Consider the following 102130-nt stretch of genomic DNA (forward strand, 5'->3'; position numbering starts at 1 on the left):
ATGTCCATCGTAATTAAATATTTCCAAAGATGGAGACCGCGAAACAATTCTGTAATTTACCATGTGCTTTTCTCACTTATTATGAGAGGGTGTAGCTAGCTATAAAACCAAGTTCAATCTACCATTCATACATAAGAAAACGCTGTACCAAGTCAGGAATATGACATATGTTATCAATTCGTTTGATGTGTTTTGGATTTTATTTGAGCTTCTGATTTTGCCATTGATTAGGGAATTTTCTTTTTCCTTTTTGAATTTTCCTCGGAGTTCAGTATTTTTGTGATTTTACTTTTTATATTACCAGAAATCATTATCTTGATAAAGTCAAATATCTTATCCTATTGTATAAATTTTGCACACACCCAACGAGTTGTTTTGACGTCAATGTAAATTGCGCAAAAAAAAAACAATCTGCTAAATACGAATGTTTTTTAACATTGCTGTGCATATAAGTTGAATGTTTTAAAATTATATGTCCTTGGTGTCATATCGATGACGTAGCAACCATTTTTCAGATAGCGGCTATTTTCAATATTGATATTTATTAGGTTTCACATTAGTTTTCAGTATTGTTTTATACCAAAATAAGTCAAATGTGACAGTAAGGTTACAGTCATTGTTGTAACATTACAATCTTCTACTCCAATAAAAAAATATTGTTACAACAAAGACCTTATTTCAAAGAATAATCTTATAAGTTTCCTTTTCTACTCGTCAAGTCATCAAATAGTAGTTTGCGCGTAAAGTCATTCATTACAAACTATTTACATGTTTTGTTGTTACCCCAATCACATAAGATGTAATACACAAGGCAGGCAGCGCCACTTAGTATCAGTGTAGAACCAGTAATGTCAATGATGTAACTATATTTATCAATAGTTTTCTTACAAATATCAATTATATACCTAATATTTGAGGTGATCAGAATAAATGAGAGAGATAGTTCGTCGTTTAATTTTTCAATTATATTGCGGGGCATTTGTATTTTCCCCCTGAAATTGCAAAATATCATAGAGAATAGAGTATGGGCTTTGCTCATTGTTGAAGGCCGTACGGAGCCCTATAGTTGGTAATGTCTGTGTCATTTTGGTCTTTTGTGGATAGTTGTCTCATTGGCAATCAAACCACATCTTTTTTATATTAGTTAACAATGGGAAGTCATGAAGTAGAAAGACGACAAAATTATTCTCAGCTTATACTCGGATAACACAATAGTTCCTATGTATATATAATCGTCAAAATATTATTGCGGGGCATTTGTATTTTCCCCCTGAAAATACAAAATATCATAGAGAATAGAGTATGGGCTTTGCTCTTTGTTAACTAATATAAAAAAGATGTGGTTTGATTGCTCATTGTTAACTAATATAAAAAAAGATGTGGTTTGATTGCCAATGAGACAACTATCCACAAAAGACCAAAATGACACAGACATTAACAACTATAGGGCTCCGTACGGCTGAAAGAGTAAGGATGAAAGAGTTTACCTTCACGAAAAAAGAAATGAATTTCCGAGCAAACTTAATTGTGTGAATTCATTATTCCACTTTAAAGAGCCTATTTCTAAATACAAAATAACAATACGTTAGAATACATATGCATTTGATGCTGTGTTTTATGTTGTTATTGTATAATTTGTGTTGATGTGACGGCGCTCTCACTTTCTAACATTGAATCTTTCAATTTCAGATTGTTTTAAAAAAAAATATGTTTCTTAAGAATAACACAACAAAGAATGAAAATTTTGTTAAATGACAATTCGCTTTAATACATTAAATTGAACCCTTTCTTGTACCTTTTAAAAAATATTTTATTGCATGGACAAAATTAGCTAGATAGAAATATTCTTTTTATCTCTTAAGTTTTGTGGGAAAATAAGCGGTACACTGCAAGCGTCAGTAATCAAAAGCATATCGTTGTCCCGAAGATGTCATATTTCTTTCAGAAACATTTGTTTTGTTTGTATGGTCGGTTTTACACAAATGTAGTATACTTTTTGCACTTTTTCACCTTGTGACGTATATATTTTTCTTTTTTTCGTATCATATCTTTAAATAACCAGGGACAAACCCAAAACTATGTGTTTCATAAACCTTTTAAATATATTCAATTTATCATAATGGTCACGTAACTTTCGTTCTGTCCCGATATAATCAGATGCAAGAAGTTGTGTGAAAGGAGGTTCCACGAAAACATTTAACTTACACGGAAGGCGACTTATTAACAGATTTAGTTTAAAAATTAAACAATCATACCATGTTAACTGCATAGTAGTTGGTTTGTTTTATTAATTTTTAAACTACACTTTCAAATATCAAGAGAGCCGTGGTGTAGTGGTGAGTGCATCGGACTACTAACACAATGGTTCCTAGTTCGATTCCGGTTTGGGATGAAAATTTCAGGAACTCAATTTTCGGCTCTCCCTTGACACCATCTGCGAGTATGGTCATGAGGAAACGATGATAGTCCGTCGGAAGGGGACGATAAATGGCTGACCCGTGTTAAGAGAGAGCCATATCTCTTGCACGTTAAAGACACCCTTGTAGATTTCGAAAAGAGTAGGCTAATGCCGCTACAAGGCAGCACTCGCACCTGCAAAGTGAAAAGGGATTAATATAAGTTGTAAATCTTGTTTCCCAATCCACTATAAATAAATATGTTTAAACTAAATTTCAATTAATTACCATACTCGACATTTTTAGAAACCTCTCATTGTAATATCAATTCGCAAACTATTACCAATACCCGTCCCTAAGCGCTCATTCAACAACTTATGAACATCATCGTAATTATACACTTCTACATGTCAGTAATTTTGCCGACGAAAACAAATGCTTGGAGAATTCCCAGTACTGCAAATGTGTACACATTTTGAAGTAATCCATGAAATCAGAAAATATCTAAAATCAAGAAGCTTTCTTAAAAAATTGATATATGCATTCGCAAACCTAAGTACCTGCATGGTTTGAAAGATCAGATAATTGTTTTATCAATTTTAACCAAACGATTTTACGATTTTTTTTTTATATAAGATGTAAAACTGTCATGGGTTCTTAATGTATAATATACATTAAGAACCCATGTCAGTTTTACATCTTATATAAATTATGCTATTCGTTCAATGTAAATATTATTCTTGCTATTACAGAAACAATTTCCATAATGTATAACATTACAACATGAATTCTTAGATGCTGTTTTTGAAAATAAGTGGCATCTTCCTGGCAGAAGTCGAGATGTAAAATGTGAAAAATAATTTTGTTTTAATGAATTATGATCAAATGAATCGTGATAATAAGTACATGAAGTATGTGTAGCCAATTTGACACTCGTTTATATGGTTTCTAACTTTCTTTTACCTGCTCTGATTTGAGAGTTCAAGATTTAAATCTAAATTTAACACCTTTGACACTTAGAACGTCAAATTAAAGGAAGATGATTTAGCATCCCTATTAAAAGACAGTCTGTATTGAGAACATGATTTAAATGAATGATTCAAATTTCAACTCTGTTGCAAACTTGCAATATTCTTTTTTAGCTCATCTGTCCCAAAGGGACAAGTGAGCTTTTCTCATCACTTGGCGTCCGTCGTCCGCCGCCCGTCGTCGTCGTTAACTTTTACAAAAATCTTCTACTCTGAAACTACTGGGCCAAATTTGACCAAACTTGGCCACAATCATCATTGGGTATCAAGTTTAAAAAATGTGTCCGGTGACCCGGCCAACAAACCGAGATGGCCGCCATGGCTAAAAATAGAACATAGGGATAAAATGTAGATTTTGGCTTATAACTCTGAAACCAAAGCATTTAGAGTAAATCTGATAGGAGGTAAAATTGTTTATCAGGTTAAGATCTATCTGACCTTAAATTTTCCGATGAATTGGACAACCGGTTATTGGGTTGCTGTCCCTGAATTGGTAATTTTAAGGAAATTTTGCCGTTTTGGGTTATTATCTTGAATATTATTAAAGATAGAGACAAAATGTAAACAGCAATAATGTTCAGCAAAGTAAGATTTACAAATAATATTACCACAATGGTCAGTTGACCCCTTAAGCAGTTATTGCCCTTTATAGTCATTTTTTACCAATTGTAATCTTTTACAAAAATCTTCTCCTTAGAAACTACAGGGCCAAATTTAACCAAACTTGGCCACAATCATCATTGGGGTATTCAGTTTAAAAAATGTGTCCAGTGACCCGGCCAACCAATCAAGATGGCTGCCATGGCTAAAAATAGAACATAAGGGTAAAATGTAGATTTTGATTTTGGCTTATAACTCTGAAACCAAACCATTTAAAGCAAATCTGACGAAGGTTAAATTATTTACCAAGTCAACATCTATCTGCCCTGAAATTTTCAGATGAATCGGACAACTAGTTTTGGCCCAAGAAAATAAAATGTTAGATAACCATTTTAAATTGGCACATAATGTTTAGAAATGCATCGGGTCAAGAAATATAAATGAAAAACATAAAGATTTTTATCTGATGACGTCACATTTACGTCATAATATGTACTGCTTTCACAAAAACGATGAAAAATACAGAATTTATGCAGTTTTCTATCTTTATTTCCGTTGTGGAAACATCCTGCGCAGCCAAGAAACAACAAAATAATTTAACAGAAGCTTTATTATAACTATTGGCATAATCTTTCCAAATATAAAGTTGTTTCTTTGGTGTGCACATACTTTTTCAATTAAAAATATACTTAAAATTTTATGAAAAAAAAAGGAAAATCACGAATTTTAACATAATATGCAAATTAAGTCATGATTTGTTGCCATGGTAACTTGTTCGATGTCAAATTTGCTTTTGTTTTTCTTAGTACCTTATACCTTAGTCAAGTTTTTAGTTATTTAGGGATATGTATGATAACTTTTAAATTTGCAGTAATTTTTGGGCCAAATAAGGGCCTTATTGCCCCTACTCCTTTAACCAAACTTGGCCATAATCATTATTAGGGTATTTAGTTTAAAAAATGTGTGCGGTGACCCAGTCAACCAATCAAGTTGGCCACCATGGCTAAAAATAGAACACTGGGGTAAAATGTAGATTTTGATTTTGGCTTATAACTCGGACACCAAAGCATTTGGAGCAAATCTGTCAAGGGACTGAATTGTTTATCAAGTCAACATCTATCTGCCCTGAAATTTTCAGATGCATTGAACAACTAGTTGTTGGGTTGCTGTCCCCCTCCCCTATTTTGCGGTTTTTGGTTATTATCTCGAATACTATTATAGATAAAGATAAACTGCAAACAGCAATAATGTTCAGCAAAGTAAGATCTAATAATAAGTCAACATGACCACAATGGTCAGTTGACCCCTTACGGAGTTATTGCCCTTTATAGTCAATTTTTAACAATTTTCATTGATTTGTTAAATTTTTGTAAGTTTTTAACAAAATATTTTCCTCTGTAATTAAAGGGCCAAGTCTTTATAGATAGAGAACATTGTAAGTAGCAAGAATGTTCAAAGTTAGATCTACAAACACATCATCATCACCAAAACACAATTTTGTCATGAATCCATCTGTGTCCTTTGTTTAATATGCACATATACCAAGATGAGCGACACAGGCTCTTTAGAGCCTCTAGTTCTTAAATTCATTTGCAGTTATTGGTATATTATGAACATAATAACTTTTATTTGAATAACTTGATATTTGTTTTAAAAAACCTTCGATCAAGATGACATCAAATAATGCAGTACACAATGCATTTCTTTATCGTGAGACATTTCTTATAAATATAGGAAGAAGAAGTGGGATTTGGACGCTGAAAATAAAAAGTTAAGTTAAAATGCGATAGTCTGCGTCAGAATTTTGACGGACCACCCTCTGAAGTACAATGATGAATAAGCCCTTAGTAAAAGTTTCACAATAAATGAGAGATCATCATCCTTTTTTTTAATTTTGATTATTTTGACATTCTTTTCTACGTTAAAAGTTGATATTACCTTGTTCTTCTCAAGTGTTCAACGTTTACCATTATATTATAATAGACAAAATAAATTTGCGGACTGTATTTATTTAGAGGATACCACAAATCAAAAGAAATCTAACCTTCTGTAGATTTTGAAGATAAACGTATCAGATACAGAAGGATACATTTACATGGCGCTTCCCGGTAGTATTAAAAGTTTGTGATCATCCATTTAAGTGTTCTCATGTTGAATATCTATCAATATATTGATCTTTTTGTTTCATAAATGAGAGAGTGATGTTTCCAATGACGGCATGTTTGAGATGGTATTCTGTGATGATACCATATTGAGCGGGTACACAAATATAGAGAATGTGTCCCTCCCAAACATTCCATATGTTTTGCAGTTGCAGTAAAAGGCCATCGACGGTTACAAGTTTATAAGACCCTTATTATATCGCATTTTAAACAACTACATGTACCATGTTTTCCAGTCAATGATATGACTTTTCGTTTTGATGTAAAATAACCTTTGCATGTAGTTCTTGAATAACTGTATGAATGTTGGCTTATATATTAAACCATTAAACAAAATCGTTTCAGTTATGACTTAAGATAGGCTTCTGGTATGTTTATCTATTACGTAAAACTTTATATGGATTGGACCTAAATTTCAATGAAGCTGAAATTAGTTGGATTTTCGGTGAAATGTTAAACATAATCAATTTATAGAATATTTCAACATGCGTTCTGTCATCCTGTATGTATATATGTTTCTTTCGTTGACAGTTCATAATGGCACAACAAGAAAGAGAAAATTTCTACCGGTTTGCAACATTGATGATGGATCACACAAAAAAATCTTTTAAAGATCTTTTAGAACTTCACCTTATGAAGAATCATTTATCTTTCGAAGAGTTTTTAAACCAGAACCAACATGAACTATTCCATCTTTGCTACTTTAAATGCCGGTGTAATTGTCAGTGTATAAATAGTTATATTCTACCACGGAATCGTGTCCTCAATAAAAGTCAGTTAGATATATTGTTTGATAAACACGGACCAAAATTGCCATGTCATATTCAAAAACAAAATGCCGAATTTTGCTGCAGTAAAGCCAAATCAGGAATAAGTACAGACGTTTTGGATGTGACTATGGCAAATTGTCTCCTAACTCATTTCTGTGCTGATGTTTTCTGGCACTGTTGTTTAACCCTTCCCCGTCTATCACTAGAAGATTTTTTGAATGATAACAAACACGACATTTATCACTTAGTTGTTGGCATTAACAATATCTGCGGTCATTGTCCTAATGGATATACACTTCCAAAGAAGCAACTAATTAATCAACATTATTTTGCGTGTTTATTCAATAAAACAACACAACTGTGCTCTAGCTGCGCGAGTTCATCAAGTATATCAACTGTCTGTGAGGTCAAAGCGATTAGTGGAGTTAGTGTAGGTAGTATTGACTGCATTATCGCCAATATTCTGCTCCAGAGCTTATGTCCATTAAGGAAAGCAGTTGACACGCTGGTCAACTTAAGAAACAAAATGTACGGACATGTTCCTGAAGCAAAAATGTCAAATCAAGATTACAAAAACTGTATGTCTGAAGTAGAAAAAAAATTAATAGACATAGCCGTTGTGTGTCAGAAAGAAACAGAAACGAAACAGGCACTAGAAGATCTCAGGCAAAGGCCTTTAGATGAGACATTATTGATTAAGTACCAAACAGTTCTTTTGACAGACATCAAAGCTGAAAATAATATTCAACGAGAAATTAAAGAGGTTCGTATGATATCAGAATAGATAATTATAATGTAAAGACTTTTGTATTATCTAGAATTGTACCAGAAAACCCATATTTAATTTCAATATTAAATAGGGAATGCAAAACATATCTTGTTTTCTTTGATTAAAAACATTAGAAACTTAAAGAAAACAACTTAGATATTCGCTTGTAAACATTATATCTTTCTTTCTCAGAAATGTATATGAAGTAATGAATGTTTGAGCGTACAAAACATACTACTCTATTGCGTCTCAAGTATTTAACATATTAAAGAAAAATATTTAAATGTTTTTGACTGAAAAGAGATAGGGAAATTACGACATATGGTGACATGATGTTGAATGATGGAAAAGTAGAAACACTACTATCATGTGATGGAAAAATGTTAAACCTCTTCTTTTTATTGGACATAAATTGAAAATAGAAATGTATAGAATTCAATCATATTAAAGGCGTCATCATTTCATTCATAATAAAAATCTATAAATAATTAAAATATGAATTGTTTGGAATAACCTATTATGATTACTATAGTTACATGTATGGCATAACACATTGATACGGTGAGTAACTTATATTTTATGACTATTAGTCTTTTTTAAATTATACTGTGCAAGCAAGTTGATAGGCAAAATCAGCAAATATTCTACAATTGTATATTTCGATATTTCAACTTTACCACACACGTTTTGTTTACTTTTCTGTTATTAACGGGAAAGGTTTTTTTTTAGTTATAACAAACATCACGACGCGCTTGTTTCAATGTGATATTTGCAGAACTGCAGTTGTTCTGAACTATTGAATGAATATAAATGTGTGAATTTGGTTTAAATAATCATCAATTATGGACTTATGAGGAGGTTAATCATTATATATGTACCTGTTCAGATTATATTAATCGAGGATGTAGTCTGAGTCTCACTAAAATTATATAACATGTCCATATATAACGTATTAACTGAATGAAAGTCCTTAATTTATATATTATTTATGTAAACACTGTAATTGAAAAATTGCGTTCGATGTATTTTCTGTTTTCCTCTTAATTGTACTTTGCAAAAATCCTTACATGTTATTGAAAATATCCATATTCTTTGAACAACTTCATACTTTGTTGCATTAGCCATCTTTTATTTCTAGCGTTAGCATTCAACATGAAATTCTTGAAATCTCCTGATAAACTTTCAACTTTTCCTTTCGTCTTCTGCGGCGCTTCCTCCATTGTTGTTATATGTGAAGTCATGACGTCATAAAGCTAAATTTAGCAAGATTGTTTTTCATATTTACCACCAATATGCATATAAATAGAAACTGAGCGTCAATTTACTAAAAAAAAATAACAATGCTTCGGATGCGTAAAATAACTTTTGAAACACATGATCGTAATATCCAATGAAAACAGTTAAATGCTACACCATATGTAATATTGTTATATATGTACTTCCATTTGGGTTAATGTTTTATAGTAACCTCTGTTGATACTATCAACTCTACCAATTCAATCGCCACAGATGTCCTTACCGATGATAAATGTATTTTAAAGGAAAATCATGATCAAAAACTTTTGAATATTCAAATCTAAAACGAATATTGAAGAACTGATTAAACCAAAAATGACCACAAATTAAATCCAAACCGAGTTGCATTCAGTGCCAATGTCAAGACAATTCCTATTTGTTGGGTCTGTTTTGCCAAAAAAAAAGCTGAAGATACGAAGGGGTCAATAACACCTCAAAAGTCGAGAGAATTTGACAACACAATGTCAAAAAAAAGAAAGGCAACAAAACAATTGAGTTTATTATACACTAAATAGGAAACTCGTTGTGTCGTTCTTGGAAATTGCAAATTTAATTATGTGTCTCGTGTAGTGATATCACAATCAGAGAACGTTTGTTCGATTCCTTTTTGGCTCAATATACCGTATTTCTTTTTTTTTTTTTTTTTATCAATTCACCATATATATACAGCAGAATTCCGTTGATTTAGTTGGAGTTACATTGATATTTTTCATTATGTTGATAAAGCCATCCGCATCTTTCAAATTCAAATTTCATTTCACATCTTCAGTGGATTTTCAGTTGCTGTTTACACCGGAAATACCGATAATTTTAAATATTTTCTCCTTTCTTTTTTGTTGCAAGATTTTCTAACGTTTATTATTCATTATTACGGCTTATTATTGCATTGGGGTTTTTTTTAAACAAAATACTAAAAGGTGACGTCAGAACGTAGAACTTCCACTGGTTCATATGAATGTGTATCCAGTTTATAAATCAATAAATTATTTTAAAATGCGTTTTATCTTTTGGAAGTAAAATCCTTATTCGTAACCTCTATCACAAGTAAATTGTATATTTGTGTCAATGAATTGGCCTGGAGCATTGATTTAGTTTTTGGTTAACGCAAAACAATTTACTCATGAAATTTGCTATTTGATGCTTTTCATATGGGGTCCTTATTAAGATTGAAACGTTCCGAAATAAAGCTTCATTTTTACAACAACAAAAAATGAATAAATTCAAATTTTAGATTTTCGGCGCCGTTATCAAGTCCATATTGAGGTTCAAAGGGTCCATTTTTTTCAGTTTCTTGTTAAGTTCTTTAAGCTCGTTTATTTTGTGTCAGTTAACTATGTTGTGCCTAAAATTTAATCACAATCAAAATTCAGACCTTGAATGTTGCGTCTAATACTTGCCTTTACTGTTCATATGAAGCTGTGCCTTCCGGAGCATTTTATTTTTTGCTACGTCTATATTTACTATGAGGCATTTTTTGTGTTCAATTATTAATGAAAGTGAAATAGTGAAATAATAATTCGCTATAAGTTGTTTTCGTTGTCATCTCGATAGTTAATTAGATGGCGTCTAGATTACAAATCACACGAAACGAATCTACATATTATCGAACGAATGCTCTGTAAATTAACTCGGTTTATTTTAGACTTTTTATAATTTGGATAAATGTTTTACATTGTTATAAATCTAATTTGGGAATTTGAGTCAAATCGGTGAACATGAATTTGACAGCTAGTGCCCCTTTAAGCTATAAGGAGTCGGTAATGCTCTGATAATTTATTCACCTGTATTTATTTATTTACATGTAAAAATCAACATTTTCAAGAAAATTTATCTAAGATTTATGCATGTTGAAATACTTGATATTGTTATATTATCTATACTATTAAACGAGAAGACCTCATTTTTGGTGTCGCTTCTCTTCTTTCCACAATAAATTAATCAACACGACTCTGTGTCCTATATGTACAGTGCATAGTCGCATTTGTCATCCATTCATATGATTATTCAGATTGAGCTATTTTGGGAGAAAAACGAGAAAAAAGGCATCCGGATATTGTCCCGTCATTGGACGAAATTTTAAGTCAGATTATACTTCCGGTTTGCGTTTTTCTGTATACTTTGAACAAACAAATAGTACGATCTATACTATTAAACGAGAAGACCTCATTTTTGGTGTCGCTTCTCTTCTTTCCACAATAAATTAATCAACACGACTCTGTGTCCTATATGTACAGTGCATAGTCGCATTTGTCATCCATTCATATGATTATTCAGATTGAGCTATTTTGGGAGAAAAACGAGAAAAAAGGCATCCGGATATTGTCCCGTCATTGGACGAAATTTTAAGTCAGATTATACTTCCGGTTTGCGTTTTTCTGTATACTTTGAACAAACAAATAGTACGATCTATACTATTAAACGAGAAGACCTCATTTTTGGTGTCGCTTCTCTTCTTTCCACAATAAATTAATCAACACGACTCTGTGTCCTATATGTACAGTGCATAGTCGCATTTGTCATCCATTCATATGATTATTCAGATTGAGCTATTTTGGGAGAAAAACGAGAAAAAAGGCATCCGGATATTGTCCCGTCATTGGACGAAATTTTAAGTCAGATTATACTTCCGGTTTGCGTTTTTCTGTATACTTTGAACAAACAAATAGTACGATCTATACTATTAAACGAGAAGACCTCATTTTTGGTGTCGCTTCTCTTCTTTCCACAATAAATTAATCAACACGACTCTGTGTCCTATATGTACAGTGCATAGTCGCATTTGTCATCCATTCATATGATTATTCAGATTGAGCTATTTTGGGAGAAAAACGAGAAAAAAGGCATCCGGATATTGTCCCGTCATTGGACGAAATTTTAAGTCAGATTATACTTCCGGTTTGCGTTTTTCTGTATACTTTGAACAAACAAATAGTACGAATAAAGTGTATTTTAATTCTGTTCAGAGTTTATTAAATGGAGAGAGTCTGTATACTATGTCAATTGACCACCATGGATCGATTACTAAACTAAGAATTGAAAGTAAATACACTTTATTTATATAGTAATATACAGATAAGCGCTAAAATTATTCATGTGAACTTTTGATACCTTTTCTGAAATTCTCCATTCATTAAATATTTTACAAAATTCATTGATAACAAAAAAAAAAGATGTGGTATGATTGCCATGTTGAGACAACTCTCCACAAGAGACCAAAATGACACAGAAATTTACGACCATAGGTCACCGTACGGCCTTCAACAACGAGTAAAGCCCATACCGCATACTCAGCTTTAAAGTCCCCGAAATGACGATGTAAAAAAATTCAAACTAGAAAACTAGCGGCCTTATTCATGTACAAAAAAAGGAACGAAAAACAAATATGTAACACACAAACAAACGACAACCACTGAACTACAGGCTCCTTACTTAAATGTTCATAACATACTAAATGTATGTTCATATTGAAATTGATAGAAAACCAAAAATTGGGAATTTTGGAGGTATAAAACTTCTAACAACACTTTACATACTTTTAAATCCGCTCTGAATGCCCGCGATTTCGCGGGTGTGTTCTAGTATACACTGAAACTATGAGATATTATTACCTCTTATTTAAAACAAAATTAGTTATTGTGAATGAACTTAATACTAGTTAATGAATCACGCTAATTATGAATATCGTTTACTTTTTAAAACTAAATTTTAAAGGGTTCCGAAATTACAAATGTCAAACAATACAATCGAGAAAACTAACGGCCTAATTTATTTTTTTAATTATTATGGTAATAATATAATCTAAAATAAATAAGTACACGGCCACGTCAACTGGTATTTGTAGTATTTTTATTTTTATCCATCTGATGAGTTAATCCTTTTTTAACTGATTCGCTTACATGTTTAACCCTGCCACATTCTGTATGTATGTGCCTGTCTCAAGTCAGGAGTCTGTAATTCACTGGTTGTCGTTATGTGTTTCATATTTGTTTTTCGTTCTTTTTTTTTTTACATAAATCAGGCCGTTAGTTTTTTTCCTTTCGGGGCCTTAGATAGCTTAATATTCGGTATGTGCTCATTGTTAAAGGCCGTATGGTTGTTAATTTCTGTGTCATTTGGTCTCTAGCGGAGAGTTGTCTCATTGGCAATCATAACACGCATAGATAAAATATATTATTTGTGGCATGATACATTATTGCGATATTTTTTTTTTCTAACAATATCTCATTGTAGTTGTTCGTTTGTTTGACGTTTATTTTACCATTATTATTTCAGTGTTTAGACACCAATCTCAGTATACAACAAAGACTAACATCACTGAAACATTTACAAGCAGCAAAAATGCAAGATGTTTTATCCGCAATTGATAAGTTCGGCAAGCAGAACACTAAAGGTCTGTAAATAATTCTTTTATTATGTGTTTGCAAAACATAAAACACACCTGAATTATTCTCACGTTTCAATTTCAGATGTATTGATGATATTCTTTAACCCATTGACATACATTCAAATGAATACTTGAGTCCTAGTTAAATTAACAGTGATGATACTCCTGACATTATCTTTAATATCTTAATCTTTGTCTTGATGTCGTCACGGTCTGACGATTCATTAATTCAAAACATTTACATAGTCGATGATTTCCACTTTCAAGAAGTTAGCCTCACATTTCCTGGCGGTAACAAACCATCTGCTACTTATATCTCGATTTATACTGGTGCGTTTTGACATATTATGGACGTCATTTAACATTGAAGTGCTTTTTAAACAAAAGTTGCTCCAACAGAGAAGGAACGACTGAAATCGACAAAAAAATAAGTTTCAATGACTTGACCGATACGATGTGTCGGTCTCACCATACTAGTTACATGTTTCGACAGTCTCTGATATATCGATACCAGATTTGTCGAATGCCACATTTTTATGAGCACAAAAGACTTAGAGAATTTGCATAATGTATAACGCATGTATAGCAGAGACGCGGATACTGTCGTTTTCTCCAGTCTGGCTCATTCCAGCGATCATGTAATATCCTTATTTTTTGTTTTTTATATTGATTTGTATCTCCTTAGACGAATTTTGAAAATATAACATTGGTGAAATAATATTGCCTTTATTTATTCGAATTTGAATGTTTTCAGTGAATGTTTTTGCAGCTATATCATATTAAATCAACTATAACATCTGATGGAAAATTGTCTCATTGGTAGTCATCGCACATCTTCTTATCTTATATTATACAGCTATCATTGCATATAGATCTGGAATGTATTGTTCATGGGCATTGCCAGGTACCACACCAATAATGAAACAAAATGAAGAGAAATATGTTCGATGTGTTATGTTGAGAAGAATGGGATGCAACACAGCACGAACATACATACACACTTCACTGCTGTTTCATAATATGTATAATATGTAGAACTCACATCAAGCAGAATAAATTGAACATTATAAGTGTGATTTTGCTATATATTGTATACTGGGCGACGCGTAGCGGAGGAAATGGAAATATTGTACGTTGTCAGTTCGCCGGTCCATACATGTCTGTGCATGAGTGCATCCTTCCGCCCGGTCATGTAATCTGTTATAGTTTGTGTGTTTCCCTCGGTTTAAGTTTGTAACCCGGATTTGTTTTCTTTTAATCGATTTGTGACTTTTAGACAGCGATATACTACCAACTTTCTAGTACCAATTATCACTCTCGGTAATTTTTTTTACATGTATACTGAATATTGTATTTTTAGCACTACCACACCATTTTTGGGGTAAGCAAGTATTTGGTGAAGTGCCATATAACTTTTCTTATGGAATTTTGAACGCTTGGAAAAGGAAAACTTTGGAAAATAACACTGTTAGTGATCTCATATAAGATATTATAAAAAGTTGAAAAGAACAAAATCATAAAACAATTTTATTTTATTGACCTTCGACAGATAAAATACTGCAACACGGTTGAATTTAGAACTGTGTCGTATTATTTAATTACATGGAAACGGATGAGTGTAAAGATGTGTCACAAAATGTATGTATTTGTTTCAGACATAGACCGGAGGACAAAAAGGTGCAAAGGTAGGTTAACTATCAATATTAAATATGGCGTGATCGCAACAATCCAGATTTTTCGAGTTATGAAACAGTGCTTTAACCGTTGACAGTGTCTTGCGAAGGAATTCGGGAGATAAGACTACATATAGAATATAACTTATCAAAAGACATAGAACAGGTATGAAAGATAGCATAACTTGATTTGAAACCGATAACATTCATAGGCAAAGTTCTAAAGACGAAGATCAAACTACATTGTGTGTTAAAATGAAGATATAAAGATAAAAAGAGATGTGGTTTGATTGCCAATAAGACAAATATCCAGCAAAGTCCAACTGAAGTGGATGTAAGTAATTATATATACAACCGTACGCCTTCCAACAATGAGAAACACCCATACCGTATATTCTGCTATAAAAAGAACCGATAATAAAAAAATTAAACAATTCAATTGAGATAACTTACGGCAAAATTTATTTCAAAACAATTTATGAAAAACAAATATGACCGACATGACAACCACTGAAAAACAGGGTCCTGACTTGGAACAAGCACATACAGAATGTGGCGGGGTTAAACATGTGTGAAAGTGCCTACATTCCTATAATCTGGGAAGTGGTGTAACAGTATAACATAAGAACAAACTATAAAAATCACAAACAGGACGTGGCATGGATTTTATACAGCCTCATAACCAAGGTCAAATATGAGAGAACTCACAGACGCTGACTGCTAGTTTAAAGCCAATAACAACTTATAAACATTAACAGTCAAATGCAATCAAATTATCAACAACAATACAAACACCTGACTGAGGCTTAACTGCACTTATGAAAAATCCGTTTGCGCCAAAATTGCGTCCTTTTGCACAACAACTTTTATTCTCCTATGCTACGCTTTGAAATTACTTAGTATTATTTGCACCATAAATATAATATAAAAGAAAGTAAAATAACAACAAAACTGAACTCCGAGGAAAATTCAAAACGAAAAGTCCCTACTCAAATGGCAAATCAAAGGATAAAACACATTAAACGAATGGACAACAACTGTCATATTCCTGACTTGGTGCAGGCATTTTTCAAATGTAGAAAATGGTGGATTAAACCTGGTTTCATAGCGCAATTGCACCATTTAAAAGAAAAATGATTTTCCTTTTTTATTCGGGCTCGGGACAGGCTGTTTACACTGGTGGATATGAAGTAATTTTAAGTCATTTGGAATACTTGAAAACATAAAACTATGTACAGTCGGACAACATATATATTATTTTAAAAGGCGGGAATTTGACACTCATTACACAGTCAAAGTCTCTACGGTTGAGTTGTCATTCTGCATAATTCTCATACTGTTTATATAATGTCTGCATCTTACTGCTGCTGCATTAGAACTTTACAATTTATGGCCATCTAAAATATGATGTCATATATAGTAAATATGCATAGTTATAAAAATGTAAATTAACAAAAGTATCGAACTCAAAGGAATATTTGAAACGGAGAGTCCCTTTAAAATTGAAAAATCAATTCCAAATACATAGAAAAAACGGAAAAATTGGTATAAACATTTTCTTATGTTGAAAAAAAATGGTTTAAATCTGGTTGTATAGCTAGCTTAACCTTACTGATATAATATAACAAATATTGAACATGTTGAATTTGTAATTGGAATGCTTTTTTGGAGTTGTAGCATTAGTTGTCCGTAAATGAAAGACAAAGACATCTATAAAGTTGCTTTAGTCCATTTCTAAAAAACAAACATCAAAATTTTAAAAGTGAAAATTCTTATCCTGTTCAAGTTTCATTACCTAGTTAGTCGTTTGTCTGTTTTGTCAGTGGTTACGAATTGATATTGTGTATACTTTCTTTTGAGTATAGTATCTTTATTATATCTAGGTTTTTATTTGTATCGAAAAAATATATATTATATACATATTTTCAGAGCTCTCACTTCTAACATCTGCAGCAGTCAAGTTCCATTCAGAAGAAGCAACATTTGTACAAACCAGTGCAATACCAGCTATTTTGAAAAGCTTAAACGAAATGGGATGTGTTTTAATAACGGGACCTCCCGGGTCAGGAAAATCAAGATTTGCTATGGAAACACTTTTTCGATATTGTGATCAAAATAACCACTATACAATGGTAAACTTACCGAACATTTCAGATTGGCACGACGTAATCAATATAAATGACAACTGCATTGTACTTTGTGATGATATTTTTGGTAAGACTAATTCCTTTTATAACGAGGATATTCATTCGAAATATGTTGAAGCCGTATACACATGTGTAAAGACTGGGCATGTTAAAGTGATATTGACAATGCGAGACAATATCAAACGTAGGTGCAGTACTGTAATTTCGAAACATCGGCTTTTATGTAATGATACTTTTGTAGATTTGAGTTCTGCAAAATTTCAAATGTCTCATGTCGAAAAACGAAAATGTTTGTTGAACTACTTAAAAAAATATGGAGTTCATGAAACATCAGATCGACAAGAAGAAAACTATGATACTGCTTCATATAATCTCAAAGAAACATCGTATATTCATTCAAGCACGATAAATTGTATAATTGAAAACAAATCGAATTCAATAATTGACTTCCCCCAAATTTGTTACATGTTCACATCTAATAGAGCATTTTTAAAACAGGGTTTAGCATTTTTCAAACATGCCAACAAAATTTTATGTGAAAACATTACCGACATGAAAAAGAAGCAGAGTACAGATGAATGTCATTTCAATCGGATGGATTTCACAATTTTAACTTCGGTGCTACTCAATTGGGACAGAATAGACGTAGAAAACTTGAATTTAGAACAAATTAAAAACGTTTCATTAAGTATTTTTGGGCAACAGGAGAATCTTTTAACAAGACATGGCGTTATTGAAAGCGTTAATCGTCTTTTAAATGGGAACTATTTAAAGAAAGACAGAAATTTTTATTGCTTTCAACATCGAACCATTTTGGAGGCTGTCTTTTTATCGTGTCATGGTATCGATACAGCAAGTATGGTTCAAATGATGGACTTTCCTTTCATCGTTGAAATGACCCGACCTGAAGATTATAGTGAGTTGGAAGGGGAAATTATATACAAAGTACCAGAGCAATATTATACCTTGTTAGCACAACAACTGCTCTGTCACCTATGTAATGACTATACAGATAATCCGTATGATTTTGCGAAAACGGCTAGCGAGTCCCCAATTATTCAATTGACTGATACTAAAATTATAGATTCTTTATGTAATATGTTCAGACAAAAAGAACATTTTAAATGTTTTAGTAGAAGTATGTATATATATTCACTTCCTCTTCCAACTTTTAGTGAAAATTCTTTGTTACAGTTGGCATTAACCGATTCTTTTCATCTATCAACTGCTTTACTAATATATTGCAAAACTGACGACACAATTTTAGATTACCTTCAGAGTGATATCTGTAAAACATTGTCGTTTGACAATGAATCGGCCGTGTTATGTACAGAGTGCATTAAAATAAGTTTTCTGTGCTTCTGTAGAATCCTGAATGAGACAAAAGCACGTGTTGCATGGAATATAATTAAATTACACAATATCCGGCTTGAAGACATTCCTGGATTTGTTGATAACGGCCTAGTCGAAATCTTTCGAAACACAAGTTCAATTGAGCTTCTTTGTCGTGTTATCGACGATCCTATGTCCACATTATTAAATGTTGATGGATTTCTTGGATTTTTGTTTGATAAGGATTTCAAAATGGAAAATTTAAAACTGTTATTAAATGCATTTGACCGGAATATATTTACTAAATTATTGTGGATGGAAGCGGCGTGCAAAATTAATGATATGGAATTGATCAAATGCTTCTGCGAACACTTTACATTTAGCACTATTGATATGGTGCTTACAATAAAAGAGGCATGTATAAAAGGTGACAAAGAACTTTTAAAATATCTAACAGTCACATACGCAGCAGAAAATAAAGAACTATTAGATTATATATGGGAATTAACTTCTGTTTTAGGAAGTCCATTCTTTATCATGTTTATCAAAGTGTATTTTCAAATATATGGTGCTGGGCTTTTCAATATGACAGATGTTATGAGTTGGGCATATTCGAATCCCGATAAAGATTTCATTTCGTGTGTATTAGATAATGTTGACTATAGTCTTCTAGACATGAACTCAATCATGAAAGTTGCATGTGATAACGAATATTTTGACATTGTGTCATTCTTCATGTACTTATTGTCATCAATCGATCCCAATCTATTCGAATTGAATCCTGTTATAGATTTTGCCTGCAAAAGAAACAATAAAGATATACTAAAAACCATCCTTAGAAAATGTGACCCAAAATTAATAAATATTAACAAAATAGTTGTTTGGACATGCAGTCAAAATGATGTTGAGTTTCTAGAATTTTTGTTGGAGACTGTTGGCGATGATACATTTTACACTCATTCGTCTGCTATAAACAATGCATTAGAGTTGGTCTGTAGAAACGGTTGTCTTGAATCAACTAAGTTACTGTTTAAAAAAGTAAGTCAAAACTCTCTTGATGTGTCGAAGGCCTTTAGAATGGCTTTAGAGAGCAACAATAAAGATTTAGTTATGTTTCTACTTGAAACTTGTGAACAAAAATACATTGATTTAAACTCGATTATAATGGAATCGATAAGTAGTATTGAAGATGTAGACTGCTTCAAAGTTTTATTTCAAGGAATATATGATTTTTCGTTATCGACAGAAAATTTAATCAGAATAATTGAGAATGCGTTCGAAAATAACAATGACGAAATTATAATGATAATTGTCGAAAATGCTGAACATGATGACATTAACTCCTTATTTCAGTGGTCGTGTGAGAGAGGTGACTTATCATTCACTAAATTGTTACTTGAAAAATTAGATCTTGCATTAGTCGACTTCACGTCAGCCATGAGAGTAGCATGCTGCAGCCAGACATGTAATGTCGACATAGTGAAACTTCTGGTAAAATCTTGCGAAAATCCCCCGTTAGATTTTAAAAAAACGATGAAAAAGGCATGTTCAATGGGAAATTTTGATTTGGTAAGGTTTTTATTAGATACATTTGATTGCAATGTATTTGATATGAAATCAGTTTTTAACTGGACATGTGCTAAAGGAAATTATCAGCATGTAAATCATTTATTGTTGAATTTTGATCAGGAACTATTTGATTTTAAGTGTGCATTGAATAATGCTTGTACTACAGGCAATGAAGATGTAGTTATATTACTTGTAGGGATCAAAGAACCGAGTTTTTTCGATTACAACTCCGCAATTGAAGATGCATGTGCAAATGGGTATTTACAAATAGTCAAGATTATATTAGAAAGATATGATCACACATGCTTTGATATGAGTTCTTTGTTTATGAGTGCTTGTCATGCCAATAATCTCAAAGTTGTTGAGATACTCATAGAGAAGGGTTACACACGATTATGGAAAGATATCAAAATAATGAAAAAGAAACGTCAAAATGCTGAATTGATAAGCATACTTTGTAATTTCTCATTTAGAAAAAAATGAAATAGTCAAAAGAAGTTTTAAAAAAATGAACGTATTAGTGAATTATATTCAAAAACAAATTTACTGTTTACTTTTTTAATTTTTTGGATGCGAGGAAAGTGGAACATTAATAAAAGAAAATATAACTGCAAGAAATATTCAGTTATTAAAGCGTGTAATTTTATTCATATTGTCTTTGATTTCAAAAATCAGATTAAGAACAAAATAGTTTGCAAACACTCAAATGTGTTGATAATTCAGAACTTTACAGTTTTACCAATTGAATTTTTAAACTAAAAATAGAGGACCCAAAAAGGCTTCCATTGTCGCCTATTATAATGATTACTTCATTTTAATCTTTACCAGCGGCCAAACGCAAACGCAAACGTAACTATGAAAAGCATAGTAACCATTTTTAAGTAGGAAAGTAAATTTGAATAGGGCTAAGATGTCACAGAACTATTTATCAAATATCCAAGTTAAGCAACATGCACTAATAGTAACACAGACAACTTAACAATATCAATAGTTTAATAGTCTTTCATTGATTCTCCATTTTGAAATGTAGTTTGATGAGTTATTTTCAATAATCAGTATTAATGAATTTCTTAAAGTTCATTTTTCACATAATTTTGATTTAAAATTTAAAAAAAAAAACAATTTTACTGTTTTACCTAAATAATGTTCCAATTTTGTTGATGCAAATAGTAACACATATCGTGCAAACAAGATTTAATCAAATGCAAATAAGTTTTTCTTGATTCAAGATATTAATGTGGTAGGTTGATCTTGGAATGTTATTGCTATATCTATCTTCTTAGTATTACAGTTTAAACAATACAGAATACATTCCAAGAGTTTAAATTATTTTCTCCAATTCTTTGTCAATTTATCAATTTCTGCACTCATTGTATAAAAAATAATCAACGTGTGGTTCGTTTGATCTCAGTTTTTCTTTGGTTAAAATCCGATTATGACGTCGAATATTCTTGTTTTCCTCTAAATTTCATATTGTGACGGCATGAAAAAGGCGACCATGTCTGATGACGTCACATAGAAAAACACATCTTTTTGCAGATCAGTCGCAAAGTAGCAATAAGTTTGCCTGCGTATTGCTTAAAAAAACATTAGAGAAACAGATTCCACCACCAAATCTCGTGTAATACGATATTTATCCACTCTCGACAGTTAAATTTTAAATTTGAAAATTTAACTGTGTCGAGTGGATATATATCGTATCACACTCGATGCAGTGGTAGAATCTATATTTTTAAAATTGAACATACCTGCTAGTCGGTCCGAGACCACATTGTTGTCCCTTGATTTTCACAAATATAGTCCCTAGTGTTGACAGTGGGTTACTTTCCATTAATTTTTATACCCCTTCCAAATTTATTTCTCCATGTTTAATGCCTAAAATTGCAAGTAGGGGGTGAAATTACACTGTAAAAAAAAATTGGGTCCAGAATTTTAAAGGAAAGTAGTGATTTGGTCCAGGTGAAAAAGGTTGAAAATAGCACTTCGGAAGCTGTCAAAAGATTTCAAGACGCCCTAAAGATAAAATTTTCCATATTTTGTGTTAGAGACGATGAAGTTTTCTTTAATTTTGACATAATTTGTCCCAAAAGTAGTACAGCACACTGTAAAAGTTTCTTTGAGAAAGCTCAGGTGGGATTTTTTTTATTTTCATTTATGTTTTAAAAGAAATGCACTACGAAATAATTGTGGTCTCGGACCAGTATTTGAGTTGGTTTATGATCAACAATACGTATAAAACAGATGTATTCTTTTATCTGTATGTGCATTACATAGTTTCCAATGGTCGTGTAACACTTATCAATTCAAAGTTTTAAAAAGTTATGAAATTTTAGATTTTTGGAATTTTGATCAAAGTTTTAAAATATCAAAATTTCAAATTGTGTAAAAGTTTTGAAATTTTGAAATTTTAACCAAATTATTAAAATATTAAAATTTTAAATATCATTTATATATTTGATAGTTTAGGAATTTGATCAAAATTCTAAAATATTAAACCTTACGTGCAATTTTGATTATTTCACTTTTTTAAAGTTTGATTTTTTAAATTTTTGATTAAAATATCAAAATAGAAAAGGGGCGAAAAGAGGGATACTTTTAAACACTGATGTAAACACGGATCCGATAACAATCATTCTTAGTTATAAAAAATAGCACGAAATTATATCAAATCAATTTTAATTACAAAACAAATAATGAAAAGAAGAAGTCGGGTTTTTTTTTTAAAAACATATTAGACATCACATGGGATAACAGTATCCTGAAATTTTAAGGTTGTGCATCTATCAAAAAAAAAATAGTTTAACCTATTTAAACCGGAATCAAAGAAGTTGATTTAAATCTCTTATATAAGGTTAGCGTTTGAGATAAATAATTCAAAGCTATTTGGTGTTCCTAGTGCCCAACATTTAGAAGTTACAGAGAAAACTGACCAACTCACAGTAAACTAAAAAATTCCAAAAATCTAAAATTTCAAAACTTTTTAAAACTTTGAATTGATAAGTGTTACACGGACCGTCGTTCAGTAATAAAAAGAATTAGCCATTGTTGAACAATTGATAAATATCCTATTTTTAACACAATTACTTCGAAATGAAATGAACTTGTTTAACACAAACTTTTCCTGTTATGTCCGCTTAGAGGGTCGGCAGAAATGTAATTATTAAGTTTGTGCCTCAGCCCTTGCATTTTCAAGGTATACATTCTAAAAATCAAACCATATGATTTGGGTTTTTCTCACGTTAAATTTGTTTATAGAAAGTGTCCGTGAAGGTTTGTTGGTCCATTTTTCAGTAGATGTTGCCGTTTATATTCTCGTCAAATGTTTCATGTTTAAAAAATTATTCTAGCGTAATCAATTGATTTACATTGCATGTATTTTTAATGTATCTTTTTTAAACATTGTCTGCATTGTGAAATTTTGTATCATTTTGCTAAATAAAAGCTTTAGTAGTATACTTTGCTAACAACCAAAAAACATTGTTTATAACAAGTGAGTTTGATTTTTTCATTTAGATTTTTAACATACTAGTAGCTGTACATGGCCGTTTTATTGTTTAGAACGATTAAAAAATATTTCATTGGAACATTGGTGTTATTAATACATATAATATGTTAGAAGAGTTTACTTATTTCCTGTTTGTAAAAATATTTCAACCAATGGCAACTACTATGGCGGGTAAGACTTTTTCGATAGACATCTTTAAAAGATCAAATAAAAAAAAGAACATGTGTTGTCAAAGATTTTCACTGGGTAAAACTTTGAAAATGTTTTTTCTGCCTTCAAAATAACATTTACATATGTGCAACGTATGGCCCCTTACACTAAGAAGTTATATGTTGATATGATTGATCAAAAGGACATTATTTCCTACAAAAATATGCCGACAAAATACAGGTAAAAAATTTAGACATTCAAGGAAAAGTGCCTCTTTCCAATTAAAATTCAAGGTACGAAATTAAGTTTTGTTTGTTTTCAGTATTCTATTTTTCTTATATGTTTAAAATGCAGATTTTTTCTAAGGTATTTTTCCAGGTATGACACAAAACTTTTCTTTGATAGATCACCAAAACAAAATATAACTAAAATAAGGAATATATATTCATTTATGTTCTATTGAGCATTCAAACAAGCATATAGATCGACACCAAGATAAGAAAAAAAAAACACAAATATAAAAGCACTTTGAAGCATATTACCTTTTTTTTTTTAAATTACAACATGAATGAAACATCACAAGTATTCACTATGCTGTCAAATTTGTCAAAATGTTCAAGTGACACAACTAAAATTCAAAATGTATCTGTATTTTGGGGTAAAAATCACTCAGACTGTGTGTGATGTTTAGACGACTTGTATATACATAATATACACAGCCATGTATCACCATCACTGCTGGTGATCCGATGGATAAATCTGTTGTAGAGTTGTCACTGGCTCAGAAAAACAAAAATGCCCTAACCGATCCAAGTTGGTATAATATTTCAAATTTGACAACGGAAATTTGGCAACAGAAGCTACATATTTAAATATGTAGCTTCTGTTGCCAAATTTCCGTTGTCAAATTTGAAATATTATACCAACTTGGATCGGTTAGGGCATTTTTGTTTTTCTTAATTGAGGACTGATATCCATGCAGTAGTTGTAACTTGCCACCACCTAAGGAAATTTAGAGTTGTGTCAGTTCACATCACAAATAACAGTTTTTATTTTGGCATATCTTTGTAGTCTTTGCTCTGTGTTTGGAACTTTTAAAATTGTACCAGCGTCTGTGATGTTCGATTGAATTGTATTAATTTTCAAGATTTTGATAGTGTCTCAGTTTGAATACTGACATGATTCCTTCGACATCGTGCTATTACCCAAGAAGGATATCTGTTATCCGAAAAATCAAATATTTGTTCATTTTTGTCGAGCCTTCGACTTTAGTCGAAAAAGCGAGACTGAGCGATCCTACATTCTGCCGTCGTCGGCGTCGTCGTCGGCGGCGGCGGCGTCCACAAATATTCACTCTGTGGTTAAAGTTTTTGAAATTTTAATAACTTTTTTAAACTATACTGAATTTCTACCAAACTTGGACAGAAGCTTGTTTATGATCATAAGAAAGTATCCAGAAGTTAATTTTGTAAAAATAAAATTCCATTTTTTCCGTATTTTACTTATAAATGGACTTAGTTTTTCTGCGAGGAAACATTACATTCACTCTGTGGTTAAAGTTTTTAAAATTTTAATAACTTTCATAAACTATCCTTGATTTGTACCAAACTTGGACAGAAGCTTGTTTATGATCATAAGATAGTATCAAGAAGAAAATTTTGTAAAAATGTTTCCTCGCAGAATTTTGTAAAAATAAATTTCCACTTTTCCGTATTTTACTTATAAATGGACTTAGTTTTTCTGCGAGGAAACATTACATTCACTCTGTGGTTAAAGTTTTTAAAGTTTTAATAACTTTCATAAACTATCCTTGATTTGTACCAAACTTGGACAGAAGCTTGTTTATGATCATAAGATAGTATCAAGAAGAAAATTTTGTAAAAATAAATTTCCATTTTTCCGTATTTTACTTATAAATGGACTTAATTTTTTGGCCAGAAACAAAACATTCACTATGTGGTTTAAGTTTTTAAAATTTTTATAATGTTCTTAAACTATCATGGATTTCTACCAAACTTAGACAAAAGCTTGTTTCTGATCATAAGATATTATTCAGAAGTAAATTTTGTAAAAAAAAATCACTTTTTCTGTATTTTACTTATAAATGGACTTAGTTTTTCTTCCAGTTAACATTGCATACACTCTGCAGTTAAAGTTTATAAAACATTTATTAGATTCATAACCTATCCTGGATTTTTTTTACCAAATTTGGAAGCTTCTTTCAATCAAAAGACAGTATCGAGAGGGAAATTTTTAGTGATGTTTTTCCTCATTTTTGTTGAGTCTGCGATTAACAGCAAAAGTAGGCGAGACACTGGGTTCCGTGGAACCCTTATGAATTTTATAGTTATTATATGGCGATGTTGTACCCTTTTTGACTTGTTACATATTATATGTTGTAGTGTACAGTATCATTACATGATCCATCGCCCTGCAAGATTAATCACTGACTATTTATTCAGTCATTATATATATTGAAAAAGGATATCTGTTATCCGAAATATCTTTATAGTTATTATATGGCGATGTTGTACACTTTTTGACTTGTTATATATATATTTATGGTAACCTTTTAGAATAAGTTAATTTAAAGGATCGATAAGTTTACCAGGATTGTTCCTAAATTTCCAAGGACGGTAAACAACATTTCTGTAAAATGAGGATGTGCTATCCTGTTTGAAGAAAGTTTTCTACAGGTACAACCAAACTTCAAAACCAAACCTTTATATCTATGGAAGAATTAAGTAAAGGGTTTAAGTAATTGATGGTAACAAAATCCCTGGCTCATAAATTTTTCAGTAATACATAAAGGTCACAACAGACACGGGCATACCGAACTAGTTGAGAAATATAAACACCTTGGTGCAAAATGAACACCACCATCCAAGAAGGGAAAATTGACAATAGGGAACAATAAATCGTCCCTTTTGTCGTAAATTTTAATGTGCAGTTTCTCGTGTAAAACGAAAATATTTAAATCTAGGAAACAGTAATTACCGTTTAAATTTGAATTAAAGAAAGCTTATACCAGTACAAAAACATGTCTGCTATTATAGGGTGCAATGCTATTATAGGGTGCAATAAGTGTCCATTGGAATACCTATAACCTGTCGATAAACTTTGTTGCTGAAACATATATAAATATTATCAAGAAGAAAATTAACAGCTTGAATCATCTCATCACACCTCCAGTAAGTATATCTAGCATATTTATCTTTCACATTAAAAAAGAAGGCTAATACTGAATTGCAGCAAATATATTTGCATTCAGATTTTTACCGAATGACCATTTAATTAAATAGGACAACTTTTGTTTGATAAGATTGTGTGGAAGTGAAGTGTAAAGAGAAGAAAAGTCAAAACTGTCAACTGAGGTTGAGCATTTACCAACATGTTAAACTCAGCCACCCTTTATATAGATACAAGAATATGTGGAATGAGTACCAATGAGACAAACCCTCCAAGTCACAATATGTAAAAAGTTAATAATTATAGGTCAAAGAATTGGCTTGAACTCCTGTTGTTGTAGTTGTCTGCTAAATTTGTGTTTTTGTTTCTTTTGTTGTTTCTTGCAATTGCCTCACATATTTTATGAAGGTGCATTTTTTTGTGGACTATATTATAAGGATTTTGCTAACGACTGAATTCTATACAGTATCCTACTGTTGTTTACATCCTCATCCATTTTGATTAGTTTTTAGTTGTCACATAAGCAATCAAACCACATCATTTTTTTTTATATTGGGTGTCTTTTATAATAGTATGTAAACCTTTACATAGTTTGGGAAGTAATATGTTTAATTTCCGGTCAGGTTAAACAAGATGTTTAAAACTAGTAATTGCTACTTCTATGACATGCACACAGCATTTGGGGGAGATATCAAATTCTGCTCAGTTCAGATTGTAATACTATGTCTAAACATGGAGATATGTCTAGCTGCAAAGTGTTACCATGTGAGCTGGCACATTCAAAAGTAGACTAAACAATTCCCTCTATTACAAATCAGAGTGTAGTCATATAACATGTACATTGGCCACTGGACATTGGTTATACAAAAATCAATTTATATAAATCAAGCTGTGCCACAAACTGCACTTGGATTAATATTCCTTTTCTTGGTTATTTTTTTCAAGCTAAATTAGTTCAGAGTTTATTTTAATTTATCTACCTATATAAGAGAGCAAAACAAACTCAAACAACAAAACACAATGCCTTTATAGATTTAAAAATCATTTATTGTCAAAATATGTTACAGAAGTAACATTGGTTGAAAAAAAACTTAGGGTTTCTAATGCCAGCTTAAGAACCAAATAGATTCTGTACCTACACCAAATTACTATCACAAATTATTGAAATAAATTGTTATTCTTTTGTGGCATGTATAAACAGGCCTTTTGCTATTAAATTAAATTTTCAATGGCTAATTTTACATGTTTCATTTTTTATTCCTGCATGTTTTCTGTAAGGGTCAATGCTGATCATAAGGTTGTGAATAATTTTGAGGACGTGAAAGAAGATATACTAGTAATTTTTACAAACCCTTTCTACAAATCTGAATTTTACTGGTCCTATGTAACCAACTAGGATGTAATTGTCAAAAATAGTAAAAACAGCCCCCACAAAATTTTGTTTGCAAAATTTATATTTTATTTTAGACCATAAGGGGGATACAAACACAACCCTTCTGCTCCCTGATTCAACAACTGTCTTAGAGTAGGAACAGATCTGAAACACTAAAAAACTCTTCAGAAAAGAGTTACAAATAATAGAACAATTTCATATATCACAAAAAAATACAACATTTGATTAACATTTGAAAGACAAAGGAATAGGAATATCTTATTTAAATTTACCTTAACCATTTATTTTCGGTTTAATCCAGAAAAAAACAGAACCAAGGGAATAATAATGCATTCACAATACATGTATAAAGATAACAATTAAAGAAAATTATGATTAATAACTTTATGCCTATAGCTTAATGATTGATTTCTGAAATTTCACTTTCTTTATATTAATTCAGAGAGAATTTAATATCTAACCTTCACCTTCATTCTAAATCTAGGCTAAAAAGTAACTAATAAGCATAGTAAATACTAATAGCATAAAGGGACCAATGTTAACCAATTTCTCGGGAATAGTCTTATCTAGTTTAATTCTATAAAGAGCAGTTCATCAAAACAATGTAAGGTGTTGAAACAAAAATTATTGCTATGAAACAAGAATCAAATTTGTTTTACCTAAGCAAAGTAAAAACAGTTTAATATTTGTAACTTCTACAATATTTATGATTAAATTCATTTTTTGCAAGTAATTGGTTGACATGTAGGGCTTATGTTATTAGAGCCCAAAAATGTTTTCTCCATAAACTATACATATTAGCATTTTAAGGCCTTTTCATAATTTTCTATTTCATTTGAAATGCAGAACCTTAATTCTGATTTTTCAAGTAAGCAGGTTGAAATCTACAGAAAATACATAAGGGAGATAACTGTATTCTTTCCATAAAATTTTGCATGGTGGGGCTATAATTTCAATATTGAGACAGATATAATGAGTATGAGTAACTTCTACTGGGACTAAATCAAAGATCAGTCAATATGACCACAAACTATTGATTTTAATGTCACAAAATATTCTGGTTGTCATGGCAACATCAATCTCCAGTACATCCTAATAATCTGTCTAGTCTTAATTCTTTGTAGACTAATCTAACAAGGCACTGTAAAAGAAATAAAAAATATATTCAAAGAGTATAGAAGCAAAACTGTCAAGTTGGTTACAATAAAAACTGATCAAACCCTCACCTAAACACATTTCTATATTTAAATAGCCCATGCTTACTGTGGATTCATTATTCGAGGGATACCAATTTTCTTTCATTTTGTGGGTGTAGGTATGAATGGAAAATAATATATTTTAGTGTATAAAATTTGCAGACTCTAAACTGCATTTGAAATCCTGAATAGCTAATTTTTTTTAAATTCAATAAACTGTTGAAACAGAGATATGTCTCCCTTGAGACAGAGATATGTCTCCCTTTCAAGTTATTCTGATAGTTTTATGGAAATTTTGAAATTAAAATATCAAAACATTGATAGTCAATGAACAATGCTTCATGGTGCAGAGTTAAAAAATCTCCTTTCAAATGAAAATTGTTCAATGTTAATACAACCATATACCAAAGACTTCAGAAATTATTGCGTGCATTTATTATTGCAATTTGTCATTTAAGACTTAAATGTGATTCTAATTTTTATGATTTTGAGAAAAATCCTGTTTAATTCATATAAAATATTTCAAACTGGGAGTTTAAAGTATTGGGTTTAAAACTCTGTCGCATGTTTTGCAATAATTTCTGAATTTACAGTACCATAAATTTAGAGATTTTAAAATGCTATCTTATGTGAATTTTCATGGTGTAATTAAAGCCATAACTATCACTGTAGATTATTTCAACATGACAAGTTCATAATTTTCTAACTCCTTTTTGGTATCTTATATTACTTACCAATAGAGCTAGAATGTCGGAGATTATCAACATTATAAATACATCATTCCATACTGGTATCAATCCTGCTAATAATGGACCAATAGCAGCACCTGTTAATATAACATGTAAAAAGAGGGTTTATAATGATATATCATTCCATCAATGGATATAAAATCTGTCAAAAATGGACAGTTATATATATATGAGACTTATAGTTTAAGATTTTTTGAGATTATACAAATAGCCTTGCAAAGAAACTTTAAAGGTGATTTCAATAGCTTAAATAAGGCACAAAAATTGCCAAAACTTGTCATTTCACATATTAAACTATCTAATTATTTTTAAAAACATAACTGCTTTTCTTATATGTTGTCACAGATAGCATCAAAGTCCGTTTTTTTCAACAAATTAAATGAAAACAGTAAATTATGTGTGACATTGGATTGCTGGTTCTCGGTTGAAGCTTGGTAATTCTCATTTCTTTTTCTTTCTTCACTAATAAAAACCTTTACCAATGATACATTTATAGCCAAAGTTACTAAAAGTGATGTTACACACCAACAATCCAACAAACGTAATCAAATGGCAAACAGCACTGATGGGCTTTATACAACAACACTTCAGGTGACTTACTGATACTGCCTGTTCTAATAATAACAACTGTAACTGTTGCTAAAGCTTTTGTATTGCCTTCTAAAACTTTATGTGTTCCTAAATCAGTACTGACAGTGACTTACCTATACTACCTGTACCATCTATAACAGCTGTTACTGTTGCTAAAGCTTTTCTATTGCCTTCTAAAACTTTATGTGTTCCTAAATCAGTACTGACAGTGACTTACCTATACTACCTGTACCATCTATAACAGCTGTTACTGTTGCTAAAGCTTTTCTATTGCCTTCTAAAACTTTATGTGTTCCTAAATCAGTACTGACAGTGACTTACCTATACTACCTGTACCATCTATAACAGCTGTTACTGTTGCTAAAGCTTTTCTATTGCCTTCTAAAACTTTATGTGTTCCTAAATCAGTACTGACAGTGACTTACCTATACTACCTGTACCATCTATAACAGCTGTTACTGTTGCTAAAGCTTTTCTATTGCCTTCTAAAACTTTATGTGTTCCTAAATCAGTACTGACAGTGACTTACCTATACTACCTGTACCATCTATAACAGCTGTTACTGTTGCTAAAGCTTTTCTATTACCTTCTAAAACTTTATGTGTTCCTAAATCAGTACTGACAGTGACTTACCTATACTACCTGTACCATCTATAACAGCTGTAACTGTTGCTAAAGCTTTTGTATTGCCTTCTAAAACTTAATGTGTTCCTAAATCAGTACTGACAGTGACTTACCTATACTACCTGTACCATCTATAACAGCTGTAACTGTTGCTAAAGCTTTTGTATTGCCTTCTAAAACTTTATGTGTTCCTAAATCAGTACTGGCAGTGACTTACCTATACTACCTGTACCATCTATAACAGCTGTTACTGTTGCTAAAGCTTTTGTATTGCCCTCTAAAACTTTATGTGTTCCTAGATCAGCACTAACTGCAGTTGTAATTAAAGCATATGGACCATTTACTAAAGTTCCACATGCAAATGACAGTCCTAAAAGAAATAAATCAGTTCATATAAAGATACAATACAATTGATTATAACAATACTTCAGGAAAAGATAGCTTCCAGACACTGCTTTGAGAATATCAAAAGAAAAGATAAGGTCACCGTATGTTTTTTCCGGCTAAAATACAAAATAGGAAAATTCCATACAGAATCTTTAAGAAAATGCACCTTTTTAGAGTTACCTCCTCTTAAAATGGCAATTTAAAAAAAAAAAAAAAAAAAACACCAACCAAAAATAATTAACATTTGCAAAAATATCAATATTTAGAAGTTATATTCTTATAAATTGGTACTTTTAAATGAAAATGTACATTAAACATCTGCATTCCTGCATCAAATTCTGCTAACTTGATGGAAAATCTGGACCTTTGATTCTCTGTTTTTTACAATCCAAGATGGAGGAAGACACCCATACCACCTTAATAAATCAAATATACAGGTGAAAAGTGGGAGACAAGGAAGAGCATAGTGGAAGCAAGGAAGAAAGAAATAGGACTGAGGGGAAAGAAAAGTGTTAGTATGGAGTCAGATAGATAATCATTAACCTTGAATTTCAACATCATACAGACTTCAGCTATCAAGCTAAAATTCAAAGGCAGCTGAACACACAAGTAGTTTTAGTATATGGAATAGTACTTCTTGGAAATGAAACGGTGATTACAGATAATGCATGTATATCAGATGATTATACGTTGACACACTCGTTTTTTTTATCTTATGTGCTGGCTTCAATTCTCAGATCCGGACATCCTGGCATTTAAATTTTTTAAGGGGTGATGCAGATAGGATTCCTCTAGATTTTTCATCTATTTGAAGGTGATAACTGATTATTTATATTGCTGATTATTTTTTAACCAGAGGATATAGTATGATAAAAATCAAAATGGAGATATTTTATAGTGTCTTTAACAATATTAAGGTGGTATGGGAGTCTAAAATAAAAATGATAGAATTTGTTCATACTTTGCCAAAACGTTGTATCTATTGATACATGTTGAAAAATATAATAAAAATGATAGGTCAATTTTCTCAAACTACAGGACGGGACAAAATGACACATTTTGTATGGATTATACAGGAAAAAACACCATTTTGTGATTAGAAACTAAACAAAATGATAGAATTGTTAAATACTTCAGGAAAATATAGCTTTCAGACACTGCTTTGAGAATATCAAAAGAAAAGATAGGGTCACCGTACGTTTTTTCCGGCTAAAATACAAAATAAGAAAATTCCATACAGAATCCTTCAGAAAATGCACTTTTTTTAGAGTTACCTCCCCTTAAAATGCCAATTTAAAAAAAAAGATAAAAACAACCAAAAATAATTAACATTTGCAAAAATATCAATATTTAGAAGTTATATTCTTATAAATTGGTACTTTTAAATGAAAATGTAAATTAAACATCTGCATTCCTGCATCAAATTTTGCTAACTTGATGGAAAATCTGGACCTTTGATTCACTGTTTTTTACAATCCAAGATGGAGGAAGACACCCATACCACCTTATGTGGGTAAAATTACTGGATTCAACTGGTGTCAATATATATCAATTAAATTAATTTGCATTGAAGTCTATGGAAAATCTAGAGGATTCTTATCCGCATCACCTCTCAACATTGTTTACATAACACAAATTCTAATCATTGATTGGTCAGTTACATGTTGAGATGTCACTGCAGATCTGAGAATACACCACAAGTGTTACAGAAAATAAGTATTACAACTAAATGTTTAATTTTAATTATCTTGTTTATAAATTTCTCATCAGATCACTATGAATCAAATAATTACCTATAGAATGGGCTAGACTTAAACTTCCATATAAATTGTAAATATACATCTGAAATCAGAAAAAGAAAACATGAAGAAAAGAACAGCTTTCAATAACATGTCTACTGAAACGGCATATATACTTTTTGTCCTGGCAAGGATTTCTGAAAAAAATCTGACACTTAGTGTAGATGTTCATAGATTTTTCAATGCAATTTTCAATATACATGTTATTTGCAATTACAAAGGGACATAACTCAATTGAAAAAAGTGATCAGCACTGACTTATTTCTATGTCTGCCAAATCCTAAATTTCAGAGGGAGAAAATGATATGAATGTCTTATATTTAGGGGTTCAACATATTCAGGCAAAGCTGACATTTTTTAATCACTTTTTTTTTTATTTAGCTGTTCTATTAAAATTTTCTGTTTTTTTAAGCTCTTGGACGTTTTTTGTGTCAAACTTATGGTCTCATGGCCAGTGTATCTGAACTAGGGTAGCTCCAGAGATACATGTTGTAAGCCTGATCATCATTTTATTTAAGTCAGTAGTATGGAATATAAGAGAAAAAGTTAGAATTTAGACATTATAACAATACGACAGGTCAGGTGGATTTATATATTTAGAAAGTCAATATCTTGACACAGCTTATGCAGTTTTGTCAAGAAAATTTAAATTTAAAGTCATAAGAAACCTCAAATTAAAAAAAAATATGCATATGTTTTTTATAACTAAATGGATAGTTTTCATTATACAACTTATGTACATATACTTTTTTCTGAGGAAAACTCTTTAATTTGTCCACATTTAGAAGAAGTTTACTTATTTTTAATTGCTTGCTTCCAGGAAGCAATTCGCCGACATATTTTCCGTATGCATAGTGACCCGAGCGTAACCCTCCTCGTAAAAATCTGGTAATCGCAATATGCATGGATCTGTATTTAAATAAACAAATATCTGAGTATACATGTTAAACACGTGCTCAATAGCCATGCTTTTTGTGATTTGTTTACTATAAGGTGACAATCGTTAAAACTCGGCTTCAAAACACTGCATTTAATGAGCAGCCATATTTTTTAAATCATAACAAACAGAGAGAAAAAAAATTGACGATTATAGGATATATTTGCGAAAATAATGATAAAATCGTGCACAGAGGACTAAGTTTATGATATATACATGCATTGGTTCAAGAATTGGATAAACATTATTTTTCACCACTCACTCGTTTCATATGACTTTAATTGAAGTTTTTACTTCACTTGAAAGGTTTGTAAAATTAAAACAATACTTTTATGCTTACATCGTTCAACTGGATGTTTCAATAATTTAATTTGATATACAATGTAGTATTTTCAATGTGATCTGCACACATCTGATTAAAAATATCATTGTTGACAAGGGGCTGAGAGGCCATTAATATTCAAACATCACATACCACAGGGGCAGCAAGTATTAACATAACAGCACATGTGGTTGCTCTGCCACCAAAATTATCTGATATCAATCCTGCAGCAATGCCACCCACAATGCCACCAACATCAAACAGTGTGGATACATCAGCAGACTTCTCTGCATCATAGTGAGCTGCAATAAAAAAAAACAATCAAATGATTTATATGGTGGTATACATTAAACATAAATTCTTTTTAATCTGTGTTAATAGAATAGTACTGTTTTATAAATCAGCTGTTATGATTGGTTTTTATGTATATAAATTTTCACTCCTGTTCTTGTACAAAGATCAACAAATTTATTTATTTTGTAAAAAGTAGTTCTGTATTGCAATCTTGTTATTTAAGATTAAAATACGACTTTAATTTTTGAATATTGAGAAAAATCCTGTTTAATTATTATAAAAAAATTCAAATTGCGAGTTTAAATTTTTGTGATTATGACACTGTTGCATTTTTTGTAATAATTAAAACATCGCAATAATTTCTGAATTTATGTTGAGTTCTGTGGGAGATAAATATGTAAATCTGTGTGTCTGCACTAAAGATAGATATATGAGGAATTTTATCAGCTGTTGTTTATAACCCTAAAGCAGAACGTCATATTAGAATGTAATTTAGCTCCCACTCTTAGAGAGGGTAGGGTCATATTAACAATACATGTAAGTGTATGGTAAAATATAGTATGACTTGTATATTATCAACTTACCAGTATGTTCTATATAATTTGGAAGCCAAAACAAGAATGTGTAACTGACTAGTTTGGCACAAAACAGACACAGTGAAAACTCAGCTACACCCTGTAATTTTAATAAAAAATGTTAGTGCATCCATTTTTAAATTTTTTTTTACTGTAAATTCATAAATTACTGTAAGGTTTTTAACAATGTCATTAGTGCTACTGGGTGAGTATCACAATAATAAGAGCTCAAATTCTGATATCTGATATATATTGCTGTATGGAGATTTTCCTGAATTGCATGCAATAATCAATCTCACATTTTTGTCCATTTTTTAAAAATCGTAATAAATGAACTTAACAATTTTGAATATGTAAAATATCATAAGGACTTCGGTTTGGTTTTTTGTGTTGTGTGATTTTAAGATTATTTCATGAAAATACTAAGTTTTATTTGTGTAAAACAATTTTTGTTTTAATTTGTAAGTTTGTGTACTTCAATTTGAGAAACTATACATTACAGGAAATTATGAATGACCTTGACAGAGGCCTAAATCAATGACATACCAAAGGCTGTAACTGCATTATAACTACTGAACCAAACATCAATTCATTTTCTATTGACATTGAGTTTCATTCAAATTTTTATGAGAACTGTAGAAACAAGAAAATATTTGTAAATAGAAAAAAAATAAACTAGCTTGCCATTGGAGGGTTAGCCATGCATACATGGCTACAAGTTTAGTAAATTTTATATTTACTTCTAAGTTGACCAAATGAAGACCATTAGCTAACCCTACTAAGTTTAGTTAGTTTTAGTTCAGAGACTTAACTGATTTTCTATTTTAAAAATTAAAACATATTAACAGTTTTTATCAAAATCCCTGTTCAGAAGATTTGGTATTCAAATGTGTAGACAGATGTGACACATAAAGTAGGACAACAAAAATACTTACTGGTATAAAGAATGCTCCCCATATTGTAATGGGTTTCTCCTGTTTATGTTTGATTAAGGCCTGTGTTGAGGCATCAATACTGCTATATGATTGCTACAAGATCACAAAAAGAATAGAAATTAATACAATTTAATTTAACATTTCACAATCTGATCATAATCAGACCTTTAACTTACATTTGATTCTGAAATTCTTAATTTTCTAATATTTGGGATCCTTAAAGAAATCTTTTTATGCTAAATAAACATATGATCCCCACTTCAGGTCCTATAACTGCCAGCTGGGAAATGTTGAAGTCCACTAAGCAGGGCAAATATGAATTAGGGTGGAAATATTTTTAAAAAGTAGGTATGTCACATTCTAAATCAGAATCAAGTCAAAGGTTTGATTCAATCAAATTAAATATCAATTACAAAAGTTGCGTTTTTAAAGTAATTATAATTTGAAATGCAACATTCTCTTTACCATACTTAGTATTGAAAAGAAAATCTTTAAATAATTCTAAACTATACAATAAAATTATACTATCATATAAGTATCAATTACTAAATTGATCATCATTTAACCTTATACCTAAATGAAATTTCTATTTTTGAGAACTTTAAAAACTATTGTATATATATATAGAAAAATATGACTGAAATTGCATTCCTAAACGCTTTTACATATATGAGTTCTTATTGTAGATAACAAAACACAGAACTAAAAACTAAAGGAAATCTAAAAGATTGGTAAGAGGAAACACTGAAATTGGTACTGATCTTTAATCATATAACCTTTTTACTTAGAAAAAAGTAGTACTAATGAGTATAAATCTACAAGTTGCATTCTACCATTAATAAATTTAAAACAAAGATTCAGTTTTTTTTTTTTTTTTGGGGGGGGGGGGGAAATGAAGACAGAAAACAACCATGCAATAAAAGGGGTTGCAAAAAAAATAAGTAAAAAAAATTAATAAGACCTTGAAATTTTGTGTTGCCACATGCAAACGTTAGAAAAATGCTTTTTAGGAGAGATTTCACAATACATGTACAATGTATTAACAAGACCAATAATGGGTCTGCTGTATGTCGTTGCATGCAATTGATTGTAAGTCAATCATTCCCTTTCAATGACGCCAAAATTACTTTGACCGAAAAGTTTATGCAAAATGAGTGCTGAAATTTATTTGAACTATCAGTAAACAACTTAATAACAATGTCATCAAGCTTCAGACCAAATATTAAGTCTTCCTTTTTATAAAAGTAGAGAAGACTTTGATGAAATTTTCTTTGTAAGGAACAGTAACTTTACATGGAAAAATCTGAGGGATATTATACATGTATATGTTATAATTAAAGATCAGTACTATGCACACACAAATCAAGCTACTAGCATTTACAACACACTATGGAAGGAAATCTGTATAAAAATGCAAAAAACTTAAAAATTAGTAAAATAATTAATGTTAAACTCAAATCCACTCTAGTTTAAAACCATGCTATATACATTTTACCTCATGATATAAATCATCACCATCTTCCGAAGACTATTAGATAAAGCAGAAATATACTCATTTAAATTCGAACTTTAAATTGAAATTTCTAAGTTAAAAATATTCAAAATAATAATTGCTGCTTTCAAAAAAGAAAATGTATTTGTGATGAGTGATTTATAGCTATCCTTAAGCTATAGGCTAGCTGTTTAAAACTAGTCACATTAGTTAGAGATGGTATATAATGACAAAGAAGGTTCAATTTAGATGACAAAAAGATCTTTCGGATGAATTTGGATTTCAACAGCTTTTAACTTTTAGAATATGTTCCTGTAAATAATTAATTAAATTTTATGAGATAATTTTGCACTTCTAAGCTAAGGAGATAAAAATGATTGTTGTACACATCCTTGGCCCTTTTCTTCATCTCTTGATTAATATTTTATTAGGTTTAAATATTGTAACCATTGGTAAAAATTTAAACGAAATTTAAACCCATGGTAACATATATTTTGCATAAGTCCCAAATCTTAATTAGGTGAGCTTATCATGCAAGCAGCTTAACATATGTTAGTTGTATTTCTGTTTACATTTAGTTTTACCATCCTTGGGCTTTCTTTCCATTTATTCAATTCTTCAAAAAAGAAAGTTTAAATAATAATTTTAGGTATTGAAATAGTTAAAGTACTCTCTGTGAATTTATGAAACCACTACTGGTTATTACTTCAGTAATGTTCTCAAAGGATGCAGGCTTCTTAAGGTGGTACCAAACACTACAGGGAGATAACTCTGTAATGTCAGCTAAACGTTTTAAATACATTGTATTGTAAAAGGAATATTAAGCTTCTCAATGATCAAAATTGGTGGTTATCAAATTGCTATATATAACCAGTGTAATTTTTCTGACAAAAACGTTGGTTCAAAATTTTTTATATTTTAATATTTTTGTTAAAGGGTCAAAGTAAATACTTTGACAAAATATTATGAAAATTAAACGAGCCAAATTAATTTTAGTGAAAGTGTTGGGTACCACCTTAATCATAGTTCAAATGCATTCATAACTTGAGGTTACTTTGAGAAAAAAATAACTTCAATCCTTCTCTTGAATATATTGTGACTAAAATCTTCAACATAAGCATCATCAAATATAAGAAGTAAAGTTTCTGTGTAAAAATATAGGTTATGCAGCAATAAACAGTGTATTGGTGTGTGTGTGTGTTTGTGTGCACATTTCTATAAGTTTTCTATAGAAGTATATTCAAAAGTGAAAGGCGCTCAATATCAAATCAATTTACATGGTTGAAAAATGACACTGTGCAATAGGAGTGTTTGATATAGACTAAAAATACATATTTACTTCAACATCATAGCGATGTAATGGACTTGTTTCACTCTTTAATAAAAAATATAATAAAATTAGTACTATTGTTTACTTAAATTACTTGTAGTCAACACTGTAAACTAAAAGGCATAGACTGTGGATTTCTTTATTTTTGTGAATGCAAATTTTCATGAATTAATGCAAAACTGTAATTGGGTGGAAACTTGATTATATACTGGTGACAAATTCTGTATATGACAAATTAGGAATATTGAATTTCATTGTCTTCTTTAAAAAATGAAAACAATTAGTTATAAACTTCTTGTGTCAGAGGTACTTTTTGGATTTACCGTCATCAGGAATGTAGTAACCGAAAATTTTAGAGACAAGGACGTTTAATTCATGTTTAACCCTTTACTCATGAAATCCATTGCAATTACAGTGACTTGACTGTTAGTGTTGCTATTCACCAATTGCAACTCATTCAAAATTTTGACCCAATTGCAATTTGTTTTATTAAATCAAATTGTTCAACTGTTCAAAAATTTGAACAAACTGTTCAGCCAAAATGTGAAAGTGCAAAGTGATAAAATAAATCATACTTACAATCCTATATGTCTGTCACTCCACTGTATTGATGTAATTCCTAAATCAGTCCATCAATCTGTATAGGTATATTACAGCCATTATAAAAATGTCAAAACTAAGCTTTTATAGAGTTTTTCTTTCGAAAAGTATTCTATATTTATAAGAATCACACATTATGTGAATAAAAACATTTCATATTCAGTAAAATATTTGAAATTGCAATATGTTTGTAGGAAGGGGAGATAATCGCTTTTTGGTTTCAAAAAGTCTTTATTCAAAAGAATAGTATTTTAGGTTATCTCCCCAAGGAAGCATATTGTTATTTCATACATATTTTACTGAATATGAAATGTTTTTATTCACATAATGTGTGATTCGTATAAATATAGAATACTTTTCGAAAGAAAAACTCTATAAAAGCTTAGTTTTGACATTTTTATAGCAATTCAAAATAAAACAGTTCACCTTTAGTATGGTAATGGCTGTAATATACCTATACAGATTGATAGACTGATTTAGGAATTACATCAATACAGTGGAGTTACAGACTTATAGGATTGTAAGTATGATTTATTTTATCACTTTGCACTTTCACATTTTGGCTGAACAGTTTGTTCAAAATTTTGACCAGTTGAACAATTTGATTTAATAAAACAAATTGCAATTGGGTCAAAATTTTGAATAAGTTGCAATTGGTGAATAGCAACACTAACAGTCAAGTCACTGTAGTACCCCATCAATAAAACTAAATCCAGTGTCTTTCCTCTTTCTACAAGATATTCAAATCACTAGCAATGCATATATAAACAGATAAAGTAATTAATAATCATCATAATAGTTAGATATAATCTATATACCGTAAACCCTCATCTGAAACATATACACCTTATCGCTAATCCCGGCTGACCTGGCCGCTTGAGCTTTTGACGCATACAACAATCACTTTTCCATTGTGGCGTCAGATAGTTTGTTTTGTGATGTAAAAAATTTATGGGAACCTGTGTGATACCCAGTATTGGTGGACAAATAGCGATAAGGTGTATTGAAAGTAGAACACGACTAGCAGACAGAACAACAATCAATATAGCACCATACCCATTTTATAAACTAGCAAACTACCAAATTTTTCTTACTCCATTTTTAGCCAAGTTTGGGTTACCATTGGTAGAAATAATAATTGCAGGTTTTTGTGAGTCCGGTGCATAATCATTGGCAGCATTTAATGAGTCTACTGTACGGTCATTTGCAGCTTGAACCGAGAAAACTGTACGGCCATTTGTAAGATTTGATGAGTCAATGGTATCTGTAGTTTGTACAGAGATGACTGGACCTTTTATCACTTCGCCATTAGCTGTAGTTTCATTGATGATTTTATTGCTGTTATTTAACGCCCCGTAATCAACGTGTACACTTATAGTTGTCAAATCAATCTTTTCCTTTACAAAACAATAATATTTTAACTTCATCAGGTATTCAGTGACTTTTTTTTAATAAATTTGAGAATGGTAATTAATAACAGGGAATGTGTCAAAGAGACAAAGCAGAAATAGCCCAAGACCACCAATCGGTCTTCAACACAGCAGAAATATCCCCCATCTACAGGCTTCAGCTGGTCCAAAAATAATAATGTATAATATTTGATGTATGTTTACTACTACATTACATTGAATTGTTCATGCCTTACAAGTAATATTAATTGTTGCCACATTTTTCTGTTCTTGAGAAAATGGATGCTTCACTTTCTCCTTTGATAAAAACTTTTTTATTACAAATCCTGATGTTCAAGAGGAAATAGAAAAATTTAATGGCTCTAAAAGCAAAAATTACTACAATTTAGGTATTGAAATACCATTACAGCTATTAACTATTTTTGAAGAATAGATGTATTTACATTTTTTGTATTTAGCTGAATTTTGTCCAAGAATGACCTTTAATCCGTCTCTGAATAACCAATGGATGCCATAACAATCAATTTTAAATTATACCATCAGATGTTTACCATTGTGATGCAATATTTTATGGCAACTTTTTCTGTTTTATGTAAAGGCAGACAAATTTGCATACAAGTGTTAATACATCTACATGCTCTGTTAGTAGGTTATACATGGTTAAAGTTATGTGGTAGTTAGTATGTTAATATAGGGTTAAAGTTACGTAGCAAAACCTCATTTTAAAAATTTGTGTTTTAATGAATGAATTAACTGCTGGAGTGGTCATTTCAAAAACATGTTGGATTTGCAGTCAGGAAATAGGAAACTGATATTGGTAGGGATTTTATGTTTTTTTTCTTTTCATATTTCAAATAAAGCATTGAATTTCTGTTACCATGTAATTGTTGCTCTAATGAACACTTCTGTTCTGATCTTGTCCAATTGTCTGACATTATGTGGCCAACTTTACAACAGAAATAATTTCAAAAGATTTAAAACAGACCAAGATGAAAATAAAACAATAAGAAAAATATAGGTGCAGTTATTATAAATATAAAATCAATAGTATATAAAATTAAGCCTGAACTCTGTAATTTAATATTCAAAACTAAAATTTCAGATAAACTATCCTGACAAACTAAGAAAAGTGTATGAAATGCTTATATCATTGTTTTCTTTTTGCGAAATAATAAAATAAGCTGTATGTATACCATTTACATTGTTCTGTGATAAAGTTTTCTGAATAAATATAATTTATATACATGTAGTTTGTATATTAAATATACCGAACCCATAAATAGTTTACCAAATTATTGAGATCATAAAGCTGAAACTTAGAAAAAGACAATTGTTTTCATTAATAGAAAGTATCTTGTTGTTTATTTGTCAATATAATGGGGAATTTGCTGTTGATGTCAGATGTTTGATAGTAACTATCAACAAATTTACAGATTGACAAGTTGTATACGGTAGAAACTTATCCTATGTTGATAAAGTTATGCTGAACTCAAACTGTCTTGAGGTGAATTTGTTTTGTGTTTTTTAGTTGCTGTCTCTATTATTTTTATATCACTTCTCCTTTTATTCATAACTTTTCAATTCTTAAGAATGAACAAGTCTTCTTTTTTTTTAAACTAATATAGGAATTTCTACCAGGACATTTATTCTTTAAGTTTAAGTTGTCTGGATTTTATTACATTGTATAATTTGTCATTTTAATAATGCAGGTATTTTAAGGACATAAAGTGGCAGTGGAAGGTAATGACCCTGAATAGAGAATTATTTCTTTATGGCATTGCATTGCCACAATGCTGATAGAAAAAAAAACAATTCATTCAGAAATTGAGGTTGTCCATAAATTTCTAAAATTCCATTTTTTTCTTTTGCAGCTTGAAATGTACTGAGTGAAAAATGCTATACCAAGATTTAAAGAAAGAAAAACTGTTTCTTAGTACATTTCTTAAGTAACTAATATAGTTTAAAACCTTATGATCTTATCTGCCCAATTTAGAAAAGATTAAATGTGATTGTTTGACAGTTTATTAGATCAACTGAAAGCTTACAAACAAAGCAACCTTTTCTAGATATGATTTCTTTTAATATATTAGAAATATTAGTTTATTACACATTAAAACATTCTGAATATTTAATACTTCTCTTTAAATGAACCAAAATGAAACTAAAATATCTTAAAAAGTAAGATATAAAGATATATATTTTTCTTTCTATAAGTCAATAGCAAAATTGATTGTATGTCATAATAGTAAGAAAGTCATCAACAATTAATCATAACTGAATGAATATCTTTTGTCAAAATTTTAGGCCAAACGATATGGTTCATATATTTGCAACATAAATACTGCCTATAAAACTTACTGGTTCAGCAGGATCAATATTCAATGTTTTATTAGTTCCATGCTCAGCTACAACATGCTGTAAAATATAACATGTAAATATTCATATTGAATTCAACATTTTTTACTTTTTTTCTGTGCACTTCAACAAAAAAAAACAAAAAAATATCTTTTAACATTCAAGGTCACAATAAACAAAATACCATTCAAGAAGACTATTGACTAGCCATTTTCATAAAAGATAAATACACCTGCACATATATATAGTTTTCCAGTGAAATAATTTGAATTGGAGTTATCTCCCTTTGCCATCATGATAGAGGTCAACATGCACAAATGCATTCAAATATACCAAAATTGATGGACTGCTAGACTTAAGAAATTGTTGTTTTCTAAACAATTTTCATTTGGTTAAGAATTGTATCATTCATCCTTTTATCAGACTTGCTGAAACATACCACTTGTTTATTTGTTAGTCAAATTGGAAATCAACAAGTCCTCAATCATGGGGAAAGGGAAATAACTCAAATTATGTCATTGGAAAACAATTAACAGCAACTATAACATAGACAACTATTGAGAAAACCTACCCAAAGAAAACATCTATTTACTTAAAACTCAATTTGTAATGGATAGAAATTAAGTACAGCTCTTTATAAGAACCAGGCAGAGTGCCATATACATGTGATATATGGAGGGTTCCAGATTTTATCTATAATTGGACTAATAGAAGCAATAAATGAATACTGCTCAAAAAATAATTTTGAATGTGAAAATATGAGTGGTTGCCATGGTAACGGACACACTATTTTTGGGTTGTTAAGCATTGTAAAATCATTCAAAAATCAGCTAAATCACCACATTTTAGAGCCTGATTATGAATATAATCATGCATTTTTCATTAATGTTCAAATCTAACATTGATACAACTTGGTTTAAGCTTCATTTTAGTGAAGATTGCATGTCAACCAAGTTTGTATATTTTTTGAAAAATTTTGCGAAAAAATGCATATTTTCAACATTTCTGAAATTGGAATTTTTTCGAAATTATCAAATTTTCTCAGGTGTTTTTAAAAAAAGTGCAAATGTGTACAGAATAGTTAGCACTGTAGTAATGAAGTTTGGATACTACTTTACCAAATAAAATAGAAAAATGCGTGGGATTTTTTTAGTTTTATCACCATAGCAACCGATTTTTTCCTTGGAAACAGAGTTTTTATTTGCAGAATATTGCAGTTTTAGAGCTTAAATGTCCTGAATTGTTTTATAACCAATAAGAAAATACATAAAAGCCAACACAAACTTTAAATTACTATCGTCAAGTGTTGTTGACTTCAATTGTTACCACGGAAACACATATTATCCATAGCAACATCCACTTAAAAACTGCAAAAATAGAAATTTATGTAAAAAAATACATAAATAGAGGGTGTTTATTTTCAAATTGGAATATGGCTTCATTCTTTGCTTCACTCACAGTCTTGTCTGGGTTTTCTTCCTTCAGATTGTTCAATAAATGTAATATATAATGTAACATTGGGGTTGGAGGGGGGGAAGGGGTTGGGGGGTATTTTGATTTTTTAAAATGTTGCATACAAGTAGATACTTAAAAAGATAATTGCATTTGGTCGGACTTTGTTCCGAGTTCATCATCTGATTATCAATTTTTGGAAGTTAGCAGATGATGAACTTCGTTGGTTTACAATAACTGGGCCAACCTGGGCCCGGTTGTTCAAAAGGCTGGCTAAAGTTATCCACAGGATAAAGTTTGTATCCACTGGATAACTTTTGTCCGCTGGACAAATCCGGTTGTTCAAAAATTGTCCAGTGGATAAAATAGCTTAACCACGGACAAAATTTGTCCAGTGTCTGGGGGTTCGGATAAGTTCTTATCCAGTGGCTAAATATGGCTGCCCATATGTTGTATGATGTGTAGTAGACATATAAACCACGCATAAATAGTGAATTTCACGGTGAACAATATATAGAATTTCAGGTTAGGTAAAGATTTTCTGAAGCTAGCATAGTTCTAAGTTTAATGCTTTATGATGATTTGAAAAGACCTACCCAGAGAAATTATGCCATTCTCGACAGTTGCCACACAGATTAAAATTACTCTTAGATGTTTTTTTACAGTTGCATTGCTTGTTATTGTGTAATATTGAAGTGAAAAAAAATCAGTTCGGACAAATTTTAAGAACGCCTTTTACTTATTATTACATGACGTCACAAAAGTTCTGACGTAAGAGATGCTCGGCCAACGCACCTGTTGATGAACAATACGATACAAGTTGTTTTTCATATCGCATAAATTTTCTAACTGCGATTCGGAAATAAAATTGAGAATGGAAATGGGGAATGTGTCAAAGAGACAACAACCCGCCCAAATAAAAAACAACAGCAGAGGGTCACCAACAGGTCTTCAATGTAGCGAGAAATTCCCGCACCCGGAAAGCACATTAGAACAATCAGAAATACTGGTCAGTTCTCTTAAATTAAAGGACAAGGTACGATAAGCATCAGAGAACGACCCCCTTATTTCGTTCAAATTAAAAGTGAATTGCCATTAATTATAAAACTATATTTTAAAAAAAGATTAAAAATCCTGTATTTTTGTAAGGGAGCTAGCTACCATTTGATTTTTATGGGGGGGCTAGGATGAAAAATTTTGTCCTGCATTTTTTTTAGTTGTAATCTCTGTACTGCCTTTTTATTTTTCACTCTATTCGGTCCTGCCTTCTTTTTTTTGTAATTTATCCTGACTTTTTTTACCTAAATTGTCATCCTGACTTTTTTTTTTTTGCAAGTGTCAAAATTCCTGTCCTGCCTATTTTTTTCAAATTTCATCCTAGCAGAAAGGCAGAAAAATTGCAGTTTCAAAACCTTTTTCTGCATTTTAAACTATATGAGCGTACCTACGGCCCACGATCATATTTATACCAGACATTTCTTGAACATAAATGTTGATGCAGTTCAAATGTTTTAGTAGGTACGCTCATAGTTAAAAAAAATTAAAATGACAAATATCGTCGTAGTTTTCATTGAATCATCGAATTTTTTAAACGAACTGCGGACCGGAGATGATTTCCGGTATTCACTGGATCCGACGACATACTTATATTCGTGATTCGCGATAATAGCTAGTTTCTTTTGGACGAACATTAAACATATTTGAGACAGGAAAACAGATATTCCTGTATTTATTAATCAAGAAGTTAAAGTGACATTTTAGCAGACCGTCGAATTTTGACCCAAGATTAGACGGAACTGGGACAAACTTCAGAGAAAATTTTGGAACGTAATTATAAATGAATATAGTTAACGTTAGACTGATAACTGGGTCATACTCAAAAGCTGCCTATACGCATTTTGTTTCATTATTGACCAAAATGTCGCATCGGAATGTTTTAATCTTCGTTAGCACTTTTGTGAAAAGTGCTTTCTTTCACGTCCGCATTTCTATCAAGTATGGCATGCCAAGTTAACATTTTAAGGCAATCTTTTAATATAAATACAGATGGCGAATATAAATTACAGAACTGTGAATAACAGAATAGAATAGAATAGAATATTTTATTTACCAAATTAGGGCCCCAGGAGGGCATATGATACAGACAATATTATTATAAACAATAACATATGCAATACACACACAGTAAAGATATGTAACAAGTGTTATAAAAATAATAAAATAAAATAATATAACACAGAAAACACACTCAACGAAATAGTAGCAATGTATTATTATTCAATGAATACTATGTTGAAAATGACTCAAGTGCACCCGGTAAGTGTATCTTCACTTTGAGAAGACAAACATGAGGCATTAGTAGTTTGTGCGGAGAAATGTCAATATATGAAAATACAAAAAAATACAAAAAGAACCCAATAAAAAACAAAGCAATTAAGCACTCCCACATTTGACTATGAGGTATACTGCAAATAACAAAGTTTATTTAATAAAGGATATACATTGTAATTCATATGACATAAGAAAACACCATGTGACAATTTTAATTATTTAATTGTGTAAGTGTAACAATAATAAAGATCAAACAAAATTATCCAACACATTTCTATGATCTAAATTATGTATCTTGAGTAATTTTTTGGTTATGGTGTTGAATTTATTTATTGGACTTATGATAAGTAATTGTACCCCGCTTTCTCGTTGTTCTGTTTCAACGACAACGCATGCTACCTCGTATTTCTTGTTTGCAAATTATTCTCTACATAACTTTCCGTTTTAGATATGGGTCATTTTCAAAAAATGTAGATATTTGTGTAAGTAACATATGCAGTTGATTTCTGGACTCATATTTTAAAAAAATCATGTTTTTTCTTTTCGTTATTCAACAATAAAATGTAAGAAATGATATCTAAACAGAAAATATCGCTTATCTGCAATTCTATGTGATAAAATATGCATTTCAAATTGCTAGGTATGCTTTAAAATGCATGTAAGTGCGCCGCAGTATGATAAAGATGGCAAAAATCTTTGCATAATACTAAATATTTTGTTTCTGCTTTGGTGTGTTAGTTTTCTATCCATTGACTTCTTTTGAATTTAGAAACTTTAAAAGATAAAAAGGCAACTATCTACGAAAAAAATATTAAAATAGTTGTGTTAGGTGTGCCGTTTTAATTTGTCACTTGTGTTACTTTGTAAAACAAAATTAAAGTTCGGGTTATCTCTCTTTATGAATTCAAATAAAAAATAGTTTCTCCCGGTAGCAGCGCTTCCTCTTTGGAATTATGGGTAGTTTAGCAGACAACATGATGCAGTTTTAACATCAAACTTGAGTTTAAAGGTATGTACAGTTATAGCATAACTTTTATTTTTGTCCACAATGTTATTGCAATAATAAGCAGTTTACATATTAAATTCATATTCTTTTTATGACCAGTGTTTTTGTTTAAGAACACTTACTATGACAGAAGATAAATCATGCTGTCAGGGAGAATATATTTCATAAAAAGTGCAATTTCCATGCCCATATGTCACTTGTGTTACTGTCATTTGTGTTACTATTAAAAAAGTAACACAAATGACAAAATTGGTAACACAAATGACAAATCAATAGTTTTTCTAAGTTATTACATGAAAAATTATCAAATTAGCAGGATGATAACGATAAAAATACCATTTACAATAATTTTTATCAGAGTTATAATGAATTCTTTGTCACAAAAGATGTTTATCCTACAATAATAGAACAAGTAACACAAGTGACAAATGCAGTAACACAAATGACATAAAACAGTCAGATTTATCATAATAATGTTTTATTTTTTTATTGATAAATATTTCTTCTATATATTTTCAGGAATTTTAGCATGGTACTCACAAATGCAGAAAAACAACGTCGCTATCGACAAAAACGAGACGCAGATCCTTTTAAAAGGGCAGAACACCAGGCAAAGTGCAGATCGAAATATCAACAAGATGTTGCAGTAGGAAAAGTGAAACATATAAATGACATGACGCATAGAGAACAGCGTAGACAAAGAAAAGAATGGAAGAAAAAAAAGATAGCAGAAAGAAAAAGAAAGGCTAACAATCATGGTCAAATTCTTACGCCTCCATCCTCTCCTGTGTCAGGTCCGTTAGTACATGTACCTGATCCAACTCCACAGATCGGTCTTCACAATACCCGGAGAAAGAAAAGAAGAATAGCAAAATGCTATAGAGACAATATGAAATTAAAAGATCAACTTGAAGCAGCAAGACGACTCAATCAAAAGTTATACGTCCGCCTAAGTAGACAAAGGAAGAATTCACCTTTAATGAAATGTCCTGTTACACCAAGAACCAAAACAAACAAATTATTACGGAATTGGAACACAGAAAATAGAAAAATGAAGGGAAGTAGACGAAATAGACGAAAAATGAAAAACAAGGCAAAGAAAACTCTTATGTTTCAACTTTCGTTGAGTGATGAACTGAAGACAAAATATGGCCAAGCTAAAAGACAGCAACAGAAGTATCTAGCAGAGTTGACACAGGGTAGACTGCTTAAGAAATATAAGTTAATAGACAAAGCAAGAGAAGAACTTAAAATGAAAGCAGGTACAACTCGTTTTAAGAAAGGGTCCTTGTCATACAGACTCGAACCGAAAATCTTTGAATTCTATGAAAGAGACGACAACAGCAAGATAACACCTGGTATGAAGGACACTGTGACTAAAAATGGTGTGAAAAAACAAAGGAGAATATTAAATGACACTGTAGAAAAGTTACATGAGAAGTTCCTGATTGAAAATACAAACATAACTCTAAGCTACACAACATTAAGTCGACTTAGACCATTCTGGGTTCAACCCCCAAAAGAATCTGATAGGGACACCTGTGGTTGTAAGAAACATGAGAACATGCAGTTTCTTGTAGACTCACTATTCAAATTACAACATGTCGAGTCGAAATCTCTTTCTGATCTGATAAAAACTTTCAGTTGTGACATAAAAGATTTGGATTGCATGTATGGAAAGTGTGAGAAATGCAAAGAAATAAATATCATTACAAACGACCAGGGAGACAATAATGAGGAAACATCCTGGCTGCAATGGAAAACAAAGAAGGAGAAAAGAAATATTAAAGGTGACGAGAAAGAAATCACTTTGACCGTCAAGGAAACAGTCACAGATAGCATTCATGTGTTGATGGATGCCTTTTCTACAGAGATGCAAAGGTTCAAAATACATGCATTCAACATAGCAAATCAGATGAAACATTACAGAAATATCAAAGAAAATTTAAAGCCAAACGAAGCACTTGTTCACGTCGATTTTGCTGAAAATTTCCAATGCAAATTAGCAAATGAAATACAAAGCATGCATTTTGGGGCATCGAAAAAGCAATTAACACTTCACACTGGAGTCTTTTACACTGCATTAAGTTCACAAACATTTTGCGCAGTGTCAGATAGTCTAGATCACAATCCTTGCTCAGTTTGGGCATTTATGGACCCCATTTTGGATAAACTTCTACACGCCAACAAAGATGTTGACACTGTGCACTTTTTTAGCGATGGTCCGGCAACGCAATACAAGCAGAAGGGCAATTTCTTACTTTTTACGCACGAAATGACAGTCAGGAATTTATCTGGAGAATGGAACTTCCATGAAAGTGGACACGGAAAAGGAGTGCCAGACGGTGTAGGTGGAGCTCTGAAAAGACGAGCAAATGATCTGGTGCTTCATGGGAAAGATATAATGAGTGCCAAGTCTTTTGTAAAGAACTTCCAGGATTCTGCCGTATTTGTGTATGAAGTAGGACAGCAAGAAATAGACAATAAGGCAATAATTTTATCAAAGGAAACACTCAAACCCGTTCCAGGAACGTTAAAACTCCATCAAATATCGTACTCTGGGTATGGAAACATACTGTACAGAGATGTGAGCTGCACTTGCGTGAAAGGCTCATTTCATGTAGGACACGATATGAAAGTGCATTCCTTGATCAACAGAAAAGCTAAAACAACAGAAAAACGAAAAAAAGTGAACATCCAGAAACAGAACACCAAGGAGCTTGCAATGATAAAGAAGGACACCGGTCACTACAATCACCAGAAATACAGGTACCTGAAGATAGAACAGTAGCTAAGAGAAAGTATTATTTCGCACGCACATTAACCGAACTTGGACAATGTCAGACATACGAGGAAATACTAGAAAAATGCGAAAATATCAATCGAATCATAGATGAGAAGGGTTACAGAATAGACTATAATTACTCGCCAAATATCACAAATACTGGGATCGCAATTGATGAAAGAACACATTCAATTCTGCCATCTGACATACCACATGATGTAACGCTTCATCCTGTCAAAGTTAGTGCAGATGGTAATTGTTTACCGTACTCGGGTAGTATACTTGTCTCTGGAAATGAAGGTATGAGTGAGGAAATTAGAGTCAGAATTATTCTCGAATCCTGTATTTTCAAGGATGCATACTTGAATCAAGGTTTCTTGGAAAGGGGAATTAGGGAAAAGAATAATTCTCTTGCGAAAACCTATGCGTTTTACTCGGATGAATATGCAAATGAAGTATTGTCAAATGGAGAAATCGAAAGGTTATATGAGAGAGAGGTCCTGAAAATTTGCAAGAATAAATCTTATATGGGTATTTGGCAAGTATTTGCCCTAGCTAGTGTGCTATGTCGTCCCATATATTCGGTTTATCCAAACCTTGGTAACCCTAATGTCAGAAGAGACCTTCACCGCATGATTCAACCTAGAGAAATACAAAGCAAAGAAACGAGTTTTATAATGTGGACTACAACGAGAAATGACATGAAAAGGAACAATTGGGTACCCAATCATTTCATTGTTTTACTACCAATGGAACAAACTGGAAGAGGTGAACTCAATAGTGGTAACGAATTCGAAGATGTTAATACAAAAGAACACACTGACAATGGCGATAATCCTGGCGGGAGTAGACACAACTATCTCAATGTCTCAGATCTAAGTCCTCAAGATTTACTTGGACAGTATGTACTAGTGGATTATGACAAAAAACCGTACCCTGGAATCGTAACAGATTGCGATGAAACCGAGGTGTTTGTAAGTTGTATGCACAGAATAGGAAACCTAGAAAATCCATCCTTTTATTGGCCTCTTGCAGTAAGAGACGAATGTTGGTACGACATGGAGAACGTTTTGGGAACAATTCCAGAACCCAAACTTGTTGGACAAAAGTACATCGTGGATGTCAGTCTTTGGAAACAAGCCCTTGAAATGATCAAAATGTGACTTAACTGATAGACCTCAAATGTGTGCCTAGATCAATATAGGTTTTAGATATGAATGAACAACAAACAATGTCATATTAAATATTTCAGAAACATTGATAGTATTTTTACTGTATCAAATATGTTGTAATTTTGTATGATTGTCACTAGTGTTACTTTTTTTCATTTTTGTGTTACCAAATTGTCACTTGCGTTACTGATAGAAAAAATGCAAGCTAAAACTGAACCCCTGAATTAAATTAATAATTGTTTCGCTTTTGTACAATGCATTGCCAGTTCATTTCATTCGAGAGAGAACGAATATTTTTATTCAACTTGTTTTCAAATAAATTACCAAAGTTTATTACTTAAAATTTGCTTTTTCTGTGACTGACTTTTAATTTAGAAAAATAATATTAAAAAATCTTTAAAATTAGATAAAATATATATCATTCGAGTAATTTTCAACTAATAATACTTTTAGAACGTTTACAAAGATGGTTTTAAATAATTAAGTATTCTTTTTCAAATAAGTTGTTATGGTAACACAAGTGACACTTGCAGACAGCAAGAGGTACATTTTTTTAATTTTTGACATTTTGTGCATTCAAAAGTAATGCTCTGTTATTTTTTCATACAGTTGAATAGTTCTGTGTTGAAACCAAATAAAATTTAAAACGATATGAATAATTTTATTTTTGAAAAACACCATTACAAAATATCTACATTTTTTGAAAATGACCCATATGCATGCATAAAGTATTTGTCACTCGATGGTCAGAAAATCGTTTATTTTTAATCAGATATTCACACGTCAAAGAAAATAAAATAAATATTGAATATTAAAGGAAAAAACCGCATCATAGTCAAAGATGTCTTTCTTTTTAATTTTGTACACTAGACATGTGTTTCGTATCTTGATGTGTTAAAAGCAACAGAGCATGGATAATTTCAGCAGAAGTTGAAAAACTCATCAGTGACGGTCGAATAAAAAAAATGTCAAAAGACCATAACATTCTCCAAAATTCTGATTTTTTTTTTTGCCAAATACAGCTAAGGTTTATTTATTCCTGAATAGATTATCCGTAGTTTTTCAAACAATTCAAAGTTTTGTTAACAGTTAATTCATAAAATTACGAAAGCCTAATTAATAGGGTCACAATTTTTTTATCTCGTAATTACGGGTAGATATCTCGTAATTACGAGAAAACTGTCGCGTAATTACACAATAATTATCTCGTAATTAAGCGATAATTCTCGCGTAATTACGAGATAATCATTGTTTCATCTCGTATTTACGAGATACTTATGACGTAATTACGAGATAATTATGGCGTAATTATGAGAACATTATCGCATAATTACGAGAAACTATCGCGTATTTACTTCAGAAGAAGCTGTTTTATCGCGTAATTACAAGATAATTATCGCGTAATCACGAGAAAACTATCGCGTCATTACGAGATCAGTAGTTTGTTATCTCTTTAGTACGAGATAAGTATCGCGTAATAACAGGGAAACTCTCGTTATTACGAGATAAAAATTAAACCGTTGGTTTTCCCGTTTGAATGGTTTTAAACTATTAATTTAGGGCCCTTTATAGCTTATAGTTCGGTGTGAGCCAATGATCCGTGTTGAAAGCCGTACATTGACCTATAATTGTTTACTTTTATAAATTGTTATTTGGATGGAGAGTTGTCTCATTGGCACTCACACCACATCTTCCTATATCTATAAGAGGAGAAAGAAATGCATAAATAAAAGAGTAAACAAGAATGTGTCCAAAGTACACGAATGCCCCACTCGCACTATCATTTTCCATGTTCAATGGACCGTGAAATTGGATAAAAAATATAATTAGGCATTAAAATTAGAAAGAAAATATCATAGGGAACATGTGTACTAAGTTTCAAGTTGATTGGACTTCAACTTCATCAAAAACTACCTTGACCAAAAACTTTAACCTGAAACATGAACTTTCATTTTCTATGTTCAGTGGACCGTGAAATTGGGGTCAAAAGTTTAATTTGGCTTTAAAATTAGAAAGATCATATCATAAGGAACATGTGTACTAAGTTTCAAGTTGATTGGACTCCAACTTCATCAAAAACTACCTTGACCAAAAACTTTAACCTGAAGTGGGACAGACGGACAAACGAACAGACGGACGAACGAACGGACAGACGGACGCACAGACCAGAAAACATAATGCCCCTCTACTATCGTAGGTGGGGCATAAAAAACCAACCCAGTAATATTTACAAATGGTTAAAAACAGTTTAATTTGGATAGTCCATGTATTTCTCTGATTAGCAAATTGAGACCCAATGTAAACAATGATATGATAATATTTTGAAAATGATCACCACATTTTTCCTATGGTAAGTTCTGGACAACATATTTTACAACCGTAAACCAAAACTTTTAAAAACGCATTTTTTTCGTGTTTTAGAATAGTCAGTCGCAATCCATTGACGAACAGCATATGTCTTTCACACAGAAAAATCCAAAGATACCCTTTAAGAATATGTTTGTTTGCCCATATTTCTTCAAATGCAGAAACAAACAGAAAACACTTACATTTAAATATCATTTTGCTTTTTGGTACACGTTAATTTACACTTGGGTGTACATGAATGGGTGTGTTTTGTTGTTGAGTTGGACATGATGTACAGTTGAGATTTCCCAACTATATTCCACTATGAACTGCTTATTCAAAATTAAATGTTGTCACCAAATGCTTTGTAAAATAGAACACAATCATAAACGCTTATTATATATTTTGGTCCCTCGACAAAATGCCGGGAACGTACTGTTTTACCCGTGTCCATTTGACCACCCGTCGGGTGGTCAAGGCCGTCCCTCACGTAATCGGTATATAGGATGTAGCTTTGGGTTTATACAACTTATTTTGAAGTGCTACATTTTCTTTATTTCAACTTAAAAAAAAATATATATATATATACCAAAAGTGCGCATTTTCAGTCAATATAAAAAAGAAGATGTGGTATGATTGCCAATGAGACAACTATCAACAAAAGACCAAAATGACAGACATTAACAACTATAGGTCACTGTACGGTCTTCAACAATGAGCAAAGCCCATACCGCATAGTCAGCTATAAAAGGCCCCGATAAGACAATGTAAAGCAATTCAAACGAGAAAACTAACGGCCTTATTTATGTAAAAAAAATGAACGAAAAACAAATATGTAACACATAAACAAACGACAACCACTGAATTACAGCCTGACTTGGGACAGGCACATACATAAATGATGTAGCGGGGTTAAACATGTGAGCGGGATCCCAACCCTCCCCCTAACCTGGGACAGTAGTATAACAGTACCTTTTATAAACAAGACTTTTTCTAAATGACAGTTTGCTAAATTTGGTTTTGAAAATATATAAAGACACGCAGAGCACATAGTCCGACTTCCTTCTTCTACAGTGTACAATTTCAAGGTGGACATTTTATAATGTACCGAGTGTTTTACTTATAGAGGATGCATTTATGTTCTCAGATTATTTTTTTTGTATTTTTTTTCAGGAATGACAGAATGTTGAACTTACATTTAATATAGTTTGCAAGGTTTGTCTGCAACTATGCACACTACCCAAACGTTTACATCATACAGAGAATATACTATATTAAAAACATGTATTATTTATCTTTCACTTTCACAACTGACGGAATGTTTTTATTAGTAACATTTTTTGGTGGCTGCATAAGAAATGCGTCTTTTAGACACAACAGTTTCAAATTGTATTGTATCGTCCTGAACATGCCTGAAATATTTGCCACTGGACATTTGTAACCTCAAATCAATCAATTCAAATTGTTCTTGAAAATCACTGTTCACTCAATAACATTTTGAAGTAGAACGTGCACCCTGTTAGTTGGAAATAAAACTAAATCAGTAAAATAAATAGGAAATTTACGAAACCAGACAGGGAAAATGAAAACAAAATAACAAACACCATTCAGATCCCGTTACATGTTTTTTAAATACCTCTCAGATAAAAGCACGTTACTCTATATTTAGTAATGTCATCCTTTTTCTGCCAAATTGTATGCATATCAGTTAACTTTGAAGCAATGTATCTATAAAAAAAACAAGGATGGTGACATGTGTCTCTATACATTCACGGGCTCACAAAAAAATCCTTGAAATTGTTAGTTTTTAGTCTTTCTACATATATAAGAGATCGTAATGAATTAGTGACGAGGTTCGGAATATTTTTTTCGTTAGTATGCCATTTTGGGGAATTTTCTGCAACTGTCATACAAGTGAAAGGTTTGACTAGCCATAAAACCAGGTCCAATCCACCATTTTCTACATAAGAAAATGCCTGTACCAATTCGTAATATAACAGTTGTTATTCATTTGTTTGATTTTGCAGTTAGATTAAGGACTTTCCGTTTCAATATTTCCTCGGTCGTTTTTTTGTATGTTTTTTTTACTTTTTATTAGCACTTTCTTGAATCTTTTGATTAACTCATTTATTAGATAATTGTTTTCTTGCTAAATTTTAATAATTTTAATATACATTTTTGTCTCCTTTTTACCCCCTTTTCTTCTTTCTCCCGCCCCCTCTCTCCCTTCTCTCCCATGCTCCCAATACCCTGTCCAGGCCCTCATTAATATACAGTTTTGTAAATCATTTTCGCTATCAATGATAATCGCTGCCATAAATATTAATTTGGCATGCCGTACTTGATAGAAATGCGGACGTGAAAGAAAGCACCTTTCTTAAAAGCGTCAATGAAGATGAATCCGGGGATAAATCGCCTAGATCATACATTCCAGGGCGAAGACCTCGTCATTTATAAAACAAAATACATGTTTCTGAAGGTAAAGATGTACTAAAATTAGCATCATTCAATATCCATCTGTTGAGTAAAGAATATTTATGCAAAATGTGTTCCTGTTAAGAAACCACCATTCCTCGGAGATCACATTCTAAACAAAGTTTTGCAGTTTTTACGCTACAAAAGACATGTTCATGCTTTGACATGATTAACGTCTGTGTCACAGGGTTCTTAATATTGAAATTTAGTAAAATAACAAGAAAAGGAACAGTTTTAGTATGAACAACTTCATTCACATTCCTAAATTTCTTTGAAGTTTGTCACAGCTCCTTCTGATTTTGGTCCAAATTCGACGGTCTGCTAAAATGTCACTTTTAATCCATGAATATTAGATACAGGAATATCCTGAAATATGTTTAATTTTAGTGCTAGCATGAAGATAAGTCTGTCAAAGGATCCCAGTGAATACCGGAAATCCTCTCCGGTCTGCAGTTCGTTTAAAATTTCGATCACTCAATGAAAACTACAAGTAGATCCTAGTAGGGCGATTTTTTTTTAACTGTTTTTAAAATGTTTGACTATGAGCGTACCTATGTCACACTTAAATATTTGAACTGCATCAACATATATAATATTATTCAATGAATTTCTGGTATATATATCATCGTGGGCCGTACGCTCATATAGTTTAATATATATAGAAAAAGGTACATGTATGGAAAATGCCATTTTCTGACTTTTCGCGAATCTTGATGTACTTTCTGAAACAGAGCTTGATTAATATCATTAAGAGTTCTCTGGTTATGGGAGTTGTCCTCCGGATAGCATTTTGTCCAGTGGATAGCTGGACAATCCTTAACCAGTTTTTGAACAACACAATTTAACCTCTGGATAGCAATCCACTGGATAAACATTTATCCAATGGACAAGCTTATCCAGTGGATAACTTTATCCAGCCTTTTGAACAACCGGGCCCTGGCTTATGGCAAGGCAAGATAGATATGGCCCTAACAATTGTAAGAAAATTCTTAATTTCTTATGGCACACACCCGTCTAAGATGTTATTCCAGCATAAATCACAAAATTGACCTGTAACATAATATTAACAAACAAATAATAGAATCATTTGGTCAAAGCGTTTCTAAACTGAAACTTAAGTGTGATGGACGGACGGATAGACGGACAGGCAAATTGAACACATTTTAAGTTGGTGGTGACTTAAAAAAAATAATAATAGTCAATTGTTGATCGCTAATATCAGAAGTCCAGTATAATGGAATCCTCTTTAAATATACATGTAGCTATTAACATATCATTAATAACTCCTTTGTTGTACTACTATCTACTATCCCGCAATTAAAATTCAGGATCTCCGAAATAGACAAATAGAATACATCTGCTAAGTTGGAATTGTGCTAATCTCGGTAAAATAATTATGCTATTACCGGCAAGATTATCAAATCAAATTTATCAAGCAAAATAATTGTATCATATATGAATTTTTCCTTACTATGCGTCGTTCTACATATATCTCATAAGTTCAAGATTCCGATAACATTATATTTTTTGTGTGTGTGTGTGTCAAAAGGAAGGTTGGGATTGATTTTTGGAGTGTTGGTCACAACAGTTTAGGAATTAGGGGCCAAAAAGGGCCCAAATAAGCATTTTCTTGGTTTTCGCACTATAACTTTAGTTTAAGTAAATAGAAATCTATGAAATTTTTACACAAGGTTTAATATGTGACCACAAAAGAAAAGTTGTGATTGATTTTGAGAGTTTAGGTCCTAACAGTTCAGGAATTATGGACCAAAAAGGGGCTCAAATAAGCATTTTTCTTTGTTTTCGCACCATAACTTTAGTATAGGTAAATAGAAATCTATGAAATTTAAACACAAGGTTAATGACCACAAAAGGAAGGTTGGGATTGATTAAGGGAGTTTTGGTTCCAACAGTTTAGGAATTAGGGGCCAAAAAAGGGCCCAAATAAGCATTATTCTTGGTTTTCGCACAATAACATTAGTATAAGCAAATAGAAATCAATGAAACTTAAACACAAGGTTTATGACCACAAAAGGAAGGTTGGGATTGATTTTTGGAGTTGAGGTCCCAACAGTTTAGGAATAAGGGGCCAAAGAGGGGCCCAAATAAGCATTTTTCTTGGTTTTCGCACCCTAACTTCATTATAAGTAAATAGAAATCTATGAAATTTAAACACAAGGTTTATGACCATAAAAGGAAGGTTGGGATTGATTTTGGGAGTTTTGGTCCCAACAGTTTAGGAATAAGGGGCCCAAAGGGTCCAAAATTAAACTTTGTTTGATTTCATCAAAAATTGAATAATTGGGGTTCTTTGATATGCCGAATCTAACTGTGTATGTAGATTCTCAGTTTTTGATCCCATTTTCAAATTGATCTACATTAAGGTCCAAAGGGTCCAAAACTAAACTAAGTTTGATTTTAACAAAAATTGAATCCTTGGGGTTCTTTGATAATTATGCTGAATCTAAACATGTACTTAGATTTTTCATTATGGGCCCAGTTTTCAAGTTTGTCCAAATTGTGGTCCAAAATTTAACTTTGTTTGATATCAACAAAAATTGAATCCTTGTGGTTCTTTGATATGCTGAATCTAAACATGTACTTAGATTTTTGATTATAGGCCCAGTTTTCAAGTTGGTCCAAATTGGGGTTCAAAATTAAACTTTGTTTGATTTCAACAAAATTGTATATTTGGGGTTCTTTGATATATGCTTAATCTATCTATGTATTTAGATTTTTGATGTTTGGGACCGGTTATCAGATTGGTCCACATTGAGGTCTAAAGGGTCCAAAATTGAACTTTATTTGATTTCATAAAAAAAATGAATTCTTGGGGTTCTTTGATATGCTGAATCTAACCATGTATTTTGATTTTGGATAATGGACCATAATAGGTAATGTCCAATTTAAAATTTAAAGCTTTTAAGTTTAAGTTCTGAGACCACATTCATTATGTGTCAGAAACCTTTGTTGGTGTCAACTATGTAATCACAATTCAAATTCAGAGCTGTATCAAGCTTGAATGTTGTGTCCATACTTGCCCCAATGTTCAGGGTTCGAACTCTGCGGTCGTATAAAGCTGCTCCTTGCGGAGCATCTTGTTTTAGGTTCAAATTTCAAAAAAAATATTTTGCTATTCTCAACGTTTTTTTTAACCTTTACATGAATTACGCCCCTATTTTCTGTATCTGTCTCTGTAACCTTTATAAAAGACTGCATTAATCCCGAGATTTGGAATGAAACCACTAAGCTGAGAGTATTTGCATCAATACAAGATTAATAACAGTAATAATTTGAAGACAAATTCCACACATGGTCTTATTTAATTAAATGCAACACTAGAAACAGCGCAGTACATACCAATGTTATTTTTCTTTGTAATTATCAATGTTTTCTAGTCCCAACAAGTTGTAATCATTCATGAATACAAGACTTTATTGTCCCATGTGTAAAAAAAAGAATAAATTTCCGATGTCCCTCACGTTGTGCACACATTTGATCGATTCAATGTACAATGGCAAAAACTAAAATAAACACTTTTATGGCCGCGCCGCAATTTGGGAGGGGGGAGGGGGCGTTGTAGTAGGTTTAATCCATGTCTGTCAGTACATTAGTCGTCACAAAGTTGGTTTCTATTTTGCAATTATAGTTTGCCTCAATCAAATCATATGAAACATGTATACACAATGCTTATTACCACAAAACAGAGATCAAGTTTGAATGTTGTTGGTGTCACTGTTAACTTTTTATTTTGCCTTAAATGGCCTGGTTAACTATAAAGAAATTTCTAAAAGTGACCATTTCATCTTATTATAAGATGTGGTATAATTGTTTATAAGACAACTCTCTACAAGATACCAATGATCATAAGATAGTATCCAGAAGTAAATTTTGTAAAAATAAAATTCTATTTTTTTCCGTATTTTACTTATAAATGGACTTATTTTTTTTTGCGGGGAAACATTACATTTACTCTGTGGTTAAAGTTTTCAGAATTTTAATAACTTTCTTAAACTATCCTGGTAAAACAGGTAAAATTATCAATAAGCAAGTTACTGTTGGGACAACTTATTTTTTGTACCCCTAAAACTTCACTTCTCTTAAGTTATGCCACTGGTTTCGGTGTTGTATAATACTTGACATTCTATAATAGCATTCAGCTTTTACTGTTAAATAAACTATAAAATAGCTGGGTTTTTAAAAAAGTTATCAATAATAAATGATTATTTTGTAAAGATTTTCTTTGTTTGTTACTGGCAAATAACATACGTTCCACTTAATATTTGTTTGAAAAACTTGAACACAACTGTACACATTCAGTATGGATTTTGCTTTATCTTGTTTTCATTGCTGATAAGCATATCAAAACATATATGTAACACATGTATATAACTTACAGTGCCATGTTGATCTGGCATGTCACAACCAACATCTTCTGGATCTGTAATTGTACAAATATCATATCAAATTATATACATGTTTATATATATGAGAAGGTAACCTAATAAAACAAAACAAAAAAGACATTTAGATTTAAACATACTGTCTGCAACAGTAGAAAAATGTTTGTACCATATGTCAAGCTCAAATCCCAGTTCATAAAAACAGTTGACTAAATAAAATATGAAAAAATAACACAAAAACTGAGCTACAAGTTAATACAACCATAGATTCAACAATATGCTTACCAAAGATATATTCTGCAAATTGTCAAAAAAAATCACGAGGACAATAGGCTCTACGGTTCCTAAGCGATTTCACAAGTAGTTGAGAAAAACACAAAACCTTCTCTTCTTCGGGATAAAAAAGTATTCAAAAAGATCAAATTTGGTTCAAGATATTTTCTATCTATGGACATGAAGTTCATATCAGATGACAAAAAACAAGAAAAAGAACAAACTACAGAACCTGGAGAGTATGTGTCGCTCACCTGTATCTACTATTGTTTTTGAAATCATGTAAAATGAGGTTAATAGCATAATAAATAGAATAAGATATCCTAATAATGATTGAGGCCAAGTCTGGTTTAATTAGGCCCATTGGTCAAATTAAAAGCAGGACATCCCATTGTAGTCTTACAATAGTTACTGAAGACCTGTTTTCATTATTTAAATAAGTTTTCTAGTTGTGACCATCTTAAATTGTTTCTTTTTTTTTACATTTTTCCCTTAGACGTCTATAGGAAACCCCTCTGTTCTATTTATAGCTATTGCAGTCATTTTGGTTGGATGACATGGTCATCAGACACATTTTACAATGAAGATACCTTGTTGAAAACTGTGGCTAAGTTTAATTCTATTTGGTCCATTGGTTTAAGTGGAGAAGATTTTTGGAGAAGATTACAAAATATGATGAAAAAAATGACTATAAAGGGCAATAATTCCTTAAAGGTCAATTGACAATTTTAGTCATGTTGACTTATTTATAGACTGTACTTTGCTGAACATTATTGCTGCTGAACATTATTCCTGTTTACAGTTTATATCTATCTATAATACGTTTTAAAAAGATAACAACCAATAATGCAAAATTTCCCTAAATTTACAAATTTAGAGGCAGCAACCCAACAATGAATTATCTGATTCATGTGAAAATTTCAGAGTGGATAGATCTCAACCTGATTAACATTTTTATCCCTTATCAGATTTGCTCAAAATGCTTTAGTTTCAGAAATAAAAGGCAATAAACTGCATATTACCCTTATACTCTAGTTTTAGCCATGATGGCCATGTCCGCTATGTTGGTTGGCAGGCAGCTTCATCAGACACATTTAATCTAAATACCCTAAGGATCATTATGGCTAAGTTTGGTTTAATTTGTCTCCGTAGTTTCAGAGGAGAAGATTTTTTTTTACCGTTAACAACAATGGACGATTGCAGGAAAGGTGAGCTAAATATACAATAAAGTGAAAACAATTCCTAAACTTGACAAGAAATCACATATGCCATGGAGCCTAGATAAACGAATAATTTTTTGGCCATGATCTGCAAATGTGCATTCATGGTACATTCAAACATACAATGTACTAAAGTATTCTGATTTACCAAATTAAACAAGATGATAAGACAGTTCCTTAAGATTTTAATCAATTACGTCATAGTCACCAACATCACTATTCTTATAAATTGTCATGAGAAAAAAACCAGACAAGGTTACATCTGTCCTGGCTACATGATTATCAATGTTTATACTTAATTTTCCTGTTAGTCTGTTAGCACGTAAAGATTTCACATTTCAACCTTCACGTAGAGGATAGATGACCTTCGGTAACAGATTTGATTTAAACAAACTGCTACTTTATATCATTTATAATAATAAATTGGCTATAATGTACATATCTTTGTCAAATTCACTTTCTAAAAAAACTTATTTGATAATGTTACTTAGTTGAACAGCCCATACTGTTAAATTGCTATAGACATAAATATTTAATTAAATGCAGTCTTTGTAAGAATCAGGCAATTCAGAGGAATTTCAAAAGGTTGTTGAAAAAACAGGCCCACTTAAGGTGGCTTGGGTGTCTTCCTCAATCTTGGATTTTGAAGAAACAGATAATTTTGGTCTAGATATATGATGAAATGTGCAAATTTTGAGAGTTGTATGTAATTTATGTTAAAGACTTTTGATGTAAATAAAAAACGCATTGTTTGTGTGTTTGATTAGATTTTTTTCAACTTTGACAAATAAGGGGAGATAATTCAGATAAAGGAATTTTTATAATAGAAAGTGTTATGAATTTACCTATTTTGATATGTAGCAAGAAAACAAGTTTGGTGACCCCATTTTTTCTTTTTCTTATCTGAAAGCATGAGAACCAAGGTTGAGGAAATGGAGCTCTAGATTTATAACCAAATAATCTGGAGATTGTTCATCAACTAATGATATTATTTATTAGATTTGTGTGGTCATCAACTAATGATATTATTTATTAGATTTGTTTGTCAAAGTCTTATGTGTGGATTAAACCTATCATCATTGTGCTATAATGCACAGATTAAGTATAATCACCATCAAGAAAATTCCATTGAAGTCATTGACAAGGTCATCTTGAATTTCAAATTAGGTGTAAGATTTTGCTACATGTTGGAAACATCACTTTGACTTTGAGATTAAAAAATGCTCCTCATTGGTTTATATTTTTGCAAGTGCATGTGGGGATTTTTTCCCTAAATTAATATACCTTATTCCTTCTATTGACAATACTGAATACCAAATACACTAGCCGCTCTAAGGAGCCTGAGTTGCTCAAAACTTACCTGGAACCAGGAATAAAAAGACCATAACACCAATACCAAAGGTGATCAAACCAGGAACTGCAAAGGACCATCCCCATGAAGTTGTCACAAAGGCTCCTGCGATCAATGATCCTAATATGTTACCAACAGACGTGTGAGAATTCCATATACCCATAATTAATCCACGTCTGAAACATACAATTTATAAAATAAAGATTCTTCACAATATATCTTATTTCTATCTTACCACAGCAAACTATTTGGAGAAGGTTGAGCACTTACAGACCTGTTTAAACCTGTCAAAATATTTATGTTTCTGTTTCAAGTAAGGATTCTGTTATTCAATGGTTGTTGTTTATAGTAGCTGCATGAATGTTATTGTGAATTTTCTCAATTGTTTTAGTCATGTGTCAAGTCTTTGGTTTCCTTGTTTGAAATGTTTCATATTTTGTCATGTTCAGGCTTTTTACAGTTGAATATACAGTAAGAGTATTGCTCATTGTTTAAGGCCATTCAGTGATCTAAAATTGCTTACATCCACATCATTTAGACACTGTTGGGTATTTATCTCAATAACAATCATACCAAATCTCCTTATTTCTACATTGATTCAAGTGTATCAAATTCTAGATGATGAAATTTATAATATAAATTCATAAATCTGTAAACTGTTTTGTACATTTTAAAAGAAAAACTGCCATTATTTAAAATACAATATCCATAGTTTTGTTGTCCTCCCTTGAACGATTAATATATATCTGGATTGTAACACCTATAACAGCTGTATACATAAATGCAAATCTTAAATTAACTGACTATTTCTATATTTTACTCCATCTAATTCCTCTATAAATATGTTATTATACTTTTATTCAAGCAAGAACTCATAATTACATTTTTTTTCAATTACAGGAGTAAGGGAGATAACTCAGATACTTAAGAACATAAAAATAAAAAGATCATTTTATCTGATGCTATTACAAGAATGTGTCTGAAGTAAACAGATGCCCATCTGCATTATCATTTTCCATGTTCAGTGGACCCTGAAAATGGGGTAAAATCTCTAATTTGGCGTTAAAATTAGAAAAATCATATCATAAGGAACAAGTGTACTAAGTTTTATGTTGATTGGACTTCAACTTCATCAAAACTACCTCAACCAAAAACTTTAACCTGAAGCGGGACAGACGGACGAATGGAGGGACGAACAGATGAATGAACAAACAGACAGACCCACAGACCAGAAAACACATTATAAAAAATAGTCTTATCTTTAAACAGATAATGATACCTACTTGCCCTTACCATACCAGTTTCCAACACATGCTACTACACTAGGCCATCCAGAACTTTGTACTAGTCCACTAACTACCTATCAAAATAAAATTAATAAGGTTGTTTACTATGTTTCTAAATATTTATACATACAAAAAATGTTTTTTCGTTGCAAAGAATTTGACACAAACAATTTTTTAAGTAGTAAGATAAAAAAAAAAAATAGAGGCTCTAAAGAGCCTGTGTCGCTCACCTTGGTCTTGTGCATATTAAATAATGGACACGGATAAATTCATGACATAATTGTGTTTTGGTGATAGTGATGTGTTTGTAGATCTTACTTTACTGAACATTCTTGTTGCTACAATTATCTCTGTCTATAATGAACTTGGCCAAGTAATTACAGTGGAAAATATTTTCTACAAATTTACAAAAATTTATGAAAAATGTTAAAAATTAACTATAAAGGGCAATAACTCCTTAAGGGGTCAATTGACCATTTTGGTCATGTTGACTTATTTGTAAATCTTACTTTGCTGAACATTATTGCTGTTTACAGTTTATCTCTATCTATATTAATATTCAAGATAATAACCAAAAACAGCAAAATTTCCTTAAAATTACCAATTCAGGGGCAGCAACCCAACAACAGGTTGTCCGATTCATCTGAAAATTTCAGGACAGATAGATCTTGACCTGATAAACACTTTTACCGCTGTCAGATTTGCTCTAAATGCTTTTGTTTTTGAGTTATAAGCCAAAAACTGCATTTTACCCCTATGTTCTATTTTTAGCCATGGCGGCCATCTTGGTTGGTTGGCCGGGTCACGCCACACATTTTTTAAACTAGATATTTTAAAGATGATTGTGGCCAAGTTTGGATTAATTTGGCCCAGTAGTTTCAGAGGAGAAGATTTTTGTAAAAGATTACTAAGATTTACGAAAAATGGTTAAAAATTGACTATAAAGGTCAATAACTCCTAAAGGGGTCAACTGACCATTTTGGTCATGTTGACTTATTTGTAAATCTTACTTTGCTGAACATTATTGCTGTTTACAGTTTATCTCTATCTATAATAATATTCAATATAATAGCCAAAAACAGCAAAAATTCCCTAAAATTACCAGTTCAGGGGCAGGATTCATCTGAAAATTTCGGGGCAGATAGATCTTGACCTGATAAACAATTTTACCCCATGTCAGATTTGCCCTAAATGCTTTGGTTTTTGAGTTATAAGCCAAAAACTGCATTTTACCCCTTTGTTCTATTTTTAGCCATGGCAGCCATCTTGGTTGGTTGGCCGGGTCACGCCACACATTTTTTAAACTAGATACCCAAATGATGATTGTGGCCAAGTTTGGTTTCATTTAGCCCAGTAGTTTCAGAGGAGAAGATTTTTGTAAAAGTTAACGACGACGGACGACGACGGACGACGATTGAAGACGGACGCCGGACGCCAAGTGATGGGAAAAGCTCACTTGGCCCTTCGGGCCAGGTGAGCTAAAAAGTAAGTGAACATGTTCAACTCTCTTATTTCCTACAAAAAGATACTTTTTCATTTCAGATTTTCAACCTGTTTTTGATAAAATTCAAATGTTAGTGCCTTATGCCAACAATTTAGCACTAATTAAGGCAGTTACCCAAAACAATGACTGTGTTCATGAGAGTATATATTGAAAATAGTAAACTTCTGCTGCACAACAGCATCATGTATCTATTAATTCTCTAAATAAAGAATGATCATATCATTATTGTTAAAAATTCCGAAAGTGACCCTGCTGTAGTTGTACATATTCTACCTGAGGTGCTTCAGTTACTTTTTAAATAAACTGATCAGTTACCAAAGTAAACTGAAAAACAAACAACAAACTGAAAATAAACAATTCACTCACTTGTATACCAACATAAAAGTATATACTATGTATGTTGAAAAAGTATCCCATTCCAAAAGCTGCTGTAAATATTCCAACCAGCATCATACCACCTGATAAGAAGTAGCGAAGATTTAATCGCTCTGCTATATGTCCACTGAAAATAATATAAACAGACTTATAGTTGGCTCTTTTTTTTATTTTTTTTTATTAACAGGGTACATTGTATAAACTTTTTTTCATTTTTTCTTTATAAAGGTTACTACTTTCCTCATTTGGAAGATCTAAACTAAGTGTTTAATAAATAAATTTAGAAAGGAAATGGGGAATGTGTCAAAGCAACACAACAACCAAACCATAGAGCAGACAACAGCCGAAGGCCACCAATGGGTCTTCAATGTAGCGAGAAACTCCCGCACCCGTAGGCGTCCTTCAGCTGGCCCCTTAAAAAATATGTATACTAGTACAGTGATAATAGACGTCATACTAAACTCCAAATTATACAGAAAAAACTAAGGGGGTTCGCGGGTCTAAATCATTTATATAGGATTTCTCTATATTTTTCTATAAATGAACTTTATCTTATAGTTAATAGAACTAGAGGCTCTAAAGAGCCTGTGTCGCTCACCTTGGTCTATGTGAATATTAAACAATGGACACAAATGGATTCATGACAAAATTGTGTTTTGGTGATGGTGATGTGTTTGTAGATCTTACTTTACTAAACATTGTTGATGCTTACAATTATCTCTATCTATAACAGTACTTTCTGTGGAAAATGTTATTGAAAATCTTCAAATTTTAAGAAAATTGTTAACTAGAGGCTCTAAAGAGCCTGTGTCGCTCACCTTGGTCTATGTGAATATTAAACAAAGGAAGCAGATGGATTCATGACAAAATTGTGTTTTGGTGATGGTGATGTGTTTGTACATCTTACTTTACTGAACATTCTTGCTACTTACAATTATCTCTATCTATAATGAACTTGGCCCAGTAGTTTCAGTGGAAAATGTTAGTTAAAATTTACAAATTTTATGAAAATTGTTAAAAATTGACTATAAAGGACAATAACTCCTTAGGGGTCAATTGACCATTTCCGTCATGTTGACTTATTTGTAAATCTTACTTTGCTTAACATTATTGATGTTTACAGTTTATCTCTATCTATAATAATATTCAAGATAATAACCAAAAACAGCAAAATTTCCTTAAAATTACCAATTCAGGGGCAGCAACCCAACAACAGGTTGTCAGATTCATCTGAAAATTTCAGGGCAGATAGATGTTGACCTGATAAACAATTTTACCCAATGTCAGATTTGCTCTAAAGGCTGCGGTTTCAGAGTTTTAAGCCAAAATCTACATTTCACCCCTATGTTCTATTTTTAGCAATGGCGGCCATCTTGGTTGGTTAGCCAGGTCACGGGACACAATTTTTAAACTAGATACCCCAATGATGATTGAGGCTAAGTTTGATTTAATTTGGCCCAGTAGTTTCAGAGGAGAAGATTTTTGTAAAAGATAACTAAGATTTACGAAAAATTGTTAAAAATTGACTATAAAGGGCAATAACTCCTAAAGAAATCAACAGACCATTTTGGTCTTGTTGACTTGTTTGTAGATCTTACTTTGCTGAACATTTTTGCTGTTTACAGTTTATCTCTATCTATAATAATATTCAAGATAATAACCAAAAACAGCAAAATGTCCTTAAAATTACCAATTCAGGGGCAGCAACCTATCAACGGGTTGTCCAATTCATCTCAAAATTTCAGGGCAGATAGATCTTGACCTGATAAACAATTTTACCCGATGTCAGATTTGCTCTGAATGCTTTGGTTTTTGAGTGATAAGCCAAAAACTGCATTTTACCCCTATGTTCTATTTTTAGCCATGGCGGCCATCTTGGTTGGTTGACCAGGTCACCGGACACAATTTTTTAACTAGATACCCCAATGATGATTGTGGTCAAGTTTGGTTAAATTTGGCCAAGTAGTTTCAGAGGAGAAGATTTTTGTAAAAGATGACTAAGATTTACGTAAAATGGTTAAAAATTGACTATAAAGGGCAATAACTCCCAAAGGGGTCAACAGACCATTTTGGTCATGTTGACTTATTTGTAGATCTTACTTTACTGAACATTTTTGCTGTGTACAGTTCATCTCTATCTATGATAATATTCAAGATAATAACCAAAAACAGCAAAATTTCCTTAAAATTACCAATTCAGGGGCAGCAACCTATCAACGGGTTGTCCGATTCATCTCAAAATTTCAGGGCAGATAGATCTTGACCTGATTAACAATTTTACCCCATGTCAGATTTGCTCTAAATGCTTAAGTTTTTGAGTTATAAGCCAAAAACTGCATTTTACCCCTATGTTCTATTTTTAGCCATGGCGGCCATCTTGGTTGGTTGGCCGAGTCACCGGACACAATTTTTAAACTAGATACCCTAATAATGATTGTGGCCAAGTTTGGTAAAAATTGGCCCAGTAGTTTCAGAGGAGAAGATTTTTGTAAAAGTTAACGACGGACGACAACGACAACGGACGACGGACGACGGACGACGGACGCCGGACGCCGGACGCCAAGTGATGAGAAAAGCTCACTTGGCCCTTTGGGCCAGGTGAGCTAAAAATTGACTATGAAGGGCAATAACTCCTTAGGGGGTCAATTGATTATTTTGGTCAAACTGACTTATTTTTAGTTCTTACTTTGCTGTACATTATTGCTGTTTACAGTTTATCTCTATCTATAATAATATTCAAGATAACAAAAAAACAGCAAAATTTCCTCAAAATTACCAATTCAGGGGCAGCAACCTAACAACCGATTATCTGATTCATCTGAAAATTCCAGGGCAGATAGATCGTGACCTGATCAACAATTTTACTTCCTGTCAGATTTGCTCTTAATGCTTTGGTTTTTGAGTTATAAGCCAAAAACTGCATTTTACCCCATGTTCTATTTTTAGCCATGGCGGCCATCTTGGTTTGTTGGTCGAGTTACCGGACACATTTTTTTAACTAGATACCCCAATGATGATTATGGCTAAGTTTGGTTAAATTTGGCCCAGTAGTTTCAGAGGAGAAGATTTTTCTAAAAGATTACTAAGATTTACGAAAAATGGTTAAAAATTGACTATAAAGGGCAATAACTCCTAAAGTGGTCAACTGACTATTTTGGTCATGTTGACTTATTTGTACATCTTACTTTGCTGAACATTATTGCTGTTTAAAGTGTATCTCTATCTATAATAATATTCAAGATAATAACAAAAAAACAGCAAAATTTCCTCAAAATTACCAATTCAGGGGCAGCAACCTAACAACCGATTATCCGATTCATCTGAAAATTCCAGGGCAGATAGATCGTGACCTGATCAACAATTTTACTTCCTGTCAGATTTGCTCTTAATGCTTTGGTTTTTGAGTAATAAGCCAAAAACTGCATTTTACCCCATGTTCTATTTTTAGCCATGGCGGCCATCTTGGTTTGTTGGTCGAGTTACCGGACACATTTTTTTAACTAGATACCCCAATGATGATTATGGCTAAGTTTGGTTAAATTTGGCCCAGTAGTTTCAGAGGAGAAGATTTTTCTAAAGGATTACTAAGATTTACGAAAAATGGTTAAAAATTGACTATAAAGGGCAATAACTCCTAAAGTGGTCAAGTGACCATTTTGGTCATGTTGACTTATTTGTACATCTTACTTTGCTGAACATTATTGCTGTTTAAAGTGTATCTCTATCTATAATAATATTCAAGATAATAACCAAAAACAGCAAAATTTCCTTAAAATTACAATTTCAGGGGCAGCAACCCAACAACGGAATGTCCGATTCATCTGAAAATTTCAGGGCAGATAGATCTTGACCTGATGAACAATATTACACCATGTCAGATTTGCTCTAAATGCTTTGGTTTTTGAGTTATAAGCCAAAAACTGCATTTTACCCCTATGTTCTATTTTAATCCATGGCGGCCATCTTGGTTGGTTGACCGGGTCACCGGACAAATTTTTTAAACTAGATATCCCAATGATGATTATGGCCAAGTTTGGTTAAATTTGGCCCAGTAGTTTCAGAGGAGAAGATTTTTGTAAAAGTTAACGACGCCGGACGACGGACGCCGGACGCAGGACGCCGGACGCAGGACGCCAAGTGATGAGAAAAGCTCACTTGGCCCTTCGGGCCAGGTGAGCTAAAAATAAAATAATAAAATGGGGTCACCGTTCATTTGCGCTCACAATCTGCCTTCGAAAGAAGCATACATCTTTGTAAAAGTGTTTTTTTTCTGTTGAACTAATAGCAGAAATAAATGTAATATCGAAATAAAAAAAAGAAATTTATTACAGAAATCGCTCAAATTTTACAATAATTTAGTTTAAGTACAGCATATATCGAAATGATATTAAAAAATATAGGTCACCGATGAGTTAAAAGAGATATTTCAATTTTAAAGCCAAAAATGGCATTTTTCCACCAAAGGGAGATAATTTGGAACTTTTTCAATGATGTTTACATTTTAAAAGTCATCTGAAGCCAACACGAATTAATTGTTTTGAATGTTTTTTGTACCATATGATAAAGTAACAACTACAAAAGGTAATAAATAAAATTTGTAAAGAAAAACAAATGTTTATTTTTTTTCTGAAATTTTTATACCCACGAGCCTCCTTAAAGATCATACAAGACTAACAAAGGCCAGAGGCTCCTGACTTGGGACAGGCGCAAAATTGCTGTGGGGTAAAACATGTTTATGATCTCAACCCTCCCCTATACCTCTAGCCAATGTAGAAAAGTAAACACAGAACAATACGCACATTACAAATTCAGTTCAAGAGAAGTCCCAGTCCGTTGTCAGAAGATGTAACAAAAGAAAATAAATAAAATGACAATAATACATAAATAACACCAGACTTCTAGCAGTTGACTGACATGCCAGCTCCAGACCTCAATCAAACTGATTGAAAGATTATGTCTTCATTATGAATATCAGGCACAATCCCTCCCGTTAGGGGTTTAGTATCATACTATCATAAAATATATGAGAAGAACATAACCCGTGTCATGCCAACAACTGTTTTTTAAATAAATGTGTTTAGTCCGATGTAAAGACCCTATTAGTGTAGTGAATCAATATTAAAGCCAAAATATGCAATCTGTAATGACCTGACAACAGTATTGTAACTATATCCCTTCTTAATAAGTCTGTTTAAAAGTTTTGTAAGCTTTTGAGGTGAATACTGACATTTTTGTGCTTTGTAAAGAATATTACCATAAAAGATTGGATGTGAAATACCTGAACGTACAAGAAAGCATATTTTCTAATAAAAGACAAAAGAGGGTTATCTTCGGACATTTACCTCAAAAGCTAACCAAACTTTTAAACAGACTTATAAGGAAAGGATATCGCTATGATACTGTTGTCAGATCATTAAGGATAGCAAATTTTGGTATTATTATTGATTCACTCTTTGGGTCTTTGCTTCAGAAATAAACACATTTGTTCTTAAACCAGTTGGTGACATGATATGGGTAATGTTCTTCTCATATATTTCATGATGGTATGACACTAAACCCCGAATGGCAGCGGTTGTACTTGTATTTCATATGATGAAAGCGGAGGATTACTTCAGGGTGCAAGATTCTCTCGCTGCATTGTAAACATCCATTGATAGCTTTCGGCTGTTGTCTGCTCTTTTGTTATATTGTAGTCTCATTGACGTATCCCCCATTTCCTTTCTCAAATTCATTGTTTTGAAATAATTTCTGTTCAAAATACAGAACAAATCTGAGGATGAAGAAACTAGAGGCTCTAAAGAGACTGTGTCGCTCACCTTGGTCTATGTGAATATTAAACAATGGACACAGATGGATTCATGACAAAATTGTGTTTTGGTGATGGTGATGTGTTTGTAGATCTTACTTTACTAAACATTCTTGCTACTTACAATTATCTCTATCTATAACAGTACTTTCGTGGAAAATGTTATTGAAAATCTTCAAATTTTAAGAAAATTGTTAAAAATTGACTATGAAGGGCAATAACTCCTTAGGGGGTCAATTGACTATTTTGGTCATACTGACTTATTTTTAGTTCTTACTTTGATGTACATTATTGCTGTTTACAGTTTATCTCTATCTATAATAATATTCAAGATAATAACAAAAAAACAGCAAAATTTCCTCAAAATTACCAATTCAGGGGCAGCAACCTAACAACCGATTATCCAATTCATCTGAAAATTCCAGGGTAGATAGATCGTGACCTGATCAACAATTTTACTTCCTGTCAGATTTGCTATTAATGCTTTGGTTTTTGAGTTATAAGCCAAAAACTGCATTTTACCCCCATGTTCTATTTTTAGCCATGGCAGCCATCTTGGTTTGTTGGCCTAGTTACCGGACACATTTTTTTAACTAGATACCCAAATGATGATTATGGCTAAGTTTGGTTAAATTTGGCCCAGTAGTTTCAGAGGAGAAGATTTTTCTAAAAGATTACTAAGATTTTCGAAAAATGTTTAAAAATTGACTATAAAGGGCAATAACTCCTAAAGTTGGCAAAATTTCCTTAAAATTACCATTTCAGGGGCAGCAAACCAACAACGGAATGTCCGATTCATCTGAAAATTTCAGGGCAGATATATCTTCACCTGATGAACAATTTTACCCCAAGTCAGATTTGCTCTAAATGCTTTGGTTTTTGAGTTATAAGCCAAAAACTGCATTTTACCCCTATGTTCTATTTTTAGCCATGGCAGCCATCTTGGTTGGTTGGCCGGGTCACCGGACACATTTTTTAAACTAGATACCCCAATGATGATTATGGCCAAGTTTGGTTAAAATTGGCCCAGTAGTTTCAGAGGAGAAGATTTTTGTAAAAGTTAACGCAGGACGACGACGGACGCCGGACACCAAGTGATGAGAAAAGCTCACTTGGCCTTTCGGCCAGGTGAGCTAAAAAGGAGAAAAAGATACCAAGGCCAAGGGGATATTTAAAATTCATAAATCCAGAGGAGCTGACAACTGACAATTTGAAATAAGAATTAAAATCAATATTCTGCTTACAACATCCTTTGACATATACATTTTTTTTCAAAGAAAACAAAAAGAGTAATTTTAAAATTTCAATTACAACTAATATTCCATTTTTATTTGATTTTATCAGTATCATTTCACAAGTGCTCAATCACACTTCACAGATATTAGCAACGCTGACTAAACATAATATCATTATGTAGAGCAGTTTCTGAGAAAAATAGTCATAGTGACAAAAACATTTGGACTAAAAGACAGACCAAGGGATGAATGAATAAACAATTAATGGCCAAACAGACAATATAATTGCAAAATAGGCCCCACGTTTAGGGAGGGGGTATAAAATAAACAATTTAAAAATTATACTTTAGTCTACCCCAAGGAACAAATGAAATTTATCTCAGTTGGCTGTAAGATCACATTGACTAAAATAGTGATATCATCAAAGTCAACAATCTATCATAAGATGACCACAAACATGGTCGCCTAAGTAACCATTCAAGAGCAAGCAACAATCAAAGAACAGAATGCTCTGAGGGATACGATTACCATAGTTTTCATTGACACATGTATAGCAGTTCTGCCAACTTTTAATTAAGCAAATGCGTGAGATTTGTCCAAAATTGAAAAGATCAAAGAGGGAAAAAAATAGATCCAAGGATACTGCCGCAAAAAAGCATGAACATGCGTCAGTCTCACGCATTTTTGGCAGCCCTAGTACAGCTGGATAGTATTATTTTCAAAACTAATTCAACTGCGCATGCAAAATGTAATAATCTGAATAGTCACTCAACTTTAAAAATAGCCAATCCCAGATACAAGTGTATGAGCAATGTACTTATTGTGTTTTATTTTTGTACTATCAATTCCAAGTTTACTTTTCACAGCAGTCACTGAGAGTGAGAGAAGGTATTTCACTTCGTATCTTATCACCATCTTATCACCGTTAATTCTAGGAGGAACCCCATTTCTAACTCTTTAAATATTAATTTCCTTTGGGTCCTTGTGCATGACTCCTTTCCGTACACACTCCTCTATTTATAAATTAAGATCGTTTTTAATATAATACGACAGTTTTGACATCTAACGAGTTAATTTTTCTTGACGAGTCGTATTGTATTTCGATTTTGACGGAAAATACTTCCGGAAGGGAGACAACTCGAAACGATAATATGGATGACTCCATTTCGGCTAAAGGGGTGTTATAGGTAAACACTACATTTATTTTAATTTAAATGATGCATATGATTTGAAATTATGCAACAAAAATAACAGACAGACATAGAAAGAGTCCCATGAGTTTCAAATTAATCAATGAAGCGGGGATTCCAGAGCAACCACTCAATCTGATACCTCTTGAAATCAAGAAAACTATACGCATGCGCATTAATACTTAAACAAACCTGCGACTTGCGATTTGGAACAAGAACGTTTATCAAATGATATGATGAATGGTTCTCCATTTCTTTATGAGAGTACAGTATCAAATATTAGTTTCATAACGGTAAAATATGGAAAAACTCCACTTCAGTTCTTATATGACAGAAATAGAATTATCGGAAGTCAGAGAACTCTCGCATTTATCAAAACTACGGAATTCCCTCTGACGTGTTACTAAATTTATAAACACACTAAATATAAATACTGATTAATTCTGATTTTCCGTGTTGTTAAAAACAAGCATATAGGTCAAGGGAAATATCAAACATGACGATTATGAGAAGAACATTACAGGAAAGTTGTTTATGTTCAATCCTTTTGCCTGTTTTTACCTTTTAAAGCAAGACAATCATAAGAATCTGAGATGTTGCTGAATGTTTAGAATAAAACGGTTGACGTGAGGGAATGCAGGCCTGAGTCAACGGTAAAAGTCTACAGATTGCTTGAAAGTAATCGTATCGCAAAAATAACTAAAATAAGGTAAATAAACATCCTTAACCCAGGGTTCTCACTAAGGATTTTTGAAGGTGAGTCCAAGAACTTGTCATTTTTAGCCATGATGAGTCCAACAGCAGAAAGAAAAAAAATATGTTGCAATATAATGTAATATTTTAGTCTCCATTTCCTAAAAGAGCAATGCAATGACATTAAATTCAGATCACTTTTAAAATTTTTGCTATAAAATGATGATATTTGTGTTTAACTGTGTTCAGTTTATACAAAATATTTCAATCTCAGACAGATTTTGATGAGTTCAGGACTCGTGGACTCGTCTTAGTGAGAACCCTGTTAACCACCCAATTATTTCTGATAATTTATTAAATAAACAAGAATGACCAATTATACTTTTTTTTCACCCCAAGAAACAAATAAAATTTAACTAAATTGGCTATAAAGAAATAACTTCTTTGATATTCAAAATCAACATTGTGCTCCTTTAGTTAAAGTAATTAGTCCTAGAACTTTGAATGAATCCCTTTAATTGACATATTGAAATCATCAAAGTCAACAATCTATCATTAGACGGCCACAAACATGCTCCTCCAAGTTATTATTATAGAAAAATCAACAAAAACAACCAAAATTTGGTAAACAAATTTCCCAACTACTCAATTATTCCTGATAATTTATAAAAGTACATAAATTATCTTTCACAATTGTTTATTTATTTCGTAAATCTTTTAGATAAAGTATTTTATTAGAACACTTATAAGAAGAGGACAAAGCATTTTCTATATATGGTTTTCCAATCATTTAGTTCACATGTACCTAAGAGACGATTTTATCTCTCATGTCCAGAAAATAGGTCTATGACAATGGGATTACATTAAATCACCCCAGGATTCTGTTTACGTCTTTCCAAAACTCCACAATACCTAAGCTTTGTCAATAACCCCGGGGTCACTGGGATAAACATGACAAAAATCATGTATCTTCTTCATGCTTACAATTCTATCTAACTTAAGGTGAAGAACCAATATCGGCTGATTTTTGTAAACCATGCATTGACCGGCCTTTACCAGATTTTTCTGCAAACGTTAGAACTAGATTTTTGAAACACTTAATTGTGAATTATTATTGGACAAGTTTTCAAATTGTTCATTTAAAACAGATTTTTGTTTCCATATTTCCTCATTAAAGAAAAATTAGCACAAATCCCCAAAAATGGTCAGGTCAAATTAATGTATGTTTTCAAACTATTTCCAAAGAGAATTCTGACAAAATATTAACAATGAGATGAAAGGTAGACTTTTCCGGGTTTTTTTTTACCTGTTTACCCTTTTATCTAGTGAGAAAACTACTTACACATTTAAAACTTAATTCTTTTTGAATAATTGTCTGATGAAAAAAGACTTTAATAATGATTGACTGACTACACAGCCCTTAGGGAGCTACCATTTGATTTTTATGGGGGGGGGGCTAGGATGAAAAATTTTGTCCTGCATTTTTTTTTTAGCTGTAATCTCTGTCCTGCCTTTTTATTTTTCACTCTGTTCGGTCCTGCCTTTTTTTTTTAGTTTATCTTGACTTTTTTTTACCTAAATTGTCGTCCTGACTATTTTTTTTTGCAAGTGTCTCATCCTGCCTTTTTTTTTTACTCAAAACTCCTGTCCTGCCTATTTTTTTAAAATTTCATCCTAGCCCCCCCCCCCCCCCCCCCCCATAAAAATCAAATGGTAGCTCCCTTAGCAAGTATTCTAATTTGAAAACTTATATAAGCAACCATCTTGTATATTTGATTTAGCCATTGATTATTCTAAATCTAAAAACTTTCAAACATCTAAATGCTTATCTTATTGTTAAGTATATATTATGTTAGAAATATGCAAAAATCATAAATTTTATTCATAAATTAGAGAAATGTGTGATTGAACAAGGGAAGTAACTTGCGAACAAATGAGTTAAATTCAGGGGGAGATAATTACAGAGGATACATCAGTATACAATAAATAGTTTCTTACAAACTATTCCAGTGAACACATTAGACATTTGATGAGAATGTTATTTAAGAAGAGGTATAATTACCTAAAGAACATTCCAAATGCATAGCTGAATAGAAATGCAAGGTCTAAACTTCCAAGAAGCTGTTTGTGATTTGGTTGATCTAAAATTAAAAAATATTAAAAATCAAACATACTGTAGTTATTATTGAATAATTTGTATATCCTAAAACACTTGGTAATTCAGAAGTTATTGCGATGGTTTTATTGATGCAAAAATAATGTGACTGAGTGGGTATCGCAATAATAAGAACTCACTTCTGAAACCCGATACATATCAATGTATTGGGATTTTCCTGAATTCAAAATAACTAATCGTTCATTTTTGTCCTTTCTTCAAATATTGCAATAATTTGTAAATTTAAAGTATAATGTTCATTTCACATATTTGATATATGATTGGAGTCCTTGGATTCTTTGTGAGTTTAAATAGACATAATATATATTTTTTATCATAAAAAGTGTTTGGTTTTAGAATTAGAGTAAGGATTAAAGACATGACCAGGCCACTTTACAAAAAGATCCTTTTGTCAACAAAAAAAATGACATACAAATGAAGTTATGCATATTTTCTTGTATTCCAGTACCACAAGTACAGATTTGATTGTTTTCATTCCATTCAATTTTGTCTTTTTCGTTTCTTTTCTTTTTTGTGTCAAATGAATTATTGATTAATGTATAAAACATACAAAGGATAGGAGTAAGGTCATATCAAATATAAGTACATCCATTCAACTTTATCTATGTGTGTCACTGGTTGAAAAATAAGGTCTCTTCAAGTCTTCATGGTCAACTCTTCAACATTTAATTAAAAAACCCACAGAACAGGGAAACAGGAAGTCGGAGGCTTTACCATTACTACCACAGATGTTCTAGCATCCCTCCAGAAAAGATAATCATGAAAATTCATGATAAGAATTATGCAGGATTCTAATAATTGTCATCTTAACTAAATATTTTTGAGAAAGGTTTTTGTAAGAAACTTCTAAAACAATTCTTAAACGTAACCCAGATTACTATAAAATGTATAATTTTGAGGAGTTCAAATTTTACAACTTTAAGGGCCAACTCCATAAGTGAGGTTTTATTTCCTGTAATTTGATTTCCTATTATTTTATCTTTCTTATGCAACAATTTATCAATTTTAATCAAACAGGATATATCACAATCTTATCTAAATATGAAATTTCCTCTTTACAGAAAAATTTTGTATCACAAACAAGAGGCTCCTAATTATATAAGGGTCTGTCGGTAAAAGTCACCTTTGATACAATTATATCTTGAATTGCTTATAATTTTTTCTGTTTAATACAGTTTCAACCAATCTATGGTTTACAAAGTAATAAGAATAAACTTGAAAATCTGTCAAAAAACTTCATTTAAGTCACTGGGTAAAAAGTAAATGAACAAAATTACCGAACTCAGAGGAAAATTCAAAATGGGAGGTCCCTTATAAATTATAAATTGGCAAAATCAAAAGCTCAAACACATCAAACGAATGGATAACAACTGTCATATTCCAGACTTGGTACAGCCATTTGTAGAAAATGGTGGATTAAACCAGGTTTTATAGCTAGCTAAACCTCTAACTTGTATGACAGTTTCTATTATATTGACAACGATGTGTGAACATAACAAACAGACAATGGTTTCATGAAGAATTAATCGAATGGCTTCAGTCATATTGGCAAATTTATAGGTCTGGTATTGCTTTTCATTATTTGCTGTTTACAGTTATAACAAAATAATATAGTTTCTTGTTGATATCTTCTTTTTATTTGTCTCACCGTTTAGTTTTTTATAACAAAAATAAGGGTTAAAAAACATAATTTAAGATTAATAATTCCTTAATTAAGACAGCTGACTATTTCATCTATGCTGACCTATTTCATTTTGTATTTGCTTACATTGTCTTGTTGATCATTTTTGCCTTTTAAGAAAAACATAAAAGCACTACTTTGTGGCCAGGTTAGTTTAAAAACTAAATGTGATAAAAAGCATACCAAACGGTGCCCAGTCACAAAATGTTGTTGATGTATTATCTGGTGCAATCTCAAGTTCATAACCGTCTTTTATTGGAACTGAGCAATTCCTGTATAGTACATTCTGAAATAAACAATCAAAAAATATGTATTTACTTGTACAGTAAGAGAATAAACCGAAAGGCTCACATCAGTATTTGTAGATGACTTGGTAGCCATGATTCACTGTATAGCAGGTTTTGTTGTTGGTGTAAATAGATTGTTTACCAAACTCTTTAGCTAATAACAGGCTATTTTTTGAACTTGGAATTATTTTTAATTATGAAATTTGCATAATTTCTTTTGCTTGAAATTTTTAATCAATTCCATGTTCCATGGATTAAAGAAAGACTGTAATATGGTTGATGTTTGAATTCCTGGTTTGACAAAAGTCTGCATATAAGTTGTTAGATTTGTACTCTTCTGTATACATGTATATTCAAATTTGAGGTTGTCCTTAACCTTAAAATTGCACAAAAATTGATATCAATGAATAACAGTGATTCCACAGAATTAAGGAATCTCTGAGAGGTCACGGTGGCCACCTTCATAATTTGACAGGTCATGGTGGCCATCTTTGTAATCTGACAGGTCACGGTGGCCACCTTCGTAATCTGACAGGTCATGGTGGCCATCTTTGTAATCTGACAGGTCATGGTGGCCATCTTTGTAATATGATTGGACCAAAATTTATTAATTCTACCTGGGACTATATATTATACTATTAGTATAATAGTCCCAAATCAAACACACTGGGGTGGGGGGGGGGGGGGCAGAAAAAATGTTGGATTTAAGCAGGGTGTTGGAATACTCAGGTTTTTCTGCAAGGATAAGCCTATTTTGGGACCAGGTGCTCTTGTTACTTTTTGTTAAATGATTGCATTTCCTTAATTAACAAAAAATCTATAATTCTAACAGGAGAGAGGAGAAAAGTAATAAGTATCTAAATTGTAATAATCAAAATCAATTACAGAAAAAATAGTTGAAATGGTTTCAAACTATGCAGTGTTTTCAAATCATACAAACTATATTTCTAATTACCATTTATCGTCAGAGATGACACTTCAATATTTTAAGGTGTATGCTGTTTCCATAGCAATATAAACAAATTACCTTGACAACACTGACAGGTTTCTTTGACATATGATAACATGTGTAGACCAAAAAGGTTAAAATAAGGATCCATGCTCTATACCTGAAAAAATAAACAAAAAACAGAATATAAATTTATCTGAAATACTAATAAATTTCCAGTTTCTTGAACACATATCAAAAGATCTTGAATAAGTGATCTAAAAAAAAAAAAAAAAATAAAGCTTTATACAAATAGATTATGCCACTGCCAGATAGTAATACATTTGTACTTATTTCTAGCATACTGACTTTCCTTGAAGGCAGGACAATAAAACTTCATTTTTTTGCAGAATTATACATGTAACTAACTATAAAATGCATTCAGAACTAATCAAAAGAATTAATACTTTGTTTTTTCTCGCTACAAAATGTCTTTATGTGCTATTTAACTATTTAACTATTTAACTGCAAGAATTGGGTAAACATATATATTAATAATATAGAGATCCATTTTGTTACACCTTGTGATCAATTTATTTAACAGTCAGCAGGGTTTAAGAACTTCACTTGCTTGAACTGTAAGTCAAACGCGTTTTGCTAACATATGTTTTTTCACTCTTTTAGTCTTTTGGAAAATGATGTTTGTGCTACATTTAGACCCTTCTACCAAGAAATTTGTTTTGCATGCACATGTTTAAAAATTACAGTTTTTATCCAACAAAATCATAGGTTTTCAATTTAGACTTGCATATATATATCCATGTACATGAACTCTCTACATTGTATTTCACTACATAAATTACGTAAACACTTGGTACCATACATTTGTAACTAACCAAATTACTTTTACAGCATACTTAGAGCTAAATCTAGTGGATCAAACAATGTCAAGCAAAGCTCAATCATTTCAAAAACACTTTTCTATGAAGAAACAATATACTTGTCTAGTCTACTTACAATTTCAAGAGCTCCACTTGAAATAAAAAGACATGTTAGGCCGAAATGAAAGAAATACTTGTGGGAACGGTTTCTCTACCTTACTTTTTTTCCTTTAAATGTCTACTGTAAGGTTTTAATTGGTATTTTTCTAATTGAATTCTTGAACGAATTGTGACAGAATTACAGTTGGTTCCCACAATGTCAGATGCTGCAATGCACATAGTTTTTTTTTCATACTATCTGTTCAGTCCTTCCCTTACTTTGAGGAAACCTTAAACACACATTTTTTGTGTGGCCTTAGAATAGTAAACAACATATACAATGTATGAACCTTATGATCTATATATGATATCATATGAACTTAATGTGATGACAAAGTCCAGTAGAAAGTTATGTAATGATATTAAAAAGGAGATATATCATGTATATACAACAGCTTGATACATTGTATTATATGAAAGTTTCTGGATGACGGGTCAAAATGTAAAATAACTAATAATGGATCAATTTTTCTTCTTTTTTGCAATATTTCACAGGTTTAATAGCATTGAAAAGAGAGTATAACATGTTCAATGCAAAACAATTTATGCAATGATAATGATTTGCATATTTCACCTATAGGGGACAGACACATAATCAGTGGTTCCCAAGGCTCTGAAAAATCAACTGGACATTTGGGCATTCTTCTTAACTGGACCAGTCTTGTTTTTACAGAACATTTACACACAAATCATTTGGACAAAATGAAAAAAATATTACTGGTCAAATGGTAATGTTATTAACTTAAGTGGACCAAACCAATTTATACTGATGATGGTCTGATGTCTGGCTACTTTGGCAAATTAATGACTGACATATGAAATGCAATTCAATACCTAATATATATAATGCTATAACATCAGTATGCTTTAACAGCAGTATACATGTACACTTAAAACACGCACGGACACAAATGGAAGTTCATTGGACATTGACATCATTTATATAATTCAAAAGATTTAATTTAAAATACACAGATTTCTATGAAAGTTCAAATTCAGGATTTTAAATTTGATTTAACTTGGAAATTGGTTGATATTTTGTAAATCTATGTTTTAAATCATAGAAATACTGGAATCTTGATATTTGTTGAAAGTTTAAGATTATGTCTTTTTGTCACCTATTTTAATAAAGAGAATGTTGATAGCAATCCATGTTTAGATTGCATTCAAATACTGTCTAGATTATAATATCTATCTAGTGTTTACATTTTAAAATTAGAATAACTCAACTGTAATGGTTGAATAATTATTTTAATCTATAGGTTGAAGTTGTAAAAACATGTGATGTATATATTTGATTTCAAAAACCAAAAAATAATAAAATTTAAAATATAACTTGTAAATTAAGCATTTACCATTTCAAGGTACTTATACAAATATTTTTATGCATGTAATAGGGTTCATGTTGTCAGTCTAACAAATAGTTGTCCAATTATCTAAAAATGTCAAAGGTTTATATGACTTGTATGATTCACAATCAAGTGAATAAAATTTCTAAACAAAACTATTGTTTTAATCTCCCCTGTTCTTGGCCCCTTTTAATTATTCAATATTATGGAATTGTATGAAGGGAAACTCTTTTTACAGTTAACTGAATAAGATTACACATGTTAGAATGGCATTTCCTGGTGTATATTTTATCCGTCCTGTAGTTATATGTATACTATATATAAAGAATCAGATCTACTCTTTTAACATCGTTAGATCATGTTGTAGGTTGATCTTCTAGGCACTTCATATATACATGTATCATAATACATATATTCAAATAGGGGCCAGCTGAAGGACGCCTCCGGGTCCGGAATTTCTCGCTACATTGAAGACCTGTTGGTGACCCTCTGCTGTTGTTTTTTATTTGGTCGGGTTATTATCTCTTTGACACATTCCCCATTTCCATTCTCAATTTTATTTATTAGATTGAGCTATAAAGAATTATTAGTATTACACTTACTCTTCAACATGTTTTGAATAAAGTTTCATATAGTCCTTTATATTGTTAGATACATTAAGTTTACAAACATACATGTAGACATGATGGATAAATATTTCTGTGTTCAATGTTTCAAAAAAAAAATCATGATTTTTAGGGTATTATGTTTTAGGTAAAGTTATTATTTTTTTATGTAATCAAATTCAGTTGTACTCCTTCATTGTGTCTGAAATTTTTAGGATTGCACATATAAATAAAAACTAGGAAACAGAAATTTGATTTACATTTTGTTTTGTAAATTGCAAATGAAAACAACTATGTAAAGCTTGAATGGACTTTATAGCAAGATCGAACTACATTTTGTACATGTATATTATAGGCTCCGACTGAAGATTTACAAACCTGGCTTCAATATTCATAAATATTATTTCTTCAACAAAATTCTTATTATATTTTGATCTGGTCTCTTTCAAATTTATCAGAAATTTTGCCTTAAATTATTTTAAAAATCACACTGATTGCGATATACATTTTTTGTCCATTTACCCTTGCTACAAATGTACTTGTTTACATGTAATTTCCACAGTGGCAGATCCGGGAAGGGGGGTTCTGGGGGGTTGCAACCCCTTTTTTTTTTGGAGGATCAATGATTTGAATGGGGACATGCAGTTGGAACCCCCCCCCCTTTTGTCCTGGGTTAGGAACCCCCTTTTTAAAATTGCTGGATCAGCCCCTGGGTACAATAAAAGTTAATACAGAAAATCGATTCCATTTTTATAACTGCAAAACCATAATACTTACAAGTCTGACATGCATGTCTATAGACAGCAAAAACAAAACCACCATAAAAATGTTACCAATGTATAGGCATAGCAATGTACATGTACCCTACTGTCAGATCAACAAAATCATGCCATCCTACATTTTAACAATCACATGTCTCTTGTCTAATATTGGTGACTGTACTTTAAAGTAGAATCCTTACATAAAAAACTAGTCAGACTTGGATGCTTCAAGTATGTAAAGTTATTGTAAATAAAAATAATTTATTGTGAAACAACACAAGCTAGCTTGAAAACAATAATGCACCAAGAATTTTTAAAACTAAAACAATGTTATCTAGTATCTCAGTCTAGTATACAAAAAATAAAACAACTCAAGTTTTATTTAGGCCAAATAAAAAAGTATGTGTGGTTCCAGTTACATCTGAAAAAAAGTTAGGGTAGGTAGGTAGGGATTTTTTTTTTTTATTTTATGTTTTTTTTTACATTGAGTCTATGGGAGCAACATTCTGACTTTAACAGTGCTTAATGAAAAAAGACAATAAAATCTTTAGGGTAGGCTAATTTTGAGGTGAAAAAGTGGGGAAGGTAGGGTTACTGGAACCACACATATATTTTTATTTGGCCTTATATATACTCCATTATTACACTATTTTTTTCAAATATAAGCATGGCTTTTTTTCTAAAACAGAACACACATTACAACAGATGCAAAAAACAAACAAAAAACTTACAAAAATAGAAAGATAAAAAAAAGGGAAAAAAAACAACTTACGCTACATTTCTTCTTTCTCTCGAAAGAGATGGAAGCACGTAAATTCCTGGTGGTTTTCGGTTAACCATGATTAGTTTTAATGGAAATGAAAACCTCAAAGAGGACTGTTTGTTTATATCACAACATGTTGTATGAGTTTATTTTAGTGAAGGAAATCTGTCAGTTTATCTCTTTTAACCAATTTTATCCTTATGTAAATACCAGAGGACGTCCGAATGATTACTAATTTAAAAAGGAACGTGTCCGGGAGATACGAGTTCCGTAATTATATCAGGTGACTATGCGTTGCATTAGGAAAACACCAGTTAGCGGGGACACTTTTGCATTGTACAATTGTACAATTTCGAAGTCCAACAGATTTAATAAACTATCAGAATTCTAAAAATAAATGCATCTAGCAAAATCACACGCAGGCTTAAAATATTATTAAAAAGGTATTGAAATAAAATGCGAAAATTCTGAGACTACTATAACACATTATGTGTTATAGTAGTCTCAGGAAAAATGAAGTTAAACTTTTAGGCCAGTGCAACAATAGCTGTAGCTGAGACTACTATAACACATGATAGTGTTATAGTAATCCAGGGACTTTCTATACTAAAGGAACTTTCTTCTATAATACTTAGTAGAAAGTCCCTGGGTAGTCTCAGAACAATAACATAAATAGATTTAAACTAAATTTCAACAAATCGTGTCTCTTATCATGATCATTGAGAAAATATGTTTGGTTGTTTTTTTGTTTGTTTGTTTGTTTGTTTATTTTTTGTATTTGTATTTTGTAAATGTCGGCTGGTATCATTTCTGTATAGGAATTTACACCAATGAAATTATTTGATTTGATTTTGATTTATAATATTTATAAAAATTTTCGTCGTATATTGCTATCACGTTGGCGTCGTCGTCGTTGTCGTCGTCGTCGTCGTCGTCCGAATACTTTTAGTTTTCGCACTCTAACTTTAGTAAAAGTGAATAGAAATCTATGAAATTTTAACACAAGGTTTATGACCATAAAAGGAAGGTTGATATTGATTTTGGGAGTTTGGGTCCCAACATTTTAGGAATTAGGGGCCAAAAAGGGCCCAAATAAGCATTTTCTTGGTTTTCGCACTATAACTTTAGTTTAAGTTAATAGAAATCTATGAAATTTTGACACAAGGTTGATGACCACAAAAGAAAGGTTGGGATTGATTTTGGGAGTTTTGGTTTCAACAGTTAAGGAATTAGGGGCCAAAAAAGGGCCCAAATAAGCATTATTCTTGGTTTTCGCACAATAACTTTAGTTTAAGTAAATAGAAATCAATGAAATTTGAACATAATGTTTATGACCACAAAAGGAAGATTGGTATTGATTTTGGGAGTTGAGGTCCAAACAGTTTAGGAATAAGGGGCCAAAAAGGGACCCAAATAAGCATTTTTCTTGGTTTTCGCACCATAACGTTAGTATAAGTAAATAGAAATCTATGAAATTTAAACACAAGGTTAATGACCATAAAAGGAAGATTGGTATTGATTTTGGGAGTTTTGGTCCCAACAGTTTAGGAAAAAGGGGCCCAAAGGGTCCAAAATTAAACTTTGTTTGATTTCATCAAAATTGAATAATTGGGGTTCTTTGATATGCCGAATCTAACTGTGTATGTAGATTCTTAACTTTTGGTCATGTTTTCAAATTGGTCTACATTAATGATTAAGGTCCAAAGGGTCCAAAATAAAACTTAGTTTGATTTTGACAAAAAATGAATCGGTTGGGTTCTTTGATATGTTGAATCTAAAAATGTATATAGATTCTTGATTATTGGCCCAGTTTTCAAGTTGGTCCAAATCTGGGTCCAAAATTAAACTTTTTTGATTTCATCAAAAATTGAATAAATGGGGTTCTTTGATATGCCAAATCTAACTGTGTATGTAGATTCTTCATTTTTGGTCCCGTTTTCAAATTGGCCTACATTAAGGTCCAAAGGGTCCAAAATTAAACTAAGTTTGATTTTAACAAAAATTAAATTCTTGGGCCTCTTTGATATGCTGAATCTAAACATGTACTTAGATTTTTGATTATGGGTATTTTTCAAGTTGGTCCAAATCAGGATCTAAAATTATTATATTAAGTATTGTGCAATAGCAAGTCTTTTCAATTGCACAGTATTGTGCAATGGCAAGAAATATCCAATTTCACAATATTGTGAAATAGCAATTTTTTTTTTAATTAGAGTTATCTTTCTTTGTCCAAAATAGTAAGCAAGAAATATCTTATTGCAAGAAATTTTTTTAATTGGAGTTATCTTTCTTTGTCCAGAATCAACTTAAATCTTTGTTATATACAATATACAATGTATATTCACTTTTTACTACCATTTTTACCATTCAGTGATAACAAGCAGTTTTTTACATCTCAATATTTTATGATGTATTTAAATGAGTAGTTATTGTTGCAAACTCCATTAGAATATTTTAATTGAGATTAGTTTTGGAATAAGGGAAAGGGGGATGTGATTAAAAAATTGGGTTCAATTTTTCTCATTTGAAATTTCATAAATAAAAAGAAAATTTCTTCAAACATTTTTTTGAGAGGATTAATATTGAACAGCATAGTGAATTGCTCTAAGAGAAAACACAAATTTTAGGTTCATTAGAACACATTCATTCTGTGTCAGAAACCTATGCTGTGTCAACTATTTAATCACAATCCAAATTTAGAGCTGAATCCAGCTTGAATGTTGTGTCCAAACTTACCCCAACCGTTCAGGGTTCAACCTCTGCGGTCGTATAAAGCTACGCCCTGCGAAGCATCTGGTTTATTCATTTTACGGTTAATTAATGAATACACACACCATGCACACAGCCACTGATCAGGCACTGGTCTCAGAATTTATCATATAAAGGTATAAGACGAGTGCCTGTGAATACACATATCCTTTTTTTGAAAAAAAAACTGTTTGAAACTGGACACAAAGGAGTAAGTTCGGTAAGTGCCATATTTGGCCCCAATTATAAAGTTCATGATTACAAGACAATAATTGTTTTTAAGTTGCCTTAAAGACATGTGAAAAAGTTAAACAGAGCTGTTTTTGTCAAAGTTTAATTCTAACACAACGATTTTTACATTCCAAAACGGTCAAGATAAGGGATTTTGGTGAAATTTGACAAAATCAGCGGGATTTCAACCAAATAAAGGACCAGGAAACATAGAGCGCAGGCGTCGACAAGCTTAATATTCAAATAAGACATGTTAAATGTCTTCACAAACATTATTTTAAAAGATCTTTGTTGTCGACGTATGCGCTCTATGTTTCCTGTCAAATAATCTTTGGAAATTTACCCATTTTCATTGATTTTTTCGTGAAAAATCAATATGAGTACAACTTGTGACGTCATAATGGAACACAGAAATGTAAAATTTTAAACAAAATGGCTTATATCCTATCTAGTCAATGTATAAGCTATGATTTATCGTGATTTTGGTCAATAAATCCGAATTTGAAATTTACGCTAAAAAAGTGGGCCATTTTAGGACCTTATCGAACATACTCCTTTAACCTACAATTGCTTCTCAGTGAATAAACCAAATAAAACAGCTAGCAAATAACCCTAACCAAAACCCTAAACCAAATAAAAGAGCTAAACAAAGACAGAAACATATTACATGTATTAATTTAAGATGGAAAAAAATTGGGGTTGATATTGCCTAAATATTCAATATTGTGTTGATGAAAAAACCCAATACATGAAGGAGCTTGGTGGTGAAAAACCCAATTTGATATTAACCTGAGGGGTGAATTGGAATTGATAATGCAATTAAAAAACTTTATCACCCAATTATATAAGAAAATGGTGGGTAAAAACCCCAATTTATGAATTCTTATCTGGAGCTCTGATCATGTACATGTATAATCATGGACTATTCTTTTATATAGCAATATCTGTTAGCTATTTAGAGGTCTTTTGCATTTAAAGTTCAGTTTAAGTGGGCTTATTTTGCGAAAACGAAGTCAATTTCCAGATCATAGTTTACATTTTCTTTATATTTTGCTGTGTCAAAATAACCTCAATATCAAGGACAATATATAGACCCAAAAACCATCTATCACATTCTACACATGAGATTTTAGCAGGAAAGACTGTGATTGGAGTATTTAACCATTGCAACTTTTTAATTTGATCTCCTCCACTAATTGAAGTAGAATATTTAATGAAGGTGTGTCCACAATTTAGAATATGTTTATATATGTTTAGAAATGATGTTGAGCCTGTTTTATAAATTGAAAAGGTTACATTTTCCCCCTTATTTCAAAATCTAAGCTTGAACCTCTGCGGTCTTACAAAGTTGCCCCCTGCCGGGAATCTGGTTGTAACATGTACAACAATCAAAGATCAACCCACACTAAACTGAATGTAATTGAAAGACATCTAGAGGTTGATATCAGAGGCGGATTTAGGGGGGGGGCCTGCTTTTTGAGATAAAATTTGTTTGCTTATATAGGGAATCACTGAATCATGACTTGAGCGAGCCCCCTCTTAGGTCAGTCAGTGGGCCCCCACTTGAGAAAATTTCTGGATCCGCCACTGGATATACAGTATTTAACAGAAGATGAAAAAGGGAACAATATGGTGAATTTTAGAGATTTATATTATTTCATGTACATGCATTTGAAATATATCAGATATATTGTTTCAAATTTTTTTAGTTCTAAGTTCCAAGGTGACCTAGCTTCCATTTTAGAAATCGGATTTAAATGCTAGTCTATCAGAGGGATTTTTCCTTTTAATTGGTTGTAGATATGGAATCTTATTTTACCATGAAGTCAGATTTGAAAATGACTTTGGGAATGAATGTCAGTTTTAGTCTTATATACAAACATGTATGTACTTTATAATTTTAGTCTTGCATGTATATAATTATGTGTACAATACATATATCACTGATTCAGTGGCAATGGTAAATAGACACTGACAAGTCTTAGATCTATAATATTTTATAGTTTTGAATGTTTTGTCCATTGACTAAAACTAGGTGGAGGTTTGTGTGTTCTTATTTCCAACAGAGGTACACTCAACATATATCAATATGTGCATTAAGCAAATTGATAGTTGCTAGATACGGAATGATTATACAACAAGAAAGTTTAAACCTGTGTTTATATACTTAAAATATGATAAAAAAAATCATGTCTTTTTCAGGACTTCAGAATCCAACCATGTAGTATGGAATGTTGATGAGATATGGTTTTGGTCAATGGATGTTAATGAAGGACCTGTAGTACAAAGTATATCACTGGATTTAGCTCTTTGTCTAAGTGTATTATTAAAGTACTTTGCTTTGAGCTCAGTTCATTGTTATGCAATTCATTCTTTGTGAAATAAAGATTTGACAGAAAACTCTCATGTACAAGGATTTGTCAAAGTAGTACCACCTCTATTTACAATGTAAGTATTAGGGAGATAAAAGCATTCTATTTTGATTTGAACCAAACATATTATAAAAAAAAAGAACAAATTTTCCCGAGAATGCTACTCCCACTACTAGCAATATGATGCTAGGTTGTTTTAATACATCTGTAGACTGTACTGCCTACTTATGACTCGGTCCTGAGTGTAAATGGTCCTTCAACTATGTGGGGGAAAATTATAAGGCCTATCTAGGCTTATCAATTTCTAAAACTCTATTTCATTGTACATATTTGAAATTTTTATACAACCACAGAAATTTTTGCAGTTGAAATACATGTAGGTATCCTGTCGTCGTCTTCCCAAGACGGATGGTTTCCAGATAATAACTTCAGTATAAGTAAAAAGGAAGCCATTTAATTATAACATAATATTTATAATCATAAAAGGAAGCTTGGGATTGTTTTGGGGCGGTTATATATATATATAGTCCCTAAGGTTTATGAATAAAGGTTCCAAAGGTGCCCAAAACAAGCATTAATCTTGTGTCAGTACAAAAAGTTGTGTATAAGTATTTCAATTGTTCTGAAACTGTACCATAATATTTAATACCATAAGTAGAAGTTTGGAGTCTATTTTGTGGGTTATGGGGCAAACAGTCAAGGAATTGAGGGCCAAAAACAAACATTTTTGTAGATTCAAGACAATAAATTGGAGTTATCTTTCTTTGTCCAGAATGGTTGTTGAATTAATATAACCTAAAACCATTGCTTTATGAAATCTTCTTTGAAAATTGGAGTTATCTTTCTCTGTCCAGAATAGTAGTTGAATCGACTAAAAATAATGCTATATATACAATATACAATGCAAAATTCACTTTACTACCAACTGATAAATTTAAGCAGTCTTTAATAGCCATTCGGTGATTACAAGCACTTTGATTATCATTCTAGGGTTATCCCCTTTCACAAATGGAAAAATTTCTCAAGTTTGTCTCAACTAAATTTAGTGAAATGTGTATATAATGCTTATTACCGGTACCTCTAAACTCGGTTTAAGTTCAATTTTTAGCAGCTTCACTTTTACAGTTCTTAATTTATGTACCTTTATAACGTTATATGCTAGCGGAGGCATCATCACCATGACTATGACATTTACACTTTAATACTTTATGATGTATTAAAATGAGTAGTTGAATAATTAAAAATTTGATTTGAGATCATTTTTATACAACCGCAAAAATTGAAAACTTTTTGGTTGTACATTGGAATCACGTTGGCATCTTCGTCTTCATCCAAAGACCAGTGGCGGATCCAGAAATTTTCATAAGTGGGGGCCCACTGACTGACCTAAGAGGGGGCCCGCTCCAGTCACGCTTCAGTGATTCCCTATATAAGCAACCAATATTTTTCCCAAAAAGGGGGGGCCCGGGCCCCCTGGCCCCCCCCCCCTAAATCCGCCTCTGAAGACATTCGGTTTTCGCACTCTAACTTCAGTAAAAGTAAAATAGATATATATGAAATTTAGACACAAGATTTATGACCATGAAAGGAAGGGTGGGATTGATTTGGGGTATTTTGGTCTCAACAGTTTAGGAATAAGGGGCCAAATAAGAATTGTTCTTGGTTTTTGCTCTATAACTTAAGTATTAGTAAACAGAAATCTATGATATTTTAACATAAGGTCTATGGCCACATAAGGAGGGTTGGGATAGATTTTGGTAATTTTAGTTCCAACAGACAGGCCCCAAATAAGCATTTTTCTTAGTTTTTGAACAATAACTTTAGTATAAGTTAATAGAAATCTACAAAGGTTTATGACCACAAAAGGAAGGTTTGGATTAATTTTGGAGTTTTGGTCCCAAGGAATAAGGGGCCAAAATTAAACTTTGTTTGATTTCAGCAAAAAAATGAATTACGGTATTGTGCTTCTTTGATATGCCAAATCTAACCATGTCCAAATTTTTAATTTTAGGTCCTGTTTTCTAATTGGTCTACATTAAAGTCTAAAGGGTCCAAAATTAAAATAAGCTTGATTTTAATAAGAATTGAATTCTTGGGGTTCTTTGATATGGTGAGTCTTAACATGTACTTAGATTTTTGATTATGGGCCCAGTTTTCAAGTTGGTCCAAATCGGGGTCATAAATTATTATACTATATTGTGCAATAGCAAGAAATTTTCAATTGCGCAGTATTCTGCAATAGCAAGAAATCTTCAATTGCACAGTATTGCACAATAGCAAGAAATATCTAATTGCACAATATTGCGCAATAGCAAGAAATTTTCAATTGCACAGTATTGCCTATAGCCAGAAATATTCAATTGCACAGGATTGTCCCGTTTTCAAATTGGTCTACATTAAGATCCAAAGGGTAAAAAATTGAACTTTATTTCATTTCAACAAAAATTGAATTCTTAGGATTCAAACGCATTGATCTCAGCAATTTCTTCACTGTCGTTCCCTCAATAACTGCATTAAACAGTTTCTAATCATTATTCATTCAAAACCTTTTTATTATACCAATGTCTCACACACAACATATTATAGTATACTGTTGTCTATCAGTCCATCATCCACACTTCAGACAATAACTAGAAAACACTTCCCCTACTTTCAAGAAACTTTGTTGAAATGCTTATATCTATTGACATTAGCTCCACATCGATTTTATAAATTTTAGAATTTTCGTTTCCATGTTATGAAGAGAGATTTTATCCTTAAAAAAGAGAGAATTTTCCAATTTTGAACAATAACACAAAAATGCATCCATCACCTTTAATTAAACTTTGGTGAATTGTTTAAACTATTGACCTAAGGTCCCTTTTGATTGTAATAAATTTCAGATTATACATTTCTGTGTTATGAATTTTTATATATGCTTAAAAAAAGAAGGGATTTTATAGTTTTTGGACACCTATAAGTGCAGGAGTTTCTGGCTACATTGAAAACCCATTGGAGACATATCATGCGCTTACTGTGCAGCTATTTATTAACAAACTCCATATTCAAACACTCAAACAACTTATTCATAGAGAGGGGTGGAAGTTGAAGCCCCCTTTTTTTATCAGTCAATGCATTTGAATGAAGACATGTACACATCAACTCAATTTGTTAATACACATTTCCAGTCTAGCTTTCAATACATTTGTAACGACTTTTAACCCCACTGACAATTTGCGTCTGTGTCCATACTTGTAATATTTATAAAAAAAAAAAAAAAAAACATCAACACAGCTAAATTAATTAAGAATAGTAAAACACCTTACTTAACTTGAAAAATTAACAATTCATTATTCTTTTATACCTAAGCATTCATCTTTAATTACTGCCCGCTAATTTACCACTTTTGTAGGGATCGAGGTTAATACAAAATATTTAGAAAACTCAAGGTGTGAGAGAGCACTAAGCCATGATGTATTTATGAAGACTAATAGACTATTCAGCAAGTTATGAATATCTACTCTGCAAATCAAAATGACCATCTTTAAAGAATGCAACAATTGGCTATTGAAGTTTTCGGAATTATTAGAAAAGATTATCAGGTTTATCTCCATGACTTAATCCACTTAGTAAAGAAGAACCCTTACCCTTTTAGATACCAGATTATCAGGTTTATCTCCATGACTTAATCCACTTAGTAAAGAAGAACCCTTACCCTTTTAGATACCAGAATGCAACAGACCTACCAAATTGGAGAACAACTGCACATGGCCTTTCAAGTGTGCGGAGTTAGCTGCGTGATACAGTAAAGTAATAATGTTTAAAATAAAACCAATATCAACTTGAAAAATTCTTGGTTTGGCTGCTTATGCCAATTTTTCGTTTTGAAAATCAGTTAATTTTTATAGGGAAACTTCGCAAAAAAATGAAAAATTGATATTCTGTTGTTTTTCGCATGGCAATATTATTTTGTTTTGTTTTTTGTTTTTGTGCTCCTGCTAATCTGCTATTCTGCTGTGTTTAGAATGAAATTCAAAACAGTGTGGCTGTGGCCATTGATTGACACATTAAATTCATCCATTTACTGGGACAATTTAGGTGAACGTTTGTATGTAACGACCATTGCTCACTGTGTACTTTTTAAAGACACTTAAACTATGGGGTCACCTAAGGTTCTCAACACCTTAATAAAGTAATTCGAAAAAAATAATCAGAAATAACACGATGTTTTGATTTATATCAATTATATAATAAAAACATAAAGGTTATTTCTGATTAATTTTTCGAATTATTTTATAATTAAAGGTGTTAAGAAACCTTGGTGACCCCACAGTTTAAATGTCTATCGTAGGTACGTCGTGAACAGTGGTCGTTACAGACAAACGTTCACGTAAATTGTCCCAGTCAATGGATGAATTTAATGTGTCAATCAATGGCCACAGCCACACTGTTTTGAATTTCATTCTATTGTAGTTGTTTGGCTATATGTGCAATCTTATGTTGCAAACTTGTGTTGTAAACCATTTTACTTTTGCATATATTGTCTTATTTATGTCTTATGGCATATCCAATTTTCGATACCTCAGTTCGGAGTTTTACTGTCTGAAAATGATCGAAAACGTCTCAGCTAGTTCTCGAGCTAAGAATCAGATATTATAAGAAGAAAGTTTGTTAATGCTGATCACAAATAATTAAATCACGGTGATTTAAAAGTCAACAATTTGAAACATTTGAAATAAACTTGGCCTGCTTTTTCGCAACTTTCAAACGTCAACGAAGTCAAACCAGAGACAAACTGAAAATACCGTGACAAAATAGTCATTAGTGTAAGAAGGAAATGAATGCAAATTTTTACGAACTTAGTTATTTCAAGGGCTTCGGTTTGATAAGTGATTATTTTCTTTTTCTGCAGAGAGTGGATTTTTATGTGTTATGTATATGTAAAACATATTACATTTCTTACAAGGTATAAACTGGTTATAATATTATTTTTTAATAATAGAAAATTTCCTCATATCTGAATTTTCTAAAAGATTTGGATATTCGATACTCGAGGACGTCACGAGAACCGTTATATGTCAGTCAGACATCACATCATTGACAAACATGACTAGAGGACACAAAGAGGTATCCAACAACTTGGAACAGACTGTACGATGAGGTTGACCTTTTTGTTATAGAACCTTACTAATACACATAGCCCCTTTAATCCTTGCCAGCGGAATAACAAAGGGTACATAATGAAATAAACATACACTACAATTCAATATAAGAGAAAAGAAATAAGTTCTTATGTTGTACTTTCACTCCACTATTACAGATTAAGGTAGGGCTTGTACCTTAAAACTAGTTTAACCCTGACAATCTCTATATGCAATAGAAAAAACAAAGGATATGGGGTATCTATCCATGACACAAAATCAGAAACTGCAGAACAACAAAAAAACCCACGAAAAGCAAAGCTTTTATTACTGTTCTTCACCTCAGTCATTGAGCTTGTCCCACATTTTGTCATTTCGGTGTCTATCGGTATAGCTAGCTATATATGCATTATGGGTTTTGCTCATTGATGAAGGCTGATTAATGTCATTTTCCAAAAATACGGTTTAGATTGTTTTGCCGTGAGTGGCCAGTCTTCGAGATTTTTAAGTTGAATAAAACGAAATGCGAGGTATATGTCATTAAGAACATAACATTGCGACACAAATAACAGAAAAAGGAACATAACCCCGCCACATTATTTATGTATGTGCCTGTCCCAAGTCAGGAGCCTGTAATTCAGTGGTTGTCGTTTGTTTATGTGTTACATATTTGTTTTTCGTTCATTTTGAGCTCACCTGGCCCAAAAGGCCAAGTGAGCTTTTCTCATCACTTGGCGTCCGGCGTCCGTCGTCGTCGACCCGGCCAACCAACCAAGATGGCCGCCATGGCTAAAAATAGAACATAGGGTTAAAATGCAGTTTTTGGCTTATAACTCAAAAACGAAAGCATTTAGAGCAAATCTGACGAGGTAATATTGTTTATCAGGTCAAGATATATCTCCTTCATTGTGTCTGAAATTTTTAGGATTGCACATCTAAATAAAAACTAGGAAACAGAAATTTGATTTACATTTTGTTTTGTAAATTGCAAATGAAAACAACTATGTAAAGCTTGAATGGACTTTATAGCAAGATCGAACTACATTTTGTACATGTATATTATAGGCTCCGACTGAAGATTTACAAACCTGGCTTCAATATTCATAAATATTATTTCTTCAACAAAATTCTTATTATATTTTGATCTGGTCTCTTTCAAATTTATCAGAAATTTTGCCTTAAATTATTTTAAAAATCACACTGATTGCGATATACATTTTTTGTCCATTTACCCTTGCTACAAATGTACTTGTTTACATGTAATTTCCACAGTGGCAGATCCGGGAAGGGGGGTTCTGGGGGGTTGCAACCCCTTTTTTTTTTGGAGGATCAATGATTTGAATGGGGACATGCAGTTGGAACCCCCCCCCCTTTTGTCCTGGGTTAGGAACCCCCTTTTTAAAATTGCTGGATCAGCCCCTGGGTACAATAAAAGTTAATACAGAAAATCGATTCCATTTTTATAACTGCAAAACCATAATACTTACAAGTCTGACATGCATGTCTATAGACAGCAAAAACAAAACCACCATAAAAATGTTACCAATGTATAGGCATAGCAATGTACATGTACCCTACTGTCAGATCAACAAAATCATGCCATCCTACATTTTAACAATCACATGTCTCTTGTCTAATATTGGTGACTGTACTTTAAAGTAGAATCCTTACATAAAAAACTAGTCAGACTTGGATGCTTCAAGTATGTAAAGTTATTGTAAATAAAAATAATTTATTGTGAAACAACACAAGCTAGCTTGAAAACAATAATGCACCAAGAATTTTTAAAACTAAAACAATGTTATCTAGTATCTCAGTCTAGTATACAAAAAATAAAACAACTCAAGTTTTATTTAGGCCAAATAAAAAAGTATGTGTGGTTCCAGTTACATCTGAAAAAAAGTTAGGGTAGGTAGGTAGGGATTTTTTTTTTTTATTTTATGTTTTTTTTTACATTGAGTCTATGGGAGCAACATTCTGACTTTAACAGTGCTTAATGAAAAAAGACAATAAAATCTTTAGGGTAGGCTAATTTTGAGGTGAAAAAGTGGGGAAGGTAGGGTTACTGGAACCACACATATATTTTTATTTGGCCTTATATATACTCCATTATTACACTATTTTTTTCAAATATAAGCATGGCTTTTTTTCTAAAACAGAACACACATTACAACAGATGCAAAAAACAAACAAAAAACTTACAAAAATAGAAAGATAAAAAAAGGGAAAAAAAACAACTTACGCTACATTTCTACTTTCTCTCGAAAGAGATGGAAGCACGTAAATTCCTGGTGGGTTTCGGTTAACCATGATTAGTTTTAATGGAAATGAAAACCTCAAAGAGGACTGTTTGTTTATATCACAACATGTTGTATGAGTTTATTTTAGTGAAGGAAATCTGTCAGTTTATCTCTTTTAACCAATTTTATCCTTATGTATATACCAGAGGACGTCCGAATGATTACTAATTTAAAAAGGAACGTGTCCGGGAGATACGAGTTCCGTAATTATATCAGGTGACTATGCGTTGCATTAGGAAAACACCAGTTAGCGGGGACACTTTTGCATTGTACAATTGTACAATTTCGAAGTCCAACAGATTTAATAAACTATCAGAATTCTAAAAATAAATGCATCTAGCAAAATCACAAGCAGGCTTAAAATATTATTAAAAAGGTATTGAAATAAAATGCGAAAAATCTGAGACTACTATAACACATTATGTGTTATAGTAGTCTCAGGAAAAATGAAGTTAAACTTTTAGGCCAGTGCAACAATAGCTGTAGCTGAGACTACTATAACACATGATAGTGTTATAGTAATCCAGGGACTTTCTATACTAAAGGAACTTTCTTCTATAATACTTAGTAGAAAGTCCCTGGGTAGTCTCAGAACAATAAGATAAATAGATTTAAACTAAATTTCAACAAATCGTGTCTCTTATCATGATCATTGAGAAAATATGTTTGGTTGTTTTTTTGTTTGTTTGTTTGTTTGTTTATTTTTTGTATTTGTATTTTGTAAATGTCGGCTGGTATCATTTCTGTATAGGAATTTACACCAATGAAATTATTTGATTTGATTTTGATTTATAATATTTATAAAAAAAAACAAAAAAACATCAACACAGCTAAATTAATTAAGAATTGTAAAACACCTTACTTAACTTGAAAAATTAACAATACATTATTCTTTTATACCTAAGCATTCAACTTTAATTACTGCCCGCTAATTTACCACTTTTGTAGGGATCGAGGTTAATACAAAATATTTAGAAAACTCAAGGCGTGAGACTAATAGACTATTCAGCAAGTTATGAATATCTACTCTGCAAATCAAAATGACCATCTTTAAAGAATGCAACAATTGGCTATTGAAGTTTTCGGAATTATTAGAAAAGATTATCAGGTTTATCGCCATGACTTAATCCACTTAGTAAAGAAGAACCCTTACCCTTTTAGATACCAGAATGCAACAGACCTACCAAATTGGAGAACAACTGCACATGGCCTTTCAAGTGTGCGGAGTTAGCTGCGTGATACAAGATTTCAAGATTTTCAAAGTTTTATTATCCTCAGACACAACAGTGTACAAGAGGTCAATATACATACATACATAAATATACTAAATATCTATACAGTAATTACAATACAGTTATGATAAACATGTATATATATACGACAACAGGAGCTAACACACAATAAACAATCATGCACGTGATTCTCGTGACACTTTCATGTGTATATACAGTCAGTCTATATCATTTGGATTTAACACAATGTCATGAATATGTGAGTTTTTACATATGTATAAAAAAGTGAATAATTATAGATATTTGATAATGTTTTTTAAGAATCTACAAATATTACGATATAATTTTACATTGCAATTTGACAGCATTCCAATCATTTTGATCTCTGATGGATTTGTATTGTAATAATGTGGGATAAATTTTTTGCGCAGGTCCACGATTTGTGGATATGTACAAGTAAACATATAATGATATTCGTTACCAATATTAAAGTTACATAAATGACAAATTCTATTATGTTTAGGGATCTTTGCCCATCTTCCCGTCTCTATAGGAAATTTTAAATTTGAGCATCTTAACTTACACATATATAATCTATCAGATACAGCCAATCTAAGTAGATATGGTTCCAGTTTAAATTCATGTTTAAAAAGTCCATAAAATTCCCCCCTAGATGAGCTATTAATTTGCGAGAACCAATTTTGAATAAATTGATCAGTCAAATTCTGTTTTAGAATAGACTTGAGAATATTCTTATCCATATACATTTGATCATTCCATATAAAACTAAGCCCTGTTTCATCAAAAATAGATTTAACATAAGAAATCCATTTAAAATGTCCTTGCTTACTCTCGTGAAGTTTAAACATAAGTCTATACAAGATACTAGATATTTTGTTACTACTGGATAAAAGGTTGTTCCAAAATAACGCCATTCTCAATTTAATGATAACTTCCATTGGAGAACGTCCAAGTTCTCCATATACCATATAGCTAGGAGTATTGTTTCTTAAATTGAGAATTCTCTTACAAAACTGCAAGTGTATTTTTTCTATACCCTGTTTATTTTCAAATCCCCATACTTCACTTGAGTAGACAAGAATTGGAGTAATGAGTGAATCAAACAATTTTAATTGTAAATCTAATGGAATTGACAAATTTCTTATTTTCTGCAGTAAAGCATACAATGCTTTATTTGCCTGATCTAATAATTTCTTTTTAGCAGTACAAAAACTACCATTATAATTGAACATAACACCAAGATATGAATATGAATCTTGTACATCAATATTTTCACCATAAATATTAAATACAATTTTTGGTTTAAATTTTCTCTTGCTGAATATTACAATTTTTGTCTTGTTTGTATTAATACGAAGTTTCCATAAATTACAATATTGCTCAAACGCTAACAAGGCCTGTTGAAGACCTTCTTCTGTTTCAGACAATAGCACAGTATCGTCTGCATATAAGATAATTAGGAGTTTAAGTAGACAAGACAATTCTTCTTCACATTTTGCATAGACCTTTTGTAAACAATCGACATTGTTGTCTAACAAGAAACTTTCAAGGTCATTTAAAAATAATGAGAAGAGGAAAGGAGATAAATTCTCTCCCTGTTTTACTCCTACATCACAACTGAAAAACGCTGAGACTTCGTCTCCTTTCCTTATACA

The 102130-nt window shown here is 31.7% G+C and overlaps 2 protein-coding genes across 8 annotated transcripts; one reads left to right on the forward strand and one right to left on the reverse strand.

The window, feature by feature from the left end:
* The first annotated feature begins 7509 nt into the window (after positions 1-7509).
* LOC139525096 (uncharacterized) lies at positions 7510-22842 on the forward strand. The gene is made up of 4 exons (XM_071320278.1): positions 7510-7719; positions 13294-13411; positions 15061-15090; positions 17008-22842. Exons 1-4 carry the CDS (start codon positions 7510-7512, stop codon positions 20607-20609), a joined length of 3960 nt encoding a protein of 1319 aa, XP_071176379.1. The 3' UTR covers positions 20610-22842.
* A 6541-nt stretch (positions 22843-29383) lies between these two features.
* On the reverse strand, positions 29384-99400 carry LOC139523710 (glucose-6-phosphate exchanger SLC37A2-like). 7 transcript variants are annotated; one of them, XM_071317926.1, is made up of 18 exons: positions 99165-99381; positions 82033-82114; positions 80902-81004; positions 78924-79002; positions 67929-68064; positions 66056-66132; positions 64782-64948; positions 61923-61966; positions 43962-44018; positions 39604-39639; positions 38268-38300; positions 36773-36865; positions 35847-35937; positions 35122-35270; positions 33704-33752; positions 31741-31893; positions 30294-30385; positions 29384-29504 (listed from the first exon to the last, which is right to left on the reverse strand). In XM_071317926.1, the coding sequence occupies exons 1-18, from the start codon at positions 99230-99232 to the stop codon at positions 29439-29441; spliced, it is 1575 nt and encodes a 524-aa protein (XP_071174027.1). In that variant the 5' UTR covers positions 99233-99381; the 3' UTR covers positions 29384-29438. The 7 variants fall into 7 exon arrangements, with proteins under 7 accessions (XP_071174027.1, XP_071174029.1, XP_071174028.1 ...); XM_071317928.1 differs by lacking the exon at positions 39604-39639 and having other exon boundaries at positions 99165-99400; XM_071317927.1 differs by lacking the exon at positions 38268-38300.
* Between the last annotated feature and the right edge of the window lie 2730 nt (positions 99401-102130).

Source organism: Mytilus edulis, chromosome 5, assembly GCF_963676685.1.
Source record: "Mytilus edulis chromosome 5, xbMytEdul2.2, whole genome shotgun sequence".
Taxonomy (NCBI): domain Eukaryota; kingdom Metazoa; phylum Mollusca; class Bivalvia; order Mytilida; family Mytilidae; genus Mytilus; species Mytilus edulis.

Excerpts from the sequence above, each read along its gene's own strand:
- LOC139525096 (XM_071320278.1), top strand. The coding sequence starts at position 7,510 with ATGTCAAATCAAGATTACAAAAACTGTATGTCTGAAGTAGAAAAAAAA. Across the intron at positions 13,412-15,060 it reads CGGCAAGCAGAACACTAAAG|ACATAGACCGGAGGACAAAA; the intron begins GTCTGTAAATAA and ends TATTTGTTTCAG. Across the intron at positions 15,091-17,007 it reads GAGGACAAAAAGGTGCAAAG|AGCTCTCACTTCTAACATCT; the intron begins GTAGGTTAACTA and ends ACATATTTTCAG.
- LOC139523710 (XM_071317925.1), bottom strand. The coding sequence starts at position 99,232 with ATGGTTAACCGAAACCCACCAGGAATTTACGTGCTTCCATCTCTTTCG. Across the intron at positions 81,005-82,032 it reads AACCTGTCAGTGTTGTCAAG|AATGTACTATACAGGAATTG; the intron begins GTAATTTGTTTA and ends TGTTTATTTCAG. Across the intron at positions 66,133-67,928 it reads ACTTTTATGTTGGTATACAA|GTAGTTAGTGGACTAGTACA; the intron begins GTGAGTGAATTG and ends TTATTTTGATAG.